The sequence below is a fragment of the Ovis aries genome, chromosome 17 (assembly GCF_016772045.2).
Source record: "Ovis aries strain OAR_USU_Benz2616 breed Rambouillet chromosome 17, ARS-UI_Ramb_v3.0, whole genome shotgun sequence".
Classification (NCBI taxonomy): Eukaryota; Metazoa; Chordata; class Mammalia; order Artiodactyla; family Bovidae; genus Ovis; species Ovis aries.
The window spans coordinates 69,343,551-69,475,542 of record NC_056070.1 but is presented as its reverse complement, the minus strand read 5'-3'; the positions used below and the strand labels follow the sequence as shown (position 1 = coordinate 69,475,542).

The window sequence follows — 131,992 nt, the reverse complement described above, 5'->3', positions numbered from 1 at the left end:
AACCCTCTATCTTCAGGCAGCCAGGACAGATATTGGTTAAGGATACAGGACTTGGGTGCAAATAAGGGTTCAAACCCTGGTTCAGGCTCTTAACAGCCTGTGAGACTCAGTCTGCCACATGTGAAATGGGCACGTGGGTCCAAAGATGAGCAGGAAACATGACCCATGCCTTCATTGGGCTGACAGTTAAGGGGGTGAGTCAGATACCAAACCAAGCCATGTCTAATGAGAGCAAGTCTCTGCAAAAGAGAAGCAGGGGTCTGCCTGAGCATTGAGGAGATGGGAAGGAGGTGGGGAGGCACGAATAGGCAGTATGCGAGGAGGAGGGAAGGGAATGAGCTCAGGTCAGAAGGAACGGCACGTGCAAAGGCCCTGTAGCAGGAGGCAGCAGCGAGGGGAGACAGATAGCTCCATACACACCCTATTTGGTCATTTGCGGTTTGGAAAGGCAAGGTCTCTCTTGTCTTTTGTAGAAGAAAGACAGGCATCCAATCATGGCCCCTAATCCACCTCTTTCCCTGGTCCCAGGTCTTTGGGGGCAGTTGGTCAGAATCCCCTTGGCCACCTCTCTCTCTCCCCCAGGCCCTTGTGCCATCTCCGTTTCTAGGGTATAGATGATGGTGGGGGTATGGTCATGTAAGGTCCTGCCTTCCCTGGGGTCACCCTGAGTTGGTTGGGGGAGATTGGAGACACTCCCCCAGCTGCCCTAGAGCCTAATTTCCATTCCTCAGGCAGGCCCAGGTGTGAGGCCACCCTGCCCTGGGCATCTGAGTCAGGTGAACCTTCTCTCTCCACCCTTCCACCCAGGGTGACCCAAGCCAAGCCCTACACTCCTGGAGGAACATCCAGCGGCGTTTGCCCAGCCTAGACGTCCACAGAATGGGATCAGTTTAGCCGTGATGGGAGAAGAGTGGGCAGGAGCTCCTGGCAGAGCGGATCTCACGCCAACAATGGAGATGCCCTTCACTGCACCGCTTCCCTTCAGTTGGCAGGTTACAGGTGTGAATGAGGACTGCGAGCAGGGCCACTGAGAGATGCCAGGAATTTTCGGAGCAGCTGCGAGGTGGGAGGGCGAGATTCCGCCCTGAGTGGGCAGGGAGGTGAGGGATCGGGGTCGCATACCTTGACAGTGCCATCATCGCAGCCCGGCTTCTCGGCCCGTGGGTCAGGAGCACCAAGGAAATGAGCCACGTTTCAGAAAGTGGGAGGAGACGGCACATTACCTAAGAGGGGACCCGGCTGCCTGGTGCCCAGATGGGTAGAATGGAACCCCTCCATGCCCAGCGGTGGCTCAGGCTCGGGGCAGGACAGCTGTTCTGCGTGGGAAAAACAGGGACTTAACGTGTGACCTGGAACCATCCTCGGCAGACAGAGGCTTAGCACCTGGCCCTGCACCAACTGTCTAGATTCCAATCCTGGCTTTGCTGCCTGCCGAGTGTGAGACCTAGGGGGGCAGGGTTTGGTTTCAGTTTCCTCACCCATAAATGGGAATAATCGTAGTACCAACCTTAGAATGTGTCTGGAGAATTAAATGAGACAATGCTGGACTGTCCCATACGGCAACCACTGTCCACCTGTATTAATTTGCTTGACTACCTCAACAGAGCACCCACACCGAGTGGCTCCAGCAGTGAGATTTATTGCCTCATAGATCTGGAGGCTAGAAGGCCGGGATCAAGGGGCCAGCAGGCTTGGTTTCCTTTGAGGACAGGGAGGAAGAATCTCTTCTCTGCTTCTCCCCTAGCTTCTGGTGGTTTGCTGGCTATCTTTGGTGTTCTACGGCTCATATATAGAAGCATTGCCCTGATCCCCGCCTTCATCTTCACGTGGCCTCTTCCCTGTCGGCACGCGTGTACCCAAATGCCCCCTTTTCATAAGGACATTAGTCACATTGGATTAGGGGCCCACCCTACTCTACTCTGACCTCATTTTAACTGATGACATCTGTAAGGACCCTGTTTCCAAATAGGCCAAGTTCTTAGATACTGGGAATTAGGATTCCAATGTATGAACTGGGGGGCGGACACGATGCAGTCCATAACGCCACAAGTGGGGAGTTCCCTGGCAGCCCAGTGGTTAGGACTTCTCACTTTCACTGCCACGGGCCTGGGTTCAGTCTCTGACTAGGGGACTAACACCCTGCCAGCCGTGAGACGTGACCAATAAAACCAAACCAAAATAGACGGGGAATTCCCGGGTAGCTCAGTGGTAAGGAATCTGCCTGCCGATGCAGGAGACACGGGTTTAATCCCCCATCCGGGAAGATCCCCTATGCCTCAGAGCAGCCGGGCCTATGTTCTAGAACCTGGGAAGAGCAATGACTGAGCCCCCACGCCACTGCTTTGAAGCCTGCGCCCTGGAGTCCGAGCTCAGCACCGAGAGGCCACCGCAACGAGAAACTCGCACACTGCAGTGAAGAGCAGCCCCACCCGCCGCAACCAGAGAAAAGCCCCCTCGGCAAGGAAGGCCCAGCACAGCTGAAAGTAAGCAAATGAGCAAACAGCAATGTAAGACAAGCAAACAGAAGAACATCGTGTGTGGCTGGCCCAGCGTTGGAAATGAGGCTGGTTGGAGTTGAAATGTGCTCCCCAAAATGAATGCTGGACTTCAATGACTTAATACAAAAAAGAAGAATGCACGATCAGTTCAGTTCAGTCACTCAGTCGTGTCTGACTCTTTATGACCCCATGGACTGCAGCACACCAGGCTTCCCTGTCCATCACCAACGCCCAGAGCTTACTCAAACTCACATCCATCGTGCCGGTGATGCCATCCAACCATCTCACCCGCTGTCATCCCCTTCTCCTCCTGCCTTCAATCTTTCCCAGCATCAGGGTCTTTTCCAACAAGTCAGTTCTGCGCGTCAGGTGGCCAAAGTATTGGAGCTTCAGCATCAATCCTTCCAATGAATATTCAGGACTGATTTCCTTTAGGATGGACTGGCTGGATCTCCTTGCAGTCCAAGGGATTCTCAAGAGTCTTCTCCAACACCTCATTTCAAAACATCAATTCTTCAGCGCTCAGCTTTCTTTATAGTCCAACTCTCACATCCATACATGACTCCTGGAAAAACCGTAACTTTGACTAGATGGACCTTTGTTGGTAGAGTAGTGTCTCTGCCTTTTAATATGCTGTCTAGGTTGGTCATAGTTTTTCTTCCAAGGAGCAAGCGTCTTTTAATTTCATGGCTGCAGTCACTATCTGCAGTGATTTTGGAGCCCCCCAAAATAAAGACTCTCACTGTTTCCATGGTTTCCCCATCTATTTGCCATGAAGTAAAGTGATGGGACTCAATGCCATGATCTTAGTTTTCTGAATGTTGAGCATTAAGCCAACTTTTTCACTCTCATCTTTCACTTTCATCAAGAAGCTCTTCAGTTCTTTGATTTCTCTCATTATTAACTTATTGATTAAATAATGATTTCATTTATGAATCATATTGATTATACACCAAAATGATAATACTTCAGAGGCATTATGTTAAATAAACTATATTATTACAATTAAAATTTTCATGTGTCCAAATTTTAATTTAATGTGTTTAAAATTTAAGTCTTTAAATTTTAAAGAATTTAAAATTACCAATGTGGCTCCCATTACCCATTAAGCAGCCTGAACTAATATTTACAAAGCCCTTAGAACAGGGCTTGGCCCATAGGAAACACTGGGAAAGTGTTAGTTAAATAAAGACTTCTCTTTAGAGGTGACTTATTACCTGTGGTATTTAAAAAATATGACTTCCCAAGGAGTGAGAGAAGATGGGGACAGGTCTCTTCTCTTCTCTGCCTTTTCTTCTATTTAGTGGATTTTGTTTTACGTTCTGGAAACATAGGGCTTCCCAAGTGGTGCAGTGGTACAGAATCCGCTGCAATGGAGGAGAGGCGGGGAAGATCCCCTGGAGGAGGAGATGGCAACCCACTCCAGTATTCTTACCTGGAGAATCCCCTGCACAGAGGAGTCTTGTGGGCTACAGTCCATGGGGTCGCAGAGTGTTGATCACGACTTTGCAGTGAGCACACACACCGCGCGGCATACGGCACATGGTCCTACCTCCTCCAACTTGTTTCATGGTATTTTTTCCATGTTGTTATAAAGTCTTCATCATCATATTAAGCACAGTGGTTTTCCGAAAAATTGTTTCCAATATTCCTATTAGCCACAAACAACTTTAAGCTGGAAACATTTTGTTGGTTAGGATTATTATTGGGTAACGCGGTAAACGATTGAAGGATTCTAACAATACATATTGTCCGTAGTTTCTAGAAAAGCTGAAATGGAGTTGCAGTCCTGCCAGCAACATATGAATGTCTCCATTTCACCAACTTATAACGAAATTTATTATTGTTTTTAAAGCGATTTTGTGTCTGTGTATTTGTGTGTTTATTTTGTTTTGTTGCTGATTTGTTGGAGGAAAAAGCATATCATTGTTTGTATATATATTCCTTTGGTGACCTGGAGGTTAAGCACTAACCACTTGATTATTGCCTCTGTACATTCTGTCTTCTGATAACTGACACCTTGTGTCCTTTGGCCATTCTTATCAATTTGTGTGCCTTCTTTATAATGGCGTTTCCCAACCTCTTTTGGAACCAGGGACCAGTTTTGTGGAAGACAATTTTTCCATAGACCCCAAAGGGGTGAGGGGTGGTTTCAGGATGATTCAAGCACAGTACATTTATTGTGCCCTTGATTTCTACTATTATTACATCAGCTCCACCTCAGATCATCAGGCATTAGATCTCAGAGGCTGGGGACCCCTGCTTTATAAGGATATCAATTTCTGTCTCATTTTATTTTTTCCCAAATTCGCATTAGCCAATATTGACTTAATGCCTTAATTCCATTGCTTGTTTCACAGATTTTAGTATGTTTATATAGGCAAACCAATTGATTGCCCTTTGCGACTTCTGTCATTGTTTTTAAGTGCAGACCATCCCCTTCTAGAAACATGGTAAGCGTCTCTTTTACTTTCTTTTAGCCTTTGGTAATTTCTTTTTCTTTTTTCCCCTTAAGATTTAAAATCCCTCCAGGACAGTACTGCCCAAATGAAATATAATGCAAGCCACAAATGTTGAGCCACACATGTAATTTTAAATTTTCGGGTCATCACATTCTTGAAAAAGTGAAAACAGAGAAGGCAGAGGGCACAGAGGATTTTTAGGGTAGTGAGCTTGTGAATTTACTCTCTATGATACCACGATGGTGAATATGTCATTAGACATTGACCAATCCATAGCATGTACAACACCAAGTCATTGATTGTAATAAATGTCCCTTCTGGTGGGGGATGTCCACAGTGGGGGAGGCTGTGGGGTGAGGGGATGGGGGGGGCGGTATATGAGAGCTCTCTATACTACTTTCTGCTCAATTTTGCTGTGAATCCAAAACTGCCCTTACAAATAAGTTTATTAATTTTAAAAATTATAGATTATTAAAAAGTGAAAAAAATAGTGTAATTAATGTTAATATATTAACCCAATATATCAAAAAAAATTACTTCAACATGTAATCTGTATAACAATTAATCAATGAACTCTTTCATTTTGGGGAGTGCTGTCTTCAAAATCTGGTGTGCATTTCATAGTTATAGCTCATTGCCATTTGCACTAGTGACAAGCCACGTTCCCAATGCCTGGCCACACGTGGCTGGAGGCCACCAGCTTGGCCAGCAAAGCGCAGAACGTGGTTTAACCAAAAGTGAGGACAGAGGGTAAAGGTTCCAGTGACCAGATTAACCACCCTCTTCACCTTCACCTCCCACCTGCTCCTCTCCCTCGAAAATTCCTGCCCAGGCAACCTGGGTTTTCTCACCATCCCTGGTGACCTCTGCCTGGCTCTCGGATGCCGCCCTGGACACCTGTGTCAGCTGCCCAGCACCTTGGACTTCCCAACCCTCCACCACCCGCCCGGGGCTGCCATCTGCCCACTGTCACCTCCCAGTCCCAGGCTTTGGGCTGAGGAGCTCACCCTGGGGAGGGAGCTCCCCACACTGCCCAAGGCTGATGACCACTTCCTCCCGCGCTGGCTCCGAGGTGAGGCCAGCTGGGGTCGTTGGAGGCTGACAGGGTGGCAGGGAAAGGAGGGTGCTTCAGGAAGGGAGGGAGAGGGTGCATTTTTAGCTCTCTACCCCGGTAGGTCATTGCTCTGGTGAGTCCTGACAGTAATAACTATGATTAGGAGCCCATCCCAGGTTGCCTTATGCAATCCTCCGGACCATCTTTTTTTTTTTTTTTTTTTTTTTTTGCCAAACCTCAGGGCACGTGGGATCCTAGTTCCCCAACCAGGGATGGAACCGGCATCCCCTGCATCGGCAGAGCGGAGTCTTAACCACTGGAGCACCGGGGAAGTCCCTCCTCCAGGCTGTCTTGAAGGCCGAAACCATTCTGCATTTCCCGGAGCTCCTACGGGCTAGGGAGCACCGACAAGCCCCCAGCCTGTGGTCAAGACCAGGGGCAGGCGGGCAGAAAGGCACGCGACCACCAAGGGGGTGAACCAAATTTATTGTTTGTTGGGAAGGAGATCTGGTATGATCCCTGAAAGTTGCCCACGTGTCTCTGATGCCCCCCTGTCTTGCCTGTCCCTGTGGGACCCTGTGGGAGCCCCTGGGACGAGGTCGCCGGGAGGTGGGAGGAGCCTGGTGGCCCTCCCCGCCCCCCAAGCCCCGCCTGGAGTCTGTGCTCCGGGATCCCTCTGGGGCGGGTCACCTCCCTGCCGCGGGTAGGGTGTGCCTCCGCGACTGTGGGAAAAGGCCCTGAGCGGAGGCGCAAAGCTGGAAGGAGGGGTGCTCTTTGGCCCGTGGGGGCGGGATCAACATCCGACCCGTCCGTCAAAAACAGGCCGGGCGGCGGGGCGGGCAGACCTGCCCTGGACGCCGGCGCTCAGGGCATCATGAGCGGCCGAGTTGGGGACCTGAGCCCCCAGCAGCAGGAGGCGCTGACCCGGGTGAGGAGCTTGGGAGGGGGCAGGCTGGGGCAGGGCCCGAGCAGCCCCCGGGGCACAGCCGCGAAAGGGGACCCGTCGGCTCCAGCGCACAGGTTGTCCAGGGAGCTGGGCACCCACCTGGGCCAGGAGCCCCCCTCTCTGGGCCTTTCTGCGACTCAGTCCCGCTCTCCACCTCTGCCGGCGCCTGGCCACCGAGCCCTGTCCCTTGAGGGAGGTGGAGGAGGTTGGCCCTGCCTTTTGCACTGAGGCAGCCTTGGGCAGACAGCCACCCAGGTCTCCTGCCCGGATTGCAACCTTTGTTTGCTTGGTTTCTCTCCGCGGCTTTCTGAATCCCCAGGCGGCAAGCCTTCTCGCTATTGTTAATGTTTTCATTAAAGGGAAATGGGGATGGGGGGGATTGGTGCTATCAAGACAGTCCTATGGGACTCCTCTGAAAGTGAAAGTGAAGTCGCTCAGTCGTGTCCGACTCTTTGGGACCCCATGGACTGTAGTCTACCAGGCTCCTCCGTCCATGGATTTTCCAGGCAAGAGTACTGGAGTGGGTTGCCATTTCCTTCTCCAAGAAATCTTCCCAACCCAGGGATTGAACCCCGGTCTCCCGCATTGTAGGCAGACGCTTTACCATCTGAGCCACCAGGGAAGTCTGGGCCTCACCTGGTAGTGTCTTAACCATGAGGAGCTCTTAGGTGCTACAGCATTAATCCTGTTTGCCAGGAATTCCTTGGCAATCCAGTGGTTAGGACTCACTGCTGTGGCCTGGGTTCAATCCCTAGTCAGGGAACTAAGATCCCACAACCCTCTGGCATGGCCAAAAACAAAAAAAACCAATCAGTTTGCAGATGGCCAGAGGCCGGAAGCTGTGAATTCAGGGTGGCAACAGCGGGGGACAGGGGGGCATCGCAACTGTTGCTGTTCTGTCCATCAGTCATGCCTGACTCTTTGCAACCCTATGGACTGTAAACCACCAGGCTTCTCTGTCCATGGGATTCTCCAGGCAAGAATACTGGAGTGGGTTGCCATTTCCTTCTCCAATCACAGCCGTGGCTCACACCTTAAGCCTGTGAAAGGGCAGTTTCAGACGCTGGAGAAGGGTTTCTTTTGAGGCTCCTGGTTTGTGAGCCCCACATGTATCTGGCACCTGCTGCAAGCCAGGCCTGAATCTAAAGCCTTTACCTTTACAAACCCCTTTGACTGGCACAAATGTATCATTATCCCCACTTCATAGACACGGAAACTGAGTATCAGAAAGGTTAAGCTACTTGCTTCCAAGTCCTGACCCTCATGATGCAATATACAGGCAACGTCTCCAGAATGTTCTGGTGGGCCTGCATCAGATTCACCAGGGATGTTTATAAAAACAGAGATGGCACAACCCTCCCTCAAACCTACAGAACAAGGGTCTTGTGGGACAAAGAACCCCTCAGGTTTGAGAAGAATCCTACTCTTCCTGCCATGGTGGGCTGAGGGTTGGCCCATTCCCAGGTCGCAGCCTGGTCCGGGCACGTGCTGCTAACTCTGTGGGGTCCCTGGGCAGGGCTGACCGGCAGACTGAGGCTGGGAAGGTCTGGGACAGGGTTGGGATTGTGGGAGCCCCTCTGACTATTTCATCCTCTCCCTCAGTTCCGGGACAACCTTCAGGACCTGCTCCCCACACTGCCCAAGGCTGATGACCACTTCCTCCTGCGCTGGCTCCGAGGTGAGGCCAGCTGGGGTCGTTGGAGGCTGACAGGGTGGCAGGGAATGGAGGGTGCTTCAGGAAAGCGGGTGGGAGACTTTGGGGGACAACCCTCAAGAGTGGGCTGGAATCTCAGTTCCCCTCCAAATCAGCACAGCCCAAAAATCCTACAGCGCCTCAGTTTCTTCATCCATAAAGTGAGCATAAGGCCACCTCCCCAAGGGTGTTATGAATTAAATGAGAGGGTGTAGTGCCTGGCATGGGTGGGCAACAGGGTGAGGTGGGGTTAGGGGTGACACCTGGGACATTCTCAGGATGACAGGCCTGGCCAGGTCTTGAGTAAATACCACTGAACTGTCTTCAGGACTTGCCCTTGGGTCTGTCTCCAGTTCCTTGAAGACAGGGCTTCAGGTGTCGTTCTCTCAGGGACCTGACACCAAGTGCCGAGTGAACGTTCAGAGAATGGGTGTAATTGAAGGCAGAGGAGGAATTTCCTCCAGGAATTGCCACAGTAGTGCAGATTAGTTAGAATGACAGAAACCACCCTAGAACTTAGGGGATCAACTTCATGTCATCTCAGCATATCCCATGGGATGGCTTTTGAGCTTGAGCCAGGAGAGAAGTCAGAAGCCAGGCTGGAATCAGACAGAACAGTGATTGCTAGCTGGGTGCCCATACAAGCTGCCTTGGTTTCCTGGCCTGTGTAATGTTGGTCTCTACCTTCAAGGTGCTGTGAGTCACACCTGAGGTCATGGGCGCACACAGAGCCTGCACAGAGGAAGGCCTCCCTTCTGTTCTGTTTCATTTGATCATTGGTTGTTTTTTTGTTTTTTTTTTTTTTTTTAACAAACTTCATTTTTTAGAACCATTCTATAAAGATTTACAGTAGAGTTGTGAAGATAGTACAGAAAGTTCCCATAGATGCTGAGCGTTAACACTTTGCCTTCATATGTATGTCTGTGACCTTTAATGAACCATTATTGCTGTGTGATTAGTAATTAAGATCTGTGTTTTATTTAGACTTGCTTAGTTTTTTTCCATTCCGGGATCCTATCCAGGACACCACATTCCATTTTCTTGTCCTGTCTTTTTAGGCCCTCTTGGCTGAGGCAGTTTCTATTTCATTTTTAATGTCGTTTTAATGTCTTTTTCCCCACCCAAGCTAAAAAAGGAGTTGGAACAGTAGATTTCTTTTCTTTTTTTTTTTAATGTGGAGTATAATTGCTTTACAATGCTGTTAGTTTCTGCTGTACAACAAAGTGAATCGGTTCTATGTATACATACATGCCCTTCCCCTTGCACTTCCCTCCCGCCCCTCTAGGTGATCACAGGGCCCTGAGCACCAACCCCCCGATCCCGCCCCTCTGGGTCATCAGGCCCCGAGCACCCACCCCCATCCCACCCCTCTGGGTCATCACGGGGCCGAGCACCCACCCCCCCATCCTGCATCCTGTCTGCCCCTCTGGGTCATCACGGGGCGAGCACCCACCCCCCATCCCGCCCCTCTGGGTCATCACGGGGCGAGCACCCACCCTCCCATCCCGCCCCTCTGGGTCATCAGGCCCCGAGCACCCACCCCCCCATCCTGCATCCTGTCTGCCCCTCTGGGTCATCACGGGGCGAGCACCCACCCTCCCATCCCGCCCCTCTGGGTCATCAGGCCCCGAGCACCCACCCCCAGCCTGCATCCTGTCTGCTTTACACAGCGAGTGTGTGTGTCAGGGCTGCTCCCTCGGTTTGCCCCAGCCTCCCCTTCCTCCCTGAGTCCACACATCCATTCTTTACATCTGCACCTCTATTCCTGCTCCGCCAATAGGTTCATCTGGACCATTTTGGGGACGGTAGATTTCTTAAAGCCACTTGATACAGCCTCAGACCTCTCTCCTCCTCCTTTGAATCTTTTTGGGTTTAAAAATCAGCTTTTCAGGTACCTCGTGGGTCTTAGATAAAAGAGTGAAACCGTATGCGCTGCAGGCGGCTGGGTCAGGGGAAGGAAAAGGACCTGAGACGGGAAGAGGGTGCAGGCGTCCGACGCCTCCCCTTCACAGTGCCGCAGATCTGCTGATGCGGCCCCGCCCCCTTCAGCTCAGCTCTCCTCCCAGCCTCACAGGCTCCAGACAGGGTCAAAGGCCAGGGCTGAGCTCAGCCAGAGGCTGAGGAGCTTTCCTGACCCTCTGAGGCTGATTCCTTTGTTTTCCTTTGTCCCCATCCCTCGTCTGGGTCCATCTCTCCCTCTTGGATGCCACCTCCACGAGGGCAGGGACTGTGCCTGCCCGGTACTCCAAGTCTGACACATAGTAAAAAAGTTTTGAGGACCCAGTAGCAGTGTCCAAACCACTGTCTATAGGACCAGAAACCACTCTCTGGTTCTCAGCAGAAAAATCTCCTAGAGACATCTCACAGATATTTTTAAAGTCAATAAAAGAATATCAGCTATGATTTATGCACTAACAAATTTGAAAATTTAAATGAAATGGATACATTCCTGGAAGAAGACAAAGAAAGCTCTCAACAGATCAGTAAATATGAAAGACATTTAAATGGTAATAAAAACGTCCCCTCCCCTCCAAACTCAGACCACAAATGGCTTTGCAGGTGAATTCCTCCAGTTTTAATACCAGCTAATTTCTAGGTATACAAATTGTTTGAGTTGTTTTCAAATATGTGAAAGAGTGAGATTTATTTTATGAGGCTTGGGCACGTTTGATTCCCAAGCTAGCTAAGGACAATAAAAGGAAATTCTAGGCTCATTTCACTTACTAATGTAGATGTAAAGATGTCTAAATAAAATATTGCATAACAGAATCCAAGAAGGTATTAAAATTATGCAATAGTATCAAGGAGAGTTTATCTTGGGTATGCAAGAAGTGTTCAACATCAGAAAACTTAGGGAATTCCCTGGTGGTCCAGTGGTTAGACTTAGAGCTTCCATTTCAGGGGGCACTGGTTCGCTCCCTCATCAGGACAATCCCACAAGTCATACAGCCAAAAAAAAGACAAGAAAGGAGAACCTATCAGTGTCATCGAACACAGTAATGGAGTTAAAGATAAGAAATTGTATGGCTATCTCGATGCAGAAAAGGGCCTCAGAAAAGGTTCAAATGTTATTTATAAGACAAAAGTCCTTCAGGACATCCTTTGAATAACTCTTAAAATGATAGTCCCAGATAAACTAAGGCTCAGAGAATGTAAGTGACTTACTCATGGTTGCACAGCAAATAAAAGGACAAAACTAGAGTTTAAGCTCAAATCTGACTCCAAAGCCCATGCTCTTACCCCTCCTAACACCGGGGGCATCTCTGCTTCCTGGGGGATGTTAAAGGTTGCAGGCTAGATCAGCTCTAGAGTGAACAAGTTTAAAAGGTCTGGAGGAATTTCTCTGGTGGTCCAGTGGCTAAGTCTCTGAGCTCTTTCTTAATGCAGGGGGCCCTGGTTTGATCCCTGGTCAGGGAACTAGATGCTACATGCCGCCACAGCATCCCACGTGCTGCAACAAAGACTCAAAAGTGCTGCTGCTAAGACCCGGCACAGCCAGATAAATAAATATCTAAAAAATAAAGGCCTGGATAGTATATGCTGCTGCTGCTGCTGCTGCTAAGTAGCTTCAGTCATGTCTGACTCTGAGGAATATGACTATGTAATGTGATAAATATCGTTGCCTTGGCAATCGTTGCTGCTGCTGCTGCTGCTAAGTCGCTTCAGTCGTGTCTGACTCTGTGTGACCCCATAGACGGCAGCCCACCAGGCTCCCCCGTCCCTGGGATTCTCCAGGCAAGAACACTGGAGTGGGTTGCCATTTCCTTCTCCAATGCATGATAGTGAAAAGTGAAAGTGAAGTCACTCAGTCGTGTCCAGCTCTTCGCGACCCCATGGACTGCAGCCCACCAGGCTCCTCCATCCATGGGATTTTCCAGGCAAGAGTGCTGGAGTGGGGTGCCATTGCTACTAGATACTATATTCAGTATCCTATAGTAAACCATTATGAAAAAGAACACATATGTATGTATAACTGGATCACTTTGCTGTAGAGCAGAAATTAATATGACATTATAAATCAACTATACTTCAATAAATCTCTTTTTTTAAGTCCTGGAAAATGAAATCAGGGGCCTTCCACAGTCTTCAAGAGGATTAAAGATCCTTGCTTTAAAAAAAAAAAAAAATTCCAGACTCCCGGTGTATTCCTGGAGCATCAGGAAGGTGTACCTTCCTTGCCCCTGGAGCTTATCTCTTTATGAGTTGTCAGAGAATAGCTTAGGCTGCATTCTGCCTCCAGCCTCCTCTTACCACTCCTTCTTGCAGCCCGGAACTTTGACCTGCAGAGATCAGAGGACATGCTCCGTAAGGTGAGACCCCGTGCTCACGAGCATCCTGTCTCCTACACGTTGCACCCCCGGAATTATCCCCAGGGATTATTGACAGAGGCCGGGGACTCTTGCCCAGTCCTTCCCCCTCCATCCCTTTCTGCCTCAGATGCGGGTCCCCCACAGCCCTCGTCCCGGCGTTCCCACCCCCAGTCCTATGTTGGTGGTGCCTGGGGTGGCTCTGGCGGGATCCTGGTGTCCGTGGGCAGAGGGGCGTGGCCTGTGAACCTCTGGGGCAGGCAGTCTGCAAGTCCAGCCGTGCCTCCGCAGCATGTGGAGTTCCGCAAGCAACAGGACCTGGACAACATCCTCGAGTGGAAGCCCTCAGAGGTGAGCCCACGTGGGGTCCCCCAGGCCACTGCTGCCCCCTCAACTCACCCACCGCGTCCAGCCGCCCGAGGGAGTGGGGACCTGGCCTGGGGGGCTGCTTCGAGTCAGGACCTCACCCCGTGTCCAGGTGGTCCAGCGGTACGACGCCGGCGGCCTGTGCGGCTACGACTATGAGGGCTGCCCCGTGTGGTTCGACATCATCGGGACCATGGACCCCAAGGGCCTCCTCCTATCAGCCTCCAAGCAGGAGCTGATCCGGAAGCGCATCAGGGTCTGCGAGCTGCTTTTGCACGAGTGTGAGCAGCAGAGTCAGAAGGTATGCGAGCGGGCAGAGGGCACGTGGCGGGTCCCGTCTGTCCAAAGGCTGGCACCAGGGCCCGCGAGGGAGGCACCCGCTCCTCCCTGGCCTCCTGCACACTGGGCTCTGCTTCTCCTGCCGTCACACTTGCACAAGCGTCTAACACGAGCATCTGACACGTGCACCATTCTCTGCTGGTGCACACCAAGGGTGGCCAAAGCCCTTCCCCTCTGACCTCGGGTGAGACGCTGACCTTGGTGCTACGAATCCTCTAGCTCTGTTCCCCCGGATCCCTAGGAACAATGCGTGGTCAGCTTTGCTTACAGAAAAGATGTCCCTTGATTGTGTAACTGTGAATCCCATTGCTTTGGGCTTTCCCCCAAAGCTGGTGACCCTTCAATCTGGGCACATCCCTGGTGCCTCTAGGGAGTTACTACCAAAATATGTGGGGCACGGGGCTTCTAAGCCAAGAAGGACCACACCCGCCTTTGCAGGGCTTCTCTTGGCCCCTGACTCTGCTTCCTGGTCACTAGCCTTCAGAGGGAATCTAATGCCAAGTGTGGCCGGGTTGGTTTTGTGAGTCTAAGTGTCTAAAGCTGTTATGGCACTGTGGGATATTATGGCTAATATATATGTGTCCCCATGGGACTCCACACAAGGACAGGGCCTGCATCCCCAGCATCTGGCACAGAGCAGGGCACAAAACAGATCCTCCACCGAGATTTGTGGCAGGCAGGAGAGAATTACCTAATGCTGTGTGTCGTGCGTGTGTGTTCTCATGTAGATGGCTCACTTAGAGGCTCAAAGCAGGGTCTCCCACTTCACAGACGTTTCCAATTGGAGCCAGCAGTTAAGGTGGTGGTGGCACTAGTTAGTATCTGTTAAACAGGCGCTGGCCAAGCACCGGACCCTGGGTTCGTTGAATCCTCACAGCTGATCTCTCAGGGCCTGGAATTATCCCCATCTTACAGAGGAAAAAAGTAAGGGTCAGAGGGGTTAAAAATCTACCCAAGGCCTGGTGGCTCAGATGGTAAAGAATCTGCCTGCAATGCAGGGAGATCCAGGTTCGATCCCTGGATTGGGAAGATCCCCTGGAGGGGAGAATGGCAACCCACTCCAGTATTCCTGCCTGGAGAAGTCCATGGACAGAGGAGACTGGTGGGCTGCAGTCCCTGGGCTCAAAGTCAGACATGACTGAGCGACTAACACTTTCAAAGCCACACAGCCCCCCAGCAGCAGTTCTGGCTTGGATTCACCTGTGGGGCTGCATCACTGGCTGACAAGGATACTACTGGACGTGAAGATGCCCAGTGAACAAATGATGTCTTTAATTACAGTTAGCTCATTCCAGGCTACAGTGTTGAGCAGTGTGTGAGGGCCACCACGCTAAGGCTCAGAGTGGCACCTCCTTAGACCCTGGATGGGCTCTGTCTGTTTGGAAAATGCTGTGGGCAGCTGGGGGAGGGGGCAGGTCAGTGGAGGGAGGGATCCTCGGGGGCACTCTCTGCCCAGGATCTCCTGGCTGGAGCCGTCATCTGACCCAAGTACCTGCTCTGCCCTGTGCAGCTGGGCAGGAGGGTCGACACAGCCGTGATGGTCTTTGACATGGAAGGGCTGAGCCTGAGACACCTCTGGAAGCCAGCGGTGGAGGTTTACCAGCAGGTGAGGTTGGCCGTTGGCTCCAAGCCAACAGGGAGCCACACTGCCCACACCAGCTTCCGGTCCATGGAGGCGGGGTCATTTCCCAGGGGCCCCAGACAGCAGCCAGTGAAGCTGACCTGGGGATCCAGCCTCCAAGGAGAAAGTCTGAACAAGAGCTCCGCTGAGGATGACAGCCATGCTCCCTGGGAGGACGGGATGGGCTCCTGGGGTGTGGGAGGGGGCTCTTGGGGGCTCGCGTCTCAGCAGCATCAGGGACTGCAGAAATCCGGGGACTGGAGGTGTTGGAAGCTGGCCTCGCTCAGACTCTTCTTGACCCCACAGTTTTTTGCCATTCTGGAAGCAAATTATCCGGAGACGATGAAGAATTTAATTGTTGTTCGAGGTGAGCCCACCATGGGGATGACCTCCTGGGCTGGGAAGGGTGAGGAATGGGGGAGGGGGACAGCAGGGAAGCCACCCCGACCTGGGACTGTCAAACCCTCCTGAGTGGAGAATGGGTCTTTGTTTGTTCAGCTCAGTCCTTTGGTGATTCTTTTGGAATATACAAAATCATGCTCTCGTGTGCTGCAACAACATCAAATACACCATGTCTCTAAATGTTTACTGTAATTTTCTTTACCGACCTGGTTGGGGACTGGCATCAGAGAGTCCATGGACTGAGACTCCGTGAAGTGGAAAGAGTCCGTGCCTGCAACGGCTACGTGACAAAGGACTCACTGCACATGTTCTAGGGTCAGATGATCTGGCTTCCCATCAAGTCATTGGAGCAAATCAATGCCACCTCATTGAGCCTCAGTTTTCCCATTCTGTAAAATGGGGATACAGTGGCACCTTCCCTATAAGACAGCTGTGAGGTTACATGAGATAGTCTGTGGGGAAAGTGTAGCACAGAGCCTGGCCCATAGAAAGCACCCAGCAAGCTTGAGTCATCCTGCTGGAATATGAGGTCGAGTGCAGATGCCGCCTACTTGCACCCAAGAGGGTGCCAAGGCAACATGGGCAAGCTGAGAGTGTGGAAAGGAAGAGGCGCCCCTGGGGAATCAACATTGCTGATGCCCTACCACAGGGGAAGAGGAGGCAACCATTTACTGTTTCTTTTTATCTCCACTTTTCAGTTAGGAGTGCTAAGCCTCAGAGAGGGTGAGTGAGTAGCTGAAGGTCTCACAGCAGGAAATGGCAGCATCTGGATCTGTCCAACCCATGTCCCACCCATGCCTTTGGCTGTGACCTGTGTATCCAGGTCCTCTCCGGTCCAACTTCTCAGGGGGGTTTGTGTGTTCCAGCCCCCAAGCTGTTCCCCGTGGCCTTCAACTTGGTCAAGTCGTTCATGGGTGAGGAAACCCGAAGGAAGATGGTGATTCTGGGAGGTGAGTGACCCGGCCTCCCAGCTGTGACGCCTCTGCATCTGCCTGGAAGCAGAGGCTGATGCCAGAGGCTCCACTTCTGTGTAGCTCCTCCTCTTTACTCAGGCCCTGACCTTGGCCCGACCCTCAGTGAACTTTGCACACTCATTCGAGGCTTCGGGCCCGAGACGATGGCCTGGGTGGCCATGCGGAGCTCCTGGGTGTTCTCAGGAGTTGGTGCCCAGGGGAGCCGTGTAGGACACATCAGGTCTCTCCCTAGGCTTGGCCCCACTGCCCTCTGTTGAGCCCCTGACCACCACCCCCCCGCCACAGAACCCCACTTTTGTCCCCACAGGCAACTGGAAGCAAGAGTTGCCTAAGTTCATCAGCCCTGACCAGCTGCCCGTGGAGTTCGGGGGGACCATGACTGACCCCGACGGCAACCCCAAGTGCCTGACCAAGGTCCGATGCCCAGAGGACGGGGAGGAAGGGGAGATGGCCGTGGTGCGGCGCCCGCTCACCACCCTCGCCCACAGATCAACTACGGGGGCGACGTGCCCCAGCATTACTACCTGCGCAACCATGTGAGGGTGCAGTACGACCACCAGGCGACCGTGGGCCGAGGCTCCTCCCTGCAGGTGGACAACGAGATCCTGTTCCCGGGCTGCGTGCTCAGGTGGGCACGGCGCCCCCAACACACACACACACCTGGGCACGGTCGGGAGGGGCCTGGAGCCCAGGCAGGTGGCGGTCAGTGGGGCCCTGTCCCCTGCAGGTGGCAGTTCGCGTCAGACGGAGGGGACATCGGCTTCGGGGTTTTCCTGAAGACTAAGATGGGGGAGCGGCAGCGGGCCGGAGAGATGACGGAGGTGCTGGCCAGCCAGCACTACAATGCCCACATGGTGCCGGAGGACGGGAGCCTCACCTGCACGGAAGCCGGCGTCTGTAAGAGCTGCAGGGTTCGCTGGGGTTGCTTTCCTCCTCATGGTGGAGGAATGATCTGACTTCTCTTGCCGGTCTGGCCCCTCTGTTTGCTCCTATTTCCAGCTCTCGGGGTGGGTGTGCGGCTCTGTGCAAGCCCCTAGATACCCTGGACGCCGGGGCATCAGCTTCAGGTTGGATCTGAGGAGAGGCTCCCAGGTGTGGGTACAAGAGCGGAGAGGTGTGGTGGAGCGCAGGGTTGGCAGCCCCGTGGACTCAGCTCCTGGGAAGACCCTTCACCGCACTCGACAGGCTAAATGAGAGACAGCTGGAAAACAGCCATGGGCTCAGCATCAGGGCTCCCAGGCTGCCCACCTGCGTGGACCACCCGAGGAGATGACCCTTCCAGGTGTCTGTCCCCCATTCCTAGGCCTCTTGGGCTGGTCGGTTTTGGCAGAAGCGGTGTTGCCCAGGGCTATCGCTGACCTCCCACCTCTGCGGGGAACAGCACGAGGTTGATGGTCCCTGGAGAAGGAGAATGGGTTCAACCAGGGCTTCCCAGGTGGTGCTAGTGGTAAAGAATCCACCTGCCAATGAAGGAGGCGTGGGATGGGTTTGATCCCTGGGTCGGGAGGATCCCTTGGAGGAGGAAATGGCAACCCACTCCAGTATTCTTGCCTGGGAGATCCCATGGACAGAGGAGCCTGGCGGGCTACAGTCCATGGCGTCACAAAGAGTCGGACACAACTGAGTGTATGAGCCAGGCACACTCAGTTCACTTTTCTGTGCAAAGCAGGGATTAGAAGGGTGCAGACAGAACCCTGGATGACTCCTCAGATCCAGACTCATGTTGGACCTTGGCAGTGAACAAAATACCTCTAACAGAGACATAAGAGGGACTTCCTGGTGGTCCAGTGGTTAGGACTCTGCACTTCCAATGCAGGGGTCACAGCCCACCACCTGACTGGGCTCCGGGCCCCTCCCAACAATGCCCAGGTATGAGAGGGCCGCCATGCCTATCTGAGCGCACAGCCCGGAAATAGGATCTTGTTGTCCCCCTGGTTGACAAACTAGGATCCCACATGCTGCACAGCACGACCCAGAAGTGTTTTTTTTTTTTTAATAATAAAAATTTTAGGGACCTCCTAGGTGGTCCAGTGGCTGAGACTCTGCGTTCTCAGTGCAGGAGGCCTGGATTCGATCTCTGATCAGTGAACTAGATCCTGCGTGCCACAGAAAAGTCTTCCCATGCCACTGCTAAGACCTGGTGCAGCCAAATAAGTAAAATAAAAATATTAAAAAAAAATATTTTTAAAGACAGGAGAAAGTGGCTGATGGGGAAAGTAGGGATCCCCTCTGGGTTGGAACATCAGGATAAGGGAATCCCAGTCCCTCCCCTCCCTTGCTCTGGAATCATCAGGTCTCATCAACCTCTGTAAGCCCGTTTCCTTATCCGTAACGTGGCTATGATCGTACTTCCCGTGGGGCCACTTTGAAGATTCAGGGAGCTGTGAGCCCTGACATGATGCCCAGAGACGGGCTGATGCATGCTGGCGGTTACTGTGACTCCTGCGGTTAGCACAAGCATCAGCCAAGGAGATAGTTGGGAGGCATGGGCTGGGAGCCAGGCCGTGGCTGACCCACCCGCCCCACCCACGGTCCTGGGCGGCCCCTTCCTAAGGGCACCCGGGTGTGCAGGTATGCTGGGCTCGCTTTGCCTGCTTCCTCCTCTGTCTCTGCAGACGTCCTGCGCTTCGACAACACCTACAGCCTGATACACGCCAAGAAGATCAGCTACACCGTCGAGGTGCTGCTGCCCGACAAGGCCTCTGAGGAGAAGATTCAGGGTCTCGAGGACTCGAGACAGTCCCCACTGCAGTGAAGACCCCGCCGCCCCTGTGCCCGAGCTCTCCGACCCCTCAGCACCCTGCCCTGTCCCTGCCCTTCCAGGCAGAGCGGTGCAGAAAGGGACCACAGAGAGCCTCCCACCTCAGCTCACCTCGCTGTCTCAGCTCCTTGTGGGCCCGCCTGGCTCGGCGGCCCAGCAGGAAGGGGACCCCCAGTGTGTTGGATCACGGGAAGATCCTGGTGGACACTGCATCCCCTGTTCACAGAGAGAACCCTGAGGATGAGTCGGTGTCCAGGAGGGAAGGTTCTGCCTGCAGAAGCTGCCCTTGTGTCCTTCCTGACCAGGTCCCCGCATCCTAGGGCGCATCCACGCCTGACCCTGGTTTAGGGGGGTGTGCCTGAGCCCCAGCTGCAGGGAGCACTGCTCAGGCCGGAAGAGCAGGGAAGCCCCATTCTCCACAAGTAGGGGCTCAGCAGGGATGCGCCCCAGGGCCGGCTGGAGGCAGCTGGGGAGAGGGATGGGCAGGGCTGGAGCGGGGCTGGGGCGGGGGTGGTCTCTGTTCTGACAGAGCGTCAGCTGTCCGGGTTGGCTCTACCGCCTTTGGAGGGAAAATCAGAAAGGGAGTGAGCCCTGGCAGGGACAGCCATCGGCGGAAGAGCCACACACAGCCTTCCGCAGAGCCGAGTCTCTCGGGAATTCCCACTGTCCCCCACCCCGCCCCCACCCACTGTGATCCAGCCGACCTTCAGCCTGGTTTCTTTCTGGCTCTGAGTGGGGCCAGGACCCAAGCAGAGCTGAAGGGAGATGCAATGGGCGTGCTGGGGTGCAGAGTGGAGCTGCCATCCCAGGGCGCCCAGCCTGGACTCGGACTTGCTCCTTAGGAGAACCATCAGGCTTTTCCTCCATCTTTGCGTCTCACCAGGGGGACAGCTGAAGGTGGGCTGCCAGCCCTCCTCCTCCCGCTCCCCAGATGCGACTCAGCAGCAGGCCCGTGAAGGCTTTGTTCCTCAATGGCTGGCTCTCCCGGGGCCCACAGCCCACAGCCCACAGCCCACAGTCAGGACCACTGCCTGCTCTGCTGGAAGGACTGCACCCAGCAGGAAGCTGCCAAGCTGACTGGGCTCTGGAGTTGACTCTAGTTGTCAGTGAAGCCATCCATCTGGCTGGATGGGCATGCCGCCCTGCCAGCCTTCACCCTGCCCCCTGCCCTCTGGCTGGGCCAGGCCAGTGGCCCCCAGTACCTCTGAAGACCCGACCCCCGGCTCTGGATCCCTGCAGGCCACTCGGGTGACGTCCCCGTGAGTGAGTGGCCAGACGTCCCTGTGAAAGGGGTCCTTGCTGCCAAGCATTAGCATCCTGGCTGCCCAGGCCCTTCCCAGGGACTGGGAGCCTCCTTGAGCCCCACTCTCTAGGTGCTTTGCCAGCAAGAAGCCCGCCTCTGGTCCCTTCCCCACTCTCAAACTCTGTGCTCTCGTCTTCCCTGGTTAATAAGAGGTTTCTTGATCTCCCAAAGCCTGTTTTAGGCAAGGACATAATCATGCTTGGGAAGGTGCGGGTCTTCTGGTGAGCCAGGTGAGGTCCTGTAGACCCCAGGCCTCCTTCTGTGGACCCAGTCCCCCATCCACCAGAAGCGATGGAGCACAGAGTCTGAGCAAGGTCTCTGCAGCCATGCAAAGCAAACTAGCTGAATGCCAGTACTTCCTTGGCAGTCCAGGGGTTAGACTTCCCCTTCCAATGCAGGGGGTGTGAGTTCAGTCCCTGACCGGGGAGTTAAAAGTCCCACATGCCTCAGGGCTAGAAAACCACAACATAAAGCAGAAGCTATGTTGTAACAAATTCAATAAAGACTAAAAGACATAGTCCACATCAAAAATCTTTAAAATAAGAAGGAAAGAACTCAGCTGTTAAAAAGAATTCATTTGAATCAGTTCTGATGAGATGGATGAAACTGGAGCCGATTATACAGAGTGAAGTAAGCCAGAAAGAAAAACACCAATACAGTATACTAACACATATATATGGAATTTAGGAAGATGGCAATGACGACCCTGTATGCAAGACAGGGGAAGAGACACAGATGTGTATAACGGACTTTTGGACTCAGAGGGAGAGGGAGAGGGTGGGATGATTTGGGAGAATGACATTCTAACATGTATACTATCATGTGAATAGAATCGCCAGTCTATGTCTGACGCAGGATGCAGCATGCTTGGGGCTGGTGCATGGGGATGACCCAGAAAGATGTTATGGGGAGGGAGGTGGGAGGGGGGTTCATGTTTGGGAATGCATGTAAGAATTAAAGATTTTAAAATTTAAAAAATAAAAACTAAAAAAAAAACATTAAAATACAGAAAATATTTTGATGTAAATTTGATAAACTACTAGAAGAGCTCTAATCTAAATAAAAAATTAAAATCAAAAAAAAAAAAAAAAGAAGGAAAGAAACTGAATGTCACAAGCCAACGCTGCAAGGCACTCTGGTTCAAAGGAGTGTTAATCATTAGGCAAGAAAATTAAAAAAAAAACAAAACTGCCTAACCATACCAAGGGGGGAGCCTGGGGCCATCAGGAGAAAAGTCACACAGCATCTCATGTCCAAGAGCACTCTCACATCCCGGATGTGGTAGGCTTTCCCATCACCCCAGTTGCACAGGTCATCCTCTGTGCAGCCTCCCACTTGAAGGGACCTCTAGAGCCCGCGGGGTCCTGGCTTCCCAGGGCCATCTTCCCACCGCCCATGGCAGGCTGTGGAGGGCACAGCCAGCGGCGGCAGGGGGACCCTGTGCCAGGTTTCACTGGGCACAACTGTCATGACGGAGACTCCCAGTGCCTTCCTGGCACCTTCATGTCCCTCGCCTTGGTTTGTGGATATGAACGCTGACCCTGGCCTTTCTAACCACCCAGAGCCGACTGCCTAACCCTCAGCACTGCCTCACATGGTTTGCTTGCAGGCAGCAAAGACTGCTCTGTCCCAAGCACAGAGGTTTTCCGAAGCCCTGACCACAAAGAATTTACACAGACATGGTTGTGACGTGGGGGTCAGGTGCTGCCACGGCGACTCTGAATCCCAGAGCTGGCCGAGAGCATCTTGTGTTCAGCCGTGAGGGCAGAATCTGCTTACCTGGAGGAGGCACCTCAGGAGCTAGAGAGGGAGCATGTCTTCAGCAACCCCCATCCCTGTGTCTCAACACTTAAAAAAAAAAAAAAAAGGATGGGGATGAATTCCCAGTGGTTCGGACACCATGCTCTCATAGCCAAAGGCCTGGGTTCAATCGCTGGTCAGGGAACTACGAGCCTGGATGCTGCACAGTGCAGCCAAAAAAAATTCTTTTTGAAAAAAAAAAAAAAAAAAGGAAGTAGCCCAGAAAGGAGCTGGTTTACCCGGAGCTTGTTTTCTTGTTCGTTCACTCATTAATCAATGTTTACTGAGTGCCCGGTGCCGGGCACTGCAGGCCGTGGGGGTCCTGGGGACCCTGGACCGATTTGACTCCGCTAATGGGAAGCCCGCCTACAGCGAGGGAGGCAGAAGTGACTCCTGTGATTATCAGATGGGAGGGCGCCATCACGTGGGCTTAGAGGGGCAGGAGCCAGATGCAACGGGCCTTCCAGACGGAGGAATGGGGTGAGGGCGCCTGTGGGGTGTTTGAGGCTGGAGGGAAGCCAGAAGGGTTCTTGGGCGGCGCTGCTAATGGCTCTCTGATGTTTGTCATTTCTGTGTGTGCACATATGGCTGTTATTAACAAAGCAAAACCATTTTTTAAGGCAGGTTGCAAAACGGCCCTGTTGTTTGTCAGGAAAGGATGGCAAATCTCCCAGGCCTCACCGGCTCAGGGGAATGGAGGCGGGGCCTGCCGTCCCAGTCCTCCTCCTGGCTGCAAAGCCGCAAGACCTTGACGGGGCGGGGGCGGGGGCGGGGGTGTGGGGCGGCCAGGGGAGGGATAGAGGCGAGGGGCCTACAGGGGTGTTTTGGATGTAGTTGGAAAGACTCTCGTGCCCGTCACATCTCCACTGCTGTCCACTCACCTTCCAAAAGCCCCGGCTGAAGGGGGCATCCCTGTGAGACAGCCAGCTTCACCAGCGCTCTGTGGCATGGCACTCCAGTTTGCACAGAGCCTTTATATGCAACCCTGAAGCACCCAGGAATTACAGCCCATTTTACAGGTCCGGGAACCAAGACTCGGGGAGAGGGAGAGCCTTGGCCAGAAGCTTGTGTCCAGAGGCAGAGGTGGATCCAGAACTTCCGTCAGCTCCCGGCAGCGGCCCCACCCGGCCTCTCAGGGGAAGGGCGGGTCTATGTGGGACGGTGGGCCCCGGCCAGGGAGCTCCAGCCTGGGGCAGGGGGCACACAGCCGGACTGGGCAAACAGCTGGGTTCCTGGGGTTGGGGCGGAGATGCCCAGGGTCTGGACAAAGCTGCCTGTACATTTGTGCCTCAGTGGGACATGACTCCACTCCAGCTCTGCCCCCACGACTGGGCGCCAGGCCTGGGCTGAAGCTTTGCCTCCAGAAGCTGGGAAAAGTGAGGATCAGGGCAGGAAGGGAATTTTCAGGTCGATGAACAACATGAAGAGGAGGAGAGGACTTCCCTGGTGGCCCAGAGGTTAAGAACCCCACCTGCAGGTGCAGGGGACACAGGCTTGATTCCCGGCCCAGGAAGATCCCACGTGCCGTGGAGCAAACTAAGCCCTTGCGCCACAGCTACTGAGCCTGAGCTCTGGAGCCGGCAAGCTGCAACTCCCGAAGCCCCCGCGCCCTAGAGCCCTTGCTCTACAAGAGAAGCCACCACTCTCTGCCACTAGAGAGAAAGCCTGCATGCAGCAATGAAGACCTGGAGCAGCCAAAAATAATTTAATTTTTAAATAAATTTTAAAAAAAAAAGAGGAGGAGATGAGACGTGAACCCAGGGCCATCTGTGCAGACAGCACGGAGCTTGCTGAGCACGCTCGGCGGATGGGCTTTGCATCAGGAGGCTTCAGAGAGAAGGCGGCTACGGCAGGCCTGGGCTGACGGAGTGCTGCGGTGACTGTGGCAGCCTCGCCTTCGGCCATCAGAGTGCGGTGTTGGGCCGGCAGGGCCTCTGTCCCCGAGGAAGCAGGAACTGGGTCTCTGGGCACTCCGCTCAGGAATGCAGTGCCTTTGAGACCCAAGAAGCCAAGCTCAGCAGGCCCTGGGCTGTCTGGGGCCGTCAGCAGAGGCAGAAAGAGGGGGTCCGACCGGGGTTCGTGTCCTGGTTCTCAGCTTGCTGGCTTGCTCGCTAAATACCTCTGGACTCCACCCCCAGCACCACGGCCACTGCCCTGGTCTGGGCTTCTGGCATCTCTTGCTTGGATGTTTAGAAAGGAGCCTGTGAATTTCTCTATGCCTCTTCCTGCCCTCTTCTGTCCCCACTCCACAGGGCAACCAGAAAAAATCTCTGAAATGAAAATCTGATCCCATGGTTCCCTCCATAAGCCCTCCACTGGCTACCTGTTTCCCCTCAAGAGGGGTCATTCTCAGTGGTGGCTGACCAGGCCCTCTGGGACTTGACCACAATGGGCCTTAACCACATCTCCTCCCACCCCAACAACCTGAACTCACCAGTTCATCAAGCTCTGTCCTTCCTTCCTCCCTGCCTTTGCTCGGCCTGGACTTCCTCCCCAATCTTTTTTGTAAAGTTTTGGCCACACCATGCAGCACGCAGGATCTTAGTTCCCTGGCCAGGGATGAAACCCAGGCCGCCTACATTGGCAGCGCAGTCTTAACCACTGGACCACCGGGGAAGTCCATCCCTCCCCGATCTTGCTCCGTGCACCCTCAAGGCTCCCGGAGCCCTCGTCTGGGAGGCCTTCCTAGGCCTCTTCCCGACCCCCAGCAGGGTTCAGGTGCCTTCTCTGTGTTCTCGGAGCGACAGGACCAGCTCTCATCACACAGTGGAGTTGTCACCTGCCTCGTGTTGACTCCTGTTGATCCCCACCCTCACTATCTTGTGTTGATTTTGAGAAATAAACATAGTCTTCCCTGCTTTACAGGGGAGGAAAGTAAAGCTGAGAGACACGTTCATTTGCTCAGTGATGGTGTCAGGCTCGGAATTTGGGATGTCAGGCTCCAGAGCCCTGCGTCCTCCTCACCCATCTACCCTCAGAGATTGGGTCATACCAGGAGTACGGCTGGAGGAGGGCAGAACCTGGCAGCATGACTCAGCACTCTGGAGAGGCCCAAGGAGAGAGTTGGGTGGGGCAGCCGCAGACAGAGAAGGACCCAGAAAGGATGGGCTCGGCTCGCTATGTCGGTGTCCTGGAGTTGAGGGCAGGCGGGGTGAGCGGCCCAAACATAACCATTAAAACCAGGTCTACTGATCACTTATCATGTGCCGGGAGGTGGTAAAATGCCTTTCTGGCCTCTTCTAACCATCCCAGCAAACTTATAAGAAGGGAATATTATTAGCGCCAATTTACAGATGAGAAATCTGACCCTCAAGCTCACCTAGCACATTAGAGGGGAAGCCAAGGTTCAAACTCGGCTGTTTCAGCACCATATATTTTTGAACCATTTGAGGATGATTTGCTCAATGTTGGGAGAGGAACTGCAGCTGCTGGTGATTGTTTGCAATCACCCCCAGACTCAGCCTGCCCCTCAGCAGTCTTGGGCACTCCAGGTTCCCCAAGAATGGCAATAAAAGCAGAGACCAGGTTGGCATAATCTTGGAACACTCCAAGCCCTTAGGGTGGCCCCTGGTATCGTGAGCAGGGGTATGCCAGCTCTGGCCCTGGACAGTGTACAAGCTCCTCCACTTTGCAGCCTCCTTAATAGCCCTACTCCATGCTCCTATCACCATAGCAACCCATTCCTATGGTAAACAGCAAGGGCATGTTGGCTGAAAACACAGGGGACGGCTTCATGACCTTGGATTTGGCAGCAATGACTTCTTGAAAATGACACTAAACACACAAGTAACAGAAGAAACGACAGATGAACTGGACTTCATTACAATTTAAAACGTGTGTGCTTTAAAGGACCTATCAACAGAGTGAAAAGGCAACCCATGAAATGAGAAAATATTTGCAAATCATGTAGCTGATGAGATTAACATTCAGAATGTATAAAGAACTCCTACAAGTCAGTGACAATAACAACAAACTCCATTTAAAAATGAATAAAAGACTTAAATAGATGTTTCTCCAAAGAAGATATACAAAGGGGCAACAGCTCATGAAAAGATGGTGAACATTACTGATTACTAGGGAAAGCAAAGCAAAACCGCAGTGAAACACCACCTCGCACCCCTGAGGATGGCTGTTGTCAAACAACAGAGAATGCTAAGTATTGGCGAGGATGTGAAGAAACTGGAACGCCTGTGCCTGGCTACGGTGAGTGTAAAATGGTGCAGCCACTGTGCAGGACAGTATGATAGCTCCTCAAAAAATTAAACAGAATTACGTTATGACCCAGAAATTCTACTTCTGGGCAGGACTGCAACCTGGGGCCTTGAACAGGTGTTTGTACACCGATATTCATAACAGTTTTATTCATAATAGCCAAAAGGTGGAGACAACCCATGTGTCCATTAAAAAATGGATGGATAAACTAAATGTACTCTGTTCATACCATGGAATATTATTTAACCTTTAAGAAGGAATGAAATTCTGACACATGCTACAACCTGAATGAACCTTCAATGACATTAAACTGAGCAAGAGAAGCCAGACACAAGGACAAATACGGTATGACCCTACTCCCAAGAAGCACCTGGAGTTGTCAGATCTGTATAGACAGAAAGTAGGATGGTGGTTGCCAGGGTTACTGACCTTTCCAGTCAGGCCCCAACAAGGGTCCCCCTACTTGTTGTCATTCACGTCAAAAGAATGAGACAGAGTTTAGTTTTGAAAGAAGAAGTTTGCACGCATGCTCAGTCAAGTCCAGCTCTTTGCAAACACATGGACTAAACCCCGCCAGGTTCCTCTTTCCATGGAATTTTCCAGGCAAAATTACTGGAGTGGGTTGCCATGTCCTACTCCAGGGTATTTTCCCGACCCAGGGATCCAACCCATGTCTCCCACATCTCCCGCATCGGCAGGTGGATTATGTACCACTGTGCCACCCGGGAAAGCTTTATTTCTTTCATCAAAGGATGGAGAGGTACAAGCTCAGGCTCTGGAGTCCAGGGTCTCCTGACAGGCCACGGGCAGGGCTGCTTTATAGGATCGTGGGGAGAGGCCGGAGTTCTGCAGAGCTGCACTGCTCCCGGCTTCAGATCGCAGGGCCGGGTGCAGCATCTCTGCATGCGGCTCGCTGCTGCCATCTTGAATTGAGTGTCGTGTGCAACACTTCTGCACACGGCCCGCTGAGCTGAGGGCTTGCCGCAGCCATTTTGCACTAGGAACTCTGGTCTGAAGAGCCGAAGCAAGCTCTCTGCATGCAGCCCCCTGTTAGCAATTGAAACTAGACTAAGCACAGAGGAAAAAGGGAAAAAAGGTTAGACTTTATTTCATTACCCACATTCTATTTTAATTTCCTGAGAATTGTTCCTGAGCTTTGCCAATGACACCAGGGGCTTTAAGGAGAGGAAGCAATGGAAAGATAATGTTTAATGGGTGCAGAGTTTCAGTTTGGGAAGATGAAAAATCTCTGGAGATGGATGGTGGTGATGGCTCCCCAACAGTGGAAATGTACTTAATCCCACTCAAATGCACTCTTAAAAATGGAAAATTTTATATTAGGCATATTTTACCACGATAGAAAAAAAATGTTTTTAACAGAGACCTAAATATAAGAGCTAAAACTAAATCTTGGGCCTTCCCTGGCAGTCCAGTGGTTGGGAATTGGTCTTCCAATGTCAGCAATATGGGTGTGGTCAGGCATGAGATCCCACATGCTTTGCAGCCAAAAACCAAAACATAAAGCGGAAGCAATATTGTTACAGGTTCAATAAAGACTTTAGAAACTGTCCATGTTAAAAAAAGGAAAGGTTGAACGTAGAATTACTACCTGCAATTCCACTCCTAAAGATACACCCAAGAGAAGTGAAAGCATGTTTTCACAAAAATTTGTACAAAAAATGTTCATAGCAGCCTTATGGCACCCTGCTCTAGTACTCTTGCCTGGAGAGTCCCATGGACAGAGGAGCCTGGTGGGCTGCAGTCCATGGGGACGCTGAGGGTCAGACACGACTGAGCGACTTCACTTTCACTTTTCACTTTCATGCACTGGAGAAGGAAATGGCAACCCACTCCAGTGTTCTTGCCTGGAGAATCCCAGGGACGGGGGAGCCTGGTGGGCTGCCGTCTATGGGGTCGCACAGAGTTGGACACGACTGAAGCGACTTAGCAGCAGCAGCAGCAGCAAAAAGTAGAAATAACCCAGATGTCCATCAGCTGATGAATGGGTAAGCAAAATGTGGTATATTCATGCAAAAAATTATCATTCAGCTATGAAAAGAAATGACATACTGATGCCAGCTCCAGTACGGATGAGCCTTGTACACATTATGCTACGTTAATGAAGCCAGTCAAAAGATCACATGCTATATGATTCGATTCATGTAAAATTTCCAAAACAGGAACATCCATCGAGATAGGAAGTGGATTAGCAGGAAATGGGGAATGCCTGATAGAGGGCACAGTGGTGTTGGAGGCGGGGATAATGGAAATATTCTGCAATTGGGAGCTTCCCTGGTAGTCTAGCGGCTGACAATCCAGCCCTCCAGTGCAGGAGAGGCAGGTCCCATCGCTGGTGGGAAAACTAAGTCTCCATATGCCTACCCAGACCACGCTGCGAAAACTAAGACTCCATATGCCTACCCAGACCACGCTGTGAAAACTACAGAGCCCACGTGCTCTGGAAGCCACGTGCCGCAACTAGAGAAAGTCTGCCAGCTCCAAGAGGACCCTGCGTGTGCCGAAGCTGGGAACCCGACCCAGCCAAATAGAAAATACATATTTGTAGACAATATTCTGCAACTAGACAGTGATTGTATAAGATTATACAACCTTGTGAATATACTTTTACACTTTAAGAATGGTGAACTTGCATGTGAATTCACACTCTAATAAGAAGGAGGTGAAACTGCCCAGAGGGGAAATAAGGAAAGTGGACCATCCCAGGGTTCTACCCAGACCACCGCTGGGACTGGGCAAGGCGCTTCTCCTTCCACCTCTCCTTTTCAGGCCACCCCACCTCACCCCACTGTGTTCTGAACCCACCCTGGCCTCTTCCCCAGCAACGCTCACCCCATGGCGAGGCTCGCTCACCCCCCGGGGCCCCTGGTGTACTCACCCAACTGGTTCTGATGCGGTGGCAGTTCGCATTTCCTAGTAACTAGTGTCTGGAAGGAGGGGTCCAGGGTGCAGAGTGGCCCTGTCTATCCCCCGCGATTGTTTGCTTGGGTCCTGGTTGTTGCCATGGGCCCCTGAGAGCTTGGCAAACTAGGACTTGGAGAAGCTGGTACTGTGGGTGGGGGTTCGGGGTGATTCTTTTTCACCGAGGTCTCTGTTTCGAGGTAGGGAAATCTATTCTCCTGGGCTCAGAATACCCTGCAGCCCAAGGTGAGTGGATCCAGGTTTCCTAACACACGATGATTATTCGCTTTTATCCAGTGACCTCCTACATGGCCAAGTACAACGCTGAGCCCTTTGGGGGAAGGGGTGATGGCTCCATTACAGGTTTCAGAGTCAGACGGGCTTGGGTTCAAATCCTGGCTTCCCATTTCTGGGCTGTGAGTCTTCAGAAAAGTTTCTTAATCTCTCTGGTTTTTCATATCCTTAACTGTAAAATGAGGATACCCCTACCTGTTTCCAAGTGGTTTGATAAGGTTGTAATGTTCTCAGCACAGAAATGGCAGACTGAGAGTTCCATGCAGGCAGGGACCCGCTCCATCGTGTTTACAGTAAACACGTGTTGACAGTGTGTTTACCTCCCCAGCTCTGCCCTCCCGAGACAGCCCAGGTGTCACCTGCCCCACTCCACACCATGGTTCAGCCGTCCCCTCTGCGGGGTGTCGGGGGTTGCCCTTTCCTCTACCCCAGTCTCCACTAATTGACATCCGCCCTTTCTTCAAGGTCTGGCTCAATGTCACCTGCATCCCACTGGGGTGATTTCCATGCCTGGATCTTCTCCCTGTTTGGAGTGGAGCCCCCAGACCTGAGGCTGAGGGGTGGCTTCCAGGGTGACAACAAAGGGATGAACTGCATGGGCATCTCTCTGGATGGGATACCAGCTTCCTCTCTACCTCTGTTTGCTTGTCTGTAAACTGGACTTAATGATAGTTCAGTTCAGTTCAGTCGCTCAGCCGTGTCCGACTCTGCGACCCCATGAATCGCAGCATGCCAGGCCTCCCTGCCCATCACCCAGAAGGTGATGTTTAAATGAGGCGATGCACTTAGTCTGGGGCCTGGCATGTACAAAGCCTTCAATAAGCACTGTAGATCTGTGTTAATATGGTAGCCATGTGGGACAATCTATAATAAATTAATCAAAATTTAAGTTGATTAAAACTAACCACATGCCGGGAGAGATTCAGGGCAGGAAGAGGAGGTGACAGAGGATGACATGGCTGGATGGCATCACCAACTCAATGGACATGAGTCTGGGCAAACTCCGGGAGATAGTGAGGGACAGGGAAGCCTGGCGTGCTGCAGTCCACGGGGTTGCGAAGAGTCGAACACGACTTAGTGATTGAACAATAACAACAACCGCATTTCACATGTGACAACTGGCTACCAGTGATGTCCACTAGGAAACCCCCCCAGATACAGAACATTTCCATCGCTAAAGAAAGTTCCATCGCATAGTGCTGTCAGTCACGATGATGATAACGTGAATTTGTGGTCTGGGTCAGGAAAAGTGCTTAAGGGTATCTCTAATACCCCTCTGCTCCGCATAGCTCCTGGGGGGACCCCCAACTCCTCCACCTGGCCCTGCCTGCCCAGTCTCTGATGTCCCCAGGGGTAATCGGAGACCCTCCCATCAGGAGGATTAGGGTGAGAAAGGAGACTGGTGAGAACCAAGCAGGATTAGGGGCTAATGAGAGCGCAGTGGAGGAACCCAATCTCTGCCTGCTGCCTGCCTGGCGGGAGGTGGGTGTGGGTGGCGGCAGAAAGAGGCTGGAATGTGAAGAGGGGAGGGACCAGAGGGTGGAGAAATACCTAACTGCTCCAGAGTGTATGCAGCAGGTGCCCTGGACCGAGGGAGATGGCCAAGGACGGCTCCCCTTCTCCCGCACCCGACTCTATCAGGGCCCAGAGCAGGGAGGTTTCAGCACTCACCCGCCTCAGCTAAATCGGTCCCAAGATAGCCCAGGCATGGGGACCTGCAGTGTCTTGAGGGTAGGAGAGCCCTGGGAACAGGGCCTTGGGCTAGCCCAGCTGTTGGGTCCGAGGCTAGGCCAGGGGAGAGTTTCAGCCCACTTGGACCCGCCTCCCAAGGCCTGGAAGAGGCAGCCATGTAGCTCTACTGTGGTCTCCAGCAGATGCTTCCGATAACTGGAGGATAAATCTCTTAGAGGTGCACCACCCTTGACAGTCTCCATGTCTTAGTCAAACGACTGGGGAAACTTCTGGGTTTAATTCATCACCTGGCAGAGTGGTGGGGCACCCCTCACTGATCAGATGTTTAAAATCCTGCGGAACACCGATACCGCCTCCCGGGCATCAGCATGCCCCTCCTCCCCCTTAGGACCCAGGGGATGTGGGATCATGGACAAGGCCTCCTGTGTCCTCGTGACCTCTGCCATGAGAAGGGAGGTCAGCAGGGCTGAAGGCGCAGGACGGGCACCGCAGGAGAGAATTTGAAAGACAGGAAGAGCAGTAACCCGCCCCGTAGAAAAACAAGCCTTTAGCAAGGACACCTTTTGAGTTCCATTTTTTCTGCCCAGCCTGCCTCCTCTTGAATACGGACACTTGTTGCAAAAAGCCACGAGCCTCCCACCCCGAAAGAATGACTGACATATTTACGAGACTGCCAGCCGGCAGGGCTGGGTGAGGGTGATCCTAGCCAGACTGTAGGTGCAGGGTTTATTCATCACTGAGAGGGTCGGAGAGGACGGCGCTTGCAGGGAGCACACCCACTGATTTGTTAGTATTTGCCGCCTGCGAAGCAGCACCCGGATTAGTACTCTTTCCCCCTGAAGTTCCCCTGGAGGCCTGGGAGCAGTGAGGGGGTTCAACAGGCACTCAAGCTGGACATCCACACCTTGGGAGGCCAGCCTCATTCCCTCCCAGCCTCCTGTCCCTGGCAGGGGACCTCTGACACACCCTGCTTTCCCCACCTACTCCCCACCCACCCCCCAGAATCGTCCAGAGCCAAGCATGGGACCTCAGTTAATCCCAATTATGTAATGTGCAATCCGACGGTTAGCCAAGGAGGAGGCACCCTGGAGCCACGCCCAGGAGCTGGGGCAAAAGACCTGGCTTGGTCAGGGCCACGGAGCAGGCTCGACCTCTGACTGCAGTGGCCCCCGTCCCTGCAGCCTCACCCAGCACCATGAGCGGCCGAGTGGGAGACCTGAGTCCCAAGCAGGCAGAGACCCTGGCCAAGGTGAGCTGAGGCAAGGGGCAAGGGCCGAGGGGCTGAGGGAGCACGGGGGCCGGAACCCTCCCCCTGTGCTGGGCTCAGCACGTCCTCAACACTGTCTCTTGGCGGTCACCTCACCCGGGGTCAGGTCCTACGGTGCCCTGTGACTTCCGCCCTGTCCAGGGCAGCGGCGGTGGGGAACAGCACCGCTTGCAGACGGTAGGGCAGGTGCCAGACCTGGAGAACTTTATCTGACCTGCCCCCTCCCCACCTCCCCGGAGGTAGGAGCCAAAGATGCTGAGGCTCTGCCCTCGGACTCTGTTCCGTTTCACTCCCCGGGACCCTGAAAGCTCTTACCTGTCTGTAGGAGCTGAGAGTCAGGGCAGAGTGTGTATGTCATCCCCACAGTCAATGGGGAAAAGGATGCATAATTACCAGCCATGTTTTCACGGAAAATGGGATGGAAAAAAAGAGGCTTTGGGGGGCTAACGAATGAAAAGAACAAAGAATATTCACCCCTCAACCCAGCTACCCACCAACCCACCCAGCTACCCACCAACCCACCCAGCCATCTTTTCCTTCATTCCTCCTCCCACCCCGCCCCACCCAACAATCTCTCCTCCTCCGTCCATTCACGCCCCCGTCTCTCCATTCATTGGTGTCCTCTTCATTTTGTCCTATCCGTCCGTCCATCCACCCATCCTTTCTTCTATTTACTCACCCATCTAACCTTCCATTCACCTGCCCATCCCTCCGCCCACCCACCTTCCATAACCGCAGGCCAGACTGCACTGGAAGAGAAGGAAAGAAACTGAAAAAGAAAAAAAAAAAAAGTATCACTGAGTCTGAGCTCAAGGCTCAGTGTGAACACCTCTTCAACCACCGTCTCTCTTCCCAGTTCCGAGAAAATGTCCAGGACGTGTTGCCCGCCCTGCCCGACCCGGATGACTATTTCCTTCTGCGCTGGCTCCGAGGTGAGGGTGGACATGGGGGAGGCCAGGGCAAGGGGCAGCAAGAGGGACCTGGTACCAAATGCTCCAGAAGAAGCCATGGCTCGCAGGATCCGACCACATCATCTTGCTTCACATTCAGGTCCTGGAGAGGGGAGGGGACAGGAAAGGAAGGTCCCCTCTAAGGCCCCTGGAGCCCCTCATAGCCTCACCTCCTGCCCAGGACCAGGACAAGATGACTGCAAGGCAGTCTGTTTCACACCTCACCCCTTCCTTCCATCTTCCCACAGCTCGGAATTTCGACCTGCAGAAATCAGAGGCCATGCTCCGCAAGGTGAGATGTATCCCCCCCAGAAAATTTGGTGAGGGTGTTTTTTGGGGGCAATTCCCGCCTCCAGCCTCTACCTCCATCCCCTCCTTACCACTCATTTCCCTTTCAGTACATGGAGTTCCGGAAGACCATGGACATTGACCACATCCTTGAATGGCAGCCCCCCGAGGTGAGCCAACAGCGCCCCCCACACCCCCAGCTTTTGACAGACATATCACCCAACAGCCTCAGCATAACTGGGGACCGTGAGTAGAGGGCAGCAAGCCTGAGAGGCCTGTGGAACCCCCGGGAAACTGCAGCCAACTCTCCTGTAATAATTATGACTATTTCCTATTAAGAGCCAAGCTTGAGTTAAGACTTTACCTGCATGAACTCGTTTAATCCTCACAAACGCCTGAGGTGGATACAGATGTGCCCATTGTACACATGAGGACCCTGAGGCCCAGCAGTGGTTAAGCAGCCACCCAAAGTCCCAGAGCCCCTAGGTGGAGCTGGGATTCGAGCTCAAGCCTCCAAACACAGGCTCTTCAGCAGCACAGTTAGCTCGTGGCTCTGAGCGCTTACCGCCTGGAGCCTTGCTCAAAGCATCCTGTCTAGGTGGGAAAGAAACTTCGCCCACTGAGGAGTCGGGAAGAACAGACCCACCGTGGTGCCTTAGCTAAACCGCAGTCCTGGTGTCATTTGCGGGGCACAAGCTCTGAGTCAGGCAGGCTGCTTTGCCAGTGTGATCTTGGGGGCTTTCCCCAGCAGGAGGGGGTGGGGCTCAGGGCTCAGAGAGGTGGTGTCGCTTGTTCAAGGGCGCTCAGCAGGGAAGCAGCCGCGTCTGGGTTTGAAGCAGGCCTGTTCACCTTCAGTATCCATGGTTTTCATCACTAAACCCAACCCCTCTCCATGGAAAGGGGCACGGGAGACTTTGGGGGCAGAACTCAGGAGCCCAGAGGCCTCCAGCAGGCCCGGCTAAGCCCTGCCTTTGCCGTCTATCTGCTGTGAGCAAGGGACTCCCTGCAAGCCCCTCAGCTTTCTCACCTGGACAGTAGGGCCGCCCTCCAGGGAAGGGAAGGGAAGGTGCTTGTACCACGGTGTGTATAGGCTCAGACCACCCAGGGCAGCCTAGTTTGGCGAGGGGGCGGGGGTGGGGGCGGCGATCTCTGGGCTTGGTGGCTCACTCGTGTCCAGCTCTTTGCGACCCCACCAGGCTCCTCTGTCCATGGGATTCTCCAGGCAAGAGTACTGGAGTGGTTTAGCCATGCCCTCCTCCAGGGGATCTTCCCAATCCAGGGACCGAACCAGGGTCTCCTGCATTGCAGGCGGATTCTTTTCCACCAGGGAAGCCCAAGGCCGTCTCTGGGAGGTTGCACACTGCCCAGTTCCATGTGTCCGTCCTCACGCAGGTGATCCAGAAGTACATGCCTGGAGGCCTGTGTGGCTATGACCGAGATGGCTGCCCCGTGTGGTACGACATCATCGGGCCGCTGGACCCCAAGGGCCTGCTCTTCTCGGTCACCAAGCAGGACCTGCTCAAGACCAAGATGAGGGACTGTGAGCGCATCCTGCACGAGTGTGCCCTGCAGACCCAGCGGGTGAGGCTGCCCGGGCCCGCAGCCCCAGGAACACACCTGCGCCCTCAGCGTCACGGTCAGAGGGCCCTGGGCTCACACACCAGCTCCGACACGTCCCGGCTGTGCTGCCTTGGAAAGTCACCTGACCCCTCTCTGAGCCTGTCTTCTCACCTCCAAAACTGACACGATAATAACGGTTGCAGAGATGAAGTTAGAGAGCGTGAGCATGTGGCCGGCACCTGGGGCCTCTCAGCAATGCCAGCTACTACGATTCCCTCTGAGTCTTTGCCCTTGCTGCTCCTTCTGTTGGGATAATCTGACCCCCAGTGCACACACGTTCCCCCCCAACGCCTCCACTGGCTCTGCCCTATCCATCTTTCAAGGCTCAGACTGTCCCCATCTCTGAGGCCCCCACTGGGTTAACGCGCGTCCCCACACCTTCTGTGCCTCCAGTTGTGGCTCTCAGCTCGGGACTGTGGTGACCCGGTTGCTGGTCAGTCTCCCCAACCAGACTGTGAACTCTAAAGATAAGAACTCCGGATTATTGAGCTATGTGCCATACTCTCAGTGCCTGGCTCAAAAGAGGTGTTTAATAAATATTAGCTGGACAAACGGAGGGATGAGTGGATAAATGAACAGCCGTATGAAGGGAAGGATGGGTGTGAATAGGTGGGTCAATTAATGGATGGGTGGACAGGCAGATGGAGGGTGGATGGATGATGAACGGGTGATGGACCGTGGATGGACAGATGGTAAATGCAGTCACTGTTTTGTTTGCTCATTCCTCTGGGACAGAGCAGGGAGCTGGGAGGAGCCCTGGGGGGTCACGAGCTGAGGCACCGTCTCCCAAGTTCTGAGCCTGCACCCTGATCCTTGCTCTTGTCCTTGCAGCTGGGGAGGAAGATTGAGACCATCGTGATGATTTTCGACTGCGAGGGGCTGGGGCTGAAGCACTTCTGGAAACCCCTGGTGGAAGTGTACCAGGAGGTGAGCAAAGGCCCCGGGCGCCCCTGCTTGCTTTAACCACCAGCTTGCCCAGCAGTGACCTGGCTGCTCGCTAAGAACCGGGATCTAGTGGCCAGCGGTGGCCTTTCCACCACTGCAGCCCAGGCCCCATCAGTGTGCTTCCTGAAGACTGCACAGACCAGGCCTCGGGAACAGCACGTACTGACGCCGCAGGGCCAGCTTCCAACAAACCGTCCCCTGCCTGTCACCTCTGCTCTGTGACACGGCCAAGTCACTCTATCCCTCCATGCTCCATCGTCCTCACCTACAAAACGGGGGCACTGATTGTCTGCACTCCAAAGGGACATAGCCACACTTCTGTGGGTTGATACATAAACTGCACACACCGCGCTTGGCAAACGAGCGTGCCTTCTCGCTCGCTCCATCGTGACTGGCTCTCTGTGACCCCATGGGCTGTAGCCCGCTAGGCTCCTCAGGCCTTGGGGCTCTCCAGATGGGAATGCTGGAGTGGGTTGCCATCTCCTACTCCAGGGGACCGCCCCGACTGCAGGGACCGAGCCTGCATCTCCTGCCTCTGCTACACTGGCAGGTGAATTCTTTCCCACTGCGCCGCCCGTGAGCCCCAGCGGCGAGCGTGCCGCAAACAGTGGCCACCATTATCACGGTACTACTGTTGCCATAGATTTACTCCAAAGACGGTTAATATTATGTAAGTGTTACGAGAGTGTGGTCGCAATAGTCTGTGGAGAGGTTTCCTCCAGGGACCATGGAAGTGATGGAAAGAAGGGAATCCCTCCGCAGCCTTCTGAAACCTCCAAGGGGAGGTTGCAAAGGGACGGGGGTAGGTGAAGAGGAGGTACGGGCTCTGACGGGGTCTTTCTTGGTTCCACAGTTCTTCAGCCTCCTTGAAGAGAATTACCCAGAGACCCTGAAGTTCATGCTCATTGTGAAAGGTGTGTGGCAGGTGACTGCTCTCCTCTGCCTGCAGTCCCCTATCTGAACTCTGGGGACAGTAATAGTGCCTCCTTTCCCGGAAGCAGAGGCAGGTTGGTTGCTTGGCTGCATGCAAATCACTCAGAGTGCCGAGAACAGAGTAAGTGCTCCATAAACGGTAAATTCTACGGCTGGTTTTCCTGCGAGAAAAGGCAGCTCCAACCCCAGCTTGTCCAGGAATCCCCCCTCACCTCTCCTACCCACGTCTATCTCTCCCTCCTCAAACTGCCTCTGCCGTTGGCAGCCGGCGCAGCCCAGTCTGGCCTTTCCTGCCTACTGCCTTCTGAGCCTCCAGTTAGCTTATGCATCCATCCTGCTTTCCTTGAGTTGTCTACTCCTTGAAGGCAAAGGCTTCGATTCTTCACTTCTATTTTATCCCTCACAGGCTTGGGGCCAGGTGGGAACTCAACAGTATTTGGATAGTTTTTATTTGGGTGGGCGGATTGATGGAAAGATGGTTGTATGCTGATGGTTGACTGGACTGGGTGATTCATTGCTCAGTTTGTTGTCTGTTTAGCTGGCCAGTTGGTTAGCTGACTAGTTGACTGCCTGGTGGTTGATTGCATATCTGATTGGCTGGTTGGATAGTTGTTAGTTTGGTAGACTGATTGAGTGACTAGTTAGCATTTTGGTTGCCTATGAGGGTGAGTGTCTAGTTGGCAGACTGGTTAGTTGGTTTGGCTGGATTGTGGATTGTTGACTGCTGGTCGTTTGGATGGTTGGCTGGTTGGTTATTTGAATGGTTGACTGACTGGAAAAGGCAGTTGGTTGGGCAGTTAGCTGGTTGTTTAACTGACTGATTGGTTTTCTGATCGACTGACATGTCAATTGGTTTGGTGGGGTTTGATTATTTGGTAGGGTGGCTAGTTGATTGGTAGGCTGGTTGATGGGTTGGTGAGAATTGATTGGTTGTTGGCTGGTCTGCTGGCTGTTTGATACATTGGGTGGTTGGATGGTGGGTTGTTGGCTGCTTGTTGGCTTGGTTGGATGGCTTGCCAGGTGCAGGGCATTGAAACTTGCCAACGTAACTCATGGTTCCTCCACGCTGTTGGCTCTGGAGAGAGTGGCCCGATGGAATTATTTTTTCCCCATTATACTTGCTTATATCTCTCCAGCCACCAAACTGTTCCCTGTGGGATACAACCTCATGAAGCCCTTCTTGAGTGAGGACACGCGCAGGAAAATTGTAGTGTTGGGAAGTAAGTCGTTCCAGCTCCATCCCCTGAACTCTATTCATGAACTTTGGAGAAAGTTGCTCCATCACCCCCATCCGGAGGTCCACACATCACCTGGAGTCAGAGGCTCCTCCTTTTCAAAGGTGTAGTGGGCCTTGCACCATGGAGTCTATCCAGTTGCCTCCGTCTTACTCCCTGCCATACCTCTTTGGCAACTAGGGCCTCCACATCTTCCTCCTTATCAGTTTCAGTTTGGTTGCTCGTCCACCCCTGGGCTACGGGCCTCAGTTTCTTTATATTAACCTTCTATGGCCATGTAGGGGGATAACTTGGATTGGTTATAGGGGTGGGGCCGTGTGACACCTGAGAATCCAGAACACAGAGCTTTGCACGGGGCGTGAAGAAGAGTAATGGGTTTTATTATTGTGATGAGGAAGCAGCAAGACGGGGAGGTCCTTCCAAAGACCCCAGGCTGCCCCCCTTCCAGCCAGAGGTCTGACTTGTGTGGACCATTTGCACACTGCCTGGCCCCCGACATGGTCCTTGACCTCACTGGGATTTAAAGTCTCCTTAAGGCAATTAGACAACATTAATCTTGACTGCTCATCACTGGGAGACCATCAAATATGGGCAAACCGATCAGCCAGGGAAAACATGTTTCCATAATAACACAATGCCGGAAGACACTTCTACAGCCCAAGGCCCGAAAGGCTGGGGAATCAGCCCTGGCAGCCCAGCTCCTGTAGGGCTTCCCCCACCTGCCAAGCGCAGGCCCTCCTGGTAGGAATAGGGGGCGCTGACGGGACCCCTCCATGTTCAACAGTCACCCTTCAACCCCTCTGCCCACAGGCAACTGGAAGGAAGGATTGCTAAAACTCATCAGTCCTGAGCAACTGCCTGCCCAGTTTGGGGGGACCCTGACCGACCCAGATGGGAACCCCAAATGTTTAACCAAGGTATGAAGAGCCCCAGAACAGGGGAGGGTAGAGGAGTCGAGCTGGGTTCCTTTCTCATCCACTCATTCATTCCACAAGTGTCTATGGAGAGACACCTGTGAGCCAGGTATTGAGCTAGTCCCAGCCCTGCCCCAACAGAGCTCTCAGCAGCTGTTCAGGCAAATGAGAAAGGGGTGTATTTTGACCCAGAGGGATGAGCTGGGAGAGAAATTCCTGGAAGAGGCCCTGACTGAGGCTGGTGGGGCACAGAAGGCTTCCCGCTGTGGGGTGGTGGAGGACAGGATGAGCAGAATACTTCCGGAAGATGGGGAAACGTCTTGGGCGGGAGACACAGCCTGAAAGATGCAATGGCTGGGAGCGGGGAGCAAGCCCATCCTGCTCTGTGTCGGCAGATCAACTATGGTGGGGAGATCCCCAAGTCCATGTACGTGCGGGATCAGGTGAAGACTCAGTACGAGCACTCAGCGCAGATCAGCCGCGGCTCCTCGCACCAGGTGGAGTATGAGATCCTGTTCCCAGGCTGTGTTCTCAGGTAAGGCTCAGGCCACCACCCACACCCCAGCTGGACCCTCGCCCCTCGGGGGTCTCTCAGACTCGGCAGCAGCCCGTGCTCCTTCCCCTCCCCCCAACACAGGTGGCAGTTTGCGTCGGACGGAGGGGACATCGGCTTCGGGGTTTTCCTGAAGACCAAGATGGGGGAGCGGCAGCGGGCCGCAGAGATGACGGAAGTGCTGGCCAGCCAGCGCTACAACGCCCACATGGTGCCGGAGGACGGGAGCCTCACCTGCACGGAACCCGGCGTTTGTGAGTCCGCCCTGAGTGGGCCCCAGCTCTGGCAGGATGGAGCCACCTGTCCCGCGGTTTAGAGAAAGTAATGGAGAGGCAGTGCCCGCCCCCCCCGCCCCCGCCAGGGACATACAGCCTAGGTCAGTGCCATTCATCCACAGTTACCCATGCGGCCCATGCTCCAGCGCACGTGCAGTGTGCAGGGAGCCACACAGGCCTTGAAGGGGTTGAGAGCGTCGCAGGTCACAGGCAAGGGACAGCAGGGGAGATGGCTTTCCCCAGGAGGAAACCGGGGCTCTGAGAGGCAAGTCAGCTTCAGAGCCACACAGCTGCATGTGGCGCCAGGGTTCTAGCTCAGCCTGGTGGTGGCAGCATAACCCTGGGCAAAAATCCTGAAAGCGTTACCAACCTGGAGGCTTGGTTTGCTCACCTGTGAAGCAGAGGACGACTCCTACCTCTCAGGGTGCTTGTAAGGAGGTTTGTAAGTAGGGGAGGCAGGAGGTGTGTGCAGGCCTAGCCCAGCACCCCGCTTCATCCTCGGGGGCTGGGAGGCCTCTGACATTCCCAGCTGCCCCCCGAGGACACCCCACCATGTGAGTGTCCAGGTGTGGAGACAACGGGATGCAGTGGCCATTGTTCTCGCTGCCAGTTGGTGCAACTAAAGCCAGGCTGGGCATGTGCCAGGGGGAGGTCAGGGTCTGTTTACAGGCCCTGCTCAGGAGGGGTAGTTCCCATGGGGGAGAGAGGAAGAGTGGGGGGAGTTCGGCCCACTTGGCAAACACAACAGGTGAGAACACAACCTCTTCTCCCCCATGGCTGGGGCAGGGTGCAGGGAGTATGGAGTTAGGCCCAACTACCCGTTTTTCCATCTGTCCCCCCAGATGTCCTGCGCTTTGACAACACCTATAGCTTTGTCCATGCCAAGAAGGTCAGCTTCACAGTGGAGGTGCTGCTCCCGGATGAGGGCATGCAGAAATACAACAAAGAGCTCACCCCTGTCTAGGCAGCTCCCTCATTTCCCAGAGACCCTGACCCTTTGCTTTCTGTCTCTGTATACTTCTCCCCACCTCCCTCCAAACATTGTTCAGTAGTCCTCTTGACTCTGACACTAGTCAGAAGAGAAAGGGCTGCCTTGGGGAAAACTCAGGCGCTGTGATCAGATCAGGAAAAGTAGGGGAGGCACCACTTTGGAAGATGCTGAGGCTGCGGAAGAGGAAGAAGCAAGGGCAAGAACAAGAGGTGGATGTCCCTGCAACCCAAGAAACAGAAAAAGGAATCTCCCGGCCTTTGTCCTCACTTCTCCTGAGGCATTCGTATGCTTGAATTTCTTCCCCATGAGTTATCAGCAACTTGGGTCAGAGATGTATCTAAATTCTTTTTACTTCTACCTCTTATATAAGCAAATGCTCAACTAATGTGAAGTTGAATGGAGGTAGGGAGCAAATGGGTGTGCAAGATAAAAAGAAGTCTACAAGGGGATATTTCAGCACCTCGGACAGGGGCTGTGGCAGGGATGGTCTCTCCTGAGCCTCACGTGACCCAGCCCCCAGATTTCTGGCAGTGGCTGCCCCCTGGGGTAGTTAGGAGCTGTCTATAGAAGGGTTTGTCTGACTCAAAACACACAGCTTTCCCAACCCCTCACTCCCACCCTTACCACCTCCCCTTGGAACTCACAGCTTATGTTTCAAGCACTTCCCTAAAAGCAAAGGAAGTCACATCTGGCTCTAGCTGCTTCCTGACAATTAAAAAAAAAAAAAAAAAATCACAGCTGTCATTCAGTGAGTTCTCTCGATGTACCATAGATGGTGCCAAGTGCTCTATGAGTTTAGCTCACTTCACGCTCACGCCTGCCCTGGGGTTACATATCACAGCCACATGTGCATAAGGAAACTAAGGCTCAGAGAGGGGAAGTCTTTCTCCTGACACCACACAGCATCCAAGACCCAGGTCTTTGTTTTTTTTTTTTTAACTCCAAAGACATTGCTCTTAATTGCTCCATAATACCACCCCCTAAGACTCTACTTTTACAGAGAAGAAGGAATATCTTAGATTGTCCAGTGGAAACGTCTTGGATGTCACCCTCTCCAATCCCAGTTTGTGGGCAGAAGAGGATTATGCCCATTGAGCAGTTGGAACAATGGAAACCCCCGATGCTGATCAAGCAGGTCATCCAAGGAAACTCACAGCAGAGCAGGCAGGGCTTGTGCTTCAGAGCCCAGCATCCATGACCACTGAGAAGCATGGCCTCTTGCCACCCACCATGAGCCTGGGTGACTTGGGGAGACACCACGGCTCCAGGAGCTTTCTGCTCCGGGGACATGGAGCTGCTGGCTTGAGCCCCAGGTCCTGATACATCTCTTGACAGGAGGAGAGGAGTTCCACAGAGAACATGGGTGGGTGGGGACCGAAGGACTTGAGGTTCCTTGGGAATGAGCTGAGAGCCCAGCCTGCTGGGGTGAGCCCCGCCACGGGCAGAAGAGGCCTGAGTCCGAGACCATTCAAGCTCACATGCAGCAGCAGCCGGTATTTTCCATCTGCACTTAGGGATACATTTTATAGATCAAAAACAGCACTGGCCTCGTTTTCTTCAGCCCATGGGTGGCAGAAATAGGACTGGAACCAAAGCCTCCCTCCTCCCACCTGCTGCCTCCCACCCTCCCACCACTAATTCCCGTTGCTGCAGCAACTTGCCAGAACAGGACAAGACCGCCGACTCTCTGAGCAGGGGGCTGGGAGAGGGGTGGATAGGAAGGAGGAAGAGAAGAAAGGGTTGTCAGATTTAGAAGAAGAAAAAAAGCAATACTTGGGACATGCTATTTATCTGAAACTAAAATTTAACTGGGTGTCCTATATTTTATCTGGCCACCCTACAAATAAGGGATGGGGAGGTAGGCAGAGAAGAGGCGGATGGATCCACGCTCTTGGAAGATGGTGGCAGTGTCTGCAGGCGGGGCACGGATGTGGTGGGGGAGGAAGGCTCAGCATCGGGTCTCGCCCTTGCTCACCCTAGGCGGCAGCAGGGGTGCCAAGGAAGAAGGGGTGGCCCTTTCCACCCTTGGGGCCGAGGCTGCTCTGTTGTCAGGTTATCTGCACCTGCCCCAGCTCTCGACCACACTTCACAGACCCCACTGTGGACAGAGGCGGGGACTTGCTACCAGGACGGGGGGGCAGGGGTAGCACAGAGAGCCTAGGCTAGGGCTGCAGCCAAGAGCCAAAAGGTGCCCCTCAGCATCCGCCGATGCCCAGCCATGGCAAGCCCACAGCCACAGTCAACGGGCAGGAGCCCTCCAGCTCCCAGCTTCCGGGTGCCCAGTCTCACTCCGGGACCAGGCGCTTTGTTCTAAGTGTCCAGGAGGTGAAATGGGGAGAGAAAGAGACCCTGCTTAGCCTTGGCCAGTGGGCACCCCCATTTCAGCGAGCAGCATAGCAGCAGGAAGATGGAGGCCTTGGGTGTGAAGGGGGGGACCCAAACTTTGCGGAGAAGCAAGACCTGAGCAACCTGCAGAAGCCTCCTGGGGGCAGCCATAATGAGAAGAGACATTGTGCCCCTCCCTAGCCTCCTTAAATTGGCCCAGAGGAGGCTGAGGAAGGAACAAGCCTCATCTGGAGCCCACACGGGAGCCCAGGGCCCGGCCGAGCTGGACCAGGCTGAGCGCGTGCACGTTCCCCCACCCCAGGCCCCCCCATCCACCTGCCTGCAACGCCTCCTGTTAGAAAAGGCTCTGAAGCCTCCTCACTCACGTGGGATTTAGTGAGAGCTAACTGCTGACGGAAGGCTCACCGCACGTGGACTTCACTCTCTCATCTGTAGGATGATAACGGTGGCACCAGGTACCGAAAAGGCCATGACAGAGTCTCCATAACACAGCGCCCAGCATGTAGTAAGCACCCCAGCTGTGTTCTCCGTGGGTGACATTGGATGATTCTTGTCCAAGGAGAGGGAGCTGCATGATGGTGAGGAGGGGAGGTGGCAGGGAGGGTTCAAGGAGCAGGTGCCATTAGAGATGGATCTTGAAGGCTGAGAACAGAGGGAAGTGGGGGTGGGGAGGGCATTCCCAGCAGGCGGCATGACCTGAGCAAAGGCTGAGACTGGAGGGGTCAGGCGAAGGCAAGGACAGAGGTGCAGGGTGTATCACGGTGAGAGATGAGACTGCCTCAGCAGGGAGGCTCTGAAATCTGGGCTGGGATGTTCAGACTGGATCCCGGGGACTTCCAGGAGTCATAGGAGATACCAGGACACAGAAAGGACTTGGGGAGACTCAGTAACAAGCAGGATCAGATTGGAAGAGTGCTCCTTTACTCACTGGGCCTTTAAGGAGTGCCCAAGACTTTCTCGTATAAAAATAAAACCACGACGATCACCCTCAGAGGCACATCTTCGAATCACCATCCAATTATTTCCTCTGAATAAGTTCTTTCGACTGGAGTTCCTGAACCGTGCGATTGGCATACTTGCTCTCTAAATTACTCATCTGATGGCACAGTCACCAACTGTGTGTGTCCTGGAAGCGGATGTGTCTTGCTGTAGTCATAATACTGATTAAATAGCCCCCTCTGTGAGACCCACTCTGGCCGAATTTGCAAGCCATTTCTCCTGTATCCCTCTCAACAGCTTCAGAGGGTCGTTAAGGAGTATTGTACAGTGAGAGAACCAAGACTCAGAGAGGTTAGGTAACTTGCCCAAGGTCACACAGCCTGTGAGTCAGCTCTGCGTCTGAGTCTGCAGAGAATCATGGGCTGGAAGGCAGTAGGAAAGGGGGATGGGGGAGATGGGGGGGTTCAAGGGACTCCCACTCCAGGAAAAAGAGTAAATAAGCCACATCACAGGAAACACTTAGCATGGAATCAGGCCTACTGGGGCGATTCAATAACATGTTTGCTTCTCGGTAATCTTGAAAGTGGTTTGAACCAGCCAAGGTGGGCGGATTGGGAGGTGCTGCCTCCTTGTGGTGGTCCTGAGCATTGCATGAAGCGGCCCCTGGGGGACCTAAGTCCCAGCGAGCCCCAGGTCAAAGGCCCCCCGGGTGGGAAAAGACATCTCCCCCAATCTCATCTGGGGTCTGCCTTATCCTCTCAGGCCCCATGAAAGCAATTTCCTATTACACCCAGCATCTGCCACCTCCAGTCCTGTTGACCTCTCTTGCCTGTTTCCCATCAAATGGGATAACACAAGTTAGTCCAGTCACAAAGAACTGTCCTCTGTCCCGGAAAGAGGCAGCTGGAGACTGTTTCCTACCTCTAGAGGGCTGGGGTGCTTGAGGGAGGTGTTCCAGCTCCATGGATGCCCGCCACCCCGGAGCAGAGTTGCAGATAAGTAGAGGATGCCTCGTTAAATTTGAATTTCAGATAAACAAGGAAGCACTTTTCAGTGCATATACATTCCATACCATATTAGGGACATACTTGTACTAAAGCCTTATTTGTTGTTTAAACAAATTTAATGGCGCATCCTGTTACTTCATTTGTTATAGCCAGCAGCCCTACCCTGCAGCATTCAGAGCAGAACCAGGAGGGGCAACGGCCCATTCTGTGCCAGGTGCTCTGGGCCTCCCAGGTCAGCTCTCACAAACTGGTAGGAGTCTGCTAACCCTAGCTCACCGAGGGGGGCTTCCCTGGTGGCTCAGCTGGTAAAGAGCCCCATCTGCCAGTGCAGAAGACTCAAGAGACTCAGGTTCGATCTCTGAGTCAGGAAGATCCCCTGGAGAAGGAAGTGGCAACCTGCTCTAGTATTCTGGACTGGAAAATCCCATGGACAGAGGAGCCTGGTGGGCTACAGTCCATGGGGTGGCAGAGTCAGACACAACTGAGCAGGTTCGCGTGCGCTGGGGCCACTGAAACCCCCACTGGCTCGAAGGCACAGAGCTGATGTGTGCAGGGACCTAGGGGAGCACTGGGGCTGCAGCTTCTAGGACAGATGGAGGCCCTGGCCCTAGGGACTCACATGGGGTGGGGCGGGGCTATAAGCACAGGAGTGGAGGGAGCCCAGAGGAGGCTCCGGAGACAGGTTATCTTGAGGGGGTGAACGGAGGGAAGACTGGGCTGAAGTCAGGCTCAGGTAGTATCTGCCCAACAGACTCCCCTCCTAGTGTGTATCTTAGGAGACTTGCAGAAAAAGCACAAGGCCCATCCCAGAGGAGGCTGGCAGCACCAAGGTGGAATTCCAGGCACATGCAGGGGACCACTGGTGGGCCCGGAGGTACCAGACACGCCCCCTGCTGGCCACTGTGAGCGGTGCGTTCCAGAGACACCAGCCTCCACCTCTGAGGCCCCTGCCCTGCCCCCTCTCACCATGTCGCTGCTCATCCCCAACAGAAAAGGAGAAAACTCAACGTCTTGAGGATTTATTAGACTGAGAGCTGGCATGCCGTCCAGCCAGGCCCCAGCAGGCCTTGCACCAGGAAGGGGCAGAGAATCCGTCCTCAGGGTCCCCGCGGGTGTAATCCCGTGTTTCTCTGAGTGACTTGCTGCTCCACCATCGGGGTGACCTGGCTGAGCCTTTGGGAGTCCTGGGTCCCCAGCTTGCTAAGTGGTCTTGGCTATGCTCCTAGCCTTGTCCGGGCCTCAGGTGCTTTACCCTCCATGGGAGGATGCTATTGTCCTGTCAAGGGACAGGGCTGGGCCCACTCAGTCCAGTCCGGCTCAGTATCACAGATTCCATGGAAGCGGATGGGCGTCAAGTCTTGTCTGTGGGTCACTGCAGCTGCCACTCTGAGGTCTTTGTCTTTCGGGTTCCGAGCAGCTTAAACCCACTCAGGTGCCAGGGCCTCAGACCCGAGAGCCAGGCGTCCGCATCCCCTGGCAGGAGGAGGGAGTGGGAACGAGCAGGGAATGGGCCGGCCCACAGGCCAGGGATGGCGGGGGAGGTCAGGAGGAGCTGGGCTTCTCCACCGAGGGGTAGAGCTTGCGCAGGCTCGAGTCCAGGAGGAAGTCCACCGACCTGTGGGGCAGTGCGGGGTCATGACCCAAGCTGACCCAGGGATGCTAATGGAGGAGCGGGAGGCAGGAGACCAGGGCTAGGAAAGGGACTCCTGGACACAGGGCACAAGCGCCATTCAGGTGGCAGCCATCACCCTCTTCCTTACCCAGCTGGGAAAACTGAAACCCCAAAAAGGTAAAAGATTCACGCAGGGCCTCAGGGTCAGCTCTGTTCCCGTGGGGAAAGACTCTTCCTCCCACTCCATGTTGGTTTGGTTCCATTGGTCCCCTCTCTGGGTCTAAGGGCAGACACATAACCCAAGCCTGGCCAATCAGAAAATGGAAACTGGCTCAGGGGTGGGCACCCAGTCTGGGATGGACCAATGGCAGCCTTCCCTGGGATTTTTGTTGTCACTGTTAAGATGCCTCCTATGGGCTTGCTAAGCTGGTGGGAGGGGAGCTAGGGGCTGCTGGGAGCCATCCCTGCTCCCAGGAAGGGAAAGTGACTAAAGCCAACACGGGGTAGGGTGGGGAGAAGACTAGCAGAGAGACCTACATGCCTAAGAGCATCAGTTGGTTTCTTGGTCCCAAGCAGCATAACCCTGACCTGTTCAGTTCCATGAAACAATCAATTCCTATTTTACTTAACCCAGTTTCAGATGGACTTCTGTAACCAAAACTCCTCAAAACCCATCCCTTCCGGGGTGCACCTGTCCCTGCCTACCTCTGGTTGTTTTCTGAGTTTTCTTTCTGGGAACTGACTTGCCCCGAGTCCCGTACTCTCACGGCACCTCCTCCCTTTACTGCTGACGTACCTGCCCGACCACATGACAAGGGCCTAGACCGCCCTTTCCACCTCAGGAGCCACAAGTGCAGCGCTGCCTCTGCCTCAGGCGTTACACTCCACCCCTCCCAAAGCTCAGCTCTGCCGGGAGTGGGCGACCTCTGGGGCTGGGGGGCGCACCCACCTGTCGATGGGGTGGATGATGACGGGGATGGCGAGCAGCCCCAGCGCGGTGGTGGTCCACTTGCGGACGGCCAGAGGCCAGCGGGTGGCAGAGCTCAGGATGTAGAGGGAGGCCGCACACACGCGGTTGATAGTGAAGCCTGGGATGGCCACAGAGGCCAGAGCCTGCCACACAAAGGTGTCCACCACGGCCACGGTCACCCTGCTGCTGCGGCCTGCCTCAGGGCCCGGTACCTGGTGGGCACAAGGGACACTTAACCCAGCAGGGGCAGAGGCGGGAAACCCTGCGGACAAGGGGCATGAGACTGGACCAGGGAGACCGAAGGGAAGCGGGGGCGGGGATGGAGCCACATCAGCGTTGGGTTCTGGACTCTCCCAATTCAGGGCTGAGTGTGGACTCACGTCCAGGACCAGGGAATGGACTATGTCACCCGCAGGACTGCGGCCGGGGGTCACTACCCTACAAAGGAGAGGGTACCAGGCCAGGTTGTGGGGACTGGACTGTCCTACAAGGGACTCAACCATGTGCAAGGCTGTGGCTGACCACAAGGGGGCGCAGGCCAGGGTGAGGGGTTGAGGGGCAGTTAACACTCACATCTCTGGCTTTCTTGCCCTTGTCAATGGCATCGGCCAGCACGTAGGAGCTGGACACGGCGTAGCTCAACCACACGACAGCTGCTGGCACCAGGGAGCGGAAGGCCTCCCCCACCTCATTGGCGTAGCCTGGTGGGGAGAGGCTAGTCAGTTCCTGAGCCCTTGGGTTGTTCCACAAGGGGGCACTGGAGCCAGCTGGTTCTCAGCCCACTGAGGAGCGGCTGGGTGACTGTAGATAGCCTGGGGATCTTACCCCTGTGAGCTGCCGTTTCCCAGCCTATAAAATGGCACCCATGATGCCCACCCCCGCTGTCCTCTTGTGGAAGAGCTGAGCTCAGACACCTTTCTCATCACTCAGCTGCCTCACAGCCTGGGTTCTAGAAGCATTTGAGCTGGTGGGTACAGAGGCAGTGAGAGAGACTAAGGGCCATCCCACTGACCAGGCACTCACCACACGCCCGGCCTTTCTGTACCTTCTCTCATTCTACACTCACAACTACCAGGCAATGAGAGAGACCCACTGTTCACCGCTTTACCCTGAGGAGGACACAGGCTCAGATGAGCCAGTGAGGGGCCAAGATGGGGGCCCTAACGCCCTGGCTCCACAGCCCGTGGGGGGCATGCCAGAGAGGGGAGCTCGCTCACGCGGCCTCCGAGCTGGACTGCAGCTTCCAGCTGGGAGACTGACCAGCAGAAACCCCAAGGGCAGGGCTGGGCAGACCAGCGCTGTGTGACTCTGCGCAAGTTCAGAGCCCAGTCTCTGCCCCCGGCTCAAAGAGAACTAACTAAGATCCTCCCACCATCTCCAGGTCCCTCACCGGCCTCTAGCAATTCCTGCTTCCCTAGCCACGTGGTGTGGGGGTCGCTGTGCCCCTTGCCCGGAGCTCACCCAGGTACCGCACCCACGTGTCCCGGAAAAGGTCGCGCTCGGCCCCCCGCGAGGGCGGCTCGGACATGGCGCTTCCGCCAGGGTCTCAACCGCTGCTGCAGGTCCTACCGCGTCGGCTTCCACCAGCTCTCCCGTTCGCCGCGGCGGGACCGGCCGAAGGTCCCGGACTGAAGGACAGGTCGTGCTGTCCCCGCCAGCAGGGAGCGTCTGCAAATTCCCCCGCACACCGCAGCCCCTCTCCCTGGCTTGGGTTTTACAGATTAATTTTCTTCACGGTTTTCTCTGGAGTTGAGAGATTGGCACCATCCTCTTCCACCACTGACTGTGGTGTTGGAGCCAAAGAAAGGCGATTCAAATACGGGATGCTGCGCTGCACAGCTGTGTGACTTTGGGCAAGAGCCTGTAACCTCTCTGAGCCTCGCTTTATTCATTTGTTACATGAGGAACAGGGCAGGTTTATTCTTGGGACGATTTCCAGGATTAATTACAGTCATCGCTGGCTGAGTTTACTACCGGCCAGACGGTTGGCTAAAGAGTAGATGAATTGCTTCTTTTAAACCTTCCCACCAGCCTCCCCCACCCCCACCCCACTCCATTTTACAGGTGAGGAATAGAGACAGAAAAAATAGATCACTTCCCTAGGACAAAAAACTGCTGAGTAGTGAAGCCAGCATTTGATTCCAGGCAGCGCGGCTCCAGTTCCCATGGTCCTAAGGCAGGGCAGATGAACAGTGAGAACCCCACTGAGGTGGATGTTTGGACTTTTTTTTTCTGTGTCGGGGAATGTGGGATCTTAGTTGCACAACCAGGAACGGGACCCACGTCCCTACATTGGAAGTGTGGCAGAGTTTTAACCACTGGACCCCCAGCAAAGTCACTGCTTGAACTCGTACTGGGGACCCTTCCCGCAGGGGCCGTGCTCTCAAGCACCGGGGTCTCCCTGGGCTTCCCTCCTTCCGGGCAGGACCTCGAATGAACAATCAAGGAATGAGGCCAGGGAAACAAGAGTTGGGGTACAAGACTTCAGGGAAATGAGCGGAACAGAATGACAGGACATGGGGTTACTGATCACTGAAGAGGAAACTCTTCGCCACCTGAACCTCAGTTTACCTACGTGAGGAGTAAGTGCACTTCACTAAAGCTCTGTGAATCCCTTGGGGAGCGGGGTTAGGTATCACCAAACAAAGGCATAGCCTTTAAACATAGACACTCCTGGGTTCAAATCCCAGTTGTGCCACCTATGAACTGTCAGCCAGGTCCGTAAGAAATGAAAAGCAGCCAACATTTACTGAGCGTACACTTGTATCAGGCTTTCTAAGCCCTCTGCATCTATTATTGTTTCCTTGAACCTTGCAGTAACGCTAAGAGGTAAGCACAGGGCTGTGGCCTGGTACCCAGGAAATGCTCATTAAAGAATTAGCTTTATTATTTTCAAATAAAGAGCACAGCCTCCCATTGAGAGCCCTGTTTTCAGCCCTGGGAGGCTTTATCATTGTAGGATCGTGCAGGGCAGCCAGGTCAGCGGGATCTTGCAGGAAGCTGGGCTCGGGACCCAAAGGCGATCCCCGGCCCCGGAAACACTGGTAGTGCCTGCACGGAATTAGGCGACGGTCCCTAACGCCACGTGATCGTCGCTTCTCCGCCACCCTCCCAATCCAGGCCCACCACAAGCTCTGCGCGCGCTCGCCGGACCCGCACTAGGTAGCTGCTTGGAGAAGCCGGCGCGGAGCAAGGCGGGGCCTCCGCCCGGACCGTGAAGGCAATCAGGAGGACCATTAGTGCCCTTAGCAAAGATGGCGGAAGACAGCCCACCGGCCGGGCCAATCTGGGGACGAGCTGGCCGTGGGGGCGCTCACACGAGGGTAGCAGGCGGCTGCTGCGCATGCGCCCCGCTTGTCGGCGGGTAGACGCTAGGGTCCAGAGGCGGAAGTTGGCCCTAGTGAGGGAGTGTGAGGAGCGAGACAGAGGGCGTAGACGTCCACGCACTGCGCGCTGAACGTTCTTTATTCATCGGTTACTTTTCCTAACAGAGCGTTGTAAACAAAGGTCGGGATGTCCTCCTGAGGGGTCTGGCTGGGGCCTGTGCGGCCTCGGGCCTCCTGTCGGCGCCAGCCTCCGCCCTACTCCTGCTCCCTCAGCTCGGCCAGACCATCTCCCCAGGCTGGCCCAGGGCCTGGGTTTCTGAGGGGAAGGAATGCCCCAGGCAGCGAGCCTTCCCCGGCTCTGTGCAGCCCAGGGCCTGGCCTTCGTTTGGAAGACGAGGGACTGCGTTAAGGGTCGTGATTGCCCGCAGAGCCTGTGGCCTGCAGCCCCTGGTCGCCGACCCGCCACTCCTAACCGCCCCCTACCCACCGTGGCCGTCCCTGCTCGTCACCGTGGGCGGAGGGGGTGGGGGCCCGCGAGGCCATCCGTGCCTGCCCTGAGCCCCTGCCGTGGAAGCCTCCCCAGTAGGCACCGAGAACCCGCGGCACCCACCATGTGCCTCCCAGAGACGGGACTGCTAAGGCCTCACTCAGGTCAGTCAGGAAGTGGGCTGTCGGGCACCCTGGGAGATTCAGCGCCCTCACTGCCTCGATCCCATCTGTCACTTTTGGCTGGGGTGCTCAAATGGAGAGTTACTTGATGAAAGCCTGGCGGCTCTAAAAATAGGGGTGGAAGCCTCAGAATTCGCACCCACCACCAGCCTGTCTGGCCCTTCCCGGAGCTGGGATCTCGGGAGGTGACGTCCCTGCGCTCTGTTTTCATCGGAGGACAGTGGCTGGGTACCAAAGCACACCGTCCCAGGAAGCTCTGAGTCACTGACAATCATTAGTAATCAAAGAGGCAGCCAGCAGGACCCAGGGGTTGCTGAATTCCTCGAGGTGAGGGAGAGGCCTGCCTCTCACCCTTAAAGGGGAAGATCTGTGCTGATTCAGGCCACTTTCCAAGACCTGGGAAAAGCCAAAAGAGCCCAGCCTTGGAGACAAAGGGCAGAAGAGCCTCAGAACCCCACCGCAACTCTGGGAACTGGCTACCTTGCTATTCCTCATTACCATCTAGATTTACATGTTCATTTGGGAGCAAGTTCCCACCCCCTGCAGCTGGCTTCCCTGAAGTGTTAGGTCTCAATCTCTCCCCTTTTTCCTGATTTCTTCCCCGCCACCCCATGGCACCTGCCTTCCTGCCTCAGCTGACACTGGACAGGTGAAGTTGGCACAGTTTACAAGGCAGATACTATCTCGGTGCCCAACCCCTGGGACTCCTTAGTAATATGAGAGGCAAGGAGACCCACTGCAGCTACGCTCCCAGTCTTTCTTATTCTCAAATGAAGGCTCCCCAGATCCAGCCCCAAGGTCCTTCTAGCCCAGTTTTTCTGGGTGTCTGAATGCTGGGGAAATGACCATTACAAGGGGCATAAACTGAGGGGGAAACACTGAGGGAGCCAAGCCTCCTGGGGGGGGAGGCATTACTTTGGGGTGACCGCCCCCAGCTGTTGCATCTTCTCTTCTGAGGCTTTGTCTGGAAGCAGGACCTCCACAGTGAAACTGACCTTCTTTGCGTGAATGAAACTGTAGGTGTTGTCAAACCGCAGGACATCTGAGGGGAGGCAAAAAGACAGACATTCAGGCAGTCCCCACAGGGCTTAGAGACAGCGATTTTTGTTGACTGAGCAAGTCAGTGTGGTAAGGTAATGAGGATGAAGGTGGCATTAGCAATGGTCCTTAACCTTCTGAAACCCAGTCTAGGTGGGTTACAAGATGTTCATGAAGAGGGGGAAAAAAAAAAAAAGAACATGCCAAGTGCCAGGTAAGTGGCAGAGACAGTCACATCTGTTAACAGCTTGGCAGGAGGGGGCCCTATCGACTGAAACCATGAGAAAGACTTTTTAAAGGAGTTAGAGGTGAACTGGGTCTTGAAAGGGGGGAACAGAGTCAGTAGCAGCAATACTTAATAGTAATGGTATAGTGATAGTAACGGTAACAACGGCTATTCCTGTGACTCAGGAAAGGGTTGGCAATCTATATTATTCATAACTCTTGAGTTCAACATTAGTTTTGTTTTATAGAAAAAGGAAGTCACTATGCACACAGTGAGGAAGGGATGGAGCTGGAATTTCCCTCTGGTCTGCACTGCTGCCTCACTTGGGCCCTGGAAAGCCCAATCCTGTTCAGTTTCTGAAAAAAAGTAAAAGAGGCAACCTTTTTTTTAGGCAAACTTTTTGAACCAGAAAGTTCTCCCACAGAAAGATAAGTGGACAAAGATGCTCAATGCACCCCTATTTGTAATCATAAAAGATGAGGAAAACTAAAATGTTCAAAGGAGAACTGCTTTAAAAGTTTTTATTGAAATACTATACTGGATAAAAAGGAGGAAGTGAGCTTCATGAGAATTAACCAGGGAAACTGTTGACGATATATCCTTAGGCCAAAAAAGCAAACTGGAGAATAGTCTGTAGACGGTTTACAACATTTTTGTTAATATCCAACTCTGCGACCCTATGGACTGTAGCCCACCAGGCTCCTCAGTCCATGGGATTCTCCAGGCAGGATTATTGGGGTGGGCTGCCATGCCCTCCTCCAAGGGATCTTCCCGACCCAGGGATTGAACCCATGTCTCCTGCATTGCAGGTGGATTTGTTACCGCTGAGCCACTGGGGAAGCCCCTTTTGTTAATATGACCAACAAAAAAATTTTTTTTTGTCTTTGTTATTTGGCCCACCTACACTGACAAGTTTTACAGTGTCAAAACTCCATCAAATATACACTGAATGACAGATGTTAATTCCTATGAATGTGTATGTGTGGGCACATGTCCTGTATATTATGGAGACATGTAATGCTCCTAAAGGGATGGAAAATATTTGGTAGGATAACTCACAAGACCTGTTAGTGATTTCCTTGGGAGAGAGAAAATGGGCATGCAGTTGGCGGAGAAGGCTTCCAAGCCTTGGCCAACGAACAGACTGCTTTTAATCTAACCCGTCTTTTTTTGAGTTGTTCCATTCCAGTCAAACACCCCTTCCAGAGAACAGGGTGGGAAAACAAAACACTAGCTCTGCTCTTTCTGCATCTTGTCTTCTCTCACTTTTCCCAGCCAAAACATACCCTGTGTATTTAATCCTGAGATGCAATCTTCCCCTTTTCTGACCCTGGATAAAATGCGTAGTTTAGACCAAGGGCAGACATACTACCCACCCTTTTCTTCATGGTATGGGCTGAGTAATAACAGCCATCAATTTTCTCTCCGTGCCAGAGTTCTTCAGGACCAATGGTGCCTCCGGAAAGAAGGAAACGTCCTCTCTGCCCTGGATGACAGAGCCTTAGCAGCCAGAGTCAGTCATGCTAGAGGAGAGGTCTTTGAGCTCCTTGGACCAAGCACCAGGGCTGAGACGACTCTGCCTAGCATGACATTCTGCCCTCAGAAACAAGGCAAGGGCTGTTCTTAGGCCCAGGCCTGAGGGGAGCGGAGGTCATGAATTGCAGTGGTTCATTTTGACACTAATTATGTACTCACGGACTCGTAGAGGCCCCAGAGATCCTCCAGGCTAGGGCTTCTTCACTTTTGTAGGGGAACTGATCCCCTTGAGAATCTGACAGCATACAATTTCAGATCCCACGGAGCCCATCATGGACCTTCTGGGGCAGTGGTTCCCAGGAGGAAAGTGACCATTCTGAAGACAGGTGCTGGGGGTAACCGTGCCCTCTCATTCGTGAAAGAGTCTCAATTAGTGTCCTTTAATTTCTCTTTTATAGTCCAGATTAAAGTGACAGTGTTAGGTGCTCAGTCATGTCCAATTCTATACAACCCCATAGACTGCAGCCCACTAGGCTCCTCTGCCCGTAGAATTCTCCAGGCAAGAATACTGGAGTGGGTAGCCATTCTCTTCTCCAGGGGATCTTTCCAACCCAGGGATCGAACCCAGGTCTACTGCATTGCAGACGGTCTCTCTTTAATGTCTGGGCCACCAGGGAAGCCCTATATTCCAGATAGGAGAGTGTATTACATTTTTAGTTATGTGTGTAGGTGGGTTATAATATGTATGAATTTCATTTCAGGATAGTAGGGGAGACATTAGATACTATTATAAAAGGGAGATGGTTGGTCTTTCAGATTTAAAAGCACTGCTCTGGGGAGCCACAGACCCGATTAAGATCTCCTGCTCTAGCCTACCCCCCTCATTTTAAGGGAAAAAAGAGCAAAATCTAATTACTTAGAAGCAGTTGCTCAAAACAGCTGGAGGGTTACTTGAAAAGCTGGACTCAGAAACCAGGTCCCCTGGTGCCCAGCTGGGCTGTTTAACCTCCCTACGTTTCAGATCTCTGACCACACTGCACACTCCCAGCAGACAGAGTTCAGATCTTTTTTTTTTTTTTTCTGAATCTTATTCTTTCCTAGACAAGTACTCTACACTCAGGGCCTCAGGATATATTAGTTGGGAGGAAAACAAAGTGGAATTAGTGCAAACTTTGAGTATACTTGGGAAACAACCGGCACAGCCGAGGAGGGTTCATGGGCTCCTACCATTGGACTCAGAGCTGTAATTTCTCCACTGGGTGGTTATGCTCTTACTTTACAGAGGGTTGCCTGGTTCCCCCAAGGCATCACCTCCCACAGGTGAGCCTGTAACCTAACATCGGGTTCTCATAGGCTCAGCTCTAACCTCGGCCATGGCCCAGGCAACAGCTGACCTCACCTCGCTGTCTTTAAACCTGGGCAGGGGGCATGGATGCTGGGGCTCTGTGCCTCCTGAGAACGGATGATAAAAAGCTCCCAGTCAAGGCCCCGCAGGCAGGTAAACACTCCATCTGACAACGTATCCACAAGGAACTAAAATCTGGGATTTGCAAACCTAAGCCTGATTATGTTAAAGAGTTCATGGTCCTACGTGGTACTACAGAGAGGCAGTGGGCAGTAATGGAAAATGGGCTGGGCTCTGCTCCTGGGCCAATGACTTCCTGGGTCGGGGACCATGCTCTCTCCTCTGTCATGTGACCATCTCTAGGGCAGACTGTGGTCACGAGATCCTGCCCCATTTCTTGCCTATATCTGACTCTTGGTGTCTACGCACGCTACACTGTGGGACAGTATACCTCTCTATACCTCAGCTTCCCTGTCCTTTAAAATAAAGAAACTCAGGCCTGCATGGACAAAGTGCTTTATGCCCCGAGGACGACAGTGTCTGGGCTGGCGCTACACCTGATGCCTGCTGCAGCACAAGGTATACCGCCTTCTCCCTCAGGACCCGGCAGCTCGCTAACAAGCACAGCTCTCCTCCCCGGGGAGCCAGACCACAGAGCATCTGTGAGGAGGGGGCGGTAGAGACTGAGGTTGCCTGGGCTGCGGGGGAGGACACAGGATCTGAGGTTTGGGGCGGTGGTGTGGACAAGTACAGAGACAGAGACATCTGTGGGACTAGTTCAGAACAGGTGGTGCTGCCATGGAAACAGGGTGCGGGGCTTCTCCCCTCTCCGGCACTATCTCCTCTGGGTCTCGCCCTAATGAATAACAATGGTGGCCAGGGCGTGCTGAGTGCTGTACAGCAGGCATGATGCTAAGTGCTGGACAGACCTGATCACGTTTCATCAGCAGGGGTCCCCATGAGGTAGAGAATCTGGTCCCCATTGTAGCAATCGGGACTGAAGCTCAGGGAGGCCAAGTCACTGGCCTAAGGACTAGTCAGTGGTCAAGTCTATTGCAGCTTGATGACAAAGCCCTTACTGTTACTGATTTTCCATGCCTGGCCCCTCGGCTCAGAGAGGAAACGAGATTTGAGGGGGATTTTCTGTGTGTGTATGTGTGACTTTTCTGCCTAGAAATATAGTACATGTTCTTTGTAACATAAACTGTATTTGCAGAACCAGTATAGAAAAAACAAAAGCTCTCTATAAGTTTTTTTAAGTTCCCAGAGATAACCACCACTAGCGTTAGCATAGAATCCGCAGAATTCTTTTGACTTTTTTTTTTTTAGTCAAAGTGAGGATATACCATATATGGAATGTTTCATCCGTTATTTTTTTTAACATGTTAAGAGTCTGCCTGCAATGGAGGAGACCTGGGTTCAATCCCTGGGTCGGGAAGATCCCCTGGAGAAGGAAATGGCAACCCACTCTTGCCTGGAAAATCCCATGAACAGAGGAGCCTGGTGGGCTACAGGCTCCCATGGGGTTGCAGAGTCGGACACGACTGAGTGACTTCACTTTCAGTTTCAGATATCTTATATGTCACTTTATTCTCTTTAATGTGATACTGTATTCTACTGTATGAAGTGAAATGAAGTGAAGTCGCTCAGTTGTGTCCGACTCTTTGCGACCCCGTGGACTATAGCCCGCCAGGCTCCTCTGTCCATGGGATTCTCCAGGCAAGAATACTGGAGTGGGTTGCCATTTATGGACCATAATTTATTTAATAAAGCCATTTAACTTACTGTCAGTATACCAAACTGCTAGGAACACCTGTGTACCTATATCTTTGTGTCCTTGTATAAATATTTCTGTAGGATAAATTTTCAGATGTAGAGTTGCTGAGTCAAAGGGAATTTGATCAATATTATAAAGCTAAGTGAGGTTAAGCACCTGTTCCCGTGCCAAGTTACCATTTTTATTCCTCGAGTAAAGTTCCTGTTCATGTTCTGTGGTCACTTTTTGATCAAGCTGGAGATGAGTGAAGCTCAGCAGAGTCTAGGCTGGGTTCTGCTCACCCTGTGATCCCTGCACCTGCCCAGCCTGTTCTGCCTCTCTGACGTCTGGGGAAAGGGCATCCCCTGGAAACGTCTGATAGCGGCAGTCACAGTCCCAGGGAGACCTGGAACCAGAGAGGAGGCGTTCTGAACCCTTGCAGTCACCTAGCACTGTGACTCACCTTTACCTGGGAGCATCAGGTCAGAGTCCTACCCTGCTGTTAACCAGCTGGGTCACCCTGAGCCTGCCCTCTCACCCCTACATCCTAGGTTTCCTCACTTATGCAAGAGAGGGTGGAACTGACGGAGTTCTGCTTCTAGCGCTAACCGTCTGTGAGCTTAAATCCAGGGAGAAAGAGGGAGCTCACAGGCAGACAGCTAGAGCAGGGGCTTTGAGAGACTTACAGATGCCAGGATCGCTGCAGGTGAGGGTCCCATCCTCGGGCACCAGGTGAGCGTTGTACCTCTGGTTGGGCAGCACCTCCTTCATCTCCCCAGCCCGCTGCCGTTCCCCCATCTTGGTCTTCAGGAAAATCCCAAAACCAATGTCCGAACCATCCGACATGAACTGCCACCTGCAGGGGACAACCACCCACTCAGACATGATTCCGTCTACACGTGCCCGCTCTAGGGTCCCGTCACCGAGGCGTCTCTCGCCCCAGCCTGCCGACCGGCACCGAGGGCGGCAGGCTCCAGTCTCCCGGGAGGGCCCAGGCCCTTACCTGAGGACACAGCCCGGGAAGAGGATCTCGTACTCCACTTGGTGGGAGGAGCCCCGGGAAATCTGCACGCTGTGCTCATACTGCTGCTTCACCCGGTCCCGCACGTAATACTTCTTGGGGATGTCACCCCCGTAGTTGATCTAGAAGCGGGGCACGGAATGCGCTGGAACAAGCACTGGAGCCAGGCGCTCCCCGGTCACCTCCGGTCCCCCCGGGGAAGCTCGTACCTTGGATTTACATTTGGGATTTCCATCAGGGTCAGTCATGGTGCCCCCGTACTCCACAGGCAACTGGTCGGGGCTGATATATTTCAGCAAAACCTCCTTCCAGTTTGCTGGCAGGAAAGGGAAGGAAGGAGGGAAAAAAAAAAAAGGGTCAGCACTAGGCAGGATTTCATCACAGCCCTGGCAGTCTACACACAAGAGGCAGAACAAAACCCGTGCGCCCCCGCACACCAAGCACGGGCCTTGGGACCACAGGACATGCACACAGCTCTGCAGGGCGGTCGAGAGGGGCTGTCACCCAGAGGACTGCCCTACGCTGTACCAGGAAACTAGAGCAGAGTCATGTCCCCATGGCCTCTGGCCAGCTGGACAACCTGAGGCAAGCCACTCTGCTCTGAGCCTACGTCCTCCTGCCGCCTTGCAAGATCATGGTGGGAGGGAAGTGAACTAAGCACTCGAGGAGGTGTTTGTCCTAAACTGTTAAGTGCCCTATCCTTAGGAGAGTGTATTATCACTCCCAGGAAAGGGATACAAACGTCTGAAGTGCAAGCAGGAAGGAACAAAGAAAAGGAAGGGCATTCCATGCAGAGGGCACGGCATGTGCGTCAGGCAAGAGGGCCCGAGTCAACGCGCTCTGCCCTGGTTAGACCGATGTGAGGGCCCGACCGGGGGTCCTGTGCCCCATCACCCACTGTGCTCAGTCACGACTGAATGAATGCGTCACTGCAGACTAACCTCTTAAGAGAGCTCCCTTGGCTTTATCCCCAGACACACTTTCACTTCTGCTCTTGTTTAGGCTGTCTGGCAACCGGTGATTTGGGTTTTTTTGTTTTTTTTTTTTTCTCTTATGTTAGTAATCAAACCCTTTCCTGGCTAGAAGAGTTGGCCTCAAGTGCAACCAAGGCTGAGATCCACTTCTCTGCCATTTCAGATTCCTAAACGAGTGTCAGCCAAAGGACAGTGTTTTGACCCTGGGAACCTCTCTGTGCTGACTACAGACATAGGCAGCAGCTCCGAGTCACAGGGTACCTGCAGCATCCTGTGTGGCCAGTGCTGCCTGGAAACCCACGAGAACAGTCTAGGGGCTCCCAGCCTGCAGGGATCAAGGGACTTGTGACCAAGTGACTCCAGGGACATGTGCCCTGTCTCAGGGTGCTTCCGTCTGTGCTAAGCTGCAGCCCAGGGTGAATTTCTGCCTCCTCTCTGTTGACGATCCGTGCCTTCCCTGCCCAAGGCGGGTTCGATTGAAAGGTTTCAGGCGTGGGTGGGAGACATACTGAACCTCCTCCACGGCCCTGCTGCCAGGAAACCGAACTGGGCTCACGCATGTGGTGGGCGGCAGCCACAGAAAAGCCAAAACTCATCGAGAGCCTTTCGCTCAGACTGCTTCTTCCCCCAGCTCAGCTGGAGGGCTGGAATCCGGCCAGGAGGATTCTTCCCATCTTACAGACAGGAACTGTGGCAACAAGGACAGCATTCATTGCGCCAGAGCCAGCAGCAAAAGCCAGCGGCCCTGTGCCCTCCAGACTGCTCTGTGCCACACCCAGGCCTCAGCACATTTGCAAAACCTCCATGTTCAACGTGGTGCCTGAAGGTGAGCATTCAGAAGCCTTCAGAATTCCCCTTTCCCCAGGTTCAACTCCAGAGATGGTGATGGCACCCCACTCCAGTACTCTTGCCTGGAAAAATCCCACGGACAGAGGAGCCTGGTGGGCTGCAGTCCATGGGGTCGCCAAGCGTCAGACACGACTGAGCGACTTCACTTTCACTTTTCAGTTTCACGCATTGGAGAAGGCAATGGCAACCCACTCCAGTGTTCTTGCCTGGAGAATCCCAGGGTCGTGGGAGCCTGGTGGGCTGCCATCCATGGGGTCGCAAAGAGTCGGACACGACTGACGCGCTTTAGCAGCAGCAGCAGCAGCAGCAAATTCAACTCTACAGGTAGCCTTACGCCACCCATGAAGCCGATCTGTTTTTCAAGGCTTTTCTCCCACCACTCCACGTCATGCTCCAGCCAGACTTGCCCCCTGCTTGTCCCTGGCTGCCTTGATTTCCGAGCATCTTCCCTCTTGACTTTCCCTTGGCCCCTGATGTCCACCGGCTTCCCTGCCAACCACTTCTTCATCTCCCTGGCGGGCTCCTCTTTCTCTGCCTGCCCTCGAGCCTGGACATACACCACGCGTCACCCTCTGTTCTGCGGGCAGTCTCATCTCCTTCTCAAGGTCTTATCTACCTTTATCTTTGTTGTTCTTCCATCACTATGTCATGTCCAACTCTTTGCAACCCCGTGGACTGCCGCACACCTGGCTTCCCTGTCCTCCACCATCTCCCAGAGTTTGCTCAGGTTCATGTCCATTGGATCGGTGATGCTATTTAACCATCTCATCATCTGTCACCCCCTTCTTTTGACTTCAATCTTTACCAGCATCAGGGTCTTTTCCAATGAGTTAGCTCTTCGGATTAGATGGCCAGAGTATTGGAGCTTTAACATCAGTCCTTCCAGTGAATATTCAGGGTTGATTTCCTTCAGGGTTGACCCTCTTTCTGAAAAGTCCCAGAACTCCTGACTGGAGTCTGCCCCTAGGCTTCAGGCCCAGGCCTCCCCAACATCTGTACATCTCACAGTCTCCTCAAATTCAACCTGGAGCTTTTCCTTCTGGTTGTACTATTCCCCAGTGGAAGGGACTGCAATGCTCAGTCACTTGTGCCAGACCCCAGGGAGCTACTGCAGGCTTATCTTTCTCCCTTCCTACCTCCCGGCAATTGAGTTCCACCTCCTACAGAAGTCTGAAATCCATCCTCTCCTCTCTGTCCCTACTGCCCCCGGCCCTGCTCAGCCTTTCAACTCCAGGTATGTGGACTTTGGCTGTGGTGTGCAAAAATGGTATCTCGTCCCTCACAATCAACAGAGAATCAGATCTTGGCAGCTACCCCGCCCCCTGATCAGACTCCTCTCCAGTGCCCAGGAGCCTGCAGTGAGACCCAGCTTCCCAGCACAGCGCCCTGGGTCCTCTGCCACCCAGCTCCTGGCGCCCGGCTCCCTCCCCGTATTATCTCTTGCCACACCCTGTGGTGCTATACCACCCTTGCCACAGTGTACAAAGTCTTTGCTAAGCGCCCTTCTCTCTGCCCAACGGCCTGCTGCCTCGCTTTATCCAGCCACCCGACTCACTCCATAGCTTGCCGCCAAGGGAGGCACCGCCCCCTACCCAGGCTGGGTGGGCTGAGCGCCCCACTCAGTGTTCCCATGGACCCCTCCCTTTTACATGTAACGTCATACACTGCTGCGGTTTTACCCAGGTGGCTCAGCGGTAAAGAATCCACCTGCCAATGCCAGAGAGGCAGGAGATGTGGATTCAGTCCCTGGGTTGGGAAGATCCCCTGGACAAGGAAGTGGCAACCCACTCCAGTATTCTTGCCTGGAGAATCGCATGGACAGAGGAGCCTGGTGGGCTGCGGTTCATGGGGTCTCACAGAGTTAGACACAGTTCAGCACACACGCATGCTCACGCTTGATACAGCTGTTTGTGTCTCCCTTTCTCGAGAGACCACCAGCTCTTTAAGGGACTCTGTCTTCCTTCTGTGGCCTTGACACCTACCGAGTCCAGGGCCGGGCACACAGCAGGCGCCCGTGCAACGCGGCCAGCTCTGCTCCTGGGACCCCCTGCTCGGCCGCGTCCAGAGCCTCTTCCAGCTTGTGTCCCAGCTTTCTCTTAAAGGGCCCTCTCCTGTTTCATTGCAAGCTCACTGAGAATGAGGGCTGGCATTTCATTCGCCTTTGATTTTCCCCAGAGTGTTACAGGAAGAGTTCTCATGAAAACAGAGAGGAAGAAGCCCCTTGCCGGGGCCCAGCCTGCTCCCGGGGTCCCACTGCGCCCCAGCCAGAAGAGGGAGCCTTGGCCCTGGCGGCTCGGGCCTTCCCTGCGACGCCATCCCTGGCGGGGCTGCTGCCACGCAGCCAGGGCTCAGAGAGTCTGGGCTACTCACCTCCCAGGACCTGGATCTTCTTACGAGTGTCCTCACTCAGGAAGGGTTTGACGAGATTGTAGGCCACAGGGAACAGCTTGGGGGCTGCAACGGAGACCAGGCCATGTGAGCCCCAAAGCATCCCTAACCATGGCCTCGTGAGGACCCCCCGCATCCCTAACCACGTCCATCACGGCCCCCAGCATCGGGCCACGCGCTCCCGGGACCCTGGAGCCCACGTAGGCCGCCTGTGTGAGGTTCGGCTGGCCTGTCTGTACCGGGGGGAATACTCCAACTTCCTCACCAGGCTGGGAGGCTCCAAGGACGTAAACACTGAAAGCTGTGCCAATTATGAAGCCGTCTGCGCAGGCACAGGTCAGTCTTTGAAACGTGTCCCAAGACCACCACCCAACCTTTGGCTCATTCTGATTTTATTCTCCCCCGAATTTGTCCCAGGACCATTTTTGGCCCCTCCTTTCCATTTGACTTCATCACAGGTAGTTCCCAAGTTACCTTTAACGATAAAAAGACGCTTCAGCGTTTCGGGATAATTTTCCTCAAACATGCAAAGAAACTGTGGAAAGAATTCAGCAGGCTCAGAACTCTGTGCCAAGGAGAGAGGCTCTGCTTCCTCCAGCCTCCCCCACCGCACAGGGCCTCCGAGCACCCCGATCTCTCACCCTCCCACCCCACCCCAGCCCTGGCCCTCACCTCTCCATAGGCCTCCACGGCTGGCTTCCAGAGATGCTTGAGACCCAGGCCCTCGCAGTCATAGATCAGGGTGGTGGTCTCTATCTTCTTCCCCATCTGCAGGGGCACAAGAGCAGAAAGTCACATCACGCGGCCCTGCCCCCAGAAACACACACCGAAGGCCAGCCTGGTTCAGGGGAGACACTGATTGTGCCTTGCACCCACACTGCAACCAGATCTGGGCAGGGCCAGACCTAGAGTTTTCCAAATCAAGATAATTACCCCCAGGCCGGAACTGTGGCCTAGACAAGGCCCCCTTCCCGTCTAGATCGCCCTGCTCTCGTCCAGTAAATGACTGGGTAGATGGAGATGACATCTGAGGCCCCTTCTGTTCTGCAGTTTGACCTGGTGGCTGCCCCCTTTCCTCTGCGCTCCATGCGGCCACGTAGCTTGCAGGCACGGATGCTCTCTGGCCAACGGGAGCCCTAAAGGGGCATCCCCATCTAACGCCTCTCTCCACGCCTCGGCACATACTAGGTGCTCAGTGACTGTGGATGACACTGTTGGAATGTCCCCAAACCTATCACATCGTTTGACTGCATGTTTACAACAGCTGAGGAGGAGGGGAAGAGAGAAGACCGTGGCGGCCCCAGCTTGCTCTTCAGTCTTTTTCCCATAAGAGAGTCAGCTGTCCTTCTCTCTGTCTGAATTGAGTTAGATGAGCACAGAATCTGAGCTCACAGACACCAGCGGCACCTAGATAATCGTCCAAGGATAGGGTGGTCCCGACAAAGACTCCACTGGTGCCCAGGGCAACAGGAGAAAAGCAACGATAACATAGAATGTTTTTACAAGGCTGAACTTCACTCAGTTTAAAGGACTGCCTCTTCTTTCAATGGCTGAGTCAAAGATCTCTCATGATGAAGGTCACATTGCACCTGAAAATACGTGGATTATTTCCAAATCTTTTTTGATATTGATTTCTAACATAATTCCACAGTGTTAAGAGACCAGCGGAGAAGGCAATGGCGCCCCACTCCAGTATTCTTGCCTGGAGAATCCCATGGGCAGAGGAGCCTGGCGGCTGCAGCCTGTGGGATCGCAAGAGTCGGATGCGACTTAGCGACTAAACCATCCACTTCACCCATATCCTTCTACTTTTCTATTCATTCTATTAGTTTTTGAAGAGTCTGATATTGAAGATCTTCACGACCCAGATAATCACGATGGTGTGAGCACTCATCTAGAGCCAGACATCCTGGAAGGTGAAGTCAAGTGGGCCTTAGAAAGCATCACTAGGAACAAAGCTAGTGGAGGTGATGGAATTCCAGTGGAGTTATTTCAAATCCTGAAAGATGATGCTGTGAAAGTGCTGCACTCAATATGGCAGCAAATTTGGAAAACTCAGCAGTGGCCACAGGACTGGAAAAGGTCAGTTTTCATTCCAATCCCAAAGAAAGGCAATGCCAAAGAATGCTCATACTACCGCACAATTGCACTCATCTCACATGCTAGTAAAGTAATGCTCAAAATTCTCCAAGCCAGGCTTCAGCAGTACGTGAACTGTGAACTTCCTGATGTTCAAGCTGGGTTTAGAAAAGGCAGAGGAACCAGAGATCAAATTGCCAACATCCACTGGATCATGGAAAAGCAAGAGAGTTCCAGAAAATATCTATTTCTGCTTTATCGTCTATGCCAAAGCCTTTGACTGTGTAGATCACAATAAACTGTGGACAATTCTGAAAGAGATGGGAATACCAGAGCACCTGACCTGCCTCTTGAGAAATCTGTATGCAGGTCAGGAAGCAACAGTTAGAACTGGACATGGAACAACAGACTGGTTTCAAATAGGAAAAGGAGTACATCAAGGCTGTATATTGTCACCCCGCTTATTTAACTTATATGCAGAGTACATCATGAGAAACGCTGGACTAGAAGAAACACAAGCTGGAATCAAGATTGCCGGGAGAAATATGAATAACCTCAGATATGCAGATGATACCACCCTTATGGCAGAAAGTGAAGAGGAGCTAAAAGCCTCTTGATGAAAGTGAAAGAGGAGAGCGAAAAGTTGGCTTAAAGCTTAACATTCAGAAAACGAAGATCATGGCATCCGGTCCCATCATTTCATGGGAAATAGATGGGGAAACAGTGGAAACAGTGTCAGACTTTATTTTGGGGGGCTCCAAAATTACTGCAGATGGCGACTGCAGCCGTGAAATTAAAAGACGCGTACTCCTTGGAAGGAAAGTTATGACCAACATAGATAGCATATTCAAAAGCAGAGACATTAATTTGCCAACAAAGGTCCGTCTAGTCAAGGTTATGGTTTTCCTGTGGTCATGTATGGATGTGAGAGTTGGACTGTGAAGAAGGCTGAGAGCCGAAGAATTGATGCGTTTGAACTGTGGTGTTGGAGAAGACTCCTGAGAGTCCCTTGGACTGTAAGGAGATCCAACCAGTCCATTCTGAAGGAGATCAGCCCTGGGATTTCTTTGGAAGGAATGATGCTAAAGCTGAAACTCCAGTACTTTGGCCACCTCATGCGAAGAGTTGACTCATTGGAAGACTCTGATGCTGGGAAGGATTGGGGGCAGGAGGAGAAGGGGACGACAGAGGATGAGATGGCTGGATGGCATCACTGACTCAATGGACGTGAGTCTGAGTGAACTCCGGGAGTTGGTGATGGACAGGGAGGCCTGGTATGCTGCGATTCATGGGATCACAAAGAGCTGGGCACGACTGAGCGACTGAACTGAACTGAACTGATACTGAAATTCTAACTAAAAATCGTAATTTATCTCCTTACAACAATAATTGCAATATACGGTGAAACTGTAGGTGACTTTGTTCTGTACTTTCCAAGTCTCCTGTAAATGTATCATCATACTTTCATAATTTAAAAAGTGAGAAAGAAAGAAAAATAAATAAAAGGACTGTCTCTTTTTTTTCCCTCACTGCACCATGCTGAACTTCCCTGACCAGGGATCGAACCCCCACCCCCTGAAGTAGAAGCAGGGAGTCTTAACCACTGGACTGCCAGGCAAGTCCTGAAGTTCTACCCTCTGTTCTGAGACAACACCCTCCCTATAGTTTGGGGCTTAATTATGGCAATAATAGCTGCTAAGTGTTTTCTCAGTCCTTCCTTGGGAAAAAAGTGAAATCTGGCAACACAGGTCAGTCCCTAAAACTCTGTAATTTCACTGGTCAATGAAATCCACACATCAGGGCCTGAGCCCTGAGGCTGCGCTTCACGCCACAGGTGACATCCCCGCTCTGGCGTGACCGACTCCACTGGGCAAACCCCTCTGCGGCCATGCTGGCCCCCACCTTTTCGCTCTGGCGGACACATTCCTGCAGCAGCAGCTCGCAGTCCCGCATCTTGGTCTTGAACAAGTCCTGCTTGCTGGCTGAGAGGAGCAGGCCCTTGGCGTCCAGGGGACCAATGATGTCGTACCAGATGGGGGAGCCTTCCAAGTCGTAGCCGCACATGCCCCCTGACAGGTACTGCTGGACCACCTGGGCCAAGACAGAGGGGGCCGCCTGGTCAGCAGGCCCAGGGCAGCCACCCCTTCCCCGTGTCCAGGGCCTTCCTCTGGGTTCATCCTCCCCTGGGTGCCAGTGGAAACTCATTCAGTGACTCGGCATCTTCAGACCCTTCCTCTGAAGGCCCCAGGCCCCCGGTCCCAGGACTGTGGCCCTAACAGCCCTCACGTGGGGAACTGTACTGTCCTACAGCAGTCCCTCAGGTGTGTCCCACTCTTCGCAACCCATGGACTGTAGCTCACCAGGCTCCTCTGTCCATGGCATTCTCCATGCAAGAATACTGGAGGCGGCTGCCATTTCCTCCTCCAGCGGATCTGCCCCACCCAGGGACAGAACCCGAGTCTCCTTTTGTCGCCTGCAGTGCAGGCGGATTCTTCACACGCTGAGCCATCGGTCAGCTTTCAGCCTCGTCAGACCTTTCGTCTGAGGGTCCCAGCCCCGTGGACGCAGGATACAGGCTATGGCTGTAACCGGCCTCCTCACATGGGGTGGGGCGGGATAATGTGTCCTCACCTCTGGAGGCTGCCAGCTCATGATGTTGTCAATGTCCTTTTGCTTCCGGAACTCCACGTGCTGCAAACACATAATTGGGACTTTAAAAACGTGGGCCAGGGGAGAGGGCCGCCTGTAATAGGCATCTGGCAACGGTGACAGCGCGAGCAGACCACGGGCCACAGGTAAGTCAAGAGAAAGCCACTGGCAGGAAGAGAAGGCGGAGCCTCTCTCCAAGGTCTCAGCAGCACAGACTGTAATTCTTGGTTGGCCCAGAACTATGAAAGCTCTGCTTCTCGGGAAGGGACTGCACTTTGTCTCAGGATAAGACAGTACAGGCTGTGATCAGGGTGGGAGGGCTGGACAGAAGTCCAGGAACGGTGTGATTCCGACGGGCAGGAATGGAAGAAACAAATGGGCCTCACCTTCCGGAGCATGGCCTCGGATTTCTGCAGGTTGAAGTTTCTTGCTGCAACAGGGAAACGTGAACAACGGTTAGGCCAGTAGCCTGGGCACTGAAGACCGAGAGACTGTCCTGCTCCTGTGCTGGGGCCCGGGGCACTCTTAGATCACCCCGCATGCGGAGGTGGCGTGAGGACATTCACTGAGGGTTTGGGGAGCGCCTCGACCCCTGGGCTTGCAGGGAGAGCAGGTCAAGGCTCAGGGCAGATGGGAGCAGCCCTGCAAGTTGAGGGTCAGAAGAGTTCTCTCCTAGTGGATGCAATCAAGTGAAGAATCTTATCTCCTCTCAGGAAAAGTGAACCCTGGACTCCCTTATCATTTAGCCTTCTCCTTCCAAAAAGCTAATCTCCCGCAGGGTCTAACACTCAGTGGTAAGAACTTGACCTTGGGTTCAAAGATGAACACAGCTGCCCAGTAATATGGGGCAGGACTGGCAGTCCATTCCAGTAGGATGGGGGTGGTGGTGATGAGCCTCCAGTCATCAAAAGACCCACGCATACCCCATGGGGACAGAAGACCCTCCTCCTCCCAGGATTCCCAGAAAGTTTCAGAATCAGAGTTCCCCTGGGTCAACGGTTCAGCACTGAAGAACTGATGCTTTTGAACTGTGCTGTTGGAGAAGACTCTTGAGAGTCCCTTGGACAGCAAGGAGATCCAACCAGTCCATCCTAAAGGCGATCAGACCTGAATATTCATTGGAAAGACTGCTGCTGAAGCTGAAGCTCCGATACTTTGGCCACCTGATGAGAAGAACTGACTCACTGGAAAAGACCCTGATGCTGGGAAAGACTGAGGGCAGGAGGAGAAAGGGATGACAAAGGATGAGATGGTTGAATGGCATCATTGATTCAATGGACATGAGCTTGAGCAAGCTCGGGGAGTTGGTGATGGACAGGGAAGCCTGGTGTGCTGCAGTCCATGGGGTCACAAAGAGTCGGACACGACTGAATGACTGAACTGAACTGAACTGGGTCAACTCTATCTCACGCACAAACCTCGACATGCTATCCTGCTCACGGTTCAACATAAACCCCTCTCTGCCCACCAAGGCCACCTGCTCCCAGACAATCCGGGCAGCCACATGCACTTGGCCCTCACTGTTGTTTTGAGCAGAGACCCTTCTGCAGAGACCCTCAGACAGGAGGGGGAACTTCCTCAGCCACGTGACAACCCTTCCAAGCAAATTCTGTTCTGCCATCCTGAATCTCCGCCTGCCAACATGCTGCCCATCATGGATCCTTTAACCATCTGGCACAGCTTGGTGTCAAGTCCATCCACTTCCCTTTGGAGGTTTTCCAGTTTCCCAGCGCCTCTCCTAGTGTGTGTGGGCCAGAGCACAGGCGTTACCTACCCTTCTCCAATTAAGCCTAAGAACTTCCTCAGCAAGAGGCCAGGTACTTAACTCAAGCGAAGCTTCCTGTCAACTGAAACCCCCAAATCCTTTTCACCTGGGCTACTGAGAAGCCTCTATCCCACAGGCTGAGAGGCGGTTTTCTGGATCTCTTCCTATCAGATTTCATCTTGTTATGGTCAGCCACGTTGCATTTCTTAAAGAGCTTCTGAGAGCCACATTGTGAGCAATTTTGCCATGTGGCCTATGAACTGCCCCTCCCAGCTCGATGTCCTCTGTGGGTCACATCGACATTCAGATCTGCTGACAGCCCCGGGACCTGGGCCAGACAGGCTGCCCTCTGGACCGCCACCGGCCCCTTAATCGCTGCTCTCCGGGAGCGGCCGGGCACATTCCCTGACTCTGCTGCCCTGAAACACAGTCTACTCTCCTGCACCCAAAGGATGCAACAAGAGATATGCCCAAAGCCACGCCCGTCACTTGGGCCAGACATGCGCCTGCAGAAATGAGCAGCCTTGGCTCTGGGGAAGTTCCCGCTCGTGGTCCCCTTACACGTGCCGTCATGGCAGTAGGGGGTGGGCAGCTATCAGAGGAATACGATCTGGGTTTGCATCTCAGCCCTTCCGCCTTCTTCCTGTTTGACCTTGGACAAGATATCGCAGCATCTCTGGCCGAATCACCCAATGAGCTAAAAAGCACTTGGAAGACACAAGGCACCACGCTGTCATGACGGGGGGATGCAGTCGGACCCGAAAGTGGGAATCCTCCAGGCAAGGGAGGGAACCCCCAACTGTGAAGTCATCTTCCTGGGGAACAGGAGTGGTAGTGACTTGTGAGCCCCTTATCCCAGTGAAGCTCTCCAGTTAACCCTTAGTGGCTCAGGCCCAATATTCAGGGTCTTTGAGGGCCCTCCCCAGGCTGCCACTGCCTCTGGCAGTACGGGCCTGAGGCCTCCCCGGGGCTTCTGCTCCCTGGTCAGGGGGCAGCTCAGGGCACGGCTTAGGGCACTGCCAGAAAGATGGGCCTGGGAGCCGGAGTCCTGGGTTCTTATTTCATCCCTTCCTAGTCCTGGGAAACAAGGAGGCTCAGCCCTGCCCTGCCGGGCTCACAGGTTTCCTCCACCTCCTGGTTTTATCTTGCCATCTGACCCTCCTCCTCACTAGGTGCCCAGAACTGGGGAGGGGAGGGTGGGTGGCAGGGGAGAGAGTGATGTGTGAGGGTCTGAGGGCCAGCAGAAAGCTGAGCCCTGGCGGGGAAGCCCTCTCACACCTAAGGTTAGAGAAAGACATCTGGCTGGCAGGGGCCTTGCAAATGTTTTCTTTAGAATGAAAAAGGTTTTTTTTTAAAAGGGGGCGGGGGCGGAATTCCCTGGCAGTCCAGTGATTAGGACTCTGAGCTCTCACTGCCAAGGGCTCGGGTTCGATTACCGGTCAGGGAACTGAGATCCTTGCATGCTGCACAGCACAGCCAAAAAGGAAAAGAAAAACAAGGGGACAAAAAAACCCTAGTTGAAATTCACAGTAGAGTCTGACCAGGCCTGAGCTCCTGCCCAGGAAAATGTGGGGCACGAGTGATGTGCAGAGGAGATGCGTCCTGCGTTTGAAGAGGCGGAGCTTGAGCTTGGCCGGGCAGAGAGGCGGGCTGGCCCAAGAGGGTGCTGGCCTGGGGACCAGGGGCTGGGGTTGCTGCCCTGATTCTGCTTCACGTTTTCCGTGTGCCCTCAGGTAAGCGCCCTCCCCTCTCTGAGCCTCAGTTTTCTCATCTGGCAACTGAGGATGACTGCACTCCTCTATTTCTGCAAAGAGAGGGACAGGAGCTGTCCCAGGACTGGGGGGTTGGGGTGCCTGGGAAACCAGCTGCTGGCTTCTCTTAGATAAAAGAGAGCTGCGATGCTGTTCACCTCAACGGCTCTCTGAAACCACAATCTCCGCCCCTCAAGGTAGCTGGGAGGTGTGTCTGATCCTTGAGCAGCTGGCCCTTCAGTAAAGGCTGTCGGCCCACTCTCCCCACCCGCCCCCTTCTAGCTGCAGCCCTTCAGTAAAGGCTGGGCCAGAATATCCTCCCACTCTGGACTGACTCCACTGCCACCCCCCCTCGCTGGCCCCCACCCCGTCTGAGTGGGCGCAGGTAGGGGGCGGTTCACAGCTTTTTTGCGGGGGAGGGCAAGTGGCACTTTCTGAAGCACAGGGGGCTCTCCTGACGCCACTTGTCCGGGGCGGTGTCCGGGGCGGGGAGGCCTGCCAGCAGCCTCTCCAGAGCGCCCCAGCTATTCAGTTCTTGGACTGAAACAGAAAAACACGTCTCTCCGCCTGTCCCAAGACTCGTAGGGGACGTATGTGCCTGTGTCTATGAACAACTAATCGGCCAGGACTTAACTTTAATACTGGGGGCTACGACTCTGTATCCCCACTCCAGTATTCTTGCCTGGAGAATCCCATGGACAGAGGAGCCTGGCGGGCTGCAGTCCGTGGGGTCACAAGAGTCGAACACAACTTAGCAAGTAAACCACCATGATTCTGGGTCCCGATTTAATCTCCGCTAAAATAACCCAGAGAAATGTTCTCTATTATTTCTATGTCTGGCGATAAAGTTTCTACAAAGGCAGAAAAAGAAAAATATGTCACAAGAATTGAGAGAGAGGGTGGCACCTGACTTGAATCACAGAAGAGGAAAAGAAAGAAAAGCTTTCAGGAGTTGCAGCGTGGGGTTGAGCTGGACTCCGAAGCTAGCGGAAACGTGTACATTTCCCCACCGCCTGCACAGCACCACATGTCCCACCCTGCAGCGGGCAGGACACCCGATCTCGTCCCGCTCTCCCACACAGGAGCTGAGGAGGAGGTTCACCCCTGGCCCAGGTACAGGCCAGGCAGAGCCAGAAGAGATCTCAGGGCTTTGGAACCAGACGGTGGCTTGAGGGGAGTTTTGTAAACCTAAGTCGGGCTGAATGCCACCCATGGTATTTCCCCACACACTCTGCCCCTCCCTCATGACACGCGAACCTCTGGCAGCAGGCGGCCTGCCGTTCCCACGGCCAAGACTCTGGTTCCGAACTTGGCTCTGCCTCCAACTTCCCACCAGCGTGGGGCCTTTCTCGGCGTTTCCCCAACCTGCTTCCCCACATCCATCGGCAGAGTGTGTTCATCCAGCGGACAGAGAGGGCACAGGGCTGGGAGCCAGCCGACCTGGGCTCTGGTCCTCTGCCTGCAGCTCAGCACTGTGCGACCTGGGGCAAGTGACCTCCACCTCTCTGAGCCTCAGTGTCATTATCTACCCAATACTATCCAACAGGAGAGCTGAAATTATCTAATAGCCAAGAACCCTTTTGGTTCTAAAGGCTGAGTCCTCCAGATTCTGAGCACGCCAGGGGCAGGGTTCCCAGAGGGTGCCATTTCTGTGACCCAGAGCAAGCATCTCGCCCAGCCTCCCTCCTGCAGCCCCTCTCCCCTCACCTCGGAGCCAGCGCAGGAGAAAATAGTCATCTGGATTCGGCAGGGCGGGCAGCACATCCTGGACATTCTCCCGAAACTGAATCGAGAGGCAGCTAGGTGAGCGGAAGGTCCCACCCTGACCACCCTCTGCCCGGGGCTCTCCATAGAGGCTTTCGCTGGGCCTCTGCTCAGTACAGGGCAACTCTGCAGACACAGGCTGAGCACCTGGGCGGCTCGGGACCCTGTGTGGGTTGTGCTGGTGGGAGGTGGGTAGCAGGAGGGGGTGGGCAGGAAGTACGACACCGCCCCGGCCTGACCGCAGGCACTTACGCACTCCTTCGTGGCCGATGGGCAGACATGTCCCTAGATAACTGTCACAGCAGACAGCCTGGGGTGTGCCACCGTAGGCATCTGTTTACCAAGCATTTCTGGTGCACCCAGCACTGAACTTGGCACTGATTCACGCTTCACTCAGAGTCCCTAGAGGTTATAACTGCTCCCATTTTACAGAGGAAGGAATTAGATCCCAGAGAGGTTAACTGACGGCCCCAAGGTCAACAGCTAGTAATCAGCAGAGCTGGTAAGCAAACCCCCCAGTCTGTCCCAGGCCAGAGCAGGCACTCTGTCCACCATGGTCTCCCCCTTTAGCGATGGAATGCTGAGCAACGTGCTGGGGGCAGAGGGTAGAGTTAGATTCTGACTGGGGCCAGGAAGGGGGGGTGGTCTCATATGACTTCATATAATAATGGCATTTGAGCTTGAAGGACTCCAGAGGCAGCAATCCGGGTGGAGGGAGCAGTTCCAGGCAGAAGCCACAAAGGGGGAAAGGGCAGCGAGGGCCAAACAAGAGCTGGACAGTGACCCCAAGGATGGCCACGCCCACATCCCACCTCCCTCAACCCTGTGAGCACGCCCCCTCGTCCTGTTCTGTCCCCAGGCCTCCTGCTCCCAGTCACTGACCTATGGGGCAGCCACAGAGGAACCAATGAGGACCCACCACCTCTGCCCCTTGCTGGGGTCAGCCAGGGACTGAAACCATCCCAGCCCCCAGACAGCTCTCAGAACCCCAGGGACTCTGGCGAGCCGCCACCCCTTACCAAGGACCCTCCCCAGCCCCCGGTTCCTAGCTTAATCACCACCTAATCCCTTCTCTGCCTGGTTTCCCCTGCAGGTCAGCAGTAATATCTGAAACCTCCCTACCCCCTAGCCTCCTGGGATGGGGAGGCCCGGCCCGTGGCAACACCTTCATGGGGCTGATGCCGCGGCCCCACTATTACTGGCAGGAGGCACCTGCCAACCCTCCTCCCCCAGTTTCTCAGCAGTGGAAAAGTGCCCAGCTGTGGAGCCTCCAGCCCTTAAGGCTGGACCCAGTCGGTCCCAAGAATGGCCACTCTCTCCCCTCCCCAAGGGCAGCTGGTGGGAGAGGGTGGGGCTCCGAAACTGCTGTTCCCTTCCTCTGCCCAGGCACCAAGGCAAAGCCTGGCTTACCTCCTTGCCTCCTGAAAAGCATCAGCCGGAGTCCCCAGCCGGCGCGGGGGGCGGAGGGACGGGGGGGGGGGGGGGCGGGGGGCTGGGTGGCAGGACAGGGGAGTTGGGGTGAAGGGTGAGGAGCTGGTCTCAGCTCAAACTAACCCCAACTCAGTCTGGCCCTGGTAGGATCCCGGGCTTTGCACCAGCAGGTGCAAACTCCTCAATATCTTCCCTCAAGGAGGAGCAGAGAAGGACCGCTTGTGCCCAAGGTCGCAGACAGCCTCGGGGCCAGAGCAGAAACCATCCAAGTCTCCCAAGGAGCCCTCGGGAGGAGGCCCCTTCCATGTGCCACTCACTGCCCCTCTCTGCCAGAGGAAAGCCTCCCGGAAATGGAAGGGAACCTGGGGCCCTGCCCCTGCCCCCGGGGCCCGGCTGCCAGTGCCTGCGGATCAGCGTTGCCTTTGTGCCCCCACCTCCAGCTGGCTCCGTGGGCTCCCCAGCAACCACTTCTTTCCCAGGTGGCAGCGCCGAGCACCCGCCCGGGGATGGGGCCGGGGCGGCCAAACTTCCCCGGGGTCCCCTCGGCCGGCGGAGGGAGCCAGGGAGCGCGGGGTCGGCGGCCGTGGGCAGCTCGGCGCGGCGGCCGCCGCTCCCTCCGCCGGCCGCCCGCGGACGCGCGCTCGCCCCCCGCCCGGCCCCTTCCCCGGGCCCCCGCCGCCGCCGGAGGCGGAGCCGGCCATCGGCGCCCGAGCCGGGGCGAGGCTCACCTTGGCCAGCGCCTCCTTCTGCTTGGGGCTCAGGTCGCCGACCCTGCCGCTCATCGTGGCTCAGGCTCGGGGCGCGGCGGTTGCCGCAGCAGATGGAGCACCGACGCGTTCTCCGCCGCCGCCGCCGCCGCCGGAGTCGAGTCCCAGCCTTTTGCCCGGGCCGCGTGTGGCGGCCAAGCCCCGCCTCTTAAAGAATCCCAAGGGGCGGAGTAGGGAGCGATGCGCCGGGCGCGGGAGCCTCCGAGGCGGGTCCCCTCCGCCCTCCTGAAGCGGAGACCTGGGCGGGAAGGGTGCGCGCGAGTGCCCACCCGGGGCCGAGGCCGGTGGACCGCAGTGGGGCAGGAAGTCTGGGTTGCAGTCCCAAATTTACCTTTAGCTCTCGGTGTGACCTTGGAGGAGACACCTGAGCTCTCTGGGCCCTGTGACCGCATCTGAGTACTATCTAATGATTTCTTGTAAGATCAGGTCCCCAGGGTGCCAGACTTCTCCCGCCAACCCGGGAGGGAGCTTGCCTGATGCCCTTGTCTCGGGGGGCTAGGTCCCCTAAGACTAGCCATCACCTCCAGGACAGTGGCTTTTTCTCTCTGGGGTCCTTGCCGGCCTCCTGTCCTGCCATGGATTTGGGGCCACTGCTGCCAACCCAACTGGGGGCCTTGCAGGAGTTAACAGCCTTTCTGCTTCCTGCTGTGGGGCAGGCAGTCTGAAGGGTAGGAAAGCCCAGACCTCATCTCCCCACCCAGGGCACTGTCCTCTGCTCCTGACCTTCTCAGGTCTCCGAGAGGCTCGCAAGGTGCTGGCACCCTCCGCTGGCATGGAGGAGTGCTTCCTCTCTGGGAATCAGAAGATCTTGGGTTTGAATCCTAAATCTTCCCCTTCTTTTTATGAGACTTCGGGGAGCAAGTTCACCTCTGAATCCAAGCCTCTTCGTTCACTAAATGGATTCGGATGATCTGGACCTCGGGTCAGCAGGAGAGGATAAAGCCAGCTAACGTACATAATGCCCTGAGCGCAGTGCTTAGCCCAGGGGTCCCCTCTGTGACCACCGCCCTCGTCCTCTCTACTCAGCCTGCCTTTGATGCCTGCCTGGCCAGGCTTTGGCCTCGGGGTGGGGATACAGGGTGGACATGGAGGAAGCGACAGTGAAAGCCGATGGCCCAGTGAAAGCTTATCTGCTTCCCCCACCCACACCCAGAGGCCAGAGCTGTGGGTTCCCCCGGTAGTTGCAAGCCTGACTTGTGGGACAGAAGCCATCTGACCATCCTGCCGTGTCCCCTCCCCATGCACTGAAGCCATTCCTACTTTCCAAGCTCACCAGACCTCCCTCTCTACCCGGGTTCCCCCTCCCCCACACTAACCCTACCGCCAGGGTAGCAGCGGGTCACATGCCACAGCCATTCTTTCCCCCTACTGCATGCCAGGCCCTGGTGCTGTTCTGGGGATGCTGAAATGAGTAGGGTGCCATCCTGCACTCCCCAAAATGACACACAGGCAATAGAGGCGGTAGTGGTAGAGAACCTGCCTGCCAGTGCAGAAGACACCAGAGTCCCAGGTTTGATCCCTGCGTCAGGAAGATTCCCTGCAGGAGGGCATGGCGGCCCACTCCAGTATTCTTGCTGGAGAATCCCATGGACAGAAGAGCCTGGCAGGCGATGGTCCATAGGGTTGCACAGACTCTGACAAGATTGAAGTGACTTAGCACGCACACACGCACACCCTGATGTCTAGCACTTGAGCCTATCTTCTGGGCCATGGATCACTAATACTCAGGCTCCCTTAAGGAACTAGAATACGAGGATGAGATAAATGTCCCAAAGAGAGCCAGCAAGTGCCTGACTTTGGGTTGGAAGCATCCTCAAAGTCTTCATGGAGGAAGCAACATTGGACTGGGCCCTAAAAACCTGGGGTGGGGGACTTCCCTGGCAGTCCAGTGGTTGAGACTCTGCCTTGCAATGCAGGGGACTTGGGTTCTATCCCTGGTAGGGAAACGAAGATCCCACGTGCCATGTGAGCAACTAAGCTCTTGAGCACCAGGGCCCGTGCACCACGACTAGAGAGCCCACGTGCCGCAATGAAATCCCCACGTGCCGCGACCGGGACCTGACACAGCCAAATAATTAAACTTTTAAGTTAAAAGAAGATCCCAGGTGGAAGGAAATGGAAAGGAGATTCATGCCATGCTGGCATAATGGCACGAACAAAGTTTTGGTGGTAGGTAGGAAGCATGGCTACAACCAGACAGGAGAGGAGAGAAGGCATGAACTGGGAAGCCCAGCAGGACCTTGATGTGGCCTTGCTCAGGGGCATCTGTGCCGTTAGACCGTGAGTTCTTGGGAACAGGACCGTTTTACTCACCCCTGAATCCCCACAAGCCCCTTCCCCCGCACAGCATACTGCACACGGGAGCTGCTCCATGAATGAATACTGAGAGCGAATGAGTGAGTGCAGGGAACATTCTCATGGGCACCGAGCTGGGAGCCCGGGGATGCAGCCTTAAACATAGATCATTCAAGGATCAAGCAAGTCACTCACCTTAGGTAACAGCTGTGGAAACTGAGGCCCGAAAAGGCCGTGGCCTGCCCCCAAAGGCATCAGTGGCGTGACTGATGAGGAGAGTTTTGCCCGCTGCCTGGCGAGTTGCACCCTCCCTTTGCTGGCTGGAATTCACGCAGAGAGGGGCCCAGAGCCAGGCCCTGCCACCTCTGAGCTGTCTCCGGGAGAGTGGGAAGCAAACAGCCCCCGGCTCTCTGGGTTAGAAGGCAGAGGCAGACTGCAGAATGCTTCCGAAAGACACGTGGGAGGACTTCGCTCTGCGCCTGGCATGGCCTCCGCTGTGGAGGTGTGCAGCTGGGCACAAGGTGAAGGTCTTGCATCCAGCCTGGCGGCTGAGAGGCCCCCATCCCCACCCCTGCAAGGCGTTTTCAGGCAGTCCGAGTGGGGCAGGAGGTAAACGGGCCTCCCCTCCCCCCAGGGTAAAGAAGTTGGAGATTCATTCCCTATTGACTGAAACTCCAAGACCAGAATAGCGGGACAATTAAAGCGAGGGGGCTGGACCCTGCCCAGACCACATATTTCTCGTTCTTGAAGACAGGAGACCTCCCTGACCACACATGTGCAGAAAGGCTCCCTGGAGGCCAAAGGGGAGTTGTGTCAAAGGATGTTCTACCCAGACCCCTTTTCGGTAGAATCCATCTTGGCTAAGAGATGCGTGCACACACGTGGGCGGATCCTGAGATATACCAATATGAACTGTGAACCAGGCAAATTAAAATGACTCATCAAAGGAAACCGGGAAGAAGTGCCCCCATAAAAGTAATTCAAAGTGCCTCGAGGGTATAACTCAGGGACTCTCTCTGAGTCTGCCCATATGTCTATCTAGATGTAATGCACTTTTTTTTCCCCTCTTAATACTTCATTGTTTCACCACTTCCCGTCTCTGTGAGAATTCTTTTCTGCAAAGCCAAAGGGCCAGGGCTCTTGTCACTGACCACTGGCTTAGCACCTAGGATCTGGCACTTTCACCGCAGAGACCCAGCTGGGAACCCAAGCCCCGCTCCATGTCATCGCAGGCTGAGGCCACCCGAGATCCCCTGCAGTCCTGCCCTGGCTACAGACTCATCAGCTTTGGCTCCAGGCAAGGCACAACCACCTGTCTTGCTGCATGCCTGGCTGAGATCTTTCTTTAAGACCCTTTCAGGTGCAAGGTGAACTTTTCAGTGAAGGGCCTACTCAAAGGAAACTGGAACAACCGCTCATGTGGGTTCAGCTCTCTACAGACGACAGGCTCTCTCAGAGCTGCCTTGTCATTTAAGCCCATGATGACCCTCTAAGGTGGGTAGATTAGGTGACTTCTTGAGGAACCCGAGGGGGAAATCTGGTCACATGAGAGTGTCTACAGTTGTGACTTGAACCCAAGTCCTCAGCTTCTGGGCCAAATGCTCCCAGGTGCCCATGAACGTGGACTACCCTGGGAGCTTCCTGGAGAGACTGCCCAGGAAAGCACAAGGAAAACATCTACCCCAGCAGCAAACATGACTCAGGTGGTAAAGAATCTACCCACAATGTGGGAGCCCCGGGTTCGATCCCTGGGTCGGGAAGATCTCCTGGAGGAGGAAACGGCAACCTATTCCAGTGGTCTTGCCTCGAAAATTCGGTGACAGAGAAGCCTGGTGGGCTACAGTCCATGGAGTTGCAAAGAGTTGGACACGACTGAGCGACTAACATTTTTACTTTTCAGCAGCAGTCTCCAGCCCCAACCAACCCCTCTCTCTCAGGGTATCTGGAGTTACCTACTATGAAGGCCTAGATGAAGTATCCTTCCCAAGCCTTGGGGGTGCCTGTTTCTCCTTTGTCCACTGAAACTTACCTATCTCCAGCCCAATGGGATGGCCAATCTGATCATGTAAGTCCTGGAATCAAAATCTAGATTGTATATTTATTTATTATATATTTTGTTGCTGTTCAGTCGCTCAGTCGTGTCTGACTCTGCGATCCCATGGACTGCAGCACGCCAGGCTTCCCTGTCCATCACCAACTCCCAGAGCTTGCTCAGGCTCATGTCCATCGAGTCAGTGATGCCATCCACCATCTCATCCTTGGTCGTCCCCTTCTCCTCCTGCCCCCAAGCCCTCCCAGCATCAGAGTCTTTTCCAATGAGTCAACTCTTCACATGAGGTGGCCAAAGTACTGGAGTTTCAGCTTTAGCATCATTCCTTCCAAAGAAATCCCAGGGCTGATCTTCTTCAGAATGGACTGGTTGGATCTCCTTGCAGTCCAAGGGACTCTCAAGAGTTTCCTCCAATACCACAGTTTGAAAGCATCAATTCTTCGGCACTCAGCCTTCTTAATGGTCCTACTCTCACATCCATACATGACCACTGGAAAAACCATAGCCTTGACTAGATGGACCTTTGTCAGCTAAGTGATGTCTCTGCTTTTTATTATCTACAAAAATGAAACTCCTCCAGGCTGGTTACTTAGTGAGACTCGCTCCTCCACGTCCCCACCTTTTCTCCACCCCCCGAGACCCGTCTGAGTATGTGGCTCCCCTGCTCAAGAACCCGCAATGGCTCCCTGGTGCCTTCTGCAGGGGTCAGCCCAGCCTCCCTGAGTGCAACTCAGGGCCTTACCCGCGGCTCACGCGGCGTCCCGTGGCCTCGAGGGCCGCTCCTCCCTGCTGGGCACTGTCGTCTCCGTCAGAGAAGCCCCAGGCTGCTCAGATTTGCCCTCCGCCTCTTCAGAGTTGTTTTCCTCCTGCCAGGCCCTCCCCAGCCTTCAAAGCCTGATCCAATCTTATTTCCAGCAACCTCGCCCGGATCCTCCCAGCCCAGCATGGCCTCTGCTAACCAGTAGCCCCGCTCTGTGCCTGCCTTGACGCTGACCGCTGTGTACTGTAGTGGTGACGATGAGGCACAGCCCGGCCCTACAGAAGGAGCCCAGCCTCGCGGGGCAGGCAGGCCCGAAGCACGATCCAGGCCCTGCCTCTTGCCACCTCTGTGATGGGTGCGCTGTTCCCAGGGCATCCCGCCGGCATGGGTGTGCAGACAGCTGAAAAGAAGGCTGCTGGGACCCAGAGCCTGAGGAGGTGTGCGGTAACAGTTTTAGTCTCGAGAGGTAATACCCGGAGCTGGAGAGTCCTCTGGGAGGCGGTTCTGAACCCAGGCAGGAGCCCTGGACCGGGAGTCCAGACCCTGGGCTTTTTTATGTTTTGTTAGTTTTGTTTTGGTTTTTATTTACTTATTTTTGGCCGTGCCGGGTCTTCATTGCTGCATGCGGGCTTTCTCTAGGTGCCGTGAGTGGGGGCTACTCCTCGCTGTGGAGCGCAGGCTCTAGGCACGCAGGCTTCGGCGGTCCACACTTCAGAGCCCACGCTTGCGGCGAGTGGTCTCGGCCACTGTGGCTCAGTAGCTGCCCCTCAGCGTGTGGGATCTTACGGGACCCGGGATCGAACCCGAGTCTCCCGCACTGACAGGCAGATTCTTAACCACGGGACCAGCAGGGAAGTCGTGTTTCCTTGTTTGTTTTTAACTGAAGTATAGTTGATTTACAATGTTGTACCAGTCTCCACTGTACAGCAAAGGAGCTCAGTTATACACTTATGTATATCGTTTATGCTCCTTTTCATTTAGGACTGTGGATGTGCACAGCGACCATTCAGCAGGGGGCCTCCTCGGGGCCTCTGCCCTTGACCTCTGGGCTTCTCTGAAACAAGGGCCTTGACCAGGAGGTCAGAGGCCCCAGGGTGCCCTCCCCTCTGGTTCTGTGGTGCCAACGGGCAAGGGGTGGTGCGGAGATTGGCATGGCGATTCGAGAGTCAGAGAGAACAGTCCTTTAAACCCTTCAACAAATATTTGTGCAACGCTCTACTTGCAGGGGGCTGGGGCAGCTGGAACTCTCCGGAAAGCCCTTGTGTTTGTGGGAGGCCATGCAGAAAGGCCCAGACTCTGAGCCTCTTCCAGCCCTGCCACGTGCTGCCTCAAGTTTTCTTCTGACACAAGTGGGGGAAGAATAAACAGATCTGCACCACCCGGGACAGCGGAAGGGACAGCGGCAGGCGGAGGCCACTTCGATGAGGGTCTTGCTCCACTACCCGCCCGCCCCATCCAGGCGGCCCAGGCTCCCGAGTGGAGCGCAGAGCCTGAGCGCCTGTCATACCTCGGCTCCACAAGCACATAGGCGGCAGGAGTGGGGCCAGGCGGGGGACACGTCAGAGGTCCTGCCCTCCGGGGAGTTCCTGACCCACAGGGAGATGGCCAAGGCCACAGGCCCTTCAGTACAGAGTGGTCAGCGCCGCCTTAGCAGGTGCAGACGGGAGGGTCCCTGTCCAGTCAGGGGGTGGGGACATCCTAGATTCCCCAGAGCCCCCATGGCTGAGCAGGAGTCGGCCAGACAGGAGGGAACAGAGGAGGTCTGGAGACCTTTCTTTCATCCATTCACGCACTCAGTCATGTCTGCGCGCTCAGTCGCATCCGACTCTTTTGTGACCCTACGGACTACAGCCTACCAGGCTCCTCTGTCCATGGGATTATCTTGGGAAGAATACTGGAGTGGGTCGCCACTTCCTTCTCCAGGGGATCTTCCGGACCCAGGGACTGAACCTGCGTCTCCTGCTCTGGCAGGCGGATTCTGTACCACTGTGCCACCTGGGAAGCCCCGTTCATTCACGCATCTGGTACATATTTAACTGAGCACTGTGCTAATTGTGAAGTAAAAAGATGCCTTCGGGCAACTTACAGTGTTGGAGAAGGGCATGCCCAGACTGAGATCAGGCTGTGGAGAAGTGTGTAGGGCGTGGGGGCCACATAAAGAGTCAGGGCTTGGGGGGCATGGCGGTAGGAGGGCCGGCTGCCGGCTGTTGGGAAGGACCCTTGAGCGGTGTTGTCCAGTTGTGTCCGACTCTTTGTGACCCCATGGACTGCAGCATGCCAGGCTTCCCTGTCCCTCACCATCTCCCAGAGTTTGCCCAAGTTCATGTCCATTGCATCAGTGATGCCATCCAATCATCTCATCCTCTGTTACCCAGAGGGGGGAAGGAGCTATTCTGAAATCCTTGAGCTGGGCGGGGGTGGCTGGTCTTTCTCCATCTCAGACCTGGGGTATCCTGGAGGTTCGATGAGAGTGGAATATCCGACAGGCTGAGTTCAGACTGTGGACAAGAGTGCCTTCGAAGGTCAGAGGGCCGCACAGGGATTTCCCTTGGGGGGAGGGGTGCATATCAGGGAGGGGGTGGGCTGAGGAGCCCTCAGGGTCCAGCCCAGAGTACAGGATGGCAACGTGTCAGTCCCCTCACGGTTTGCTCTCCACCACCCCCTGCTGTCCCCTGGACGTGCCTCGCTGCCTCCCGCCCTGCACTGATGCTTCGAGAGCAGAGGCAGCAGACCAGAGCAGCAGTGAGGAGCCCGGTAGCCAAATGCAGCTCTGCCGGCAGCAAAGTCGCCGGCCCTCTCTGGGTGTCAGTCACCTGGGGAGAAAGCTAATCCTCACCTTGCTCCCAGGGTTGCTGAGAATTCCGAGCAAAATAATGGCTGGAACAGCGGTGGGTGCACACAGAGGAGGGCTTCTTAGTGCTCTGATCTCTCCTGTATTATTCCTGAAGGCACACAGAATGTGAGAAACCCAGCCCGCCCTCCCCAGGACCCCCCTTCCTCCTCACTTCCGCAGTCCACCCGGGCTTTGCGAAGACACAAATCCTCTCCCCGCCCCACTTCCCACACCCAAGCCCCCCTAATTAAGTCCCTTACCTTCCCGGGTATCGCTGTCTAATCCCTAAACCCTTTCTCACCAGTCTCCTGTTTTCTCCAGGAGTCAAATCCCTTTAGAAGGAGGTGGCCCAGTTAGCTGTGAACCGAGAGGCTGGGGGCAGGGAGCAGGCATTTCAGGGCTCCCAGAGGGGAGGGGTGAGGAGGGGAGGGCAGGAGGGGGTCCTGGAGACCCTGCCCGGCTCTGGCGCCAGCTGGCGCAAGCCCGGAGGCTTCCCTAAGGACGAGTGGTCTGCCATTTCTACCCACACCCCTGCACCCAGGTTCCACCACCAGGCTCGTTCACTCCCTGCCAATGCTTTTGAGAAGTGGAGCAGCCTGTTCTGCAGCCAGACTACCTGGGTTCAGGTAGGGTCCATTACCGACTGGGGTTATTGACCTTGGTGCCTCAGTTTCCCTCACAGATGGCGGCGACAATCTTCCTACCCATGTGGTGCTGATGAGATTAGAGTGAGCTCATGCAATTCTCTTGAACAGGGCCTGGAACATAGGAAATGTATCAGTTGTTTTACTTGAACTTCCTGCTTCTTCTCCCAGATATTTTTGCCATTCGGGTCTTTAAAGTTTTTTACACGTTTATTTAGCTGCACCAGCCCTCAGTTATGGTATGTGGGAGCCTTGAGCTTCCCTGTGGCATGCGAGACTTTTAGTTTCAGCATGTGGGACCTAGTTTCCTGACCAGGGACCGAACCCAGGCCCCTTGCACTGGGAAAGCGGAATGTTAGCCACTGGATCAGCAGGGAAGCCGCTGCCATTCAGGTCTTAACCCTCACCACCCCCCTCTTGGAGAGGCCTCTTTCCCTGGCACTGAAGCTGAAGTGGCCCCCCAGCCCTGGTCACACTCTAATGCCATTTTCTCTCCTTCTGTGGCACTTACCACGGTATGAGATAAGTGGTTATGTTTGACCATCTCTTCTTGAGGGCAGGAGCCACGGCTGGTCACGGTCACAGCTACACGCCCAGTGCCTCAAACCCCAGTGGGGTGGCCATCCATTTGTGGGCATGACCCAATACTCTGTCCCCCGAGGACTGGACCCTGAGCATGCTGGCCGCCCCCCACGCTGCAGCCCCTCCCCTTGCCACCTCACACTTACATGGCCACCCTTCACCTGCCTGGTGTGACCTCACGTGAGTCATCACCCCTCACTGGGCATCTGGATGAGTGGAGGGAGGTGGCAAAGACACGAGGCAACTGAGGGACAGCCTAAGATTTTGCTGAGACGATTCGGTGTGTGTTCTGGGGCTCGTGCCTGTAACGTGGAGACCTCAAGGACCTCAGAGTTCTGAAAATACAGCCCTCCCTGCCACCATCTAGCCTTCTCTTGTTGCAACTGGCTTTGAAGCCCCTGTCAACTAGGGGAGGGGAAAAAAAAGCACAACCTAAAATTTATGTTTAAATTGGTGGTCAAATCTAAGGGCTTAAGCCCAGAACACAGCATCTCAGATAATTCTTCAAAGAGGAAGCAGTGGGGAGCCAAGAGGGATAGGAGCTTTTGTGACAAAGCCCGGGCAGTTGGAACATCAGAAGATTGCTGTTAATAAAAGAAACTGGATACCTCGAGTTAAGGGACTTAGCACTTTTCTGTGTCTGGGAAGATGCAAGTCTGGGCTCGCTGGAATCATTCCTTTGATCTGCACCTCGAGGATCTGGGGCCAGCAGCCTGTGTATCCTCATCCCGCGGGTGATGAGTCCCTGTGAGCAAGGCTTTGCCCTCCTGGAGGGATCAGTCACGAGGTCGTGTCCAACTCGTTTGCCATCCCCTAAACTGTAGCCCGCCAGGCTCCTCTGTCCACGGGATTTCCCAGGCTAGAATACTGGAGTGGGTTGCTATTTCCTCCACCAGGGGATCGTCCCGACCCAGGGATCCAACCCGCGTCTCCTGCATTGGCAGGTGGAGTCTTTACCACGGTGCCGCCCGCGGAAGCCTTCCTGAAGGCCCCACTTTGTAAACACAGCAGAGACCAACACCGGGCCCAGTGTGCCCCACCCCCACCCCCAGAGGCGCTCCGTGGGGATGAGCCTGCCACCTAGTGGTAGCCTCGGCACATTGCCGCGTCTCCATCACAGGGGCCAAGGTTCCTGCTCACTGGGGCCAACTTGTATTCTGAACATGGGTTTGCCCTCTCCATATCCTGCCGGCACTCCCATCCCTGGACTCGCGGGATGCTTGCCCATTATATGCACAGCCTGAAGTCACACTGAAGAATTCATTTCACAGCAGAGGAAGAGCAGCCCGTGCCAGCCACCGCCCCCCCACATACTCCATTCCTGGTACCAGGTCTAAATCATTTCCCTGCCCCCACCCCATTAGCGCATTGGGCAAAACACCCCACGCACCTCACACTTTCGTTAACAGCTTCATTTCTTCCTCTGTCCCCTTGCAACTTTAGCAGGGGTGAGGAAAGGTGAGGGACACAGAGGCCTCTTCCACACAGTTCACAGCCCAGCCCAGGGCCAGGAGACCTTCTACACCAAGACACAAGCCGTTTGGGATCACAGTGCGCCTGATGAAAGGAACTCCCCTACCCGCCAACAACTGTTTAGTCCAACTCCCATTTGGGGACCCAGGGCAAGAAAGCTGATCTCGACTGCTCCCCCACAGCCCCCAGCTCCACCCCACCCAGCAGCAGAAGGACCTGGACTGGGCTGGCCTGGCCTGGGCTACACTCTCCCACATTAAGACTGTATCTTCAGGCCTCTGTCTCTCCCAGGATCGCCAGGGCTGCCCATGGGAGGAGAGACCACAGGCAGTGACGGCTCGCCATGTTTACAGCAGCCCTCAGGCTCCCTCAGATGGAGGCTAGGATATGGACACGGGTAGGGAAGCAGAGGTGTGTTCCAGGTGGGGACGGGTGTGAGCTAACGTCTGCATCTGGGAGGTGTGTGTGTGTTGGGGGGCTGTGAGGACCCCCTGCCTTGGGAATAAGTGTGGGAGCAGGGAGTCAGTGGTGGGAACATGGACAGGGAGGCAGTGGAGCCAACAGCCTGGCTGACTGCAGGCTCTGTCCTTGCAACCTTGTCACTGGGACTGACAGACAGGCTGTGACATTCACAGAATTGAAGAAGCAAGACTCTCCATGGACCGCACAGGGCCTCCCCAGGGCACTGTGCAATTTAGGAAGAATGATACCTTACAAAAGAAGGTTAGTAACCTATGCAAAGCAGGATGATATAACAATCAAGTGACTTAGAAACACAACACTGAGACTGCGGGGACCCGGCCTTCACAATAAAACTCCACGCTGGCAATCTGAGCTTCCTGTTTCTCATTTGCTTGATTTTTAGAGTTTTGTTACTATACAGCCAGGCCTGCATTATTTTTTTCATGGAAATGAAATTCACACAACCTAAAATTAACCACTTTAAAGTAAAAAAGAAATTCAGGGATTTCCTCGGTGATCCAGTGGCTCAGACTTCTCATTCCCAATGCAGGGGGCCTGGGCTCGATCTTGGTCAAGGAACTAAGATCCTGCATGCCCCACGATGAGGCCAAAAATTAAAGTAAGTAAGTAAATAAATACTATTGAAAAAAAGATTATTGGCAAAATAACTGACATCTTAAAAAAAATCAAAAAAGTAAAAATTTCAGTGGTATTGAGTATATTCACAATGGTGGGCAACCAGCTTCTCTATTCAGTTTCAAAACCTTTCTGTCACCCGAGGGAAGCCCTGAACCATGAAGCAGTCACATGCCATTTCCCCCTCCCTGCATCCATTCATCTGCTTCCCATCTGATTTATCTATTCTGGACACATTACACAATAATATTAACACATGGCCTCTCGCGTCCGGCTTCTCTCACTTAGCATAATGTCGTCACGGGTCATCATGTTGTCATGGATGTCAGCACCTCATTCCTATTCGTGCTGTGCTCAGTGGCTCATGACTGCGAGTTGTGTCCGACTCTTTTTGACCCTGCGGACTGAAGCCCACCAGGCTCCTGTGTCCATGGGATTTTCCAAGCAAGAATACTGGAGCAGGCCGTCATTTCCTACTTTAGGGGATTTTCCCATTCCAGGGATTGAACCTGAGCCTCTTGCATCTCCTGCACTGGCAGGTGGACTCTTTACTACTGTGCCACCCGGGAAGCCCCATTCCTATTTGTGACTAAATAATATTCCATGATACCGACATATTAAAACTCAGTTCGGTTCAGTCGCTCAGTCGTGTCCGACTCTTTGTGACCCCATGGACTGCAGCACACCAGGCTTCCCTGTCCATCACCAACTCCTGGAGTTCACTCAAACTCATCTCCATTGAATCAGTGATGCCATACAATCATCTCATCCTCTGTTGCCCCCTTCTCCCACCCTCAATCCTTCCCAGCATCAGGGTCTTTTCAAATGAGTCAGTTCTTGGCATCAGGTGGCCAAAGTATTGCAGTTTCACCTTCAGCATCAGTCCTTCCAGTGAATATTCTCTCTTAGGATTGACTGGTTGGATCTCCTTGCTGTCCAAGGGACTCTCAAGAGTCTCCAACACCACAGTTCTAAAGCATCAGTTCTTCAGCGCTCAGCTTTCTTTATAGTCCAACTTTCACATTCATACATGACCACTGGAAAAACCAAGGTTTTGACTCTACAGACCTTTGTTGGCAAAGTAATGTCTCTGCTTTTTAATATGCTGTCTAGATTGGTCATAGTTTTTCTTCCAAGGAGCAAGCATCTTTTAATTTCATGACAGCAGTCACCATCTGCAGTGATTTTGGAGCCCAGAAAAATAAGTCTGTCACTGTTTCCACTGTTTCCCCATCTATTTTCCATGAAGTGATGGAACCAGATCCCATGATCTTAGTTTTCTGAATGTTGAGTTTTAAGCCAACTTTTTCACTCTCCTCTTTCACTTTCATCAAGAGGCTCTTTAGTTTCTCTTCGCTTTCTGCCGTAAGAGTGGTGTCATCTGCATATCTGAGGTTTACCCATTTATCCACTGATGGACATTTCAGTTGTGAAACTGAGGGTGATGAGTCAATCCATTTCACCAGCCTTCACTAACCAAGGTCATTTTGAGATGCATGTCTTCTAAGCAGCACATGGTGTAAACAATAAGATGTTCACCTGAGTTGTTTTCTAGAAATGGAGTCAGCTGTGTCGAGTTTGAGCTAAGCTGGTTAAGACTGGATAGGACCACTGACCCTCCACCTGGGCACATGCTGGGTTTGTGCTTCGAAACCTTTTGATTTCAGAGAGCCGATAATTCCTCCCTCAGATTATGCGATGAACCTGCAGAGGCTTGTAGCTTAGTTGCGCCTGCGCAGAATGAAGACTGCCTCACCTTTCCTCAGTCACCTTTCCCTGGGCTCCCCCACCCCCAGACCACCCTGCTGCTTGATTTTCATGCCATAAATACCCTGAGCCCCTGGCCTTCGGGGAGGCAGACTCAAGGCTTGTTCTCCTACTTCCTCGCCTGGCTGTTTTTGCGGCAGACCTCAGCGTCTCAGCGTTTCACCTTGTGCAACAAGCAAAACAAACCTGTTTCCATCTTTTGGCTGTTGTGAATAATGCCGCTATGAATGCTGGTGTACCAACATCTGTCTGAGTTCTTGCTTTCAATTCTTTTGGATATACCAAGAAGTGGATCAGAGGGTAATTCTATGTTTGTTTGTTTTTGAGGAACCACCATCCTGATTTCCACAGCAGCAACACCATTTTCATTTCCACTGTTAGTCCATTTTGAGTTAATTTTTGTATACAGTGTGAGGTAGGAGTCCCATTCTTTTGCATGTGATAGCCAGTTGTCCCAGCACCATTTGTGGAAGAGAATGTTCTTGCCCTCACTGAATGGTCTTGGCGCCCTTGTTGAAAATCAACTGCCTGTGGATCTCTGGGTTTATTTCTGGACTCCCAATTCTATTCCGCGTGTCTATATGTCTATCTTTCCCATGCTGTTTTTGATTACTGCACCTTTATTATATGTGTTATTCTCTCCAACTAATTCTTCAGGAGCATCTTGGTGGTTCAGTGTTGGTGGTTACACAGGTGTCCCCTGCAATATTCTTTCCATTTTTCTGCATGCTTGAAATCTTTCAAAATAAAACTTTCAAAATAAAATGTCATGCCTCTTTAGGGCTTTGTTCTTTTATCACAATACAGTTTTTCTAAAGGCCCAGATTTTAGACTGAGCCAGCTCCCAGCAGCAGCAACCCCTGGGAGTTAAGGACAAGTTTTGGGACCATTCACATAATTTTCAGATTGCTGCAGGCATCAAGAGATGACTGGTCAGGGGTGTGACGGTGCCGGTCTTCTACCGGGCCTGTTTCGAAGCCCAGGAAAGTGACCCGCCTGAAGACCCAGCCTCAGGACCCCTCTGAGGCACTGGGCCCCTGGGGCCGGGAACGCCTGGCACCTCTCTCTGCCCCTCCAACACTCTTGTCTCAAGCTCCCCCTTTCCATCACCCACCCGCCTGCCAGACCAGTCCCTGGTCCGCCTCCGGGAGTTCAGTCTGGTAGAGAACTGGAGAACCAGGCCGATCTTGTGACCGGCAGGCCAGGCCGCTTAAGAGCAAGTATCAGTGTCCAGACCCCCAGAAGTTCCTTGCTGCTGCCCTCTGGGCCCCTCGGCGTGCCTCGGCCTCCCCGAGTCACCGACTATTTTTCACCTATCTCTGTCGGGGTCCTTTCCTCTGGTCTTTGCCATCGGACAAAGGAAAACTGCGAGCGCAGGCTCTCTGACTTCCCACCTCCGCGTGGCTGCCGTCGCTCCGAGTTCTCCGAGGCCACCAGGGGGCGCGCGAGGCCCAGCCTGGGTGCTGGCGGCGCCGAGGGGCCGCCCCGCCTCCCGGCGCCCCGCCTCCCGGCGCCCCGCCCCGTCCGGCTGCAGCCCCGCCCCGCCCCTCAGCGCCCCGCCCCGTCCGGCTGCAGCCACGCCCCCGCCCCTCCGCGCCCCGCCTTGTCCGGCTGCGCCCTCGCTCCCGCCGCTCCCCCTCTCCCCCCCACGCCCAGGACACCCCCCCCCCGGCGTCCCCGCGTCGTCTGTTCCCCGGGTCCCGCCATGGGCCCCGCCGCTCGCCCCGCGCTGAGGTCGCCGCCGCCGCCGCCTCCTCCGCCGCCGCCGCCGTCGCCACTGCTGCTGCTGCTGCCCCTACTGCCGCTCTGGCTGGGCCTGGCGGGGCCCGGGGCCGCGGCGGACGGCGGCGAGCCCGCGGCCGGGGCGGGGCGGGGCGGGGCCCGCGCCGTGCGGGTGGACGTGAGGCTGCCGCGGCAGGACGCGCTGGTGCTGCAGGGGGTGAGGATCGGCCCAGAGGCCGACCCGGCGCCCCCGCTGGGCGGCCGCTTGCTGCTGGTGAGCGCCGCTGAGCCGCCGCAGACCCTGCACCCACATCTGGTCTTCATCCTGGACCAAGCCCTGGCAGCCCAGCGCCCCTTCCCCTAGACTGCCCAGGCTCCCAGCCCTCCGGTTTCCAGAACCTGAGATCGGGTGCTTTCTCTTGCAAACTCGTTCCCAGACCCTGGCCTTGCATCCGCTCTGCGTCCGATCCCCTTCCTCCCCGCCCTCCCTCTACCCACGGCTTCTCGCCCCACAGATGGACATCGTGGACGCTGAGCAGGATGCGCCCGTAGAAGGCTGGATTGCGGTGGCATACGTGGGCAAAGAGCAGGAGGCCCAGATTGACCAGGAGAGTCAGGGCGCTGGCCCGCAGGCCTATCCCAAGGCTCTGGTTCAGCAGGTGCGGGGTGGGTGAGGGGTGGGGGGTAGCAGGGGTGGTGGTATGTGGACGAGGGGCTGGAGGAAGGGTTTTCAAGGCAATTACTAGGGCCAGACTACCCGATGGGCCTCTAAGGACCTTCCAGAGAAGCCCTGGGCCTGTGTGGGGCAAGGGACCCCCAGGTGTAGACGAGGGTCAGGGTGTTTGGCAGCAGGGAGGTGGCAGGAGACCAGAGAGAGTCCAGAAGCTTGACCAGGCTCTGAGAGTATCCGATGGGGAGTTCTGCGGGGGGCGGGGGGGTGTGCGGTGGGCAGGCTTGCTCTGCTTGGACCAGGGAAGGCACAGGCTGTTTGGGTCCCACAGGGCATCTGGAGGTGGGGGTGGGAGGAATAAGGGTTTCTGTCCTTGACCTCAAGTTGCTTACAGCTGGTCTGTCCAGGGGAAGTGCTCACCAGGAGCCAAGAACAACTGTGGCTGTTGGTGGTGGGGTGGGCGTGTGGGCAGGCTGTGTGCTGACCTCTGGCTCTGCCCTGCAGATGCGGAGGGCACTCTTCCTGGGAGCCTCAGCCCTGCTGCTCCTTGTTCTGAACCACAACGTGGTCCGAGAGGTAAAACGAGTCAGGCTGGGGGCGGGGCAGGGCTGGGGGGACGGTGACCCGGGCTGCCTGACCTCCCTGTCCCCCTCCAGCTGGACATTTCCCAGCTTCTGCTCAGGCCAGTGATCGTCCTGCATTATTCCTCCAACGTCACCAAGCTGTTGGAGGCGCTGCTGCAGTGAGTTGGGGCATGGGCTCCAAAGGACGGGGCTTGGGCGCTAGGCTCCCTGGCTCTTCCATGAGCTCAGGGGTCTTGGGACTGGGCCCTTCCCTGTTCATCTGAGCCTGTAGTCTCTTGGCCTGAGAAATGGGTGGAGAGACCGGAGCGAGGTGCCAGGGCGTGGAGTGAGGAGGCTGCTTTCTCGGCAGAGGGGATTGGTCTCCACATGGAGGAAGCCAGCTCCTGATGGGCTCCTCCCTGAGCTTGTGGGCCTCCTTGGCCGGCTGTCACAAGACCTGGAGAAACCAGTGGCTGCGACAGGCCTGGAGGCCAAAGCAGAAGGGTTACTGTGGGGTGATACTCAGGATACTCAGGGGATCCTCTTCCCAGAAGGCTGGGGCGGGTGGACCTGAGCCTCTCCTCCCGAGTCCTTCCGTCCAGTGCCTCTGGCTTCCCCTCCCAGGAGGACCCAGGCCACGGCTGAGATCACCAGTGGAGAGTCCCTGTCGGCCAACATCGAGTGGAAGCTGACCCTGTGGACTACCTGTGGCCTCTCTAAGGATGGCTACGGAGGATGGCAGGACTTGGTGTGCCTGGGAGGCAGTCGGGCCCAGGAGCAGGTGGGTTCTTGGGGGGCCGGGTACACACATGCCTTGTCTCAAGTCCTGTGGCTTCCTCCTCCCCAGGTAGGGAGACCACCTCTTGCACCTCCCAGGGCTGCTCTGAGGGTTCAGGGGCTGGGTGGGTGCCTGACCCGGGGTCACGCAGTCAGCATTAGCTGCTGCTCTTGTCACATCCGTTTGTCTCTTGAAAGCCTTGACTCCCCTTCGGACTCCTCACCTGGGTTTCACGGTTTCTCCTGTGAAAGCCAGGAAGGACAGAGTCTTCAGAAGATGAAGCCAGGTGCCTCCAGGGTCATGATGCCCGTGGACCTCACCTGCCTGGTCCTCAGGGTGGATTTACTGGGGGATGAAGGGGGGTGGGGCGGCCCCAGGGGCCCTGACACCTGGCTCCCCTCCCCAGAAGCCGCTGCAGCAGCTGTGGAATGCCATCCTGCTGGTGGCCATGCTCCTGTGCATGGGCCTCGTGGTGCAGGCTCAGCGGCAGGCATCCCGGCAGAGCCGGCGGGAGCCCGGAGGCCAGGTGGGAGCCAGCCCTTGGGGGGACCCATGGGAGGGGGGCCCGTGTCCCCAGCACTGGCAACTGTGCTGCCCTTTCCCTGCCCCCCCCCAAGGTGGAGCTGCTCAAGCGCCGGGTGGTGCAGAGGCTGGCATCCCTCAAGACCCGGAGGTGCCGGTTGGGCCGGGCAGCACAGAGTTCCCCGGAGCCTGGTGCTGAGACATGCGCTGTGTGTCTGGACTATTTCTGCAACAAGCAGGTTGGTGCCCTGGGCAGAGGGCAGCGGGGCTATGATGCCTGCCGTGCTTCCGACACACCTGGGAAGAGCCCCCACCGGCCTTCTTCCTGCCCCACCAGAGATCTGGGAAGCAGAACGGGTTGGGGAGGGGGCGTGTCGGGCCACAGGGGTTTTGGTTTCCAGCTCAGGTGAGGGCATGGGGCCTGGCACCCCCACCGGAGGCCTTCCCTGTGGCCTGAGCCCACGCCCCCCACCCCTGCAGTGGCTCCGGGTGCTGCCCTGTAAGCATGAGTTCCACCGAGACTGCGTGGACCCCTGGCTGATGCTCCAGCAGACCTGCCCGCTGTGCAAATTCAACGTCCTGGGTGAGCACCGAGGGTGGGGGCTCTTGGCTGGCTCCACCTGGTTCCCACCTGACGCCTCGCTCCTTGTCGTTTCTCCTCCTCTCCTGCAGGGAACCACTACTCTGATGATTAGCTGCCCCGGCGGGGTATCTATACGCAGGGAAGGGGCCCCGCCTGCCTGCGTTCTGGACGCCTGGAACAGGACAGCAGCGGGGGGCAAGACAGAAAGCCCTGGGGTGGGGGGAGGGATGGGGCCTCCCTGCTCAGGGGCAAGGTGTCCCCCACCCACATCCACACCAGGAGGGAGGGACCACCGTCCCCAGCCTGAGGATGCACGGCTCGGACCTGGCAGGAAGAGAGGCAGCTTTGGGGCCCTTGTCTGCCATCCTGGGATGTCTCTGTCTGCCTCCTCAAAGGCAGCTCCCAGGACCCCCGCCAGGCATCTGGGGAAGAGGGTGTGGGCAGTGCCCCTGTTCCCAGAGCTCTGGGAGCTCCCTGGCCTGGCTGGCAGGGCATCCTTGAGGGCTGAGGCTGCAGTGGCCAGGTTCTGTGCATATTTATTGGGGGGTGGGTCAGGGGAGGCGCCATCTGGCCTTGGAGGCACCCTAGCCTGACCATCTTGTGGACACACCTTGGTCAAGGCTATGATGTTGAACCTAGAGGCCCCTGCTGCCTGCTGGCATTGGGCCTTTGGGCACTTGGGGCCGTGGGTCCCAGGGCCTGTCCAGCTGGGCTCCCATCTGGGGCCTGGCTGGGACCAGAGGCCTTAGAAACCATCTAGCCCTGTGCTGCTCCATGGGGCTACAGGTTGCTGACCAGGATACTTGAAGCCACAGAGTAAATGTGGTACATTTTCCAGGGTCATCCATTTTTATTAAAAAAATAATTGGGGCTCAAAGAGGTTTAGTATTAAAATAAACATGGATATATTTTAATATAAGATGTAAAATGTGTGGATGTTTTAAGATAAACAAGTCACCTTCGGGGTCTACTGCCTGTAGGAGGTGGAGGACTCTAAAATGCCTCCGAAGGGGACTTCCCTGGTGACCCAGTGGTTAAGAACCGCCTCCAGTGCAGGGGACACAGGTTCAATCCCTGGTCCAGGGAGATTCCACGTGCCTCGGGGCGACTAAGGTGGCGCGCCCTAGAGACCATGCTCTGCAACGAAAGAAGCCACCACGGTGAGAAGGCCTTGCGTTGCAACTGGAGAGTCGCCCCTGCTCGCCACAACTGGAGAAAGCCCCGACACAGCAAGGAAGACCCAGTGCAGCCAAAAAATGAAACAGCCCCTAGGATGCCCCCGGCCCCCATGAACACACCCTGTGTGACCCTGGAACTGGGACACTGATGGAGTCTACTCCCGTGATTAGGTTGTGCTGTATGGCATGGCTGACCTTAATGTGTGGGAAGGCAGGTGTCCAGGGAGGCCTGACCTAACCAGGGGAGCCCATTAAAAGCAGAGCGTTTCCCCCAGCTGGTAGAGGAAGAGGAAGTCAGGAATTTGAAGTGTAGAGGGGATCAGAGCCTGAGATATTCTCTGTTGCTGACTCGAAGATGGAGGAGCCACGTGGCGAGAAGTTAGACGGCCTCTCGGAGCCAAGAGCGGCCCTGGCGGTGGCCAGCGAGGAAACGGACCTCTGTTCGGCAGCTGCAGGAGCTGGAATGCGGCCAGCAGTCAGAAGGAGCCTGGAATCTGCCCCAGTCCCTCGCAAAAGGAATGCAGCCTGGCAGATGCTTTCATTTCGGCCTGATTCTAAGGCCCTGAGCACAGAACCCAGCCGTGCGGGGCTCGGACGTCTGACTTATGGACCTGTGAACTGCTGAACGGGTGCAGAGCGGAGTCGGGCTGACAGGTTCGCCCCTGGCTTTCAGGCTCCTGCCTCAGCGAGCCGCCCTGTGAAGGGCCTAGTTCAGCGAGCCCCCCGGGCTCCACAGAAGCAGGACTTGGGCTCACCCCAACCACACCCTGACCACACATGCCCCCTCTTGACCTTTCTCTGTAAACAGAGGTGCTCTGTTGGCATCCTGGCCAGGAAAAACTGTCCCAGAAAGCCAAGAGCCCCCCCACCCCCACCCCCACCCTCGGAAGTCCTCAGCAAGGACTTAGCGCCTGCCCTTCACAGGTGAGGGGGCTCAGAGCAGGCCCTTTTCGTGAAGAAAACCGGACTCCTGAGGGCTGGTGAGCCTGGAGGCCTCGGTGCTGGGGCCCCACGGGACAGACCTGGGACAGCCAGGCTGGCGGGGGTGGCCCCTCTCTGGCTAGGTAAAGCCTTGCCCTGCCTCCAGTGGCCTCGTGTGGAACTAACCACCTGGATTTAGAGAAAGCCTTCGTCACTCGTGTGTCCTGAAGGTGAGGCATTCCTCAGTGAAAGGAAGGCTGACTCTGGGGTCCTTAGTGTCCCCACCCCCGGGTGCGCAGCTGGGTGGACCCTGCCTGCCTCTGACCCCTTCCTTGCCTCGGGTTCCTCACCAGGCCATCCCCCTTTGCCTGCACACCCCTGACTCTGACCCTGCTCTTCGTTGGCGGGGCCAGTGTGTCTACATTATCCCTTAGCCTTTGCTCTGGGTGGGGGGGTGGGGGGGTGGCGAATCAAAAGACTGCCTTTCGGGTGGCCCAGGTGCTAGAAGCTTCTTTCTGCCCTCAGCGTGTCCTTGTCCTCTGTTGCCCATCAGGAGGGAGGCAGGAGGTTCCCCTCCGTGGAGGGCATGTGGTGTGCCAGGCCTCTGCCAGCCAGTGACCCTCAGGGCTGGGGACTCAGGAACAGGGAGGAAGGCAGTAAGGCCAAGGTTGCCGTGGGCAGGTGGCCTGGGCTTTATTACACCTGGTGGGTTGCCAGCTGCCTGCCCTGCAGCCTACCCCCCAACTGGCAGGTTATGTGGGCCGCTCCTGGGGCTGGTGTGCAGGGCTGGCCCGGCCCCTGCTTGGTGACAGTCTCCTCCTCAGCCTGGCCAAGGCGCGGATGGGGCTCTGGGTGCAGTTGGTCGGGGAGGTCACGTCCTCCGGGGAGGACTTGCTGGGCCGGCTGTGGGGCCGCAGTGGCGGGGATGCCTGGGGCTGGCCTGGCAGGGCCCTGCCTGCACTGGCTGGCCTGCTGCCCGGCGAGTGCCGCCTGCCCGGGACCCTGAGGGAAGACCAGACGGCAAGATCCCCCGTGAGCGAGCGAGTGACCGGGCTCCCCCCACCCCTGCCACGCGCCCCGCCTCTGACAAAGCCTCACTCACCCCGGGCATGTCCTTGGGGTCTGCGCTGGGGGCTCTGCTCCCTGGATTCCCTTGCCGCGAGGGGCCCAGAGCTGGTCCTCCGGGATCAGCTGCAAAGAAAACTGAGCTCAGCAAGGCCCAGGGGCCCTCTACACCCACCAGAGAGGGTGCCATAGAGGGCAGGGTCGGGGGGAGGGCTTGCACCTGTGGTCCACACCTTCCTCTGAGGGCCAGGTTTGGGAAGCCTCCTGGGGCCTATCAGCTCTTAAGTGTGGGAAGATTTGCTTTTGGATGAGGCTCCTGGTGCACTTGAAATAAAGGCTCAAAGGGCTGGAGGGGGCTTGGAGGGGGAGGACATGTAGACACCCTCATGCCTGGCTGAATCTTGGGAGTCTTCACAGCAGGCACAGCTAAAACCAACTGCCGGGAGGGCCCCAGGTGCCAGGAGCAGGGCTGGTGGTGGGTTCCCCGGGGAAGCCCAAGACCTCCGCTGGGTTGGGGGGACCTCTTCCGAGTCCCCAGGGGCTGGCCTCTCTCGGGCTGGGGAGCCATGCTGCCCACCTTGAGGCCCCCCTGCTGGGCCACCTCCCGGATCTTGGACAGCATGGACCGCAGCCGCCCGTTCTCCTCCTGCAGGACCCGGATGCGGATGTCGTTGGCCTGCACCTGCCTCTCCATGTCATCCGTGACGTTGCCAGAGCCTATGGGGACGCACGCGTGGCACCGCACACCCAGCAGGTCGCCCTCTTGTGCCCAGCGGGACAGCACTTCCGAGGGCAGATGCACTGTGCCTTGGGCCGTGTGGCCCCACAGGCACGGGGAAGTGGGCGGGGTCGGTGCTCTGGGCCTCCCGCACCTTCCTTCTCCTGAGGCTTTGCCCCTGCTCCGTAGCCCCCTGCCTGCTGGGAGGTGACCGCAGCCTTGCAGAATTTGAGAGGTGGGGTGGGGGTGGGGGAACTGGAGCTCACTGAAGATTTAGCAAATAGGCAAGGAAGTGAAGCTCTTCCAAGGCTACCCGTTTTTGGAGGGCCCGAGAGGCGGTGACTCTCCCAAAGTCATGGCCAGCTCCTGGGTTTGAGGGCCAGGAATTCAGCGAGGATGTTCCTTCCCACTGCTGGGGGATGGGTAATCCCCACTGACTGAACCAGGCAAGCTGCTGCCGCTTGTTATCCGTTTCCTGGTTCGTCACCTGCCTGTGGGTCGGTCGACAGGGCATCACGAGGCCCAGCACTCAGAAATGATGACCTACGTGACCAGCTAGATCGCAGTGGATCATCCTGCCAGCTCTGCACCAGATTCACCCAGAGCTCTAGGGGCTGGAGGACCCAGGTGGCCTGGCAGCCGGTCTTCTGAGCTGGGTCTCTAGCGCTCCCATGCCATGGGGTTCCAGACATTGGACAGTTGGGGTCATTGCGCCCTTGGAGCTGGCCCCATGGTGTGGTTTGGGGAGATGCCGGGATGGGGACACGGAAGCTGAGCCAGGGCTGGCATGTGACAGGGCACAGGCTACAGAGGCAGCCAGACCGGTGTCTGGACTCGGCTGTGTGACTCTCAGCAGTCACCTCACTGCTGGGCCTCTGTGTCCCTGTCCACACCAGGAGTGGACAACACAAAGCACCCGGGTGTCACGGGGGCTCTGGAGGCCACACGGCTGCACCCCCACCACCCTCGCTGCAGGCCCCAGTGTCCTGCCCAGACGAGCCCCCAGCCGCCCGCCCGCCCCAGGCCCCAGCGTGTCCTCTGCACCAAGCCCGGGTCCCTACTTTGGATCTGGGCTTCCGCGGGCCTGTGCAGGTCCGGGAAGGCCACCAGCAGCCTTTCCCGCTCCCTCAGGTCCACGAGCTCCCGTTCCAGCTCCGAGATGGTCAGCCGCAGGTCCGTGGTCGCCTGCTCCAGGCCTTGCTTTTCCCGCTGCAGGCTCTGTAGCAGCTCCTGGGGGCGGGGCAGGCTCCGAGCTGAGGACCCGCTCGCAGCCCCGCCCCCGGGAGGAGCCGGCCCCGCCCCGCCCCGCCCCGCCCCGCCCCCCACCTGCTGGGCCTGGAGCTGGCACTGCCCCTGCTCTCTCTCGCCCTGCACGCTCTGCAGCTGCTCCTCCACGTGGGCCCGCTGGGCCTCGGCCTCGTCCAGGCTGCCCCGCAGCTCCTCGCGCTCCTGATCCAGGCTGTCCAGCTGCTGCAGCAGGGCTCGCTGTTTGGCCTGCAGGGACTGAGCCGGGGGTGGGCGAGAGGCAGGCCGTGAGGGACACGGGAGGCGACCGTCCCCAAGCCCACCCCCTTGTGCTGCATCCCGTCTGTGCACCTGCGTGCAGCGGGAGGCGTGGAGGGCCGAAGCGAGCCGAATCACAGCCCCGGGCAAGGCCAGGCCCCTAGGCTTGCAGACCCCGCCCCCTGGAAAGCAGTTGGCTGACTCCCGCCAGCCTGGCTCCGCCCACTTCTTTCGAGTCGTGATCTCCACTCAGGAATTCTGAGGTCACCGGCATGTCCCCCCTCGGTGGAGTTTTGTCTCCCCGGACCCTTTGTTGTGGGAGCCCAGGCGCGGAGGAGGGCCCAGCCTCACCTCCTGGTGGCGGACCATGCTATCCACGCGGGCCTTCTCCTTGTCCAGCTCCGTGCTGGCCCAGCGGATCTGCTGGCTGGCCCCTTCCAGCCGCCCCGCCAGCAGCTCCACCTGCTGCTCCAGCTGCCGCACCTGCCGCTCGGCCTCCAACCGGTGCTCAGCCTCTGCCTGCAGCTGCTGGGCTTTGCTCTCTGCAGGAAGGAGCGCGTGTGGGAAGGGGCAGGGCCCGGGAGCACTGGGGACTCCCTGCACGGCCTCTGACCCAGGATGGGACCTGGGAAGGGGGGTGGGGGGGTACTGTCACAGCACGTCTCTGGGCCTCGGTGTTTGTCCTCAGCCACAGAGTGGGGCTCCAAGCCCTGCCCGAAGATGGGTGCTGGAAACAGAAGGCCCTCTCTGGGTGGGAGGTGGCATCACCCAGCGGTGTGGCCGGTCAGTCCCAGCCTCCTCTGTGGTTCCCTTGGCTTTGCCCCCGAAGCCCGGGAGACAGAGACTGGGGGATGGTGGTCTGGCCACTGAGCGAAGGGCTCAGGTGCCGGGCTCCACGGCGGGACTCCTCACCCACGGCCTGCGTGGACTCACGCTGCTGCTTCAGCTCCCCCTCCAGGGTGGCCACCTTCGTCTTGAGATCGCTTGTTTCTGTGGCAGCCGCAAGAGAGAGGCCCTTCAGAGGCTCCCCAGGGCCTGGTGGGGGTTTCATGCCTAGTGCGCCCCACGCCATGGTGGGACACTTGGGAGGGGCTCTGGGGAGGTGCTGGCAGGCCTGGCCCCTCCACCCTGCTTTCTCTTGGGCGCTGCCACGTGTCTGCACCTCTCTGGGCCTCCATGTCCTCCCGGGGGGCGACAGGGTTGTTCAGAAAGGGCGGCAGCTCGCCCCAGCTCCCTCAGGCTTCACGACCTCCACGGGGGCTGGCCCGCTGCGAGGCTCAAGGCCATGTCTCTCTGCCTGACAGCTTCTGCGGAGGTCAGAGGGGCGCCTCTGCTGGCTGGGGGTACCAGAGTGGGGTGAGCTCCCATGAGTTCCCTTCAGTGACCCAAAGGAGTGTGTGAATCCCCCGGCCCCCTCGCCCCTCTGGTGGGACGACTCCTGTTCTCTACGCTCCTGCGTTCCCCAGCGGGATGGGGCTCAGGCTGCCGGCAGGGTAACCAGCCTGGCGAGCGCACCCCTTTCCCTGCCTTCTGTACCCTGAGTCTCCAGCCCAGGTTTCTTCCACCCCCTTGTTGCAGGGTTGGCTCCTGGGGGAGCCCGCGCTCGGATGGCGCCAGGGCCCGGCTTCGGGGGCTGACCTGCGAGCAGCTGCTGCCTCTCGCGCTCCCACTGGGCCCGGCGCTGCTCGGCCTCCTCTGCCTGCCGCTGCCGCGCCGCCCGCTCCTGCTGCAGGGCCTGCTCCAGCTCGCCCACCTGCCTCCTCAACCCGTCCTTCTGGCCCTCGGCCTCCTCCAGCTGGGCCCTGAGGGGCCCCATGAGCTTGCCAAGGCGTGCCAGGTCTTTGCTCTGCTCGGCCACCCAGAGGCCCACGGTGGCAGCCGGCAGTGGCCTGTGCCCCATGCTGTCCTGCACCAGCTGCTGGAAGCGGCCCAGCGACGAGGGCAGGTTCTGGCTCTGACACAGGTTGATGACCACCTTGCCCACCTCCCGCAGGCTGCCCTGGACGCTGGTGCACGCGTCACAGGGCACCAGGGCCGTCTCTACAGTCTGGCAGTGGACACTCCTGGTGTTCTCGGCCGTCCCGCCTGGACGCTGCAGCGAGACGCTGACAGGGAGGCTGTCCTGCTCTGGGCAGGCCTGGGGCAGGCCTGGCACTGGGGAGGGTGCCTTGACAAGCTGGGTGGTCCCCAGTTCCGGGCTCCTGGCAGGCTCGCCCTTGGCTGTGGGCTTGGAGGTGAGGGTCTCTCCTTGATTTGCCCTTTTCTGTGGTCAGGGAAAGAAAGGGAAGGCAGGTGAGGGAGACAGGCCTGGGTGGTGACCGGCTCCCTGGGGATTTCTGTGACAGCAGCCTCGCCCGATGCTCAAGCACTGGGATATGGCAGCAGAGTGCATGGGAGCGCGCTTCTCTCTGCTGCCTCCGTTACCAAGCCCAGGTCAATGCAGGTACCCGCCTGGCACTGGGAGAGTGACACGGTGACAGACACAGCTGCCGGGCGCGGGGCCCTTGCTGAGTGGACCCATCTGCTCGTGTGTCACCGAAGCCACTCTCGGTTTTGGCTTCCTTCCCATTATGGTGACAGTGGTCCTGCCCACAGGTGGTTGTTAGGGTGACGGGGCGACCCGGGACAAACGGGGCTCATCGTAAACCCCATCGGGGCTTCCCTGGGGACTCGGATGGTAAAGAATCTGCCTGCAATGTGGGAGACCCGGGTTCCATCCCTGGGTCTGGAAGATTCCCCTGGAGAAGGGAATGGCTACCCACTCCAGTATTCGTGCCTGGAGAATTCCCATGGAGAGAGGAGCCTGGTGGGCTATAGTCTATGGGGTCGCAGAGAGTCAAAAATGACTGAGTGACTAACACTTTCATAATCCCCATTACTCAAACACGCCCTGGGAGGTAAGGACTGTCGTCACTCCCACTGCACAGATGAACAAACTGAGGTTCAGAGTGGGCAGGAGTTTTCCAGAGTCCCAAGGTGTACACTACAGAGCCGGGAGGCCCCAGCGTGACCCTCAAGGCCTGCATTGCTAACTTCCAGAGTGGAGCCAGCAGCAGGCACGGTGCTCATGTGGTGGACGAGGCAGCTGGGGCTGATGGGCTGGCGTGAGGGTGACCGCAGCTGGGAAGGGGAGTGGTGGACGCACCTGGAGGGCCGCCTGCTGGCTAAGCATGCCCAGCCTCAGCAGACTGTTCCAGAAGCGTCGTACTGTGAGCCCCACGGACATGCAGGGCCCTGCAGCCCGGGCCGGGGGCACTATCTGCTCCAAGGTCAGGTTCTCCAGGTAGCTCGCACAGCTCTGGAGCAGCAGCAGGAGCCTGCAGGCGGAGACGGTAGGGTCGACTGGGGCAGAGCCTGGTGCCAACGCACCCTGGCACCACAAGTCCAGTGGCCTTCGGCCAGTGAGACTGGCCTGGGCCTCAGGGGCTCGGAGCATCTCACAATATGCTCTGCACAACCCAAGAGCCACTTCCTCCAGGAAGCCTTCTCTGAAGGCTAAGCTTGGGGCCTCTCTGGGGCCTCCTAGGTGGTAGCACTTCTGCCTGGCTGTTCCCCACTGGACTGGGAGGCTCTGGGAGGCTGGATGCTCAGGACGTGCTGGCTGAGTGGCCACCTTCCGTCACAGGGCTCAGAATCTTTACCTCACAGAGGACACCAATGAAGCCGCGCATGGGGGAGGCCGCACACGCCTCAGGGCAAGGGTGCGGGGCAGTGCGCCCTGTGGTTTCCTGATTCTAGGTGTGTGTATGTGTGTTGCGGGGGGTGGGGGGGAACTTCTCCTGTGTGACGAGCTGCTTCTGTGACAGCAGAGGCTGGAGGGAGAGAGGTAGGTCCCTCTCCTCCCCTGAGTGAGGGGGCTAATTTTAAGGTAAAGGGGTGTTGGGGAGAGACACAGGCATTTGCATGGGAACCTGGCTGTTTTAAAAGAAGACGAAAGAACTGTGTTTATAAGACAGACCAGGCAGAAAAGTGACTTTTAGTTGCTGCAGGTACAGGAGGGCTGTCCAAACCCCCCAGGGCCTTCGGCAGACAGGGCCTGGGGGAGAGGGTGCTGAGCGCCTCCCAGCCCTGCCCCTCTCTGGCCGAGGTGTCCTCTTCTGTGAATTGTGACAATGAATGAGCAGCGTGGGGGTGGGGTGGGGCGGGTGGAGGGTGGCCTGGACAGAGCGGCCAGGCGAGGGCTGGGAAGACATGTCAGCATCAGCTTCCTAGAAGGCCATGGGTAGACTGGGCTGTGCCGGGCGGGTGGGCCTTGGCCAGACCAGAAGGGAGTGTGTGGGGCCTTCCTGGGAGAGGGTGCAGCAGCGAAGGAAGGAGAGTGTGTTCTGGGCTCACACCCCTTCCGCCCCTCATAGGGTCCCAGAAGCGCTTTCCCGCCTACAGCTCCTCTAGGCCTCTGAGTGGTTAGTTACCCCAGGCCTCTTTGTCCCCAGGCAGGTCATCCCCAAGCCCCTGGGGTCCCCGCCTGTTGGGCCCCGTGACCTCGTTAGCATGCAAGGTTTGGAGCCTGGGCTGCGGTCCCCAGGGAGTGGAGGCTGATGACCCTGCTAACATGAATGACGCTATAAAAGCGATGGTGCTGCAGGAGGGGAGTCCAATGACCTCTTCCCAGCAGGGCCAGGGTGTGGACAAGTGCACCCCGTGTCTGGTCCCACGACACAGAGAAGGGACAGGATAGAGCCTGCGGTGGAGACTCTGAGCAGCAGATGTAGCATCCTCGGCGTGCAGAAACCCTAAGAGGCAGCTGGAGAAGCAGGTGGCAGAGCCGCGGTGCCACATGCACCAACGGGGTGGCCGGCAACTCCCTGAAGATGGATGGTGAGACACGGCGCGACATGGCACGAGAAGCGGGCGCCTTGAGGGGCCTGAGCTGACCTAGCCCTGGACGGCATGCACTCAAAGGTGATGGCTGTCACCGCCGGTGCTGGAGGGGGGTCCCAGGGCTGCTGCTGGGGTTTGAGGGGTGGGGGCTGGCATCCTGCGGTGAGCGGGTTCGGGTGAGGCCCTCACCTATCGATGACCAGCTCCAGCAGCACAGCGTGGGCCAGCTGCGTGAACTCGGGGTCGCCCGGCACGTGGTCATAATGCTCCAGCAGGGCCACCATATCCAGGTCACAGGCCGCGCGGTCGGGGAACTTCCAGGAGGGGAAGCGCACGGGCCCGGCACGGGAGAACACGTCGACGATGGCACCCTGCAGGTCGGTAAGGTCCTTGCGCAGGCTGTCCATGCAGGCCGGGCTGCCCAGCAGGTGCGCCATCCTCGTGGCTCCTGGGGTGGGGCAGAGAGGGCCCCCCATGAGCCAAAGCCATGTGGCTGCTGCTGGGGGAAGCTTCTGGAAGCCCAAGAAAACCTGCTGAAATCTAACCTTGACAGCGGGGAGAAGACTGTTGCCTGGCCCCCTCGGGACCTGCTTGTGGGTGACCTCACCAGCCTCCCTCTTATCCACCCCACCCCATGCCCACGTGGCTGAGTCCATTGGTCCACAGCTCCTCTGAGGACCTGTGTGCCAGGCCCCTGCTAAATGCTGGGTGCCTAACAGCTGTGTTCCCAGGCAAGAACACTGGAGTGGGTTGCCATTTCCTCCTCCAGGGGATCTCCCCAACCCAGAGATCGAGCCTCAGTCTCCTGTGTCTCCTGCATCGTAGGTGGATTCTTTACCTCTGGGCCACCGGGGAAGCCCGTTTATTTTTATTTATTTATACAGCTGTGCAGGAGGATGTACCTGCTGGCCACCCCTCTCTGAGCAAAACCCTGGACAGGCCGCTGACAACTAAGAGAGACCTGTAGCTACAGCATGACGGGGAGCGCTGGGCCACCCCTGGCCACTGTCGCCTCCTGCTTGGGCCGCTGCTGCAGCTGCCAGCTGGGCCACGGGCCTACCCGCTGGAATCTGATCCACATCTGCTATGGAGATCTGGGCCAAGCCTATCTGACCACATTACACTGGCTGACAGCCCCCTGGGACTCTCTCTGGCCCTGGGGAGAAAGGCTGCCCCTCAGTACACCCCTCCCCTTGTCCTCTCTCCGCTCCCCTGTCCCCTCCACTCCGCACACCGTCAGCTACAAGCAGCAGCTCCCATGCGGGCACTCGTTTCTGAACCTGTGCCCATCCGTTTCCTCTGGGTCACACCTCCCCCACTGCAGTGTGACCTGGCCACCTGGGCAGGGACCCTAGGGCCTGCCTGTACCCACAGAGGCAGGGAAACCCAGAGGGCCCCAGGGTAGTTCCTGAGGGCCAGCCAGCCTCCCAGAGGGCTGGCCCTCTCCTCACCTCTCTACAGGTGTCTGTCCGTGGAGCTGGACATCTGAGTGTGCCCGGCTCTCAGACTTGCCTGCAGGCTCTGGGGCTCAAGGTCAGATGCTCAGCCAGCTGCCTGGCTTCCCGGGTCCAGCCCTTCGGTCCCTGGGAGTAGATTAAGGGAGAGTGAGGGAGTGTGCACTCTGGGAGGGCTTCTTGGGAGGAGGTTGCCATGGAAGAAGTGGGCTACCCCAAGCGGGAGGAGCAGTGAGGGCTGCTGGCCTTGAGCTCGGGGCGCCGCTGGCTCTGACCACGAGACCTGCTGGGTGTCACTCCCCAAATCCACCTCCTTTAAACAGATGAGGGAACTGAGGCTCTGGAAAGTTAGGGGGCTAGGCCGAGGTCACTCAGGGAGCTGGCATTCTTGTGTCCAACATCTCTGCTCTGACTTCAGGCAGTGCTACTTCTAGAGCAGCACTGTCTAAAAGAAATACAATGCGAGCCACATTCGGGACTGAAAATTCTATACTCACCACATTAAAAAAAAAAAGTAAAAAGAGGTAAATTAATTTTAATAACATATATTATTTAGCTTACTATACTGAAAATATCTCTTCAATGTGAAATCAGTATAAAGATATTATCTTAAAAATCCAATGTCTATGTGACATGCATAGCACATCCCAATTTGGGCCAGCCACCACTTTCAAATACAGCACCACATGGGCTGGTGGCCACTGCACTGGACAGAGCAGGGGGCGGGGGTCAGATCCAGTGTTCAGTAAGCAAAAAAAAAAAAAAAAAGGTGACTGAGTAGCTACTATGTGCTGGGCACTGTCTTTAAAGAATAGGGACAGTGCAGGGCACACAGCCCAGGCCACCAGCAAGCACCACCTCTGGCTGAGGGTCTCTGCAGGAAGTAAGTCATGGCTGTGTCAGTACAGCAGTTCCACCCACAGCTGGGGTGATATGGGTGGAAATGCACACAGGTCACAAACACACACAGGTCAACGTCTCACGTACATATGTTGCCCCAGTGATGACATCTCCTGAGATATCACCCGTGAGATGTTATGTCCCCAAAGGATGAGGCAGAAAGAAATGCAAAAACCGCCTGAAACATTCTGGGTTTCCCTCCTGGAACTGCAAGAAGGAAAGACATAAAGCAAACAAGAAATCCCACCCTGGGAGGAGGGGTTCTCAGGAGGTACAGGACCTGGAACTCAGGAGCTTGCTTGTGTAGACGCAAAGACACAATAACCTGTTCGCCCTCAAATAACTACAGTGGCCCTCTGGGGCCAGATGTTAGATTATGGTTCTTTTAAAAAAATTTTATTTATTTTTGACTCTCTAGTTGTGGCCTTTGGGCTCAGTAGCTGTGGTGGGTGCGCCTAGTTAGCCCCTTGGTATGTGGAATCTTAGTTCCCCCACCAGGGATTAAACCTGCAACCCTTGAACTGGAAGGTGGATTTTTAACCACTGGACCACCAGGGAAGGCCCCAGATTCTGATCCTGATGAGCAGCAGCAAATGCCAAAGCCGCAAGAATATACAAGAGGAGAACACAACACTGAGAAGACATCCGAGGTTACCCTGCATCGTTTCTTCCGAACAGCGGGAATTTGCACATATAAGCCTGGTTTGAGAACCACGTGTGTGTGTGTGTCAAGTGAAGGAGCATTGGACACAAGCTTTCTCCATCGTTCCTGGGTCTTGAGTAGAATCCTTAGCCTGAAGCTTCCAGCCCTGCACTGCTTCTGAGGTCATACAAGTGATGGCACTAACTGAGCCACCACTAGCCTGGGGTGGGAGCAGCTGGTAACCTTGCCTCTCCATAGGTCCCTCAGCCCAAGGTGGATTTTAACCCACAAAGGAGTGAAGGAACCTTTCCTTCGCTTCTGTTCAACATTCAAGTCCCTTCTTTGTCTTAAGCCCTGGGACCCTACCCTTCAGGTAAAGATTATGCCTACCTCCTGACCAGTGGGCTTCCCTGGTGGCTCAGACATCTGCTTCCAATGAGGGAGACCTGGGTTCGATCCCTGGGTCAGGAAGACCCCCTGGAGAAGGAAATGGCAACCCACTCCAGTACTCTTGCCTGGAAAATCCCATGGACGGAGGAGCCTGGTATGCTACAGTCCGTGGGGTTGCAAAGAGTCAGACACGACTGAGCGATTTCACATATCCTGACCAGTGCACCCATGGAAATGCTTTGGAAACTCTAAACCCATCTATATAGCAGCGTCAGTCTCTGACTCAGGATTGCTAACTGCCTGGATACCCCGGGGGGATACTGAAGGAATCCAGTGAAGACAAAGCAAGTAACCAAGTAAGCGCACCAGTAGAACAGTAAGAAAGGCCTGGGTTTGGATTCCCACTCCACCATGTAAACTGAAGATCTGTAAATGAGTTGCTCTGGGAAACAAATGATGGAATGCATGTAGTGTTTGGCACAGAGTCTGGCTCATGGTACATGTTCAACAAATCCTAACTATCGCTATAATTCAACGTTAATAGTAACACTAACATCAATCAGCTATGGTGTGAGAAAGAGACACGGGAGGAGACTTGGGAGGGCATCTTTTCCTATCACTCCCCCCGCCACACCCCCATTTCATCGGTGAAGAAACTGAAGTCCAGGCAAGGCTTCAGAGCCAGACACATTCTGGAGTTAGGAGGGAGGGGAGAGGGGAAAGGGAAGAGAAGCCCCCAGGAGGAGAAGCGAAAAGAGGGGGATCGTGGTGTGCCAGGGGGCGGGGAAGAGGCCCGCCGGGACCAACCTGCGGACGTGAGGGGTGGAGCCTAAAGAAGAAACCTAGATCTGAGTGGGTCCACCCGGTTGGAGGGCGGGACTACGGCAGGCGGGGGTGGAACTGGAAAAGACAGGGCCGCGGGAAACGGGACCAGTGGGAATTAGGGATCGAGACTTGGGAAGGGGTCTGGAGGATGTGGACCTGAAGTATAGAAGGGCTTGGAAGAACAGGCAGGCGGAGATCTGGCCAAAGTGGGAGCCCAGTGGGAGAGAACCCGGGATTTAGAAGGCGGGGGTCGGAGGGAGAGGGGAAATGGCCTGGCAGAGTAAAGGAGAGGGGGATCCGGGCGTCGGGGCGGAAGATGTAAAAAGTCTCACCAGTCTCCGGCGTCGCAGCCTCAGCCCCTGTGTCTGGCGGGTTCTTGGAACTGCCCCCAGGCGCTCCTGCAGCTCCGGGGATCCGGTGCAAAACCTAGCCCTGCTGCCCTGCCGCTGCCATGGCAACGGCGTCTCGCTCGTGGGAAGGGCAGGAAGTGATGTCACGGAGAAGGGGCGGGCCCGGACGTGCGTCAGCCTCGCCCCCTCGGCGACAACTCGGTCGGCCGCCGCCATCTTGAGAGCTTGTCGTACTGTTGGTGCGGTAAGGCGCTTTGACGCCGCACCGCTCACCTACACCGAGGCGGACTGGCAGCCCTGAGCGTCGCAGTCATGCCGGCCGGACCCGTGCAGGCGGTGCCCCCGCCGCCGCCCGCGGCCACCGAGCCCAAACAGGTACGGCGAGTTCTGCACCTCCACCGGCCGCTTGAGCAGGCCTGGGCCCTCGCCTCCCGCGCGGGCGCTCCTAACTCGTGCAGGAAGGAGCTGCCGTTTAGGAGGATTTGGGGGGACTCCAAGTCCCAGGAGGCAGCGCGCTTCCCGCCTGCCTTCGGGTAGCGGAAGAAGCCTTATTAGTGCCGTGGATCTCAAACTGAGGTCCGCGGACCAGCAGCAAATGGGAGTTGATTAGAAATGCTGATTTCCCACCCCAGATCTTCTAAAATCAGAATTTGCGTTTTTAATAAGATCCCACGGTGATTCATTAACGTTTGAGAAGCCCTGTTCTAGCGCATCCTCCGGTCTCGTGTGGTTAATTGGGCTCACCGGCCCCCCAGCCTTTGCTCTGGAGTCCCTAATTACCCAGCCTGCAGGGTACATCTTTGAATGTTAACTCTCAGCGTTTGTTTTCTGCTTACCGTAAGCCCGGCACCGTGCCAGGCTACGATATTAGCCAAATGAGTGAAGCACAATTCGTGCTTTATTTAGGGAGCTCAGGGACTAGTGGGGAGACAGATATGAGAGAATACTAGTAAATATCGTCTCAGTCACCACAAATGATACTGTTTCAGACAGCCCTTAAAAAGATTCAGCTAAGGAAGAGGGACGGGGTCAATAATTGGGTGATAATTGCAGGGTATTAGGAATGAGGCAGGAATTCTTTCTTTTTTAAACGTTAAACTTTTTATTTTGTATCGGAATATAGCTGATTATCAGTGTTGTGGTAGTTTCAGCTGAAAAGCAAAGGACTCAGCCATGCATATCCACGCAGTTGTCCTCCCCCACATCCCACACCCATGCAGGCTACCACATAACTTTGAGTAGGGTTCCTTGTGACAGACAGTAAGTCCTTGTTGGTTATCCATTTGGAATATAGCAACGTGTACATGACCTTCCCAAACTCCCCAACTATTCCTCCCCCCCGGTAACCATACATTTGTTTTCGAAGTCTGTTAGTCTCCTGTTGTTTTGTAAGTCCATTTGTGTCATTTCATTTTGGATTCCACATATAAGAGAGGCCATACGGTATTTCCCCTTCTTTGTCTGACTTATTTCACTCAGCATGACACTCTCTGAGTCCGTCCATGTTGCTGCAAATGGCATCATTTCATTCTTTTTAGTGGCTGAATAATATTCCATCACATATACGTACCACATCTTTATCCATTCATCTGTCGATGGATATTTGGCTTGCTTCCATGTCCTGTGCTGTGTGCTGTGCTTAGTTGCTCAGTTGTGTCTGACTCTTTGCAACCCCATGCACTGTAGTCCGCCAGGCTTCTTTGTCCATGGGGATTCTCCACGCAATACTGAAGTGGGTTGCCATGCCCTCCTCCAGGGGCCGAACCCAGGTCTTTTGCATTGCAGGTGGATTCTTTACTGTCTGAGCCACCAGGGAAGCCCAGGAATACTGGAGTGGGTAGCCTATCCTTTCTCCAGGGGATCTTCTTGACCCAGGAGTCAAACTGGGGTCTCCTGCATTGCAGGCGGATTCCTTACCAGCTGAGCTCCCAGGGAAGCCCTTCCACATCTTGGCTATTTTAAACAGTGGAGGCAGCAATTCTAATCCACGTCGCTTTTATGGGCTAGAGGAGAGTTTAAGGTAGGCGAGGCCCATGGGATGTAAGCTAAGTTGTGTTTAGAAGGATGAGTCAGTTCACCAGGTAGGTGATGGGGCAGGCAAATACCATTCTTTATTCATTCAGCAAATTTATTTATTGAGCATATCCTATCTGTTGACCACTGCAAGTACCTCTGTAACCCTGGCATTTTCCCGGTATTCGTGGAAAAATAAGCCAGGTAAAGCCACCTAAGTGCAGAGGTACCGAGGTCTGAGTCAGACAGTGCTTCTGGTCAAGGGTAAAGAAGGTTAAAGCATGGAGTTGGGAAAGTGGTACTTAAGAGCTGTATTACTGGCGATTTGAACTCTTCCTAGCAGGCTTTTGGGAGAAGAGCGGATGTAAGCTGGAGACTGACGTGTTTGTGTTGCAGAAATGGAGGTAGACAGTGATGTGGAGAATTGCTCGGAGGAAAGATTGGTCATGTTATTTGAAAAACGTTGAGGGCCTGGCCTACACTGTGGCTGGGGCCTGGGGCAGAGGGCGCCGGCACGCTGACGGCACGGAAGGGCTGATGTGCAAGCTCTCCCTCTGAACTGATGCGCTGGGATCCTGGTTCTGCCACGTGGGCTTCCTCAGGGAGGGGTCTCCGTTTCTTAGCTTGTCATCTGTAGAATGACAGTAGTGAGAATGCTTAGCGTCGCGGGCCTGTAAGGCTTATAGATGTAATCTGCTTCAGGTGCTCAGAGAAGGATGTAGAACCTACTCTGTGCTTGAGAAGTGTTCCTTATCACTGAATGTGGAGGTTGAGGAAAGGAGAAGAGACCCACGTTTCTGCCCTGGATGACTGGAGGCACGGTTGGCCGTCCATGAGGAGGGTGGTTAGAGATGAAAGTGCCCCGGGACCGTGGGCTCTTACAGCTCTGTGGCCACATGAGAGTGACGGGGGGCATTGGTGTGGGCAGGATGGTGTGGCCTAGAGGTGCTGGGGAAGTGGAGGATGCGCTGTCAGTGCCTACTGAGGACAGTGTGAGTCTGAAAAGAGGACAGAATTTGGGGGACACTCACAATATAGGTCAGGGGGTGAAACAAGAGCCAGGAGGGAGACTTGGGTGGAATGGTGGGCAAGAGAGACAGGTGAGGATAGGGCCCAGGAGGTGAGGCTCTTGTGACGGGGTGGTCACTGGTCTCACGGCCAGATAACCACAATAGCAGGCCATAGGCTGTCTTTCTTGACTTTGGCAAGAGCCCTTGATAGGAATGGGGATCAGATGGGAGGTGAGGAAGTGGGGGCGACAAGACTGAGGGCACACGGGCTGTTGAGCTACCAGAGGAAGGCGGGGGGAAGGTGGTGGCAGTCAGGAACGTGAGGGCGGCGGAGGAACTTTCTAACATGAGAGGCTTGACCCTTTGTTAGAGGAAGAAGCTGGTGAGGAAAGAGGATTGGAACTTACAGGGCAGTTAACGCTGAGCATTCCAATGGTTTCACCTCTTAAATATTGAATGGTGGTTTAGACCGTGGAATGGGTGTAGAGGGAAAGGGCATTCAAGGCAGGAGTGGCTAGCAAGGAGTTTCCCATTTCTTTATTCAGCAGACGGTGGTGAAATATCCTGTATTAGGCATATCCAAGGATGTGGGGATACAGACATGGCCTTCTGGATTCTGGTTTCTCAGAATGTGGTCAGATCCATGTCCCATCATTCCCCTGCCCACACATGTGAATCACCTGGACGCTTGGTGAAAATGCAGACTCCCGGTGTCACAGAGATAGTCCAGCGAGGGGGAGCCAGGGAGGCTGCTCTTTTCATTGGTCCCTGGGAGAGTCCCGTGCAGGCCCAGAGCAGTTGAGAGAAATGGTTCTTCTGGAGCAGAGGTTCCTAACTCCAGGAAGTCGTGATGAATTGAGCTGGAGAAAGTCTGTGTTCTCAGTAACATCCTGGAGGAGTTTAATTGTAGGCATCCGACACTAAACCAGAAACTTCAAGGCCTTCCTTTTCCTGTTTTCACAGCCCACAGAAGAAGAAGCATCTTCAAAGGAGGATTCTACCCCTTCCAAGCCCGTGGTGGGTATTATTTACCCTCCTCCGGAGGTCAGGAACATCGTTGACAAGACTGCCAGCTTCGTGGCCAGGTAACGTAGCTGCTCCTGCTCACGTGGGTCGCAGTTTTAGCACAGAACTGAATTCTCACGAGGGTAACACCTGGGTTTTTAGAGTGGCATCGGCTTAGGCCTGTCAGCTCATTGGAGACCACAGTGTGATGTAAGGTCAGCTGTGGGCAGAACTGGCATCTCTAACACGGTCTGGCAGTGGCAGAGGACAGGCCCACCCAGCTCCAGCGTCACCAAGAACCTGTGCTTCCTAACCAGGCCTGAAGAAGTGCCTGGAAGACTGTTCTGTCAGAGATGTGTGTCCGTGTCTGAGCTGCTGGCCTGAGGAAGACAGAACAGGGAGTGGACCGTCTCATGAGCAAGGACTGCGTTCCCGACCCAGCTGTGGAATGGAATAACATGCCCCTCGCAGAGTTACCGCGAGGCCGGAGAGAGGGGCCCAGGTGCAGTCGGGTGCATCGTGTGGCTGTCGGCCCAGATGGCATGGGAGTCAGCTGGATTTCCTCTTGTCCCTCTCCATTATACTTGAGCACACCCATGCCTCCTCAGATGGAGTCTCCTTGATAGCCACTTGACTCCAAAGGTCAACCATCCCTGGTTTAGGGCGTTAACTTTTGAACTGGTTGTCACTGTTTAGAAATGAGATTGCACCGTAAGTCTGGATTTCTGGCTGCTGCTGAATTGGACGGTTGCTTGCATGGAAACGGTAGCCGGCCTCGAGCAGAGCGCTGCCCGCAGTCAGGCCTGCGCTCTCCAGGGAACTGCACCTTGACCCCGGGACAGTGTCCCCGTCTAGGAGTGGGCTAGCTTTGGTTAAGGCAAGAACATCATTGAGTAGATGGGTTCTTCTTATGAAATGAAACATAGAAAGAGGTTCCTCTGGTTGGCGTCTTTCACTGTGTCAGGCTCCGTATAGATTAACCTTCCACATTTCCAAGGCTTTGATTAACCTGGACACTGGGTTAAAACGGCTCTGAGCCTGGTTAAACGTTATCGGGCCATGTCCGATTTAGGGCAGCAGGTATTGCGTGCATAACTTTAATATCTGATAGCAACACTCATTCTTCCCCTTTTCCCCGGATGTTCTGAAGACAATAAACAGGAAGAAGGTGTTAGAGGACGAATCGCCAGTCTCACAACCAGAGTAGATTCTCCCAGCTGCTTTCACTTTTTCCTGTTTCCTCCGGGCATTCTTTTTAGGCTCTTGTACTGGTAGAGGTGCTGTCACACCCTGCTTTTTCCCACTTGCCTGTGCTGTGCGCGTGTTCCTGGGTCGCCCCTGGTCTGCTGCATGGCCCCCTCTGGAGAAGACACACCATGTTGCGGCGTTGGCCTTCCTTGGCCTGGCCCACTGCTCTGTGTCTTCCTTGGAGGTTGTTCCAGCATTTCAGTTTGGCGCATAAAGCTGGGAGGAAGTCTCTGAGTATTTTCATTCCCTTTTTCGATGTTTTCCTAGAAGAAAACTCTGTGTGGCACATTGCTGGCCGAAAGAGCATTTTTAAAGATTTCTTAAACATTTTGCCAAACAGCTTTCCAGTCATTTTGTGCCAGCCACAGAAATAAGAATTCTTTCCAAGTTCCCTTAATAATAAATCTGTACGTCCGCATCTCTAGATCTTGACTTGGACTCGTGTCTGACTCTTGGTGACCCCCTGGACTATAGCCCACCAGGCTCCTCTGTCCATGGGATTTTCCAGGCAAGAGTACTGGAGCAGGTTGCCATGCCCTCCTCCAGGGGACCTTCCTGAACCAGGGGTTGAACCCATGGCTCCTGCCCTGTCTCCTACATTGCAGATGGATTCTTTACCACTTTGCCACCTGCGAAGCCCCGATGGCCTTGTAAGCATTTCTGAAATCTCTGAACTTGCTTTCGTTAGTGTTTCAGTGAAGGGACGGATCAGTTTCTCAGGCTGGGTTAAAGCATGCATGCAGGACCCTCGGCTTTACTTGTGTGGGGTTCGCATGTATTGAGTGAGTGAAATTCACCAGCCCAGTGTGGTTTTCAAAAAGGAGTTTTTTCTCTCTAGGTTTGGTCTTCCCTTCCCTGCATTTTCCTGTCAAGAAACTGGAGTGGAAATCACCCTTAAAAAGCCCCACCAGCTGGGTTGAGTCAGACTCATGGTTTTTTTTCCTGCTGAAATCTGTTCCTTATGTTGGAGAATACAATTCTAAACATAGCATTTAGCTAATTTAAAGCGACAGAGTAGCTTGGAATAAGCATGCCTGTCCTCTCGTCATTTTATATTTCGGATTGTTAGCAGGTGTGAGGTTATGGCTTAGGAGGCGGTGGTAGAGGAGACACCCAGAGCCCCTTTTTTAGCAGCCCTTTGGGTGGCGGCCTGGTTTAGCCGTATTTAAGTGGACATTGACCTTGTGTGGTTCACATTATTTTAAGGTGGGGGAACCCTTCCTCGAGCATGGGGTTTCAGCTGGACCAGCACACGGTCACACCCAGACCTCGCGGTGTCAGTCACGCCGCCGAGCGTGACCAGCACTTGCAGAGGAGCTGGCCGGGGTGTTGATGACGGCGGCTCAGGTGGGGTGCAGCGCTGCCTGCGGCCTGCCTTCTCTTCAGCTGACCAGGCCAGGGCGTGCAAGTCTGAGGACGGGGGCCGGCCTGGCTGCCCCGGCCTCTGGAGCCACCCCTTGATGTGTCCGGGGCGCTCTTGAGAGCAGGGCTCTGGCCAGAGGAGTGAGGGAGGCCCCGCAGACGTCTCCCGGCTCCCAAGTCACCTCTCCTGTTCATAGGGCAGCCCCTTCCAGCCTTCAGAGCAGCAACAGGCCCTGGGGTGTTCAGGCCTGTGCGGTTCAATAGACTTTGGCTTCTCATTCACTAATCAGTTCTCTCAATACTTCAGAGTAGAGAGAGAGGGTGGTATTTAGCCGTATTTTACCATGGGAAGTTGGGTCAAAAAGACGTTCAGTAACTTGGTAAGTCAGCAGTGAACCCAAAACTTGAACACGTCCATATCTTGTGTCTTTAAGGTGAGTGCACTTTCTGACTGATACGGGTATTGTGGATGTGTGACACCTTGAAATGTTACTGTTGGGACTCTTTATTAAAAAATCAGGGTTCCCTATACATCATGAGAAGGACGTTTTTCATTCTGAGGGTTTAAAGGCATACACACTGGGGACATAGGGTGCGTGTGGGAAACTCCTCCAGATACAGAGAGACAGGGGCCTCCCTGACGTCACGTCGCTGTCCGGTGAGCGTGCTTTATGCTGCAGCTCGGCCCCCGGGCCTGGAGAGCAGTGTTTCCTGTATGAGTCCCACCCAGTAGTAAAGGAGATGATTACAGCCAATACTTATCCAAGGTGTTAAATCCTGTTCACATTGTCTTTTTTTTCCCCATTCTTGCTAGTTAGAGGACAGTATCTCAGTTTAGCGTTAACACACCCTTGATGCCTCCCAAGCACTCAGTCATCCTGCTTTTTGACTAAGAACTGCTTTCAGTCTCAGCAAACTTTGAACTGAACTTGAACCATGCTGCATTGCTCTCATTGTATTGCCTGGTGTGGCTGCCTTTTGTCAGCAAAGCCATAACGACTTTTATTTGAAGTAGTGACATACGCCTTCCTCCCCCTGTTGCCCCCTCCCCCCGCAGCACCCCCACTGCCCACCCCCCCGGAGCCCTCTGCAGTGCAGTGAGAGTGCATGGGGTCCTAACCCCTAGACGTCAGGGGATTCCCATGCCTTCCTTTTAAAGTACTTTTCTTTGAAGTGAATACATTTTATTAGAAGAGCGATAACGAGATGATTTTGGAGAGGGTGAGACTGGCGGAGGTGCTGCAGGAATGACGGAGGTCTGAGGCCCTGGGGTCGCTGGGGCCTGCATGGGCTGCAGGAGGCGGGGGCGCTGGCCGCTGATGCCAGGAGTCTCGGGGAGGTGGTCTGCTGTGCCAGCCAAGGGAGGGGCCCGTTTGAGTGGTAGGTGGTGGCAAGAACGGAACTTGAGTGAGCCGTATTCTGGTCCAAGCACTTGAGAGGGCTGCAGGATCGATGCTTCTCTTTTTTCTCTTTTACTAGAAATGGACCTGAATTTGAAGCGAGGATACGACAGAATGAGATCAACAACCCCAAGTTCAACTTCCTGAACCCCAACGACCCTTACCATGCCTACTACCGGCACAAGGTCAGCGAGTTCAAGGAGGGCAAGGCTCAGGAGCCCTCGGCCGCCATCCCCAAGGTCATGCAGCAGCAGCAGCAGGCCTCCCAGCAGCAGCTGCCCCAGAAGGTGGGAACCGGCCCTGTGCCTCGCTGCCCCAGGGGTGAGGGAGGGAGACGATGACCTGCTGTCCACACCCCACAGCCACGTGGGTAGAAACGTGAGGCCTCTGTCTGCATCTTACAGAGGTGCGTGCTGAGGCTCTCTCAGCAGAGGGTTGCTGACAGTTGGCGTTGGCTGAGGGCCTGTCCAGCTCTGTGTGCAGAGCTTTGGCGGCCTTGTCTGACTGGTGCCTCTCAGGGGCTGCGGGAGGAAGCCAGTAAAATGACCCTTTTTCAGACGAGGACTCTGAGGCCCAGGGAAGCCCAATTTACCCAGGGCCGCGGAGTCACGACCCTGCAGCCCAGGCTCCCAGCCCCTGCTCCTTGCCTTGGCCGTGGCGTCCGGGCAGTGCCACGGCGTGGCTTGTGGGCCCCTTCTTGCGTGTCCCTCGCCCCTGTCTTGCCTCCCGGGCCCCTGTGTGTGGCATGCCCTCGGAGCACTGCGGGTGGCTCGGGCCGTCAGTGAGGACACATTTTGCCTCCTGTGTAGACCTGGACTGGGCCTTTCTCTTTGCTGCCTCCCGAGCCGTGGTGGCAAAGGCTGCCCCTTGTGTGACGGTGGGAAGGAAAGGTTGGAGAAGGTTCTGAGACCGTACTTTGCAGTTGATTACTCCTGGTGCCTCAGGCAACCTCAGTTTCCTCCTGTATAGAAAGAATTCACAGTACTTGTGGCCACTTCATGGTTCGTGTGGAGGCCAGAAGGGGAGGTCCTCTGCACACGTGTAGGGCTTCCTACATCCTCTGCCCCTTTGCGTGGGATTTAATAAACCATCCCTGTTGGATCTTCTGCCACCCAGTTTCGGTCCTCAGTTTCAGGGCAGCAATGGACACGCAGAGAGACACGGTTCTCACTCAGAAAGCCATCAGGGAGTCGAGGCCACACTTGGCCGAGACATCGACGCTCTTTGAGTTGGGCTTCTCTTCCCGCCACGTGCTGGGGCATGCATGTGATTGACAGAGGAGTAGGGGGCCATGCCATCCTCCGGTGGTGCGTGCGTGCCCCGTCTCTGGAGCCAGTCCACCCCTTGCCTCTCGCCTCACATTCCCTTTGCATCTTAGGTTCAAGCCCAAGTGATACAAGAGACCATTGTGCCCAAAGAGCCCCCTCCCGAGTTTGAGTTCATCGCAGACCCCCCTTCCATCTCAGCCTTCGACCTGGACGTGGTGAAGCTGACGGCTCAGTTTGTGGCCAGGAATGGGCGCCAGTTTCTGACCCAGCTGATGCAGAAAGAGCAGCGCAACTACCAGTTTGACTTCCTGCGCCCGCAGCACAGCCTCTTCAACTACTTCACGAAGCTGGTGGAGCAGTACACCAAGGTGCCTGGGGGCCGGGGGGAGCGCACACTGCTGCCAGCGCGCCGTCCACGCCGCCTGCAGGGGGCCCGCTCCTGGGTGGGGCCTTGAACAGTCATTCAGGTCACCAGACCCGAGGGTTATTAGGATTACAGTGTCAATTTTAAGCGAGCCCTGGGTTAACTTCCAGGGCTAGCTGGGTGCTAGCTGGGTTAACACCCAGCCCTAGCAGGGTGCTTCCAGGGGTGACTCCTGGTCCTTCTGCCGCAGAGCGTGGGTATGGACCTTTAGCACTCTAACCTGAGGGTGCTGATGTGGCTCTGGACTCGGGAATTCCAGGAACAGATGTGGTTCTGGGGAAGGGAGACAAGGAGGGTGGAGCGGGGCTGAGCCGCTTTGCCAGTGAGCGTGGGTACGGTTGGGCTGGTTGGAAAGAGTAGCTCTTTTACATGAGGCCACCATTTGCTGTCTCAGCAAAAAAGCTCTGCGTGCCAGGCCCTGTTCCAAGCTCTGGGTATGCAGCAGTGAACTGAAGACAGAAATCTCTTGTCTTTGTGGAGACTGGTCTAGTGAGGGGGCAACATGCAAGTGCACCGTTAGTGTGTGTCCAGGGGTGATAAACACCGTGGATAAAATGCTCCAGAGAAAGCAGGGCGTGGAAGTCCAGGGAGGGGGAACCTGTGGGCTGCAGTCTTCAGCAAGGTCGCTGGGGATCCTGGGGGGCGTGTGCAGAAGCAGAAAGGCAGACCCGCCCCGGGGGCAGTCACTGCATGCTGACGGTGTGCGTGGTGATCTGCGGGTGCTTTTGCTTTCTCCCTGCGAATCCTCGCAGCCTTTTAAGTTGACAGTGCCACCTTTAAGTGGCGGTGTCACCGTTTTGTAGAAGCGAGCCAAGTCACAGAGGTAAAGGCACGTGCCTGGCGTTGCCCAGCTAAGGAGGTTGGTCCCGTGATCCCGTGCTCTCCCTTCTCCTCCACAGGCCACTCTGTCCCGGGTTGTGCTGCACCGACAGCTGCTTCACCTTTTCTGTGTTTCAGATCTTGATTCCACCCAAAGGCTTATTTACCAAACTCAAGAGAGAGGCAGAGAACCCCCGGGAAGTTTTGGACCAGGTAGGCTGACCGTCTTCCTTTCTTCTTTTCTGACTGTCTTGTTCTTTGTGCCTGTGCTGGGTCCCGTCACTTGGTGCGGCTGCCTCTGCTTGTGGTGAGCGGGGGCTGCTCTTTGGTGCAGCGTGGGGGCTTCCCGTGTTGCGGAGCACAGGCTCTGGACGCATGGGCTTCAGCAGGTACAGCACATGGGCCCTCCAGTGCTCGGGCTTAGCTGCTCTGAGGCATGAGGAATCATCCCAGATCAGGGTTCCAACCCACGTGCCCTGCGTTGGCAGGTGTGCCGCCAGGGAAGTCCTAAACTGCATTTTTTACGGCCAGTTACTAACAGCACAGGTCCCAGCGTGTGGGTCCTGCTGTGTGTCTGCAGATGGTCTCTGAATCGACACCTTAGTCGTGGAGGGAAGAAGGGCACTGAGGCTGCAAAGACCAAAGAGACCTGGGTTCCCTGGTCCCTAACTTGCCACTCTCCTTTTCACTTCTGTCGGTCTCCGGTTTTCTTCTCTTGCTAGAAGCCAGCTTTTGAATGGGTTCTTGGGCGACAATTGCCCAAGTCCGGTTTTGAAGTCCGGTTTTCAGAGTCAGGAGACCAGGTGTGTTGATGCTGGCAGTTCTGGGAGGCTGCTTGAAGCCTTCTGTTGTGCAGGCGGTCAGGCTGCCGCAGCTCCTGTGGGCACATGGTTGTCACACAGACTTCCTGGGAGGGAGGAGTTTGCTCGCCACCCGCCAACACAAGCAGAAAACTTTGAGGTTCTAACAGAGAGCTGCCCTTGGGGCCCAGACAAAGGTCTCTGGCATTCAGATTTTCATCCTGTCCAGACTCTGGGCCTGGCTAAAACCAGATGCAGGTTCCATAGTCTGTTCCAGGAAGTCCCCCTGGTGGGCAGAGCAGCCTCCTGTTCTGAAGGAGACGCTGACTCTGGTGAAGGCCCTGGAGGTGACAGCCTCCTTGGGAGCCAACCCTGATTTCAGCTCAGCATCGCGCCGTTCTCCTCCCTTCAGGTGTGTTACCGCGTGGAGTGGGCCAAGTTCCAGGAGCGTGAGAGGAAGAAGGAAGAGGAGGAGAAGGAGAAGGAGCGGGTCGCCTATGCTCAGATCGACTGGCATGACTTCGTGGTGGTGGAGACAGTGGACTTCCAACCCAACGAGCAAGGTTGGTCTATGACTCCTGTTGGCGGAGCCAGGAGCTTGGCGCCATCGTCCTGGGGGAGTGGGCCAAGCTGTTCCTGGGGAGCAGGCCAGGCTGTCCCCGGGGAGCGGGAGGATCCCAGTGAGGCTTCTGTCTCCTCCTTGTTTCCAGAGGACTTCGGTCCTCCCGCTGCCCCAGTTACTCGCAGTTCAACAGATAGCATTGTGCCCGGCCCTGGGTGGGCCTCTGGGTGTGGGAGAGAGACCAGGTGGCCCCAGCCGTGAGAGCCAACGGCGTGGGGCAGGCTGCCTGACGGGCCTCTGACAGGAGTGTCTGTGGAGCCCTCCCTTGACTCCTGCTCACCCTCTGCCAGGAAACTTCCCCCCGCCTACCACCCCGGAGGAGCTGGGGGCCCGGATCCTCATTCAGGAGCGCTACGAGAAGTTTGGGGAGAGCGAGGAGGTCGAGATGGAGGTCGAGTCCGATGAGGAGGATGAGAAACAGGAGAAGGCGGAGGAGCCTCCGTCCCAGCTGGACCAGGACACCCAAGTACAAGACATGGACGAGGTGTGCTCCTGGGGGGTCTGGGGTGACTCTTCCCTGGAGCCAAGGGCAAAGGGGTGCGCTCCTCCATCAGACTGAGTGTGCCAGCCCCCTCGTGAACCCTGAGAGCAGACCTGGGTCCTGAGTAAGGCGCCCCTTTTTCCAGCTCGGGCAACAAAGATTCCTTCATAGGCAAGGGTCCACGAGCCGCGTCGGCTTGTTTGGTGACCGTCCTCCTCTGCCCAGAGGCCCCGCTCACTATTCCCTCCAGGCTGGCTTTCCTTAGGGAACCCTCTGTCCCGGATACTTGGATGTTTTGAGCCTAGGTCCAAATGATTAACAGTTTCCAGAGCTTTTCTGACTGTAGCTTGTGCTTCCTCTGGGTGCCTCTGCCCCTTTGAGCCAGGCCTCCCCACAGGCTTAGAGTCTCCAGAGCCAAGCCGCTTTCCTCCTCTCGGAAAGAATTTGTGTGCAGCCTGAGAAGAAAGGCCCACGTGTCTGTGGGAATTGACTTTTTCTCTCCCTCCCAGCATTGCTCCTTGCGTGGCTCCCATTGAGCGCTGACTCGCCCTCTGTGGCCCTCCCCAGCACGTTAAGTGCCCTTGGCCTCCTGGGACTGCTTGGTGCCAGCTGCTGGAAATGCCTGGGCAGAGTGTCAGCACCACAGCCCCCAGCACTGCCATTCATGCTGTGAGGAAGCTGCTTGGCCTGCTGCCGGCTGGCCCCGGCTGCCCGGGGAGCTTAGCACAGGGATGCTGGCCGGCAGGGGCCTCGGCTGCTTGCCACCCTGCGAGCTGCCGGGCTCAGCTGCAGGGAGGTGGCTTCTCGTTCCTGCCCTGAGTCACACTACTGCCTTGCTTTTCAGGGTTCGGATGATGAAGAGGAAGGGCAGAAAGTGCCGCCCCCGCCGGAGACACCCATGCCACCTCCTCTGCCCCCAACTCCAGACCAGGTCATTGTCCGGAAGGACTATGACCCAAAAGGTGGGTTCCGTTTTTATGCCTTGTGTCTCTCAGACCTGTGTTTGTTTCCAGGATGGCTAGCGGGGGCTTGTCATAGGCACTGAGAGCCCCTGTGTTGTGGGCCTCACGGCAGGGCGTGGGACTTGGTCATCTGTGGTGCCCTGGCTCAGCACACAGGGCCTGTTAAAGCATGGCACTGCGTGGGCAGTGGAGGGATAAAGCAGCACCCTCTCAACCCAGGCTGCCACCCGGGTTCTCACTCGGCCATCTCTGTCGCCTTTCAGCTTCCAAGCCGCTGCCTCCGGCCCCCGCTCCCGATGAGTATCTTGTGTCCCCCATCACTGGGGAGAAGATCCCTGCCAGCAAGATGCAGGAGCACATGCGCATTGGGCTTCTCGACCCCCGTTGGCTGGAGCAGCGGGATCGCTCCATCCGTGAGAAGCAGAGCGATGACGAGGTGTACGCGCCAGGTAAGGCGGGGTGTTCCCCACTCGGACCACACTCCTCCTTTGACTCAGCCCTAACTCACTTTGGCCCATTGGGATCTCTTAAGTTAATAGTCAGCACGCTTTAATCAAATGTAGAAAGCTTTGAGGTCACCAGGAGCTTTTGAGGATAGGTGTGGTCTAGGAAGCCACAAAAGAACCGCCCGCTTCCTAGAAACCCTGCAGAGGATTCCTGCAGAGGAGGGCACCCGAGGTGGGTGGCGTGTGCCCATCGGCATCCTGGAGCAGGATCTGACTGCAGCCGGGAGGGGTGCTCACTCCCAGGCCGTCTTAGAGTAGAGGCTGTGGCGGCTGGAGGGCGCTGAGCATCTTGAATTGAGACACACTGGCCCCTTGACTGTGAGGAGCAGCCCTGCAGGGAGGGAGGGACTGTCCCGGAGGCTGGAGGCCCCTCCCAGAGTCCGCACTCTCCCCCTTGCCACGCTGCTCATGTGGCCTGTCCGCTCGGATGCCTTTCATCAAGTGGGGGTTGGACACGCCCCGGTTTCCAGGCCTAGTGGTCGTCGGCCTTCCCCAGGCTCAGAGGGCCGGCGCGAGGCCCTGGCACCCACAGACAGCTGTGTCCCGTAAGAACAGCCTCCACCTGCACCAACTGAGCCGCCATCTTGTTGGACTGGCACCGGGTTTAGTTTTCCTCTCTGTTCCCTGATTCTATCCAGGTCTGGATATTGAGAGCAGCTTGAAGCAGCTGGCCGAGCGGCGTACGGACATCTTTGGTGTGGAGGAAACAGCCATCGGTAAGAAGATTGGCGAGGAGGAGATCCAGAAGCCGGAAGAGAAGGTGCGGCTCGGTGACTGCCTCCGCCTTTCCTGCCAGCACCCCACTCACGCTCAGTTCCAGGAGCCCTGACCAGTGTGGCCTTGCTTCCCGTGCAGGTGACCTGGGACGGCCACTCTGGCAGCATGGCCCGGACCCAGCAGGCCGCCCAGGCCAACATCACCCTCCAGGAGCAGATTGAGGCCATCCACAAGGCGAAGGGCCTGGTGCCAGAGGATGACACCAAAGAGAAGATTGGCCCTAGCAAGCCCAGCGAGATCCCCCAGCAGCCGCCACCGCCGTCCTCAGCCACCAACATCCCCAGCTCGGCCCCGCCTATTACGTCGGTGCCCCGGCCGCCCGCGGTTAGCCCGCAGCCACCCCGACGGGCCCCTGAAGTTGGGTTCCCTGGGTTGGATGGTGCCAGCCCAGGGCAGTGGTCTCACAGGAGCCCAAGGGCAGAATGGGTCAAGTCGAGAAAAGAACCTTTTAGTTAGAAGTGGGAACCTCCAACCTGGCCTTCCATTTGTGTGGGAGGGCTGGAGCTGGGAAGGAGGCGGGTGGCAAATGTGAGAAGCAGGCTTGGGTCAGGGAGGCCAGGAGGACTGAAGGGGCCTTGGAGGACCGCTGGCCTGAGTCCAGTGGACTGAGTCAAGGGCATCTTCAGTTTCTCTCTCGTGGGTGGAGTCCGAAGTGGCAAGAGTGTCGCCCTGGGTCTCTCTCCGTGTGGTTCTGTCAGAGCCCCATGTGAGGCTGCGCTCTCAGCTCCAGGCTATCCAGCGCCATCCCCAGAGGCTGCAGGGGGTCAGCTGCCGGCTGGTGTGCCCTGGGGTGTAGCCTTGGCTTCCTGTGACCCGTGGGTCCCTTCCGCCCGCAGATGCCGCCTCCCGTCCGCACCACGGTTGTGTCCGCGGTACCCGTCATGCCCCGGCCCCCGATGGCATCCGTGGTCCGGCTGCCCCCAGGCTCGGTGATCGCCCCCATGCCGCCGATCATCCATGCACCCAGGATCAACGTGGTGCCCATGCCTCCCTCGGCCCCTCCTATCATGGCACCTCGCCCACCACCCATGATTGTGCCGACAGGTCAGTGTCTCATGTCGCTTTCCAGGCCACTGGGTCGGTGCTACAGGGCAAGCCCTGAGCAGGGCAGTGGCTAAGGGGAGCACCAGCTGTTCCAGCTGTGGCTCCAGCCCAGAGGAGAGCCTTAGCTTAGCTCTGTGAGAGATCCCTGGGGTGCAGGGGCTTGGGCTCCTGGCTCCTGGGGGAGATAGGCTGATGAGGCAGAGCTGGGGTATGTGTGCCCAGTGGGGTCAGGCCTGGACGGGCGCTGAGGCCTGACGATGGATCCTGTGGGCAGCCCCTGCTCCTTCCATCAGTCCCGCCCTTCCTCCAGCTTCCTGCTACCCAGTCTGGGCAGGTGCCCAGGTCCTCTGCCGGGGAGCTCACTGGCTGCCAGACTCAGCCAGGAGTGGTCTTTCACGCCTCTGACGGGGAGAAGGTGGAAACCTGTGCAGTCTCCCCTCACCGTCAGCCCCCAGGGTCCTGGGTGCCTTCCTCCCATTCATGTGGCTGCTCGCTCCTGCCCTGCAGCTTTTGTGCCCGCCCCGCCTGTGGCACCTGTCCCTGCTCCAGCCCCCATGCCGCCTGTCCACCCCCCGCCTCCCATGGAAGACGAGCCTGCGTCTAAGAAACTGAAGACCGAGGACAGCCTCATGCCCGAGGAGGAGTTTCTGCGCAGAAACAAGGCATGTGACCCAGAGTTGCCCACATTGCAGTGTCCAGACAGGTCGGCGGAACCATCCTGCCCGTTACATGCCTTGGCCCACCCTGAGCTGCTCCCGTGGTTTTGGCTGCTGGGACCTAGGTCAGCTGCTGGAGGCCCAGGAGGCTTCTGAGGCTTCCAAGTGCCCAGCATGCCTAATGTGGGGTCAGCCGTCAGCTGTCAGCGGCCCCCCTGGACCCAGCTGCACAGGCAGCCGGACTCCAGTATGAATGGGGCTCAGGACGCAGGAGGAAATCCTGGGGACAGTTCTTCGTTTCTTTGTGACCTTTGCCTCCAGTTGCCGCCCTCAGGAGTCTTGTATTGTAGGGATCCTGTTGGGGTACTAGGAACAAGAGCTGGGAACCTCGGCACTTCCGGGGCCTGGGGAAGCTGGCAGGCTCTAGTGAGGAGGCAGAAACAGTCCCAGCCCCACTGCCCCAGGGCATTTGAGCAGATCTTTTTTTTTTTTTTTTTTCATTTCTGACAGTAGTTTCCATTTCTTGAGTACCTACTCAAGTGCTGGGATAGAACCACACCTTTTACTGAAGGCTCGCAGCCTCACCGGCCAGCAGTTGTGATCAGCCGCTTCACTGAGTTGGGAACCCAGGTCTTCTGACCTCACAGTTCATGTTCTTGCCCCTGTGGTTCTTCTTGAGGCTTGCAGAGCACTTGCATGTCCCTTCTTCAGCTCCAGCCTCACTGTTAGGCAGGTTAGGGATCATTCTAAAGAAAGAGATCAGTTCTTGAAAAGGGGAGTGAGTTGCTCGATGTCACAGCTGGTGTCAGTAGTGAATCAGGCCAGAGTCCAGGAGTCCCGATGGGCAAGTGACATTGTCTCGAGGGCCCAGGACTAGAGAGCGTAGTTCCTGGTTGACCCAGGACTTCCCGGGTGTAATGGCCACTCCTGATTTGCAGGGTCCAGTGTCTATCAAAGTCCAGGTGCCCAACATGCAGGATAAGACAGAATGGAAACTGAACGGACAGGTGCTGGTCTTCACCCTCCCCCTCACAGACCAGGTAAGAGTTGCTGCCCCCAACTGGCCTCAGGCGCAGGGCCACCAAGGCCTCGGGGACACTTTCTCCAGCTGACCTTAGCGAGGGGTGACTGACCACTCCTCCGTCCCACAGGTCTCTGTCATCAAGGTGAAGATTCACGAAGCCACAGGCATGCCAGCAGGGAAACAGAAGCTGCAGTACGAGGTGAGTTGGGTGTCAGCCGCCCTTGTCCTCTCTGTTGTCCCAGAAGCTAAGTCATTTGTGGGATCAGGAGTGGGGAGACGCCTGGTTGTGGCCCTGTGAGTCCATCCTAGAAGCCATGCTGCTGGTGCCGGGTGCTGGGGCAGGTTAGTCTGACAGGGTGAGTGAGGCTCTGGCAGGGTCACAGCAGTCTTGTGTGGGGTCTGGACATCTCAGTGACATCTGGGGACAAGACTTGGGCTGCTCTGGCAGGTTCCTGCCCCGGGGGTGGCGCCACCCCAGCGAGCGTGGCCTCGGGCAGCCCGGCTTTGTGCTGGGACACAGGTGGCGGCCCAGCCACCCTGGTGCTGCCAGATCAGGGGCTGCTGTGTTCGCCCTTTTTGGACTTTGATCCCTACTCCAGGCCTCAGTTTCCTCCTCTGTAAAATGAGGCTCGGAGTAGCTGGCCTCTCAAGATCTTACGATTTGAGAGTCAGCATTCCTAGGTTGATCAGGGGCCAGATTCTTGGGAGTGTTTCACTCCCGCCCTGCGCCACTCCCGTTCCTGCCCCTCCTGCCTTCAAGCCCCTGTGTTTGCTAAGAGTGTTGGGAGCTGTGAAGCAGCTCACTGTGCTCACACTGCCCCGGGCTGAGGCATTCCTTCTGTTTCCTAGGGCATTTTCATCAAGGATTCCAACTCGCTGGCTTACTACAACATGGCCAACGGTGCCGTCATCCACCTGGCGCTCAAGGAGAGAGGCGGAAGGAAGAAGTAGGAGAAACTTGCTGTCAGGTCCTGCCACTGCGGCTTTGCCTCTCCTGCCCCCCACCCCCTGGCCCCGAGCTGGGAGACCCTGACTTGCACATTTGTGTCCCTCTTACTTACCAAGTTTGGAAATTCAAATTGGCTGGCAGAGTTCCCCACCCCCATCCCCCAACCTTGATCGCAGAGGGCTTTCTCAGGCTCTCTCCTCCCCAGTGGTCCCTGGAATCCCTTTGTGCTCGGGTCTTGGTTTGAGAGCATTCACTTCTTCAGGCAGCCTGTTAGGAAACGTGAAACCAGGGATGTCCTGTAGGATGTGACCGCAGTGCCAAGTGGCTCATAGGTGTGGCTCTCGTCATCGTCGATCATTTTGTATTTTGCCGTGGGCTAATAAACCTCTCCAACCCCTCTTGTGAAATCAGTGGCGTGAGACTTGCCTCCCGGCCGCCCGTGCCCTGTCTGGGTCTAGGAGTACGGCACGCTGCCTGTGGCTCCTCTTCTGCACTGAGAAATGCTGGGCTTCTAACTGAATTCTTGCCTCCATCAAGTTTTCCATGACTCTTTCTTAGGTATGTTTTTATTGCCCTTTTGAAACACACGGATCTTCAAAAGGCATAGCCCTGTGCATATAACAGACTAACGCGGAACACCTTCAACATGCCAGGACCCCAGAACAGAACACTGGGCTGCAGTTCCTGGGTCAGTGGGCAGCACGCAGATGAGACCAGAGGGTGGCGGTTTCCCAGGCCAGGGCTCACTCATCACCTGATAAGTGACCTTGAGCAAGTGGCTTATGCGGAGTGAGCAAAAGTATATGATGAGGTTTTGTTTTTTTTTCCAAAAATGTGTTTATTTTAAAACTATTGTTCCAAGGCCATGAACCGTTTTTGTTAAACTATAAAATTATCCAACTACTCCTTACTGTTTCAAGCACTTGATCAATTTTAATCAGGTAAGTGCTGTGTGGCTTGCAGGACCCTGGCTCCTGGCCAGGGATTGAACCAGGGCCAAGGCAGTGAGAGCCCAGAACCCTAACCACCAGGCCACCAGGGAACTCCCTGAGTCACGTGATCCTGATGTGGGCGTTCCCGATGTGTTTTACACGTGGATGAACTGGGCACAGAGGCTGAATCACATGCCCACTGTCGCACAGTGAGAAGATAGAAAGAGAGTGTGTGCAGAGCACTTGCCACAGCCCTCGCCCCTCGTGAGGCCAGGCTCAGGCGGGTGTTTCTGAAGTCGTGCTGTCACAGGGAGGCAGGCGCTGCTGTGCGTGGGTGTTCCCAGGGAGGAAGGTGAGAGCCTGTTGATAACCGTTTCCTGCTTTTAAACCTCCTGTTGATTTCATTCTGAAGATCTCGTGTCTTTCCCCCCGAGAGTTCCCAGTGCCTTTTCCTTTCAGTGCTTCCATTTCATCCTGAGAAGTCATTTCCCAGGCCCAGAGGGGTGAGGGCATCCCTGAAGTCACAGAGTTCTAGTCACCATTCTCTCTGCTGCCTCGCCAAGCTCAGTTTCCAGCTCTAGACCTTGGGCTCAAGTGGCCCTTCGACTGCCTGTTATGTGGCTCCATTACAAACTGCTCACGTTAAAAAAAAAAAAAAAAAAAAACTGCTCACGTTAACTTGGTCAGTGGGATGTTATTCCTCACTCTGACATTTACTTCCCACCTGGTAGCTAGAAATTTCCCCCAGGGGCCAGGACTGAAATGTGGCTTCCTGAAGCTCCAAGGTTTGGGTGCCAGAAGTAAGCCAGCTGTTGGTTGCTTTTCCATGACCAACGCCAGAAATCCCCCTGGACAGTCCCTGGGTCTTGTTCCAGGAGGGAAGGGGGTTAGTAGAGCTGGGGGAGTCCCACACTCCAAGCTCTCCTCTCTTCCCTGTATGGCTCTGGGACCAGCCTCTCCACAGATGGGCAGATCTCACAGGCCTTCCGTGACTGAGGCTGCGCCTGGATGTTCGGAATGCTGCTGGCGGAATGTCCGTGAATGGGTCCTTTGAGCCGCCCTCCAGGGCCCGATCTCAGCTTCCCGGAGCTCCTGAATGAACATCTGTTCTGGCTCACTCAGTTGCAGAAGGCCCATTGACCAGGCGGCCCTGTGGTCGCCAGTGGCCGCAGGCCCAGCGTGCAGCCCAGCTCTGTGCTTCTTGTGTGGAGCTGCAGCGTGTAGGCAGCCCCTTGCTTGCACAGCTTTTCTGACCTCACTTGCATTCCTCTGGGGATTATCTGTCCCATTTTCTAGATAGGATGGATACCCCGAGGCCAGCAAGGGCTCTGGAAGGCTAAAGCTGCTCTTGTGTTCCTGGGGACCACAGCATCCGTACACCTTGCCGGACTGTGAAAAGGGGAGAAATGCTCCTGCTGTGAGATTTCTGGGAAAACAGCCTGGCGCGGTGCTTTCAGCCTCGCTGATTTTGAAGACTTGCAAGAAGAGGATTCTATGAGTAGTAGACACTAAGGAATTTCAGTTCCACCGGCTGCTTGAAATGAAAACCATGTAGCCCATTGGAGGCCACTAATGATTAGACCCATTTCACGTTCTAAAACTATGTATTAAGAGAATGTGTACAAAAATTAGAATACTTGAAATATGCAGTACACTGTAATTACAGCCATCCTTATAGGTAATATTTCATTTATTCCTATAATGCAGAAATCAAAAAGGCAAAAAAACAATATAGCTCATTTAAAAGTCCATGAATTAGTATGTAAGATTTTAAAAAGTTTACTTCTTTAAAATAAAAGTGAAATGTAAGTCCTTAAGATTATTAACTATCTGATATGGGGATTTGATCTTAACTGTGTATGTTGTTTTATTTTTAAAATACATGTAAGTGAACAATTCTGATACCCAAGTCATACAATCCACGATGCACGACAGGACACACTCTTATTCCTTATCGTAGTGTAGAGAAGTTACTCAGTTCAGTTCGGTTCCGTCACTGAGTTGTGTCTGACTCTGTGACCCCATGGACTGCAGCATTGGAAAAGAGAGGACACTGCTGTTGTCTTAGGCTGAGGTCAACTAAACAAGTTGGTGCTCCCTATCTCTGAGCTGTGGCGATGATTAAATTAGAGAGACCTGTGTCCTAGTACAGAATGAAGGAACACAGTCAGTCAATTCAGTTGCTCAGTCATGTCTGACTCTGCAACCCTGTGGACTGCAGCACGCCAGGCTTCCCTGTCCATCACCAACTCCTGGAGCTTGCTCAAACTCATCCATTGAGTCAGTGATGCCATCCAGCCATCTCCTCTGTCGTCCCCTTCTGCCTTCAATCTTTCCCAGCTTCAGGGTCTTTTCTAAGGAGTCAGTTCTTCACATGAGGTGGCCAAAGTATTGGAGCTTCTGCTTCAGCATCAGTCCTTCCAATTAATATTCAGGACTGACTTCCTTTAGGGTTGACTGGTTTGATCTTGCAGTCCAAGGGACTCTCAAGAGTCTTCTCCAACACCAGAGTGCAAAAGCATCAGTTCTTCATTGCTCAGCCTTCTTTATGGTCCAGCCCTCACATCCATACATGATTACTGGAAAAACCATATCTTTGACTGCTGCTACTGCTAAGTGGCTTCAGACGTGTCCGACTCTGTGCGACCCCATAGACGGCAGCCCACCTGGCTCTCGAGTCCCTGGGATTCTCCAGGCAAGAATACTGGAGTGGGTTGCCATTTCCTTCTCCAACACTTGAAAGTGAAAGTGAAGCCGTTTCCGACTCCTAGCGATCCCAAGGACTGCAGCCTACCAGGCTCCTCCATCCATGGGACCTTCCCGGCAAGAGTACTGGAGTGGGTTGCCGTTGACTAGACGGATCTTTATTGGCAAAGTAATGTCTCTGCTTTTTAATATGTTGGTCATAGCTTTTCTTCCAGGGAGCAAGTGTCTTAATTTCATGGCTGAAGTCACCATCTACAGTGATTTTGGAGTCCAAGAAAATAGTCTCACTATTTCCATTGTTTCCCCATCTATTTGCTATGAAGTGTTGGGACCAGATGTCATGATCTTAGTTTTTTGAATGTTGAGTTTTAAGCTAGCTTTTTCATTCTCCTCTTTCACTTTCATTAAGAGGCTCTTTAGTTCCCTCTTTGCTTTCTGCCGTAAGGGTGGTGTCATCTGTGTATCTGAGGTTATTGATATTTCTCCCAGCAAACTTGATTCCAGCTTGTGCTTCATCCAGCCCGGCATTTCGCATGATGTACTCTGCATATAAGTTAAATAAGCAGGGTGACAATATACAGCCTTGTCGTACTCCTTTCCCACCATTGAACAGAAGCTACCAGAAGAGTCATCCACTGGATGGATGGATGGAGGAAGCATGTGAGCCTGGAGCTGCTACCATGAGGAGTTCTAGCTTGAGGATGAAGTGACCAGAGGAAGGAGGACAAAGAGAAAAGGGGGAAACAAGGCTGACATTCTTGGTGACAACCTTTGAATCAAACTGCTCCTGAAGCTTATATACAAAAAGGTGAATGTTTTTAAGCTTTGGGACCTACTAACTGCACTTTTATGCCAACCCCATTTGTGTTGTCTGCCAAAACAGTCTTAACTGTTATCCTCAGTGTAGGGGTAAAGAGCCTCTTGATGAAAGGGGAAGAGAAGAGTGGAAAAGTTGGCTTAAAACTCAACATTCAGAAAAGTAAGATCATGGCATCCAGTCCCGTCACTTTATGGCAAATAGATGGGGAAACAGTGAGAAAGAGTTTGGAAACAGATGGAAAGAGTGAGAGACTTTATTAACTAAAAAGCTATGGTTTTTCCAGTAGTCATGTAT

At 55.3% G+C, this 131,992-nt stretch overlaps 7 protein-coding genes and 1 long non-coding RNA gene across 30 annotated transcripts; 4 read left to right on the top strand and 4 right to left on the bottom strand.

The window, feature by feature from the left end:
* Window positions 1-6,855: 6,855 nt before the first annotated feature.
* On the top strand, window positions 6,856-21,257 carry LOC101101923 (SEC14-like protein 4). 2 transcript variants are annotated; one of them, XM_027956770.3, is made up of 12 exons: window positions 6,856-6,942; window positions 8,563-8,638; window positions 12,920-12,963; window positions 13,252-13,311; window positions 13,439-13,627; window positions 15,176-15,271; window positions 15,593-15,653; window positions 16,555-16,638; window positions 16,970-17,076; window positions 17,151-17,290; window positions 17,390-17,559; window positions 19,278-21,257. In XM_027956770.3, the coding sequence occupies exons 1-12, from the start codon at window positions 6,889-6,891 to the stop codon at window positions 19,415-19,417; spliced, it is 1,221 nt and encodes a 406-aa protein (XP_027812571.1). In that variant the 5' UTR covers window positions 6,856-6,888; the 3' UTR covers window positions 19,418-21,257. The 2 variants fall into 2 exon arrangements, with proteins under 2 accessions (XP_027812571.1, XP_027812572.1); XM_027956771.3 differs by having other exon boundaries at window positions 17,662-21,257.
* Window positions 21,258-32,754: 11,497 nt separating this feature from the next.
* Window positions 32,755-41,804, top strand: SEC14L3 (SEC14 like lipid binding 3). The gene is made up of 12 exons (XM_027956768.3): window positions 32,755-32,892; window positions 33,767-33,842; window positions 34,109-34,152; window positions 34,259-34,318; window positions 35,541-35,729; window positions 36,600-36,695; window positions 37,567-37,627; window positions 38,783-38,866; window positions 39,692-39,798; window positions 40,191-40,330; window positions 40,433-40,602; window positions 41,466-41,804. Exons 1-12 carry the CDS (start codon window positions 32,839-32,841, stop codon window positions 41,585-41,587), a joined length of 1,203 nt encoding a protein of 400 aa, XP_027812569.1. The 5' UTR covers window positions 32,755-32,838; the 3' UTR covers window positions 41,588-41,804.
* A 721-nt stretch (window positions 41,805-42,525) lies between these two features.
* Window positions 42,526-50,118, bottom strand: MTFP1 (mitochondrial fission process 1). 3 transcript variants are annotated; one of them, XM_012098058.5, is made up of 4 exons: window positions 49,950-50,118; window positions 49,062-49,189; window positions 48,468-48,700; window positions 42,526-44,602 (listed from the first exon to the last, which is right to left on the bottom strand). In XM_012098058.5, exons 1-4 carry the CDS (start codon window positions 50,014-50,016, stop codon window positions 44,566-44,568), a joined length of 465 nt encoding a protein of 154 aa, XP_011953448.2. In that variant the 5' UTR covers window positions 50,017-50,118; the 3' UTR covers window positions 42,526-44,565. The 3 variants fall into 3 exon arrangements, with proteins under 3 accessions (XP_011953448.2, XP_011953447.2, XP_042090769.1); XM_012098057.4 differs by lacking the exon at window positions 42,526-44,602 and adding an exon at window positions 46,910-47,521; XM_042234835.1 differs by lacking the exon at window positions 42,526-44,602 and adding an exon at window positions 46,910-47,521 and having other exon boundaries at window positions 48,468-48,631.
* A 1,817-nt stretch (window positions 50,119-51,935) lies between these two features.
* On the bottom strand, window positions 51,936-75,885 carry SEC14L2 (SEC14 like lipid binding 2). Of its 8 annotated transcripts, none has more exons than XM_015101714.3 (12): window positions 75,724-75,885; window positions 73,508-73,583; window positions 68,671-68,714; window positions 68,267-68,326; window positions 67,538-67,726; window positions 64,229-64,324; window positions 64,031-64,091; window positions 63,539-63,622; window positions 59,555-59,661; window positions 59,328-59,467; window positions 59,011-59,180; window positions 51,936-53,525 (listed from the first exon to the last, which is right to left on the bottom strand). In XM_015101714.3, exons 1-12 carry the CDS (start codon window positions 75,775-75,777, stop codon window positions 53,395-53,397), a joined length of 1,212 nt encoding a protein of 403 aa, XP_014957200.2. In that variant the 5' UTR covers window positions 75,778-75,885; the 3' UTR covers window positions 51,936-53,394. The 8 variants fall into 8 exon arrangements, with proteins under 8 accessions (XP_014957200.2, XP_027812566.1, XP_027812567.1 ...); XM_027956765.3 differs by lacking the exon at window positions 75,724-75,885 and adding an exon at window positions 75,430-75,632; XM_027956764.2 differs by lacking the exon at window positions 51,936-53,525 and adding an exon at window positions 53,971-54,103.
* Window positions 75,886-80,141: 4,256 nt separating this feature from the next.
* On the bottom strand, window positions 80,142-90,792 carry LOC121816978 (uncharacterized). Of its 2 annotated transcripts, none has more exons than XR_006056744.2 (3): window positions 84,317-90,792; window positions 83,704-83,809; window positions 80,142-83,365 (listed from the first exon to the last, which is right to left on the bottom strand). It is a non-coding gene; the product is annotated as an uncharacterized LOC121816978 (long non-coding RNA). The 2 variants fall into 2 exon arrangements; XR_009596954.1 differs by having other exon boundaries at window positions 83,704-84,458; window positions 84,856-90,792.
* A 77-nt stretch (window positions 90,793-90,869) lies between these two features.
* Window positions 90,870-95,021, top strand: RNF215 (ring finger protein 215). Of its 4 annotated transcripts, XM_027956763.3 has the most exons (9): window positions 90,870-91,260; window positions 91,502-91,645; window positions 92,161-92,232; window positions 92,313-92,398; window positions 92,844-93,000; window positions 93,404-93,523; window positions 93,615-93,758; window positions 94,000-94,102; window positions 94,192-95,021. In XM_027956763.3, exons 1-9 carry the CDS (start codon window positions 90,970-90,972, stop codon window positions 94,212-94,214), a joined length of 1,140 nt encoding a protein of 379 aa, XP_027812564.2. In that variant the 5' UTR covers window positions 90,870-90,969; the 3' UTR covers window positions 94,215-95,021. The 4 variants fall into 4 exon arrangements, with proteins under 4 accessions (XP_027812564.2, XP_060256845.1, XP_060256844.1 ...); XM_060400862.1 differs by lacking the exons at window positions 94,000-94,102; window positions 94,192-95,021 and having other exon boundaries at window positions 90,870-91,203; window positions 92,844-93,283; XM_060400861.1 differs by lacking the exons at window positions 94,000-94,102; window positions 94,192-95,021 and having other exon boundaries at window positions 92,844-93,283.
* On the bottom strand, window positions 94,924-109,011 carry CCDC157 (coiled-coil domain containing 157). 9 transcript variants are annotated; one of them, XM_042234831.2, is made up of 13 exons: window positions 108,853-109,011; window positions 105,760-105,891; window positions 104,498-104,756; window positions 102,633-102,804; window positions 101,126-101,750; window positions 100,400-100,477; window positions 99,839-100,029; window positions 99,311-99,487; window positions 99,046-99,214; window positions 97,844-98,028; window positions 97,304-97,392; window positions 96,939-97,203; window positions 94,924-95,239 (listed from the first exon to the last, which is right to left on the bottom strand). In XM_042234831.2, exons 3-12 carry the CDS (start codon window positions 104,743-104,745, stop codon window positions 96,954-96,956), a joined length of 2,184 nt encoding a protein of 727 aa, XP_042090765.1. In that variant the 5' UTR covers window positions 104,746-104,756; window positions 105,760-105,891; window positions 108,853-109,011; the 3' UTR covers window positions 94,924-95,239; window positions 96,939-96,953. The 9 variants fall into 9 exon arrangements, with proteins under 9 accessions (XP_042090765.1, XP_042090762.1, XP_042090757.1 ...); XM_042234828.2 differs by having other exon boundaries at window positions 97,844-97,983; XM_042234823.2 differs by having other exon boundaries at window positions 94,924-95,738; window positions 97,844-97,912.
* A 78-nt stretch (window positions 109,012-109,089) lies between these two features.
* On the top strand, window positions 109,090-127,647 carry SF3A1 (splicing factor 3a subunit 1). Its single transcript, XM_042234822.1, has 16 exons — window positions 109,090-109,245; window positions 112,857-112,978; window positions 116,988-117,195; window positions 118,287-118,544; window positions 119,558-119,632; window positions 120,632-120,782; window positions 121,132-121,325; window positions 122,167-122,284; window positions 122,548-122,733; window positions 123,429-123,550; window positions 123,646-123,891; window positions 124,404-124,611; window positions 125,119-125,273; window positions 126,206-126,307; window positions 126,419-126,490; window positions 127,141-127,647. The coding sequence occupies exons 1-16, from the start codon at window positions 109,183-109,185 to the stop codon at window positions 127,240-127,242; spliced, it is 2,382 nt and encodes a 793-aa protein (XP_042090756.1). The 5' UTR covers window positions 109,090-109,182; the 3' UTR covers window positions 127,243-127,647.
* Window positions 127,648-131,992: the final 4,345 nt, after the last annotated feature.

Bases quoted from the DNA above. Each gene is read 5' to 3' on its own strand.
- LOC101101923 (XM_027956770.3), top strand. From the start codon at position 6,889: ATGAGCGGCCGAGTTGGGGACCTGAGCCCCCAGCAGCAGGAGGCGCTG. The intron at 13,312-13,438 runs GTGAGCCCACGT...CCCCGTGTCCAG, and splicing joins TCGAGTGGAAGCCCTCAGAG to GTGGTCCAGCGGTACGACGC. The intron at 17,077-17,150 runs GTCCGATGCCCA...CCTCGCCCACAG, and splicing joins ACCCCAAGTGCCTGACCAAG to ATCAACTACGGGGGCGACGT.
- SEC14L3 (XM_027956768.3), top strand. From the start codon at position 32,839: ATGAGCGGCCGAGTGGGAGACCTGAGTCCCAAGCAGGCAGAGACCCTG. The intron at 32,893-33,766 runs GTGAGCTGAGGC...CTCTCTTCCCAG, and splicing joins AGGCAGAGACCCTGGCCAAG to TTCCGAGAAAATGTCCAGGA. The intron at 36,696-37,566 runs GTGAGCAAAGGC...TTGGTTCCACAG, and splicing joins TGGTGGAAGTGTACCAGGAG to TTCTTCAGCCTCCTTGAAGA.
- MTFP1 (XM_012098057.4), bottom strand. From the start codon at position 50,016: ATGTCCGAGCCGCCCTCGCGGGGGGCCGAGCGCGACCTTTTCCGGGAC. The intron at 48,701-49,061 runs GTGAGTGTTAAC...TGTGCCCACCAG, and splicing joins AGGGCAAGAAAGCCAGAGAT to GTACCGGGCCCTGAGGCAGG. The intron at 47,522-48,467 runs GTGGGTGCGCCC...ACTGCCCCACAG, and splicing joins ATCATCCACCCCATCGACAG to GTCGGTGGACTTCCTCCTGG.
- SEC14L2 (XM_042234832.1), bottom strand. From the start codon at position 75,777: ATGAGCGGCAGGGTCGGCGACCTGAGCCCCAAGCAGAAGGAGGCGCTG. The intron at 68,715-73,507 runs GTGAGGGGAGAG...TCCCTGTTGCAG, and splicing joins TCTCCTGCGCTGGCTCCGAG to CAAGAAACTTCAACCTGCAG. The intron at 64,325-67,537 runs GTGGGGGCCAGC...GTGCCCCTGCAG, and splicing joins GTGTCCGCCAGAGCGAAAAG to ATGGGGAAGAAGATAGAGAC.
- RNF215 (XM_060400860.1), top strand. From the start codon at position 90,970: ATGGGCCCCGCCGCTCGCCCCGCGCTGAGGTCGCCGCCGCCGCCGCCT. The intron at 91,261-91,501 runs GTGAGCGCCGCT...CTCGCCCCACAG, and splicing joins TGGGCGGCCGCTTGCTGCTG to ATGGACATCGTGGACGCTGA. The intron at 92,399-92,843 runs GTGAGTTGGGGC...TTCCCCTCCCAG, and splicing joins CTGTTGGAGGCGCTGCTGCA to GAGGACCCAGGCCACGGCTG.
- CCDC157 (XM_042234823.2), bottom strand. From the start codon at position 104,745: ATGGCGCACCTGCTGGGCAGCCCGGCCTGCATGGACAGCCTGCGCAAG. The intron at 101,751-102,632 runs GTGCGTCCACCA...CCCTGACCACAG, and splicing joins GCCAGCAGGCGGCCCTCCAG to AAAAGGGCAAATCAAGGAGA. The intron at 95,739-96,938 runs GTAGGCTGCAGG...GCCGCATTCCAG, and splicing joins CATAACCTGCCAGTTGGGGG to CTCCTGCAGCTGCCGAACAG.
- SF3A1 (XM_042234822.1), top strand. From the start codon at position 109,183: ATGCCGGCCGGACCCGTGCAGGCGGTGCCCCCGCCGCCGCCCGCGGCC. The intron at 123,551-123,645 runs GTGCGGCTCGGT...CTTCCCGTGCAG, and splicing joins TCCAGAAGCCGGAAGAGAAG to GTGACCTGGGACGGCCACTC. The intron at 126,491-127,140 runs GTGAGTTGGGTG...TCTGTTTCCTAG, and splicing joins AACAGAAGCTGCAGTACGAG to GGCATTTTCATCAAGGATTC.